At 40.3% G+C, this 144,179-nt stretch overlaps 3 protein-coding genes and 1 long non-coding RNA gene across 8 annotated transcripts; 2 read left to right on the top strand and 2 right to left on the bottom strand.

Moving 5' to 3' along the window:
• Positions 1-44,179: 44,179 nt before the first annotated feature.
• On the bottom strand, positions 44,180-90,134 carry rnf144aa (ring finger protein 144aa). Its single transcript, XM_055005924.1, has 8 exons — positions 89,774-90,134; positions 60,696-60,846; positions 58,169-58,273; positions 55,562-55,622; positions 53,712-53,928; positions 51,154-51,301; positions 50,640-50,729; positions 44,180-48,177 (listed from the first exon to the last, which is right to left on the bottom strand). Exons 2-8 carry the CDS (start codon positions 60,828-60,830, stop codon positions 48,046-48,048), a joined length of 888 nt encoding a protein of 295 aa, XP_054861899.1. The 5' UTR covers positions 60,831-60,846; positions 89,774-90,134; the 3' UTR covers positions 44,180-48,045.
• Positions 87,541-95,920, top strand: LOC129347765 (uncharacterized). Of its 4 annotated transcripts, none has more exons than XR_008600016.1 (5): positions 87,563-87,828; positions 90,128-90,471; positions 91,916-92,016; positions 93,822-95,639; positions 95,703-95,920. It is a non-coding gene; the product is annotated as an uncharacterized LOC129347765 (long non-coding RNA). The 4 variants fall into 4 exon arrangements; XR_008600015.1 differs by having other exon boundaries at positions 87,564-87,828; positions 95,744-95,920; XR_008600017.1 differs by having other exon boundaries at positions 87,541-87,717; positions 93,822-95,920.
• An 8,768-nt stretch (positions 95,921-104,688) lies between these two features.
• Positions 104,689-112,173, bottom strand: rsad2 (radical S-adenosyl methionine domain containing 2). Of its 2 annotated transcripts, XM_055005552.1 has the most exons (8): positions 111,861-112,173; positions 111,210-111,382; positions 108,477-109,012; positions 108,226-108,387; positions 107,862-108,091; positions 107,629-107,778; positions 106,465-106,497; positions 104,689-105,756 (listed from the first exon to the last, which is right to left on the bottom strand). In XM_055005552.1, exons 3-8 carry the CDS (start codon positions 108,871-108,873, stop codon positions 105,592-105,594), a joined length of 1,137 nt encoding a protein of 378 aa, XP_054861527.1. In that variant the 5' UTR covers positions 108,874-109,012; positions 111,210-111,382; positions 111,861-112,173; the 3' UTR covers positions 104,689-105,591. The 2 variants fall into 2 exon arrangements, with proteins under 2 accessions (XP_054861527.1, XP_054861528.1); XM_055005553.1 differs by lacking the exon at positions 111,861-112,173 and having other exon boundaries at positions 111,210-111,812.
• Positions 109,324-113,880, top strand: cmpk2 (cytidine monophosphate (UMP-CMP) kinase 2, mitochondrial). The gene is made up of 5 exons (XM_023299195.3): positions 109,324-110,075; positions 110,319-110,433; positions 110,845-111,046; positions 111,240-111,473; positions 113,213-113,880. The coding sequence occupies exons 1-5, from the start codon at positions 109,485-109,487 to the stop codon at positions 113,331-113,333; spliced, it is 1,263 nt and encodes a 420-aa protein (XP_023154963.2). The 5' UTR covers positions 109,324-109,484; the 3' UTR covers positions 113,334-113,880.
• Positions 113,881-144,179: the final 30,299 nt, after the last annotated feature.

The following is a 144,179-nucleotide window of genomic DNA, read 5'->3' as shown; positions in this document are numbered from 1 at the left end:
TGGAACAGGAGCATCAGCACACACACACACACACACACACACACACACGCACACACACACACACACACACACCCGCACATCCTCACACAGACAGTATCTGATGCACAAACAAATTAAATAATAACTAAACAGAACTGGTGATTTGTTTCCTGCATGATTAGCCATAATGTTGCATCATTCTTAGACAATATGGAGAGAATTTAAGAGCAGATCCCAGCAATAACAGCGCAATGTATTTATATTTAAGGCTCATTTGCCCAGTGAAAAGAATCAGTAAGTTGTTCATATGGCTCAATATGTGCGACTCCTGTTGGCATCCTGCATATCTGCAAAGAAGTAAATAAGGATGAAATCTTTACAATGTGTCCAATTTTTGTCTTTTCCCTCCAAGGCTTCTAAAAGTCTGAAGAGCAAATCTATCCTGAAGTTATGTTAAGAAACTTAATAACTGACCGACCATCTGATTCACACCCTATCTGTCCAAGACATGGCACATATTTATTTCCAGCAAGTGATTGCATCAAATTTGTCCTGTTTTTAACTTTGTTAGAAAAAAACATGCTTGGCGGATGCACGGCACACACTGGTGGCTGCAGGGAGCCAAAAGCACTTTATTTATGTTTGGATGACAGTGGGCGCTCAGTTCTGCTTGGCAGCGGCAGTGTGCTGTGGTCTTTGGCACCTCTTCGCATCCATCCTGTCCCCCTGACATACACTCTCCCCATCTCTATTGGGCCTCTGTAGCATCTTGCGTATGTGTGTGTACGTATGCATTTGCATGTGTTTGGAACTATGCATGTATGCTGTGTACTCCTGTTTATATCTTCTTTGAACTACAGTTAACATATTTTCTACCCTGAATATCGCATAAAAGAGACAGACAGCAGCAGCGCTTTATATCAATTTTTCATTGACTCTTTTATCCGTACTTCTTCAGAGAGGACTACTAGCTCCTCTAATTAAGCATGAGTTTTTCAGAAAGTGGTTTTGAAATTGAAACTAATCTTCAGTACACCTAAGGTCATTGGACTGCAATGCTCAAAGTTCCAAGAAGAAATATACTACATGAAGTAAGATGAATACATATGCCAGTGGCTAATCTTCTACTTTGAGACTTTGCTACTTGAAACTTACTTAAGACGTCACATGCAGGGCATGAGTGACTCATGTGGTAATACCAGCCAAGTGCAAACTCTAATCTTCCCTCAGCTCTGCTTATGCAGAGGAGAGCACTCTGCCAGGGCGTCCACTGAGCGCAGCCATTCCAGAAATTCAAAGTTACAAGGTCGGTGTACATCTGCTGTCGGCAGAACCTAAAGTAAGCAAATATCCTAGGTCTATACCCCAACAATCTCATTTATTATTTTTCCCCCACCTTCCCGGTGCTTTTCATGTTACCTCAGGGAACCGACCGACCCTCACTTGGTATATAAATATATAATTTATATCTCATATATTTATAAACCAAAGCATGGCCAGCCGCCTTAAAAGGAAGCGGGGCCTTTTTCCTTGTGCCGGCGCTCTGCAGAGTCTGTTGAGGCTCAAACCCAGGATTCATAGCCTGGGTTTCCTCAGTCCGGAGCAGCCAGTGTAGCAGAGGGCTGGGAAGAGAGTGATTCTGGTGCGGCAGGCAGGCCATCCGCGGCCAGATAACGGCTGATACTGGGACTAATTTGGTCATGTGCAGGGCTGCCGGATGACGAGGGGCTGATAAAGAAAACATGGTAGATAGACGGCTGGGCTGCTTGAGGAGGATGTGAACTCTCCAGATCTTGGCTGGTGGATTTTAAGTTTCCTGAGCCTGCTTGTCTGTCTGTTCATCTGTCCGGTGTCTGTTTGTCTGTTTCTATATGTATTTGTCATAAATTATGTGACAAAAATTCTATTTACTAACAGAATTGCGAATGTTTTGGCTGATAAATTGGATATGGAAACTTTGTCATGGTAAATGCATGATGATTTTGTTCTGTTGACCATACAGTGCAGTTTGCAACATCAGTATGAAGCCGACTGAAGTCTCAACTGTGCAATGGCAGCATATAGACCTCCACAAATCACCGAACGAAGCTGATGGATGGGTAACGATTCCTAGAGGAGGAACTGCTGTGCTGGAAACGTACTGTGAACATGAGCCGTCTTGGCCGGTGCAGTATGATTGCAGTGCAACAGCACAGTTTGTGAAGCCCTGCCGGGGTCATATGGTTCTGACAGTCCTGGTCTGCTTAAGCTAACACAGAGCCTGTTGCCGGGCCCAGAGAGGGGAAAGACAGAGAGATAGTGTTCGGTGTTCGGTGTGTGTGTGTGTGTGTGTGTGTGTGAGATTGTGTGTACTCATTGGCTCCCGGAAGATCAGCAGTGGCTCAGGACTGCAAGAAGGCTGCTGGGAAATGTCTGTGTCACCGGTGTCACCCAGGCAAGGCAGATACACAGAGCAGCAGTCACGGACACATTCTTGGCCCAGGCCGATCTCCAAACACACTCACAACCGCGATCCCCCTTCTTGCACTTTCAGGCTCTCACTCTGTTTCCTTTCTCACTCACAGATGCTCCCTCTCTCTCTCTCTCTCTCTCTCTCTCTCTCTCTCTCTCTCTCTCTCTCTCTCTCTCTCTCTCTCTCTCTCTCTCTCTCTCTCTCTCTCTCTCTCTCTCTCTCTCTCTCTCTCTGTCACTGGCATCTAGAGCTCTCTTGCTCTTTCTGCCTCTGACACCACACACACACTTTCACGTATCTTTTCTCTGGTCAGTTTTGCAAAGAAGGACATACTACGATGCATTAATTATCAGGGCAAAAAAACATTTTGAGGACTTTCTGAAGATATTATCTAGAAACATTTATTTTATTGATTGACGATTATTATATGTTTTGTAATAAAAATGCACGAAATCATTGCCCTAACAAATTCCGCTTTGAATAACTTGCATCCTCTATTCCTACATTCTATCCTCTTTAATTTAGTCTAACAAGGGTTCCAACCATTTCAGTGCACTGCAGGCAGAGGAGCCAAATGAAGCTAACTAGCACCCCCTTTTGAAAGTGCACACTTGACCAGAAAAAAAAACCCAAACAATCTTCTGTTACTCTCTTTTCATCATGTTTGAGGCTCATGAAGCAGATGAGCTGTCCGTCACCCGTGCAAATCTAGATTGGTCTGTCTCGCAGAAATGAACAGATAGAGTGATGAGCTGAATTAGCGATTAATTGGGATTAAAATGTTTACCACGGGAGGTTGTTGTGGATGACCTTTTATGTGCTGTGCGTGTGTGATGTGTGCGAGAGAAAACAACAGCTCAGCTTTGATTAATGTGGATTAGGAGTCTTACAACTCATAATTCACAGTGAACAAAAACATGTTTGGTAAAACCATAATTCCTCTCCAATATGAAAAAAATACTATAGAAAAATGGGGGAATGAGAAGAAAATTGTAATTGTTCATTGAGTTATCAAATCCCTGCATAAGTGCAGTCTATTTGCAATTTAGCTCCAACTTAATACCTTTAAAAGAAAAAGGAAGGAGTTGATTTTAAAGTGACCCTCTACAACCGAAATGAGCAATAGTGATTAGAAAGAAAGAAATTGTGCATTATTTAATGTAGGTGACAGCTTGACCTATCCGCCTGGTGTTGTTCCTGAGATTTTATCCATTATTCCACTTAATTATGTACTTTTTCTCCAAAATCTTTGTGCTATATTGTTATGAATAACTGGCTCTGTCTTGATAATATTAATAGTATGCATAAACACCAGGGACACTGATGGAAATACGCCTCTGACTGTATCAATCTGTCCTTGGCAAAGTCTGATGTGTATATTGTGTTTTTTTTTTATAACAAAAGGCATTGGACGCTCATACACATACTGTATCTAATATGCCAAGGCATTGTTTAGCCATCACAATAGGCATACACGTCCATCTCGTCATTAATCTCAATCCTCTATCCATATATACATACTGAACATTACAATTCATCCAGACACATTTCCAGGCAGCTAGTCAGAGCCCCAGGAGTTTGAGCCCTTACACCAGAGAGCGGTGTGGGAGAGACCCGATAAGCAGCTCAGACTGGATCAGTGGTAGCAGGAGGGAAGCATGAGAGCTCCTCACACCCCCCTTATCCTCATTCCTTCTCCTTTTACATGTGTTTCTACGCCTACTCCTTGATCTATTTCTTTCATGAGTCGCTCCGTACTGTATTTCTCATGTTTTTTCTTATATCTGTTTACAGTATCATGCCTTGATCACTCATCTTTCTTGTCGTAACAAGCAACTCCACCGTTACAAAATGCTTCCTCTAGTTGGATATCAATATTTAACCCCCTGTTTGCTCTAAGACACCTTTTTATATGAGCCACACCCTCCTTCTTCAATGCTTTGCAAGCACAACTAGTTTCTACTCAGAGTTTTGAGGTATTGGAGGTCAAAGAGGAGATGGAGGGCCGGGGAGTGGAGGGGAAGGAAGGGGAGGGCTGAATGAGTGTTGAGCTGGTCGGTCGGTCAGGTGCAGCGCCACCAGTGATCATTAGGGTTACAGCTGCCCGGGCCAGATTGTGTGCTGCCTGCACCAGGCGAGATGTTTTGCCCAGGGAGAAGAGCGAGCATCTGTCTGTCCCTCCCCGTAGACAGCAACCTCCTACCAGCCTGTCCAACTCAACCCAACTGGTAACAAGGTCACCCAACTCTTACTTTCTCTCACTCACTCACACACACCCACTCTCAACTACTCTGCACTTCTTTTTCCTGTTTTTGCTCGCTCCCTCCTTTACAGACAGCTTCTCTCACTTACTCTCTCTTCAGGACAGGTTGTGAAAGCAGCAGGCCCTTAGTGCAGTGCAGATTGCAAAAAGGAGTGCATGTGATATTCGGAATGAAATGGAATTTATGTGAGTGCAATGCAAATGCGCATAGCTCTGCAGAACAGCTTTTCCTTTTCAGACTGTGGAGACTGTTTAGTCGTTATCTGCGCTCAGTGTTAATTGCATAGTATGATCCTTATTGATAAAGGAATACTTTCATCACAGGAAAATAATTGGCTCCAGCAGTTTGAGAACAAATTTTTAAAACATTTTTTTCACAACCATTGTTTTTCCTTATCTTATCAAACTAGTACAAAATTATAATTATGCACAAACCCCAAAGGGAATCTTGCTATATGTGCATTCACTACACAACTGACATTCTTTTACTTCTCTTTAAGTGCTTAGACTTGATCAGAGTGCCTGTTAATTTGCCTCGAACCACAATGTATTTAAATAATGTTTTGTGTTTTCATTATTTTTGTGTTAACCTTTGACTTAATGAATTAGACCACATTGTAAGGCATACCGTTTTTCTATACAAACTTGAAAAGTTTTAAATTATTAAAGAAACGGTGCAGTTGTGCACAGAGAAACTAAAAGCTACAATCTTATGCCTATTTCATAATAGTCTATGAAATGGGTAACAGCTAGCATAAGTCTATGTTAAGGTAACAAAGTCAATCTACCAACATCTCTAAAGTTCACAAATTAACCTGTTTTTTCTTATTTGTATATTTAAGGTTCAAAAAACAAAATTTGGGGTTTTGTATAGGACATGTTAACGCCCTAGAATCTCATTGTTTGTGTGAGGTTGCCAGGCAATCGGCGGAGACATCAAGAGAATCGGGTTGAAAATACTGCACAGTGTAGAGAACCTGACCATATATTATATGATCTTACACCAAAAATGTGCGTAAATGTGGATTGATATGAGAAGATGAGAATGGATTGATAATTTTAACAATTTTGGATTGCTATAGAGTTTTATCCAAAAATATTGACAATAAAATGTCAGCATATTTTCAGAGTTTTACTACAGTGGTATTGAACTGTCATACTTGGCAGACATTGAAGCAGTAGCTCGCTCCTGTCGATTCCTACTTAATAGTCGGGTTAATTCATTTGTTCGTTACTGGGGAAGTATCTCAGTTGCTTACCCATAGACTTATCGTCACCCACCTGTACTGATGCAACTCCATGCTTTAGCTCTTGCATCTGCCATCACACCTTTGCAGCAAATCCAAATGACTACTGCCCACCTGGTATTCAACCTTCTTAAGTCTTCCTACAACACTCCTTTCTTCTTTCATGTCACTGACTTGCTGTTATACTTGCATCCAGTTCAAAATTCTGACACTGGCCTACGGTGTTCTTTGTGAAGGGAAACTATTCTTTGCACCTCCAATGGCTGAATCCTACATCTTGACCTTACCATTGTACTCCTGTGCCTCACTACATCTTCCACTCCAGCTTTTCAGACTTAATTTCAACAACTGTGCTTGCACTTATTCAAAAAACAAAAGATAAATCTTTTAAGCACTTGTACTCTAACATGGAACATGATTTTTGTCAATTTTTGATGATATCCTGCTCTTGTTCCTGTGTAGTTTGAATGCACTTGTCACTTTGGACAAAAGTCTATGCGACAGAGTGTATCACATAGACAGATATTGCATAGGCAAAGTATATGCAAGCTAATTGGTGAAAAGATTCAGCTCTCTGAGTGTGTATTTTATAGCCCTGGATACAGAAGGTCTGCTGTTTACACCAAATCCTACCAGATTATGTGAGAAAATCCTCAGAGGAGTGATTTCTTCTTTGGTTGGGTGCCAAATGTCAGTATTGTTTGATAGGGTTTGAGGTGATTTGTTGATTGAATGCATTAGGTGATGGGTGCTAATCTCTCTGATCTAGCTTTGTTTGTGGCCTAACAACAGAACTGCATGAGGAGAGGAAATCTTGCCAGGCAACAAATAACATATGGCCTCTGTTGTTAATCTATCAAATGCAGTGCCCCCTTGACAACAATAAACAGTTAATGAAAATGTAGAATATTTAACAAGGTCGAACAGCTTTGTCGACCCTTTGTTTTTCAAGAATAAAAACCAAGATTATGAAAGAAGTAAGCATGTGGTATCCACAGAAACAGGCATCACTATAAAAAAAAGAATGATTTTTCACACCTGTCACAGCAATCCTCAATATGTACACATAACGCGCACTTTGAACAAGCAACAAATTTGCTATGAGTCAGTGGAATGGAGGGGTTGAAAACAGCGAAACCTTTCATTCATTTTGACAGCATCATCTGTACTCAGTTGTCAGCCAGACTGAATGAGTCGGGCCACGAGCTCACAGAAAGGGGCTGAAACAGGTGTGACACCAACTTTCTGCCTCACAGGAGACGATAAAGCCCTTGGTCAAGGGCACAGCACCTGGGCCATTGTTTTATCACACAAAATGGCTTTTAAGTGCAAATTTCCACTTGGTCCTAAAGGAGACCTGGCCTCTGCACTTGCTTTACTCATCTGAACCAATATGTGATCCGTGCGCATTTGCATAATGGGCAGAATGGAAATGAGGGGCCAGCTTTGTCAGCCCAAGACAAAAAGAAGAAAGAAAAAAGGGAGGCAGACTGATGCCATTCTGTTGAACTGCATCTGTACAACACAAAGGTGTGATATCTTGAGTCTCATTTGACCACTTTTAATTATGATCAGAGGTTATATTGAGAGCTGCCACTCTTGCAGTTTGACAAAGGCTTTATAAATGGCTGCTAAATGGGAGATAATCAAACAACATGCAGGCAGATTGCATAAACACATCTGTCTATACATTTTTGTCTTCTATTAGTTAATAATAGGATTTTTACTTGCTCTTTTTTGCTTTCCAGGCTACTGTTTTGCAGAGAGTATGAGTTATTGAGGTGCTAACAACTTTCAGCCTTGTTGAGGGCTGGATACTTCTGTTTATTTTATGCTGACTGCGTTTCACTCATGTTGCGTCATATGTTTTCAAGTTTCATCTCTCAGTCTGCCTAACAAGAGATCAGTGAGTGAGAACTTGGCAGTTGGGCTAGAATTAATCCCCATGATGAAACAGATTCTTCTGCACTATTCAAATGATCAAAACTTTATCTACAGTTTCACCGCACAGCAGATAATCGACCAAACTCATTCATCACAGATGCCAATATGGTTATTTATGTCTTCAGTTTTGCCTCAGACTAAGTGACAGATTAGTTTTTGGGGTACATTTGCATATCCTGTATGTCAGTAAGATGTGTCTTTTCATTCAGCTACCCTTCACAGACAGGCCAAACTGGGTTCAGCCATGCCACAGTGTGTCAGTATTTTCTCATTTTTTACGGCAACTTAAGCAGTTTACGTGAATTTTTCTTCCGTATGAAGGTAGAAATCATTAAGTACAAAAACAGTAACGTTCAAAGAAAAGGGTTTGAAGTCTGACGGCTATTTATCCAAAGTGTGCGACTACTATTTATGATTCAAAACCTAAATGTGATCCTTTTTCTTAAGCATAATTACCTAAATATTTAACACCATGTTTGAACAATCTGACCAGGGATTTAAGTTAAGCTACTTAACAGTGATTACATTTAGCTACTGCCTCATTTTTGTGGTATAAAAAGAAGAATGCTAGATGTTTCATCAACATGAAGTTTTCAATTATAGGAAGCAATTTTTGGTTTTAGCAGATTTTCTTTGTTTTTTGTAATTTTCTTCAAAAAATTTCGGACATTTCCAGTTATCAGTGGCAAAATAAATATTAAAATGTTAAAATTTGCTCTTGACTCCTTTTTGACCAAATACATAGTTATAGTGATTTTGTTTTTGAAGTATATTCCATCTCCGTCTTCCTATTTCATGGCATTCAAGATGAATTTTACTTGCTTAACCATTTGTAGTCATTAAGGAAAACCACACTAGAGTTGGGTTTAAAGTATGAGTGAGCTGATGTGACATTTTTCATCCGTGTTTGAAGCTGATAGCTGCATTGCTCTGCAACAGCATTGGCCTCACCACCTGCAAAGGGGGCTCTGTGGCTGGAGCTCCAACTGTCAGCAGTGGTGCACTGCAAATAGCAAGATGTCGCCGCCACACATCAACTTAAAGTCATCTTCGCTATGACTCATCTCACCTTTTCAGTTAACCACTGCCAGTTTGCATTGTTCTGTGGGCCTCCTCGACCTGCAAACAACATTGTGGTGAGACCGTGCACCCTAGATTGAAATGCAGTAGGAAAATGATCACATCTCAGAGCATAAAAAGACATATGGGTCATAAATTGTTATTGTTTGAGTATGACATGCAATTACAGAGATCACCTGTAATCAGTGATTGTGGATTTTAAGCTCTCCCGGTTGAAATATATAATGGGAGCGAACAGCAGCTATATTTCCTTTCTGTTGAAGGTGGTACAATGTTTATTGACAGATTGTATTTAACAATTTTTGAATGGCATCAAGGTTTTCCCTCTGACATGCTAAAAAGAATAAATGATTCCTATTGAGAAGCAAACAAACTCATTTGAGATGAGTAAATAATTTCATTGCTGTTTTCTGTTGGGAAACATCATTATAAGACATGTACTCCTAAGTGATTTTTCTGATAAACTACTACTTACTTTGTGTTTTTCCCTCACGATGCCGGCACTTGGGCACAAAGGTATTTGCTTTAGTTTAATCTTCTTGAGCTTCCTACATCCAGGCAACACGTCCACATAAATTCTTACATGGACAAATACACAAAGAGGCAAAACCCTGTCGCCTTGTTCTCTGCGAAGGTAGATTATCTGTGAATGCACGGAGAAATTTCTCGGGGGATGCTTTGGCGCCGAGTAATAAAACTCGGAGAGTGTTGCCTTTGCCAAGCTGAGACATCTGGTCACCTTATCACAGATAAGTGGGGGTTAGTCCTGGCATCTGCTAGAATTAATCCATTTTGCAAACACAGTTATCCTAATCCCCTAAATATGTCATTCCACAACTGTACAAAGCAGTAGGTACAATTTCACCTTTCCTTCTCCAGTGTGCACAAGATTGATCAAGGCACTCTTTGCTGCACTGCGTTATGAAACGTGAACAGTGACACAGTATAGAAGTGGAAGACAAAAAAGGTTGGAAATCGGTGTCACAACCTGCACCTGGCCAACTATTTGCCGGTGCCCAGTCTGGTCTACAGCTAGCCACCTAACATCCCTGCATGAATATTCATGTGGGTGGATTTCTCTTTTGTTGCCTGCCTAGTCAGCAGTCACAGAACACATGGTGAGTGTTGGCAGCGCCCGGCCTAGGTAGAGGGGCCGCGGACGGAGGCAGTGGCAGGAACCAGGACCTGTGAGGCTGACTGACATTTCCATCTGTGGCGAGGCCTGGTAATTATCGGGGAGAGGAGCGCCCGCAGCAGCGCGCCATCTGCTAGGGGAGATGGCTCAATGAGGTATGAGCACGAGCGGCACTCCGTCGGGCCACTGCCTGCCTCTGACATGAGGGCTCGCATCTGCTACCGAGGAGCCGGGCAGCCCAACACAGCCTGCCTGCCTGGCCGAGAGAGGGGGCTGACAGGAGGGAGGAGAGCAGCCAAGAGCCCCTCTGACCCCCTCCACCCTCCCCCACCACCACCCACAGCCATCACTACCACCACTGCCCTGCCAAAGGCGCACTTGACAAACAGCAGAGCCCACTCACAAGTTTTCATACAGATCTCATCAAGTTGTTGGATTTTTTTTGTGTGTGTGTGTGTGTGTGTGTGAAGGATGCTTCTAGGTTCCAGTGCTTGCAGAGGAATCCATCATTGTTATGTCAGTGTCAGTGAATGTTGGAACAGGCGGGCAAGTATGAGGTGAGACTCCGTGATCAAATGTATTATACAAGAAGCGTTTGTGGCAGTGGATGGCTGGGCTCAGTGCAGATATTCTCCACTGGTGTGCTTGTTACCAGGATTCGTTTCTGACTCATTTGTGAAGCAGCACAGCACTCTGAGACTGGTCGGTTGTGGAAGCCTGGCTCCATATCACACAGCCTCCTCACACACCTGGCAGGTGTGTGTGTGTGTGTGTGTGTGTGTGTGTGTGTGTGTGTGTGTGTGTATGTGTGTGTCACTTTTGCCTGTGTGTATGTTGTTCTCATCTTTTCTGTGCAGCTCTCCCTTTGAGCTCAGCATGGTTAGTCCAACTGTGGTTCTGTTATTACACTCTGCCCACAGACATAGGCACATGCTTTCAGATCCACACGCTAACATCCCATTAACAGCGAGCACAGAGCCCATTGCTCACTGAGCAGTCAGGATGGCTAACAACAGAAAAAGACAGCTGTGATGCACACACCTCAAAAACACCAACTGTGTGTTTAGGTTGTGAGGTGTGAAAAGAAGACGGTTTCTGTTGTGCTGTTCTACTTAAATGGGACCTTATTTTGAAGATATGTTACAGATACAGATTGTAGTGGTTGTTCAAGATTGGGGTGCGGACACATTTATTACAGCACAAGTTCTGACTGAAATAAGCTCTTCCATATTACATTGATGCAGTTGCTTCAATTAGATTTTAACATTTGCATTTTCACAGAAAGTTGCCTTGACTTTGTTATCACAAGGGAAAGGAGGGAATCCATGAATGGAGAAAACTATCATATTAGCTTTGACAAACCATCCAATTTTGTATAATTCTGCTCTGCTAAATGAGATGCAAAGCCAGTATAGCTTTTGTTTCCATTTTTGCTACAAATGAAACTACTGCACAGCCTGCATGAAGTCACTGTCAGCACCACCAATTTCAAAATGATGTGTCAATTTTACTTCACTTCCACCACTTTCTGATCTGACTGGTCACTTTCTGTCATCAAAATGGCCAGCATTTATAGCTGTTTGGAAACTCACTTTTGACTCTAACAGTGTAAGAGATCCAGAGTATCTAAGGTTGTTTCTGCTACTCTCAAAGTTTAATTTTACCACCTCCTGCTTCAGTTTTTTTTTAACATCTGTCAAGTCTCTGACAAGTTGTTGTGGAAGTTGTTTTTACCTTTGTGGATCAGTGTTTTCATACTGCCCCGATGGCTCTTGCATCACTTATTACCACTTGAGAATTACTCTAAAGCAGAGGAAGAGCAAAGAAGGCAGGAGAGGTAGAGAGAGGGGGGAGAGAGAGAGAGAGAGAGAGAGAGAGGGGAAGGGGAGGGGAAGAGAGAGTAAACGAGAAAAGAGAGAGCAGCACATCTCTTCATCGCAGGATTTTATCTGACTGTTTGGACAGATTGGTAGAATTCAAAATGCAGCAGGGGCCTGTGATGTGGCAATAAAGCGTTTGCCTTTGATCCCGCCTCACTTTTTTTTCCTCCCCTCCACATGTGCACGTCAAAATCAATTACATCAACTCTGAAGAGGCGAGGCAGCTGCGCATCCGCACAACAAACCTTTGCATCACCTTAGTTTACCAACAATCTGGTTATTATTCTCATTGTCAACCCATAGCTGCAAACTCCGGCGCCGCCGTCACCTGCATACCCAACAAACTTCAAGGTGTATGAAAGATGAAATGATACACAAATAGAATATCCATCTTAACAGACAGAAACACATGCTTACATCCTAGCCACAGCTGTCAATTACCTACAAAAAACCCCTCTTTGATAAGGAAAATTTGAATTCCCCCCCCTCCCTGCTCTTGGAGTGGCTTTTTCAGATGTCATAGCACTTATGAGAAATTTGTGACAGCATCAACAGCGCCTATTCCCCATTCAGCGGCATTAACTCTGTGCCATGTGTCTAACAAACGGAGGCCATTCTGGAGCCCTTAATGACAAGGCTGCTTCGCTCCTCTCCTCTCCCCCTCGCTCTTTTCAAATTGCTCTCTAAATGAAGTACAGCTGTGTGGACCAGGTGCTGCCATCCCCCTTTCAGAAAGAACAGGAAATTATGAAATCCCCAAATCCTTCACAAATGGCGGGCAGGAGGGAAGGTTGGAGAACGTCAGCTCGGCTTGCCTGGTCTGTAGCTACATGTCTCTTGTCGGTGGATAATCTTTCATTCGCATTCCTCGTCAAGCTCTCTCCATCCACCGCTCCGACCCAGAACCTATCACTTAGGAGTGTCAGGGCACACAACAGATGCACTGATAGGTTCATTCATGGTAATTTTGACAGTTTGACTGGTATAATTTTTAGAAACATGTATTGATAGTGGTGGGTGCATCTTCCACGCAGCCTTTGCTAAACGTGTACATTAGTGAGAGATGTTAGGCAGGTTGCAATAACAGTTTTTTTTATATGTATGTGTGGTCTGGAGGCTTCTCTTCACTTCAAACTGAACATTATGAATCTAGGCTCCAGTCTTCTTAGTCTAAAAAGTATGTTTAAAAAAAGCTTTGTAGCTAGGCTGATAAAGGTTTTCGAAAGCAACAACAACAACAAAAAAAAAACCAAACACTGTCATCCTTCCTTAAAATTAAAGTTTTACTTTATATCTGCAGTAGCAAACAGAGAATCCATCTAATATTCAGAGCTCTGTTTGTTCTCTGTGTTCTAGACAACAGAAAGAGCACAACTGCTGAAGTAGGCCTCCTGCTCAGGAGACTGTCAATGTGCAGCTGTCAATGTCTCCATAAAGACCCATATCCATAATAGACAAAGCACTCATCAAGCCTCAGCTTCATCTGGTCTCCCAGATGCCCCATCACCAGGGGCAAATCCCATCCAGGACTGAGCGGCACACCATGCAGCCAGATGTGAGCTGGCAACATGGCCGTGGGGTCAACACATGGCAAAGGTAGACCCAATAAATGAATTATACTCTGATTATCATAAATGTGGCATCTGAGCATGGTGCTTGTGTTACTGCTGTTTGGAAGGGAAATGGTGGGACGTACTGTGTCAGCCGCCTCTAAAAATGCATGCATACAGATACATGCAAGCAGAATATAACGATCACATATAAATATTTCATTGTGTTGATGTAAACATACAACATATAGGCCTCAAGTGTGTGCATGCTTTTTGGTTTTCACATTTACATATTACTCAAACTTTGTGAAAGAAATTTACAGGGGGTGCCATGATGGAGCCAACACATATTTAGGATTCTCAGAATGATTCCATGCCATATGCCCTGTATTTGTACATAATTCCACAATGTTCTAGGTCGCTCCCCCAAACATATTCTGTTTCGTCATATGCCAAAAAGACCTTTTCCACCCCCATCCCTCCTTTCCTCGGTTCGACACGTTTGCATGCGGTATCAGGCTGCCCTGGCTCCCTGTCTTCCCCTTTAAAATGCCATGCCAACTTCAGAGGACCCAGGTGTATGGGTCCGTTATCAATTCCACTAACAAGCGTGCTTACTGGGATCACAGGACGTGTTGTGGCTTGCTTTTAAGTCCCCGTCTGTAGCCAAGGCTGACCTGAATTGGAGACATGCGGCCCCCTGCTGATAGCAGCCAACCTCTGATGGGCAGTCCCTCTCCCAGACTTGGCCAGCACTCCGCCTGGGAAGGAGGAGGGGAGAGAAGAAGAACTCTTTGAAATGCTGGAGTTCCATGAAGAATTGAGAAGCAGGACAGAATCAAAGGCTTCTGATATAGGAAAGGAAGAAAAAAAATATAGAATCAAGGCTTGGAGATGAGGAAAAAGGGAGGATTGGGAAAAAAGCCCCCCTTCCTCTTACACATATACACTTTAGATCATATATACACTGCGAACAAAGCACATATCTGACGTTGCAAAGGAAACATCTCTCTCTTTTTGCCATAGAGACCTTCACATAAAAAACCTCCAGCATAAAAAAAGGATTTCTGCAGCTTTCTATAGCATAGTGACATCTAACCCATGCATACACATTTTTAGCATCAAAAAATGTATAATTTCTATAGATTTCACACACTACATCTAAAGTTCTAGGGTTATGATGCACTTTATATTATTTTAAGACTTTGTTTGGACAATGTAGGTGTGTATGTGTTTGTGTGCATTATTGTGCTTGCAAGTTTGTCTATGTTGTCCATTTTCATCCTGCACTCTGCTAAATGAACAACCATATTGGTCCATGCGTGGTAAAGAGAATCCGGGTGCATGTGTTAGAAATGGGTCTCTAACTCAGCTCTTGCTGCTGCTTGTGTTGGTGGTGATGGTGGCAGCTGAAGGCCATTATGTCCAGGTGGCCTAGAGGATGCAGGGGCTTTACTGAGAGCTATGCACACCACACACACACACACACACACACACACACACACACACACACACACACACACACACACACACACACACACACACACACACACACACACACACATGCACGCACGCATGCAGAGAAAGCTTCACAGCTGCTCGGGCCCGCTGCATGTCAATTAGGACGGCAGAGGATGTACAGGGACACATGGACATTCACACAGCACATGTATAATGCATGACAGGTTGGATGGACTGTATTGAGGGCTACCAGTAGATTGGATCCAGCAGTAGTGGTGTATAAAAAATATATATTTCAGACAGCATCACACACCTGAGGTTCACACTGGCAGGTGGATTTGATGCGAGCTGGCTTGTGATGTTTGAGCGTGATTTGTGTCTATACATGTGTGCGAATGGGCTGTATTCATGTGTTTGTGTGCTCTATAAGTTTAGCTTCTTCTTTTGCACGCGCATGCACAAAATACAGGAGGGAAGGGAATTATAGGAGGGTCACCTGAGAAGAACAAGTAGCGAAATTACTGTGACAGCTATTCATTTATTAGCATTTTCTTTCTCACCAGAATCAAAACAATTCCATGGTTAGGTTCAGGTTGGAGCAGGATACTGGATGAGTAAATATCGTGATTCAGTAGGGGAATTCTTTTGATGTCAAGTTTAGTTAGAAAGTATAGTATTACCAACAAATATTACAGGGCTCCACATAAAAAACTGTATTTTTTTAAAACTTTGGGATGTTAAAACAATCATATCAAACATATCATGCATATATGCATAATATCTGATCATATATATAACAATCATTTATTGTATCCTGCTATTGGACATATATACTATATGTTTTTAAAGTAAAATTATCGATGTGTATTTGTTCAAATGCAATGCGAGGGTTACTTCCTCCGCAAAAAAAAACATTCCTTTTAAGGTCAAAGCAAGTCAGAAGTTATCTGCAGAAGCTAGCACATTATGCTGATTACTCTTATGAAAATTGCATGTAGTGGGGTGAAGGGTCACCGGAGCTTAATTCCGTTTTCATGTTTTGTTTCACACTAGCCAAGCTGTGTGTGTCTGTGTGTGAGGCACTGTTTGCTATTGGCTTTGACAGCACACAGTGTAATTGGCTCACTGAGGTGATTCAGTAATCGCCTGAGTGACACCTTCCCTGGCAAATTTTGACATTGGAGGTGGATGAGGATGCAGTGGGCTTCAAGTGCCAAGGGAGCTAACCTTGTAGGAAAACCAAATTTATAGTGGGGATATGCAGAGGAGACCCACTTTGTTCGGTGTATTTGCATTGTGTAATGAAAAGGTACATTGAATAGAGACTTTTTTTTCTGATCCTCTTAACCTTATTGACTTCAGCTAATAAATTGTCCTTGTCCTTGTGTTTAAAATGGTCACCTAATTTCATCATCTGTCCTCTTCCTTCCTGTCCTCTCATTTTTTCTTCCTTTTTGACCTTCTCCTCATCCTCACCTACTTTCGGCTCCCTTCTCTTACTTCCTCTTTTCCCTCAGTCTTCCCTTAGTTTACTTCTGTGGTTCTTCACTGCTGCTGTCCTTTAACTCTTCTTCCCATCATCACCAAACCCCCCGTCACAGCTTCACACCCCACCAGTCTACTTCCTTAACTCCTCTTCTCCCTGTTTTCCGCCTCCTCCACTTCCTTCTCCTCCCTTTTGCTCCTGGCGTCGCTCATGGAGAGGAGGAGCAGCCAGCACTGTTCTGTTCCTCAGGACTGTCCTCCTCGTACAGAACACAGATGGTTATTATGGAGCTGCACATAAATTGATTATGTTGGAAATTAACTGTTGCTGTCAAAGGCAGCCGCCAACCTGTCCCAGTGTGTCCCTGTGCCCGCTGATGCATAGGATCCAGCTGATGGACCAGATGTTTGCACAGTGCGCTGCTCCTTTTAAGGTCAGCACAAAAGTGGTAAGGGGGCTCTCTGATCTCCGTGTCTTTGTACTTTCTGTCTCTGCCCTCTTGCCTCTTGACATTTTGAGGTAGTAATGTAGGAGTTTTTGAATGATGATTGGATGACATTGCAGCAAACAATGTTTTTATAAAAATACTTACTTCCTGATTATCACGTGTAATATGTTTCTGTTTTTATCTTTTCCTTAGTAGAAATTCTTTTCATCTCTTGAAGTGAGTTCTTTCAAGAACGGCGGCTTCCACTAAGTAACATTTAATCTATGGTTGGTTGGAGTAGGCCTTGTGTTTGTGCCAAAAGACCATGTCGTCTCTTCAACAGAACCGGCATGCCAAGCGTTTCCAAACGCTATCCCTAAGTTGGACCGTCTTCCAGGAGCTCATTACAGGTTGGTCTGGATAAGCATGATGGGTGACTCCTGGCTGTGGCCTCGAGGGACGGATAGCACAATGCCAAACTCAGCAGAAAGTCAGGTCTTAGGAGTGTTGCTACATCGTTTTCCAGGCCTGACCTTGATTCCAGGCCCACTCCTGCATGTTTCCGTATGCATGGCAGAGTACGGAGGGCTGCCAAAATCTGAGCCAAACAGGGAAGAGAAGCCCCATGTGATTCACACAGACACACCAACAGACACATGAATAAACACACACACAGACGTGGGCCAAATCCTATCACGAAGGTTAACATGCATAGGAACAAAAAGCTGAGTAAGTTGTTTTGTATCATATAAGAAAGATTAAAATATCAGTAATTAATTGATTTGGCAATTTTACATTTTGACATGCAGTACATGCATAAAATGCACACCTATGTGTGAATTATTTTTGCTGTCTGTGATTACTATATTCCATATACAGTGGGTCCAGACCTCCTATTTCAACACTAAAGCGTGTTGTATATTTAATTTTAAATAATTAAAAATCCTCATAGGTAAAATCATCCTCTCATCAGTTTCACAAATGTGTGAAAAAGCAGAAACTGAAAGTTCTCATTTACAAAAGTGTTCAAACCCTTCATTCATTACTCTGTAGAAGCCTTTTTGGCAGCAATTACAGCTTTGTGTCTTGGGTAAGTCTCTACAAGCAATACACACCAAGATTTGGGCACTTTGTTTAGTTCTTTCTGGCAGATTTTCTCAAACTCCATCAGATTAGATGGGAGGCATCTATGAATTGTCATTTTCAGGTCTCTCCACAGACGTTGTGTGAGGTTCAAGCCTGCATTTTGACTGGGATATTTAAGGAATGTCAGAGACTTGAACTTCAGCCACCTTGATTTTCTTAAATATTTGCTTTGGGTCATTGTCATACTTAAACAAGCGGTACCCCAGTCTCAGGCTGCGTTCATTTTTCACCTAACTCAGACCAATCTCCCTGTCTCTTGCAGAGAAGCACTCCTGTAGCATGATACTGCCACCACCATGCTTCAATGTAAAGATTGTATTAGCCAGATGATAGAAAGTGCCAGGTGTTCTCCAGACATAGTATATGGATTTCTGCCCAAAAGTTCAGTTTTCATTTCATACGATCCAAGAATCTATTTCCTCATTCTCCTAGAGTCCTTTAAATATCATTAAAACATGAAGTCTAGTGTCATGTGCCTTTACTCAGAGTAGCTTCTATCTAACTATTCTACCATAAAGGCCAGAGTGATGATATCCTGCTGAGAAGGTTGTCCTTGCAGCAGGTTCTGAATCATTGTTTGGTTCGTGGTCACCTCCCTGACCAAGGCTAGTTGCTTTGGGTGACTGGCCAACTCAAGGAGCAATCTTTGTGGCTCAGACTTTTTAATTTCAAAGTAGGTGCTCCAGAAATGCCTTGATTTATTTCTCACCACAATTTTATCATGGAGGTCTACAGAGAGTTCATTGGATACCATTAAATGCTTTTTGTCCTGATATGCACGTCTGCCTTTCTAAATTGCATTCAGTCAGCTTAATTTGCCACATCTCAGGGATAATTAAAGCAAAAAGGATGCACATGACTAAAATCTGAAGTGGTTTCTGATTTTTAATAACTTCTCATTTGTTTTGTTATTATTGGATGTTGATTGTAGATTCCTGGGCAAAAAAATAAAAAAGGCATTTTCATCCATTTAAAAGCAAACCAACAAGAAATATGTTTAAAAAAGGGAATTGTTTAATGTATAATTAGTTTTTGCATATTCATGAAAAGAATATAATATATGTAATTATATTCTCTGTTGCAGCATCACCATGCCTATATATGTGATGATACCTCCCCATTGCAAAAGTTTCTTCAAACTATTTGGTTTGCATCACACAGGATATGATGAACATTTTAAAAACCTTACTGGTTAAAGCTGTTCTAAGCCATCAGCATAGTAGGCAGTACAAAGCGTTGCTGGTCAGTGAACTAACTGAATCCTATCTCAGGCCAGAGAGGCATCGTGACATGAATATGAATGTCAGCAGGTGATAAACAGTGGATTTCGAGGACGTGTGACTGTTTGCGACACATACCCCTCACACCCCAGATGTAGGCGAGCTGGGGAAGCTGCCACTCAATTTGACGACATCTGAGCAGCTAGCAGCAGTAATTGGCTACAACAGCCTGACTGTATGGCAATGAGTCTCCTAGAAAACTTAAAAATACAGAAAGAAGATATACAGTACAGACAGACAATTACTGTATATCATGTCTCTGCAAGTACAGAACAAATGTTTACCTGAATTGAAACTTACAGCAGAAACACAGCAAATTTCTCTCAAGCCGTTCACAAGTGTGAAGCTGCTCATTCAAAATCAGTATAATTTTATTGCGTTAAAGATACTCTTGGTGTTAAATCTTGACTCTAAAGCCTTTTGCAAAACTTCACTCTTGGAAGAGAGGTGTGTATGGCTAGAGAATTTAGACAATTTCCTAAATTCCACAAACAATATAGAAATATTTGAAGTCCAATCTGCAGTCATGACTTCTTAGGATAATCAGCTGCAAATCTTCATAGTAAATGACCTGTACTGGGGTATGATACAAGCCCCAATGTATATTTAACATATAATACCCTAATACAAGTTGTGTCAGTAATGGTGCTGTCGTAGACTGTTGATGCATGGAACTCTACTGAAGCACAGATACATAGATAGATAGATAGATAGATAGATACAGTACCTATAAAGGTATTCACCTCCCTTTGAAGTTAAGTTTTCTCTTTTGACTACATTTCAGCTTTGAATCATGATCAATATAAATGGGCTTTTTTGACAAAAAAAATACAAAAAAAGACTATCATGTCAAAGTGAAACAGGTTGCTCGAAAGTAATGTCTATTAGTTAAAATTCTAAAATATTAATCAAGTGATAGCATAAGTATTCACCCTCGGCATTTAGTAATTCTACCTTTCGGTATCATTACAGCACTGAACTTTGTGGATCAGTCGCAGAGAGCCTTAACAATGCAGTCTTACCCCATTTCTTCTTTGCAAAACTGTTCAAGATCTGTCAGGTTAGATGCAGATTGTCTGGGAATAGTCCTTTTCAGGTCCCGCCACAAATTCTCAATTGGACTGAGGTCTGGGCTGTGACACTGCCACTCCACATTCACCCTGTTGTCTTTAACCCATTTCTGAGTGGCTTTGGCTGTATGCTTTGGGTCATCGTTTCGCTGGAAAACAAATATTCTCGCAGTTCTGTTCTGTACTACATCATGTTTTTGCTAGGATTTCCTGGTACTTTGCTGCATTCATTTTACTCTCTACCTTTACAAGCTTTCCAGTAGGCAAGTATCCCTACATCATGATACTGCCACCACCATGCTTTACAGTTCAGATGGTGTGTTTGTAATGATGTGCAGTATTTGTCTTCTTGTGGATAATAAATATTGGCTCACATTTCGCCAACAACCAAAAGTCTTTCTTTGTATCTGAGAAAATGAAAAGATGGTCACACACATGCACTAAATATTAAAATATTTGGCTGCAAGACTAAAATATGCATCAATCTCATATAATGTTGACACCCCTTTTGTGGAGTTAAACAATGAGAATAAATGCAGACCAAAAAAAAAGAAAATGAAAAGACACGTAGGTTACATTTGTTGAAAAAGACAAACAGAACCTGCCCAAATCCAATTTCTGCATGTACTGTAGCTACTGAGTAACTGTTAGGTGAGGTAAGGCCCTCAGAAGAGGGTGTGAGTGATAGCAAAATAACACTAAAGTGTGGACCTTTCCACAGTGTACACATGAAATGCTGCGATAGAGCATGTAGTAACTAGAATGTCAAACATTGTAGTGATAAAATTTTATATTATTTTTTCATTTTATTTGAAAACTTTATACAGAGAACCACAAAATTTTTATACATCATCAGAATTTTGGTACGGTTTATTCTGGCTGGTTCAGTGCATTGAGCATGCAACGCAGAATAGGATGTGCTACATTTCTTCAGTGGAGGACCCATTGCATATAAATGAAGGTTTTGAAATCTTTGAACAAGTTTATCTTCTTTTACAATATATTTGTGTATAATATCTTTCAACAGACAGACAGAGTAAGAAAAAAATCCAAAGAAAACAAATTTGGAATTTCAGAGCAATGTGCGTTCATTGTTCCATAACTTAGATTATAAGAGAGAAAAGGCTGGAGGATTTCTGGTGACTTACACATCCTCTGTATATAAAAAGGTAGGAATCTCCTTTTCTTCTCATCTCTATCAGGCTTGAACACCTTGGGCTGATACGAGCTCAGAGGTAGCTACAAGCTCAAATGAATTTTTCCATGTTAAATTGTATGTGCACGTTCTCGTACACATCCGTGTTAGTGTGTGTGTCTTCATGTATGTCTGTGTGGGCGCGTGTATGGTAGTAGTGGGAGATATTTTCCAATCACCGCTCTGCCGGTTTCTCATTGTTCTGGGAAGCTGTTTGCCACTCTGCACGATTAACAGTATTATCTGTACCTAGCCCAGTCAGCCAGCCAGTCCTTGGGCCATTGTGTTCCTGTCAGGGGTGAGTGCTCTCGGCGCTGCGTGTCACGCCTGCCCCCTGACAGTAGGGACAGGCTTGGCTAGGCCCAGGTGGGACGTGCTGGCATTTGGGCACTGTCCGCTGCAGGAGGGAAGGGGTGGACGGGAGGGGGATTTGGGGGAAAGTGGCCTACACACAGCAGGCGAGAGGCAGAGAACGGGTCCTTTTTGCCCAGCCAGAGCCCCAGTTCAGGGGTGAGGAGCAGTGAGGGGGGGTGGGTTGGGAGGCCCCCAGGGGCCACCTTCATGTGCCCTGAGCATCAGGCTCCATCTGGTCACTCTGCTGAGAGGACAGCGTCTGTGACAAGCCTGCTCTTAGAACACAGAGTCGCCTCACAGCTTTTGGTTCACTCTGTCCATCCCTCCGTCATATTCTCACTCTGATGTGTCTTGATGTTCTGCAAAACATAAAGTACATAAATGACACACTTAGTTGCAGCTGTGGAATATAACTTGAGTACACTTACAGCTCATGAGTACAATTTTGAGATGCATATACTTGATGTTTAGTTGACAGCTGTACCCATTAGCTAGTTTGCAACTTTAAAAATCAAATTCAGCTTATAAAATGTTATATATGAAATTCTAAATTGAACCAACAGATTGTAGCTCAACATGACCTGACTGCAATATTAACACAGCTTACTCACTGTTGCATCATTATTAATTAGACAAAAATAGAATAAATAATGAAGAGGGGTCATCTTGTTTACAAAGTGAGTTCCTTTACCCTTGATACTTAAAGTACATTTTTGAATGCAGCTGTTGCACATGCAGTGGATTATTTTTAAATCTTTTAACTGGTATTGCTAGTTTAAAAGATCTAATTACATATATTGAGCCCCAGTGTTTATTTATTTACTCCCAAAAAAACCCAAAAAGCAAAGAACAAACAGAATTACAGAATTAATTCAACTACACACCTAATGTGTAACCAGTGCTTGATTTCTGGCATGTTTGTGAGGTTATTATCTCAAATATGTATGGTGACCTTCATTTTTAGCTAGCCAGTTTATTTATGACAGAGCAAGGGATGCAAACACTCACACTACCAGTCAAAAGTTTGGGTACACCTTCACATTTAATGGTTTTTCTTTATTTTCATGACTATTTACATTGTAGATTCTCATTGAAGGCATCAAAACTATTAATAAACACATATGGAATTATGTAGTAAACAAAAAAGGGTGAAATAAGTCAAAACATGTTTTAGATTTTAGATTCTTCAAAATAGCCACCCTTTGCTTTGATTACTGCTTTGCACATTCTTGGCATTCTCTCCATGAGCTTCACGAGGCAGTCACCTGAAATGGTTTTCACTTCACAGGTGTGCCTTGTCAAGGTTCATTTGTGGAATTTCTTGCCTTCTTAATGGGGTTGGGAGCATCAACTGTGTTGTGCAGAAGTCAGGTTGGTACACAGTTGACAGCCCTGTTTGACAACTGTTAGAATCCATATTATGGCAAGAACCAATCAGCGAAGTAAAGAGAAATGACAGTCCATCATTACTTTAAGAACTGAAGGTCAGTCAGTCCGGAAAATTGCAAAAACTTTGAATGTTTGAGTGCTCACATCAGGATCGCCCCAGGAAAGGAAGACCAAGAATCACCTCTGCTGCTAAGGGGAAGTCAATCCAAGTCCAACCTCAGAAATCATAAGTTAACAGCAGCTCAGATTAAAGCCCAGATAAATGCCACACAGGGTTCTAGTAGCAGACACATCTCTACATCAAATGTTCAGAGGAGACTGAACCAATCAGGCCTTTATGGTCAAATAGCTGCTAAGAAACCACTACTGCATTTGTTTGTTCCAAGAAACACAAGGAATGGACATTAGACCAGTGGAAATCTGCTTTGGTCTGATGAGTCCAAATTTGAGATCTTTAGTTCTACCCACTGTGTCTTTGTGTGATGCAGAAAAGGCGTACGGATGGTCTCTACATGCATGGTTCCCACCATGAAGCATGGAAGAGGAGGTATGATGGTGTGGGGGTGCTTTGCTGGTGACACTGTTGGGGATTTATTCAAAATTGAAGTCACACTGAACCAGCATGGCTACCACAGCATCCTACAGCGATGTGCCATCTCATCCGGTTTGCATTTCGTTAGACCATCATTTATTAAGAATCTATAATGTAAATAGTTATGTAGGCAAAGAAAAAACATTAAATGAGAAGATGTGTCCGGACTTTTGACTGGTAGTGCATATGGAGCCTTTTAGCTAAATTTGTGTCTTATTTGATTTGATGATGTGGTCTCCTCTGATGTAAATGCCATATTAGCATACCATTGACAACCTACTGAACTGAGGCTCTCCATTTCTGTTTCTCTCTCTCTCTCTCCTGCTTCCTCCCTACCTCCCGGCCTCTCTCACCGGCGACCCCTCTGCCCTCTCCTTTGATGAACCCATGAATTCATTGCCCTGGTTCTCGGGCCCTTCTCTTCCTCTCCTGCTCTTTACCCCTCTTCCCTATGCTGTATAATTGACTCAGCTGCAGCCTTTGTGATATAATAGCTAGTTTACCTGGCAGAATGACATTTCACAGGCTCTGAGCCACCATAAAGCTAATTGTTCTAGAGCGAGGGGGAGAGAGCAGTGTGTGCGTGTGCAGCTGATGATAAGAGGAGAAGCGGTCGCTCCATTTGTGCTCTATAGGCCAACGGAGGGTTAGACGTGACATTTATCTCACTGAGCCTCACACCCAGCCGTGGCCTGATGTAGTCTCTCACCCTGCTTCCCTTTCTCTCTCAAATTTTTATCTCTATTACCTTACATAGACTTTTTTTTGTAGTTTTATTACTTTTTAATAACTGTTGTGTATGTGTGCGTGTGGAGGTAGTTAGTGCATTTCTCTTCTAGACCTCAACCAGTCACCCTGCACAAGAAAGATAGGGTCTTTAATTAGGCCCTGTGGCTCTGTTTCTCCTCTCAGTATTCAGCATAATGTAGAGGAGAAAGCATAAATATATGTACATGTATATGGAAAAGGAAAGGCAGGTGGTTTCCCAGAAATGTAATTCTGATGTGTTGCTTCTGGTTGCTCTGTGCTGTTTGGCTTGTCCATCTGTCTTCTTTAAAATGAATGTATGGTACGAGTCCATTTGTTTTAACAAATGTCTGCTACCAAATAAGGAACTGCTGTTTTATTGGAATATATCACAGCACAGTTCACACTACAGATGAAATGAAGTCTTCTGTCTCTGTTTTTAATTTAAACATCTACCGGAGATGCTGTAGAGGGTAAACACATCTGACAAGCTCTCAGATTGACAAACCTTCACATGCAGTATTATGTAATTTATGTGCTTGTCTTCTAAGGGCCAAGAATTTACTGGTAGAATGGTGATAGCAACAGGAACGATGTGTAGCGCTGTACGTTGTAAGCGTGGTTTAATCTTGACTTATTTTGTTGAACCAGAAAATAGGGTGACAGATCAATACTGGCAAGTATTAATGTGATCATAAAATACTAGCATCCACCCTTAGTGGAATATACGCAAGACATCTGGAATTGAAAAACCTTAATTTTAATCCAGCAGTGTCCTGGTCTTATTCTTTACATTCAACTGCTTTTGTTTTAAGTAAACAAATCAACCAAGCACCAGCTGAAAATATTTTTTTGCAGATCTCCAGTGGTGTCCAATTTCTTACCTTAATGATACAGACACTTCTCCACAGTGTGTGATTATAGGTGCACAAGCCACTTTTGAGGGCACCAAAGCACAGTTGTCTGTGATGCTGGGTGTGGTCAGATATGAACAGACTTTAAATTTTTAACCACACAGACTCCAGCTTTGCTCTTCATTTTTAGGCTGCATTTCAACATGCCTTTCTCTAAAATCTGTTATGTTGCTCAGTGAGGTGATGAAATTCATTTTTATTGACGGCTAGTGGCTTGATTCCTCAGGTTAACCAATTACAACATTCTGTAAAAGTGGATGCTTTCTTTGCTACTGGATGTACAGAGTCTTTTAGTTGGTGTCTTTTTCTTTTGTTTTAATCTCTGTATTGGAACATTATGCTATTTTACTTACTTTTACTTAAATGTATATAACACTAGGTTAGTAACGTAGACCATAATAATGATTGTGATATCTTGTGGGGTCCAGGAATTGAGATATTGCAGTTCTAACTCTGCCCATCATTCCAGCGAATCAGATTCTTTATATAGTCTGACAACACACCCAGAGAAAAGTAACCTGTCACTGACATGTTTTGTATTGATTCTGTCTGCCTGACATTCAGATAGCCCTGTCTAGAGTTTCAGCAGAGAGATGGAGGATGAGATGAAGGGACAAATATATATACCGAGGAGAAAGCTCCCAGAGGGAGAGCAGCTGCTCACCCGCGCAAGAAGATACATTTCGTAATAACAACATACTGCTATTGATTCCCAGTTTGAATGGCAGAATTGATTTGATTGAACAGTCATTACATCGAGGCCCATAACAGCCCTAATGTGATCAGACTAAAAGCATGTCTAATGCTGTTTAGCCAGGGATTTTTTTTCTTTCAGTGTGCATGTTGAAGAAACAGGGAGATGCTCAGCTTAGAACAGCTTAGCTTAGCATTCGCAATAGAGGGTAACAACAAACTCGGGTTTGTTCATACTGCAAAAACATGGCACAAATTAGCTTGGGTTATTTCTTGGTGCATGACATCCTGAAGCAGAGACTTATTGCCACTGTGAGATTGCAAGAAACCAGCTGAAGCTTGGGAAAGTCACTAAACTCGGCCTGTTGGCTGAGATGCACCTTCCCACAAATTATCCCAGTTTGTTAGTATAGATGTAAATAAGCAAGATATCATGTGGAATTTAGTGATATTTTGGACTACTGAACATTTGACCAGCAAAGGCTTGCTGTTTCTACTTGTTTCCAGTGTTTATGTTAAGCTATGCTAATAATCTTCCAGCTCTCCAGACTTAAAGCCCAGACATGAGACTGATAACAAACTTCCTGATAATTCATGATGAAAATGTCCACCCATCCCAGGTCTGAGATTTTAAACAGGGATTTTTTCCACAGTAAGCCCAGCTAGCTAGTCTTTAGACAATCACTATATATTCGATTTTGTTTTTGTCAGGATCACATATGGAATGACATTACCATACCAAACCATGTGCAACAAATTTGTAAAAAATCTGGGACTGAAAAATAAACTGATCGCAATAATGAAACAAAATGCATTGAAAAACCTACATTTCCAGGTTTAGGCATGTTCCAAGAAATAGCCTTTCATGTCAGCACTCTCGTATTAAATATATGGCAACACATCCATCTATACTGGCAGGTTTTGAGGAGGCAAGTCCGCCTGCCTCTGTGTTGAACAGACTGTGGGATGTCACTGTAGCGTCACTAGGTTTCTTCTGCTCTGTTCCTGTCAAAAAACCCACAGGCCCACCCATCCAAGATGGCCTCTCTGCTTCCCACTTAGAGAAATAGATGGAGTGTTTAAGTGTTTTTGTCGAGTCAAATGGCACCAGGCAGATGACTGCATGCTATTACCATAATTTACCCTGGTGCAGGCTGTCAGGGTGTATCATCAGCAGGTCTGTTTCCTGCCCTACGGAGCTTCCAGGAGCTTATAGACAGGTGTAGCAATCAAGTCACTCTGTGAGGCTCGATGCAGATTCAGAGTGTTGTCTTACTTTGACAAAGTTTTATTTGTTCTCCGTCACACTTTTGTCACCAGCAAAGTTAGCTTCACTTTCTCCTCTCTGGTGACAGCTGAGGGGTGCTGAGTGGCACTCGTCCTTCAGTCTGTCTGTCTGTCCATCCCCACCTGTCTCTCTCTGCCAAAGCTTTCAGGGGCTGCCCGCACAAATCTGTCAGGCAGATGGGAGGCCGGCTTTTTACATGTCACTTGAGGGACGCCCAGGCAACACAATCTGCGGCCCACAATGCAGTGTGTTTGAACCTTGCAAAACCCAAATGGAGAATCGATGCAGCGCCATGCACAGCACAGATTCTCTGAAGAATCCCTCCGTATCTGCCTGTCTGTGTCTACCTTCTGCTGGGCTCCTTTAGAAGAACTCTGCATCTTTTATTTATCCCTTGAAATAAGGCTGGACCCTGACGAGAGCATAGGCTGCATGCACAGACACTCTCTCACACACACATATACACACACACACAAATGGGCCTCCTTCTGTTGCTGAAAAGTCGGCAATTATGGAGAGAGAGGGGAGGGACAGTTGGGATTTGCATATGTCGTTGAGAGAAGAAACTACATCTCCCACAAGGCCCGGCGGTGGAAATGAACCAGCTGTCCATGGTTTGTAGATCAGATCCCATCCTCTTGATTACGAAATCACAGAATAATAAGGACCAAAAAGTTGTGGGCCACGCTGTTTGTTCCTCCTTTGTTGTTCCCTAGAACAGAAGTTATTTCGCTTCCGCTGCCTCCGAGCTGTTTGCCATGTGCCAATGTTTGGTGCACTGTGCTCCACTTGTTCTCCTTCTCACAGAAAATCAGAAGGCTCCAGCCCTGCCCCTCCAAAGCTGTCATGTGAACTCCCGCCTTTTGTTTAATTTACATTTTGAGGCACAGCCCATCAATTCCCCCTCTTCCTGCTGCCCCCTGCCAACACCACCACCCCACCACACCAACTGGCTTCATCAAAAATGCAGAGTTCAAACTAATTAGTGACATTTGGCCATTTGTGAAACTTTTTCCTCTCCAAGCTCAGCTTCTGTCAAGTATGGCCTTATAGCTCATAGAGGACTGGAATACTTTTCATCATGATGAAAAATGTGAATATTATATAGCAGTGACAAAAAGCTCTTTCTACCTCTTCATCTATTCAAATCCGAGTGGAGATTTGATTCATTTTACGATACGCGATAACATGAAGTAATCAGGTGTGAAGAAAATCAAATAACTGCATAAAATGGCACATTTTAAATTTCCACGTTGCGTTCATCAAAATGCAGTAGTAGACTGAATAAGGATGTATTTATTTATTCATAGAAATAATCCACATAAATATGAAAATGAGCAGTGATAACTGTTTGCATGTGTACATATGCCTTTCAGCAGATTCCGAGGTTTGATTTTGTTATGAGAGACATCTGTCTCACTGATTAAAGTAGCTCTTACTACGACGACAAACATCTGTAGGGACAAAAATAGATTATGTGATAGAATGGTGATTTAAAAGCTTAATTACGCAGATAAGTATTGAGGTTTTAGTAGCAGCAGAAGTGTAGAATCTTGGGATTGGAGGCGTATTTACTGTGATTTGTCCAGTGCAGGGACATTTTCCACAGGCCTATGGTGAGGGTACCTACTTCCTGCTCTTTTTATGTGACAGTGCAAATAGCTGCTGTGTGTAGAAATTATTTCTATAAACCTTTTTTTTTTTTTTTTTTTTTTTTTTAGCTTGAACGCATATTTTTTTTCTAGCTAGTTAGAATTATAGCCATTAGACAAAAGCCCAGTTTTGTTATTAGGAGTAATTAGCAACAACCACATCTCATATAATATAGTAGCAATGGATCACATGACTGTTTGCATGTCATTAAAGGAAGTTGTTTCAGCTCCTCTTTGTAGTATTTTTCAACTGTTTTAAAGTTTTTACTCTTTTGGTTGACTCTGATGTCTCTCATGAATATTTTTTTTTGTTTTTTGACTGCCATTGCAAGACAAACATTTAACTGCTCAAGAGCCAAATAGGTTGGTGGAGACCGAAAACAGAGCTAAAAGAATAAATATTGGAGCCCTTTCTGGCCTCTTATCCATCTGTACTGATTGTCAGTAACATGAAATCATAAATGCCAAATTAATATTGAATAAAGGAAAACTTCAAGAGGCTGGAAACACAGGTGGTCAAGAACGCTATTGTTGTCCATGTCTGGTGAATATGATGTTAGTTAGTTCAATTTAACTCAATTCAATTTTATTTATATAGCGCCAGTTACAGTTCAAATTGTCTCAAGGCGCTTGAGACAAGCGTCAAGACGCTAGCTATATTAAACAGTTAGGAACTGTTCAATATGTTTGTGATATCAACTTAGAATGTGCCATGATTTTTTTTGCTATCCCCAAGTGGCTGAAAAGAACTATTGTAATTAATACAGGTTTTTAGATACATGCAAATGATTTCACAGGTCAGTTTGCAAGTCTTCTACTAGTCCTATGGAGTCTTATTCCTGGAGTCCTGGAGGATTTTCTAATGAAAAGATGCAATATTGGCCATTATTATCAGGATATATTGACCATTATTGCTTATTTTTTTATTCTTTTTAAATCTGTTTCTTGTGATTTCCAGAGCTTCAGTTGAAGTGCACTCCTAAATGCCAAATTAATGATTAAACAACAAAAACTGCACATAGATGAACAAATGTTAATAGCATGTTCAAAAACATTGACAATGTTATGTTTTTCTTGTACAGTCAGAAAAGCATTTTCTAACATACTGCAACATCTGACTCAATCACAGCGTTGCATCTCTGCTATTTCATCACACAGGTGCCTAATTATTCACCAAGTCACTGCACTCCCTACACCTCACTCATCAGAAATGAGTGGCATCCTGTCCAAAAGTGTACGCATCTTCGACCTTTTCAAACAGCGGTGTACTGAAATGTATGCTGCTGTCAGCTTTGATTCGAGGATGCCTCGTTAGTTTCCTATGGAACCTCTAAAACATTTCTTAAATTCAAAAAGGATGGCTGCAAGGCTGAAAGTTTCTGCCAAACTTTCTTGTACTGCTGTGTATCGTGTAGCGTCTGGGTGTGCGGGGAGCACTTGAAAATGAGCAAACAGCAGAACATGGTGAGGAATGGAGCGGTGCAGGTGAGGAGAGGGGAGGTAAAAAGCTGACAACGTTAATATGGAACCAAAAGGAGAGTGCAACCTGGCAGTCACTCAAATCCTGCACCTGCACCTTTATAAAACAAGCTCTCCGGTGTGCTTCTCTGGCTGCCTCTCTCTCTTTTTGTTTCTCTCTCTTTCTCTCTTCCTCTCCCTCTTTCCCTTCCATGTGCTGTGGCTTGGGGCGTTGTCATTTTCGGCATGTTTTCTCTACACTGTGCACTCTCTGTGTGTGTTAATTGCGGCCATCCTTGGGGAAAGGGAGAACGATGAGGAGGACCTGTTTGAGAGCAGCCGTGCCAGGTTCTGTGGTACGACTCAGCGTGGAGCTACAGACACCTGGTCTGCCTGAAGGGCAAGAGGAAGGTAGACTTGCTTTTTCTCTTCTCCCTCCTTCTGCCCTCCCTTCGCTTTCTATTCGACCTCTCTCTCTTTCTTTCTCTCCCTCACTTTCACACATACTCTCTCCGTCTATGCTCTCCTCGAGCTTGGAGAAAACAGCTGCTGTACAGCCTGTGCACAGGCATCCCATCTTACCAGCCCAACCTATCCCATCAATCATGGCACACGACTTACCGCTGCTTGTATGGATGCAAGTGTGCTAGAAAGGGAGAAACTTAGAACTTTGTGGGTCAATGACTTTGAAACAATTTATCCAGGAGGCCCGAGGCCACCTTACCTGATGAAAACGCTACATAAATTACGACAATACATCACTGACCATCCTCAACAACTCTTGATCAAAGATAGCCAGCCTGGAACAGGCACAGAATTGCCCTCCAAACTCATGGACCAGATTACTAATATCACTTAAAGGGCAATTCTGGATTATTAGAAGTCTTATTTCGGCCATTATTTCATTCAGTAATGATAAAACGTGCTCACTGCAGTAATTAAACTAGTGAAACATGGCTGTATCCCTACATCCCAACAACGAAATGAAGTCAAATGGTGCTAGTAAACTATTTTATGTTGAGCTTAAACTAATTGTGAATTGACCTGACATGCACGTGATATTCCCTCTCTAATGGGAAAACTGTATTACTGCATCTCTAGAAGAATAGTTGACATATGAAGATCAATACCACTCTCATATCTTCAAGAGACATATAAAAAAAACTGCTACTTAGTTTGTGGTTGTACTGAGAAATAGTTTGACAAATAACCCTCTTAAAACTATAATGTGCAGTTTTGTTTAAGCAATTAAACAAATGAGAACTAATGTGTTAATTAGTGCTGGTGGGTGAGTTTTGCTACATCTGAACAAAGCTAGGTATCTAATCTTTGGAAATAAAATGCGATTATTCTTTGCAAAATGAGGATTAAAAAAAACTAAGCTGCAATTAATTTAAATTAACCTCAGTAAAAAAGTTTGAATACGTAAGTAAATGTTAATGCAGGTGACTATTGATGGTATCAATCTTGCCTCATAAGATTCTCTAATGTTATTGTTATTTTTGCACAGATTGTGTAATTCGACACAGTATTTCAGTACATGCCAATAAATACCCATGAAGACTTTTGGATGACATTACATCTGTAAAACAATCTAATCTAACATCAGACTGTTAATTGGTCTGGATAAAACTGGACTGTGATTTGTGTCTGTCACCACAGTGTGGCTTGGATTTATAGTCTGTGGCGCTTTGTCGGTTTGTCACTGCTCCTTGGCCTTTCCGCTCAACTTTGACATTCACCATCAGCTTTGTGGCCATATGTGCACATGGTGGTTGAGTGATGAAAAAGTTGCCCGTTTTCATATTCAAGTCTGACATATTGAGGAATGGAAAGATGCTCGTGAAGCACTTGTGGGCAAAGACAGTGACATACGGACACAGTTTCTCTCTCTCTCTCTGTCTCTCTCTCTCTCTCTGTCTCTCTCTCTCTGTCTCTCTCTCTCTGTCTCTCTCTCTCTCTCTCTTATACACATGCGCACACAACTCTTGGTCAGCAGCACAGATGAGTTCTGGGAAAACAAGCAGCTGCAGGAGGAGGAAAGGACCATAAGGCTGGACGGCTTGCCAAATTTCATCATCTATTATGGATTGCCTGAGATGCACACTCTACTGCAACCAGGGGCATGTCTCGGATTTACATGCAATCGCAAATTTGCGTGCACAATCACATGCACACCCTTAGATATACTATGGTGCTGCATTTCAGACCTCTACCCTTATATAACCAGAACGTTAAAGGCCAAACTGAAGCTTTAGTCCCACGCTGACACGTTATGTGCTACAGGAAGTCATCTCACTCAGAGTAATCTCCTTAGTTAAGTTTCATCCTTGGTAAAATGAGGTTCAAGAGCAAAAGCATTCAGTTTATGTTACCAAAACAAGTGACTGCCATTTGTTTTCTTTATTACCTTGACAGAGAATGTTTTCAGTGCTGTCTGTTTGCCGGCAGAATTATGCAACAACTACCAGACTGATTTTTTATGAAACTTAGTGAAGCGATGGAGCTTGGGGAAAGGAAGAAGCAGTTAAACTTTAGTGCAGATCTGGGCCACTTTCTCTACAACTGCATGACAGGGTATTGACCTTGACATGTGAATTAGAGATGCATTCAGGAAGCCCTTGTAGTTGTGTACATTTTCTGGATATGACCATAGCATTTGCCCTAATCCTATTTACAAGCAGATTTTGCCCAAGTCTGAAGTGTTCAGACTATACACAGGGCCTCAAAGTGAAAATTAATAAAGAATAAATATGTCCAGACACACAGTCATTCTCTAAGTGCAGCCAAACAGCTGAAAGGGCCACTTTACACAAAGAAACAGAAAACAACACCCTAATTAGTGCTCATGCCAGATGTTGGGGAACCGAGACAATTTGATGATAAGTGGGCGAATCCTGGATAAACTTGTGGTGCTACTGTGACAGCAAGCCAAGTGAGAAGATAAATGAAACATACAATAGGTAGGAACTTTAGATACATAACACACCACAGTGATAGAAAATTGTTGTCCCTATTGATGGGGTACTAAAAATGCTCTCTCGCAGATATTACCTTTGGGCAAAGTAACATTGTATGATGGATGCTAATTTTTGCTAATTTGTAACTCAAAGTAGGTTTATGGGAAAGCTTGTTTTACTTATCTTCATGTCACCATTAATTATATCTTCCGAGCTGCTGCTTTATTGTTTATGCTGCGGCAACTCGGCTGCGCTCATTGTTAACCTTAAATTTGTGTACAAATCATGTGTCGCATTGCTGCGTGTTGTTTGAAGCAACTAATGAGTGGGGTTTGTTTATTTCAAGTCGTGAGCTTAGTGCATTTGGTATGCTGTACTTTGTGTAGCTCAGCCTCCTGTAGAATATCAAGTGTATTGCTGTGTTTATCTATGTCAGCCCTCACATAAAAAAGGCTCAGCAGACAGTATATTCCCTTCATGACTAATGTGCCTGACACGTGACAGCTACCAGACAGCTGGAGCTCAGTCCACATATAGTAAATTCTCTACAACAGCTGCTGTCAAACGGAGTATCTGATGTGGTTTTGTGGTGTTCTGATCTCGGTGTGAACCTGTTGTAAGTGATGAAGTCAGAGCGTACACGCCAAAATTCAACTTTGTATGTACTCCGTTGTAACATAGTAAGGTAGTGACTGATCAGCCATAATGCTAGTATTGTACCAGTCCATTCTGTACTGCTAAAACAGTCGGGACAAGGAACTCTGTGGGCATCATGTAACATCTAGTAGCAGGACATTGACAGAGCCCTGTGGCGTGGGATGTCTGTGGATCAGGCTTGTTTCAATGTATCTCGTAAATGTTCAGTCGGATTGGGATCTGGATGGCTTGAAGGCTACGTCAAGGCGTTGTCTATTTGTCGTTTTCTCAAGGTTTTTCTGAGCAGTTGTAGTGTGGTTAGGAAGCTTCAGTACTACTTTGACAGATTATGTGCTGCACGATGTCATCTCACTCAGTAAAATCCCCTTAGTTAAGTTTTATTCTTGGTAAAATGAGGTTCCAGAGCAAAAGCAAATCCTCCACAAACCTTTGTTTCAGTTTTAGTTGCAGTGTGGTCGGTTGATGCCTTGAGGTTACTGTTGTTGTTTCCCAGGACAAAGAAAACAGTAACACACAGATAGCAGAAGGGAGGGAGAATGCCGACTGAAATTATCGGCCAATGGTAGGTTTATAATCTACATCCAATGAGTCAGGCTACAAGACAGTCAGTGTTACTCACTTCACAGATCAGTGTTTTTAATGTTGATGCTGATTACTTTATATATAAAATATATCCACTGCACCCTTTGTAATATTGAAGTTGACTATACTCCATTGTTTTTTTTTTGCTTAGCTGTGTTGTGCTGTAGTGTACATTTGCAAACAGCTGGTGTGGCAAGCTACTAAATATACATAGCATTTCACAAACCCCAATCCTACCTCACAACCCACCTGTAGGCTTCATCAGAAGTGCTTGCTGGATGTGAAGCCCCCGCAATCACGTCTCGGAATTTTCACGACTTTCAGAAACCAACGTTCATACGCAGGTGTGTGGAGCCGAGAACACAGGGCTTTTGGTTAGGGACTTTCCCTGTTTTTTTTTGTTTGTGACACAGCTACTGAATACTTTTTTTTGTGTTTAGAAATGAGAATGTGTGCAGTTATCGCTATTAAAAACGATTGTCCCCTCTCTGTAGTAGGAGAGCTTTCATCTCATGTGTGAACGTGGCCATTTGGAACAGCTGTTTCTTGTAGAGTTTGTGATCCCTTTCACAAACCCCGAACTTTGGTTTATGCTTGTGGCGGCAAGTCTTGACACCGAATGTGAATCACTTTTGCTTTCGGAGCTTCTTGAGGAAATGATCATTTTTGCCTTAGAACTGCTTCAGTTCGGCTTCACGTTTGTAGGATTTTTTCTTCCCCAGTGTAAACAAGTCAAGGAATGTTTTCTGGCAGCTTTAAAAAATTCTGTCGTTTTATTTCATATTGGACATTTCATTAAGTGGAACACTGAGGTGTGTAGTACAATAGGTGCCTCAGGAACTCACTTGCTCATCATGTGGTTACATTTCATAGAGCGGTCTTGGCATTCTTGGTCCCATCTTCAAGAGGGGAAATGGGATAACTTGTTGTCGTGCATGTTTGTGTATCTTTTCAGAGGGAACACTTTGGCAGGCACCATTACCGCCCAGCAGTAAATTGCCTTGTAAATTACAGTGCCGGGGTAATAAAGCCAGATTTGTATATCACCGGGAGTGGAGACTGTGTCTGTCTTGTAAATTTAATTAAACAGCAGGTGCAAAATCAGGTCATATGGCTTTGATGTGCCCCATGTGAGAATGACAACCAGACAAAGATTCTAATACGAGCAGCATTTACATATTTTTGCATGCGGCGGGCGGCTTGTACGGAGGTAAGGGGGAGCCTCGCCTATCACCTTGTACTGTATGAAATTTCCCCCAAATTAAAGAGGATTCGGATTTGCTGTCACCTTCAATTTTAATAGATCTACAGCAAAATAAATGATTAAGCTCTTAAAAAAAACAGTTTTTTGTTTGTATGCATAAATGCTGAGATTATCAACACCTAGTGAAGACTCAAACACTTTGAGGCTAATTGGCTCTTATTCCCTGTCTGCTGTACATTGCACAACATCGGAATGAACCTGTTAGAATGTAATTACAGTACTTCCAAAGAACTTTAATTGAAAGAAACAATTAAATCACTGCCTGCAGAATTGTATATTGGAAATATCTAGCCAGTGTGGTTTAATATAGATCTCCTTCAGGTTGATGTGCACTGAAGCCAAAAATCATCCTCTTATGGCTGTGCTTGACCTGTGACACTGTCAGCTTGCTGTCTGGGCTCCAGAAGGCCCTTTCCTGTACATCGGTTTGAGCTCGCTGCCAGAGAGCCTACGAACGTGTCAGCGGCATCAGTTGACCTGTCTGCAACACCTTGGCTTGTTTCTTTTCTGTTTTTTTTTGTTAGGAGGAAGTGGTTGATAATTACCACCTAGGATGTAGCCATCTGTGCCGCCCTTTCACGGCCTGTTAAGCTCGCTTTTCAGAAAGTTTACTGTTGACAGAGGGCACGCGAGAGGAGTGAACGGCAGAGTGTGTTAAAAAGACTGCACACTCAAGCAATATTAAAAGCAGCGCTAAGGAGCTGATTTACGGGCACAGGGTGGAGGAGGAGGAGGAGGAGGAAGAAGAGGGGTTGGAGCTAAGACAGGAAGGGGAATGAGGAGGAATTGTTCAGGTTGGGTAATGATCTTGCATAGTAAAGGTAATCCTGGAAAAGTACATCTATGCATTAGGGCTGTGAGATTTTTGGAAAATTTTTAATTGTGATTTTTCTTTTTTTTTTTTTTTAATCAAGCTTCAGTTTAGTATTCACTGAATAATAGATTTACCACGTGAGATACCATCAAAATTGTCACACAAGGAGAACGGCATGAATTTGTGAAACAATTGACACAACACTTTAAATTAGGGTTTAACGATTATTGGACTGGCTGATTATCGTGGCTGATATTTGGCATTTTCCTGATTATCGGTACCAGTATTTTAAATGGCAGATTATTGAACAATTAAATGTACTACTTCAGGTCTGATCCACCCTCCTCTCTCTGTCTGTCATCACTCTTTGGTCTCAGAAATGTCTCTTAATCAGAGACTGCAAAAACTGAACAGGGACGTTAGCTCCTCTCATAGTGGCTAAGGCTATGCTAATGCTAGCAGCTAAGTTTGAAGGCAGCCATAGATTATCCTGAAACAGAGGTTGGAAAATAATAAATAATGATGCTTTAAGATATGGACCTTAGTGGGCAATAAAAGTGAGAGAACCTTGAAATATTAAGAAAACAAAATAGCAGCACACAAACTGAGCAATGTCAACCGATCCCACATAAACAGAGGAGAGCATCCGAATTTAGTGACTCCTATTTCTATTTTACATATTCAGTTGTCGTCATCCTTATTAATGAAGACCCCTAGTTATGAATGACAAGTTCTCTGCCCTCACATGCTGGTAAAACATCACATGTAATGTATATTGGTTCAAAATATCAGTTATCGATCTTTCCTGATCACCAATAATCGACATCAGTATTGACCCTGTAAAAAACAACATATCGGTCGTTCCCTAGTTTAAAGTCTTCGAACTGTGATTTCAGTTGGAAAGCTGTAATTTGATAAGCCTTGTTACGTACATCTAGTGAACTTCAAAGCCTTTAGTTTGGACTTATGTGAATATTCTCAGCATTAGGTCAGTGTTACAGTGACCACACACAAGTTCACGGTCTGTATCTTGTCGTCGCTCCAGCATGCACACTTTCCTCTTGTTCCAGCTCTGTAACTTTTCATCAATCCCGTCCATCACTCAGAGCTGCCTATTGTCATCAGCCATGAGGGACACCTGTGTTTCTGCAATAAGGCAGCAGTTATCATCAAGCTGTCGGATATCTGTCACCATGGCAAGATCTATGCGGAAACCTTCGCTGTCAAAACCTGTCAAATTTCACTGAGTCTTTAATGAGAAAAAGCCAAGTTGAAACCACAGGCGAAGACGTGTGTGAATGTGTGTGTTTGTGTGCGTTTGTGTGAGGTGGAGTGAGAGATAGAGCCGGCTGAGGGAACAGGTGCATGGCTGGAAGCTGTGGTGGTGGTAGGAGCAGTAGAGGCTCAGTACAGTACGTCATCTCCGATAGCTGACGATTCCAGTCCCACTAATCAAACGCACATCAACTGCCAGTGACTAAAAGACGCATGACTGACATTACATAAAGAGCAGTGGGCTGAAAATTGATCCAGCTCCATTTCACAAACTTCACGTTAAATTTAAAGTCAAAAAATATTTTTTTCCTACTGTAGCCTCGGGTGTTTTTAAAACAAAATCAATTTGTGAGCTGCAAAAAAGTTTCTTGTTAAACCAAACGTAAAGTGAATTAAATTTCCCTACAGTTCTCTTCACACCTGGCGATGTCCTAATCAGCTGGTTTGTATTTGAGTATGCATTCACTGCAAACTGAATCCCTGAAGTCTTCACTGTTTTCAGGTATGTCATCATGACAGAAAACAGAGGTTGCTAAACTTCCCCGCGGCCCTCCACAACCCTTAACCTCAGCAGGCAGGCCTTCCGTCCCATCAGGCCTATCAGAGGCCAGGTGAGGAGGCTCAGGTGAATGACCCCAGGCAGACTTCTTCCAGATAAAATGGAGAGGAAGGAGGGAGAGTGGAGAGAGAGAGAGACAGGAGCCAAGTGGAACAGGAGAAACAAAAACAGTTGCAAAGGAAGAAATGGGATGCAGTAGAGGAAGAGTGGAAGCAAGTTAGACGGTCAACTACGATCCAGACTGACACTGACAGCTGACATTATGCAGGAGCCTCTTGTGTAAATCAGCAAGGAGTGACAGAATAGTCTTTAACACTGTGGTATAGTGGAGTAGTCCCGGAAAACCCAGTGAACTTTTAAAATTGTGTATGGACCTGTATTTGTCTCACCAAACAGTTTTTGTTGTTACTAGAAGAATAATTTTGCGTATTCACAGAAGTTTCTACTAGCTTTCTGTTTTAGTTAAATAAGATTATTGATGACACTCATGTCTGTGCAATAAATATGAAGCGCTAACTAGCAGCTGATTAGCTTAGCATAAAGAATGGAAGCTAGGTGAAACAGCCAGCCTGGATCTGCCCAAAGTAGGGCTGCCCCTGACCAAAGATTTTCCTAGCTGACTAGTCATCGCATGTTTATGACTATAGTTAAATTATTTAAATGTGTAGTTTTGGCATCAACAAATGGTAGAGTGATATAGAATGCTTTCTTGAATTATCGGAGAATGTTATAAGCAACATTGTCAATGCCGGTATATTAGAGAGAAATCCAAAACCATAAAAAAGAGCCTTTAAAATAGAATTTTTTTTAAGCATGAAGCCAGCTACTGTGACAATTGCAAAGGCAGCAATGATTCTGAATGTGTCAGAAAACCCTGCAACAAGATTTTTTTTTTCAATGAACCTAATAGTGCATAGTTGTCTAGAGTATATAATGCTAGAGCAACCAGTAAAGTAGACAACGTTATGCTACTTACATGTTTCAATGACCAGCCATGCTTGAGGTTGACAAATGAACAGTCAGTGTTCAAATGTTTGAATTGTTTCTGCTAGTTGACCCCCTGTCAAGCCGAAGCATCAGAGAAGATGTTTTTTAAAACTACAGTTACAGTGGGGCAGCTAGGTTGGAATCAGATAGAACCATGGGAAAGCTTACTGGCAACATCTAAAATTTGGCTCCACCGAGTCAACAATATTAATTTAGCCACATGTCGCCGAAATGTTGCCAGTGATCACCTCCGCATTGGTCCAATAAGTTATCACAGAGACAGTAGGAACCAGACTTAATGCTGCTATCGGTGGGCCGTCCATCAAAAAAAAGGCACTCAGCTGCAGTGTTGTACTGACCATCACACTGGTGGGTCAGAGGACCATCTAAAAGTCCATAAAGCTTTTACCTGCCCTCTCTATGTGCCTGTTGTTCTGGGTGTGCATGAGAGCATGCTGTGTTAGAGTTCTGGGATTAATCCAATGAGTCCCACTCTGACTGGTCTACAACTTTCCTTGTGTAGAGCCTGAGTTTGCATGTCGCCTTCATTGGTTCATGCTTTACCCTCTGAAATGATTCCACACTTTGGATTCCCTACCTAACGTATGTAATTTATATCCAGTAACCACAGGCCTCAACCATATAAAGGATAATGTCAATCCACTACCTGTAGATATTTTTAGATGTTTATTTTTTTCCTGTGATCAACCAATCAATGAAAGTGTGGTCAGCTCAGCAGCAGTCCAAGTGTTTAATGCATACAATATCCTTTGAGTAGAAACAAGTTACAGTTTAAAAGGAGGCTCTGCGGGACTATTTTTTGGCTAACACCGGTGACTTCTTGGGTTCTCTCTTGTTTGCTTAGTAACATCACAATAATAACAAGGCTCCAAGAAGACATGGTGGTTTTTGTGGAAATTAAACAAATATTATCTCCCGTTGACTACTGAGCTGGTAGTTCAGGCAAGCTGTTTCCCATTTCCAGCCTCTGTGCTAAATTGACCATCTCCTGACTGTAACCACAGAAAGACATAATAGTGTTATCAGTCTTCTCATCAAACTCTCAGCAAGACAGCAAATGTCTTTGCCAAAATGCCAAATTATTTCTTTAATGTGACAATATTTTTGAAACAGTCCAGATGCCCACAGGATGTATATTACCACTGTGCCAAAAATTATTTGCAAGAACTGAACTTTTTCTTGTCATTATCTGAGCAACTGATTTCTAGAATATCAACAAATACAAATGCATGTCCTTCTTTGTTGATTTGACGGACCAGAGTCCATCTTGCTGAACCACAGGAAGCTAATGAGAGCTAATAGGTGTCATGGGCTTAAAGGACCCTGAGCAGTGCAGCAACAAACTGGGATAAAATAGATCAGAGGCGAGACCCTGTCATGTAATGTCAGTCACTGGCTAATGTACAATGGCCCCTAGTCACAATTAGAGTCCTGTATGCTGTGTGCAAGTATGAGCGAATGCACATGCCTAGTATTAACCCTTAACCCCCATTGAGAGCTGGCAGGGAGCTCTTAGCTCCTAACGTCAACGTGTGTTTACTCCATTCTTTCTTCGGCAGGCACGAATGCTGCCTGTCAGCGTGACATGTCAGGACAGAATGAAAAGCCTTTAGAATAGGTGCTCAGTGGGACAGAAAGCAGAACACGGTTGTAGATTGTTGTGTGCTGCATTGAACAGTGTTTCCTTCCCCTGTGACACATGGACAAACAAATGAGGGTGCTGAACCATGCCGAATGAGCGATTTATTTGACTGTTGCTGATTTGAAAATTTGTGGCGGCTTTGAAGAATGTGCAAAAAATGTAGAAATGGAGCAAGATCTTAATCTTTCTACACTAGAAGTGACACTTAGTATTTGATTTAAAGTAGGTGAGTGCAGTTATTGACTTACAGGCTGCACTGTTTTACAGCACTCTAGTTCCCTCTTCTGGCAAACAGATTTACTAGCAAGTGGATCTAGATAGTATTTAACACTACTACTGAGTCCTCCACTAAATAATGTGTATGTAGTTGGATGTCTCTAATTTCTAAACTTAAGTCATGCTACATGAAGGAATCAAAGAAGCAATTAGCTGATTAATCAATTATTCCATCCAGAAAGGAACAAGGTTTAATTACAACTATTTTTGATGAACTATGTTGATGAATTAATAATTTGTGTCATTTTTTTAAGCAAGAACAACATACATTGTTGTTGCCATCTTCTCAAATATTAGGATTATGTTGTTTTTATTTTTTTAAACATGCTTGCAACCTGAATATTGTTGAATTTTAGACTCTGGGTTGGACAAAATAGACATATGAATTTTTCAATATTTTCTGACATCTTATTCAGAATATAATATATCAGTTGATTGAACACTAAGCTACGGACTTTTTGGTCACTAATTGTAATAATACATTGAGTCAAAAAAGTGTTTTGATACTTAAGATTATCATTTTTTTTACTGAGATTACTTGGACATGTTGCGGATCGTGATTCAGAACCCTGGTAGTACTTTTAGTAATATCGCCATTAACTCACAAAAGTTATTTAACACTGATGATGATGGCAACAGTTCAAATGAATGATGTTTAACTTCATGTGTGTGTTAGACAATAGACTTCCTGGAGGTAAGTTTTTTTTTTTTTTTTAAATAATTTTTGGTGTGTCAGCTATCAGTGAATTATTTTGTATAAAACTATACATGAGGTCATGAGATAAACTTTAGGGGTTAAGGATAATTTTGCTACACATGGCTTCATTTATTTTCAGACTTTTCTTTAATTCTAGCTTGTGTCCTCTCAAATCTTAAATAGTTTTCATCTTGTTTTGCCTCAAAATTACATGAATAAAAGACTCTAATAAGGAAAGATTGGTCAAATGGAGTGCTTACAGATCAAATAGTTCAAACGTTGTTTCAAATGTTGGGAACCACTGAACTATAACAAAGTCCAGACCATTTTTATAGCTATTTTATGCTGCACAGACAAGTTGAGGAGACACTCAGTTCATAGCATGATTAACAGACTCTCATCTGCCTTTTATAGTAGAGACCAGAGTCATTATATAAGTTATAGTCGCTCACAAAAAGACCTCTGACTGTAATAAGGTTTCTGATACTGTCCTGCAGTGATGTTAGCGTATAAAGACTGAAAGGTTAATAGTTGTTGAATGGTTTGTAAGTACAGAGCAGCAGAGGAGAGGATGCTGATGGGGAGCAGGAGGACGACTTGGCAGCGGGGTGTTGGACGGTAAAACCAGAGCAGACCAGGCTGATGGGCCTGCAGCCAGCACACGTGTGATAGCAGAATCTTGTGTTCTATACAGAGCAGGTGCAGAGGCCTTGTCTCTTCTCTTTTCATCCATCCCTCTCTCAATGCTGCAGCTTGGCTGTCTGTCTCCGGTTTCTCTGAAGGTTGAGCTCTTTGTCTTCCAGGTGATACACTCCTCCCTGTCTCTCCGTCCATCTCCCCATTTCCATCCCCGGCACCTCCTGGCACTCTCCCCCTGTATCATACTTCATTTGCTCCAGATAACACATCAGCTTCAGCGCCCATCCACAAACCCCTGTCACCATGGTGCCCACAGATGGTAACTTCCTGTGGTCCTGCCCAGTGACTGGTGGAGAGACTTCCAAACAGAGAACAGCTGGTGAGGGATGATATATCACCGAGCGTTTGCACTTTCATTTTCAGGGTTGTCTTGTTAATGCTCCCAATCCAGCATCTGGCAGGAAATAGACACAAAGGCAGAGAGAGGGAGAGAACAACCTGTTCTTTGGCAGACCTTAACAAAAGGCTGACACATGTCTGATGAACACAAAGAGGAGCAATGAAACAGACAGAGCTGCCGTGAATATGAGGGAAAGATGCTCGACGGAAGTTAAACAAGGGCTAGATGAGAGGAAGAGAATGTGTTCTACGAAAGGTCATTGTTAAGAGGAGAAAAAACAGCATTAAATAAGTCATTGAATAACCCAAGTTATTCATCTGTCAATATAGGAGCATCAGAACAATTAAAGGATGAAAAAATATGTTTTAGTCTTGTGATTAGTGACAAAATCAGTTTTCATGTCTGATCTTATGAAGGTATATTGATTTCTTTAGCTGTGTATTGTGAATAAAATTGAACTCTTATTATATGTAATTGAAATATTTTTTCAGAATAGTTATTTAGTTTTAAATTTTTTTTTACTGCTAACCATTTGCATACTGATTTACAATTGCTTATCTCTGATTATACAAATCATCTTATACTCCAGCTTTCACAATGTAAAAGAGCAATCTACACTTCAAACACCAGAGGGGGACATTTCACAACCCAAAGGGCCAAAGGAAACGTTCGAGGTATGTCTGAGACACAATACTCTTGGTGCAAATTAAAGAAGAGAACAGAATCACAAAAAACAACAACCTTTAATACCTGGTGTCACAGTGTTAGTGGAACCGTAGATATACTGAGATGCCGATTCTAAAGTTGTACAGAACTGATTCAAATATGCCATTTTACAATGTCGATTTCTTCGTTATCACCCAGGTCGGTTAACTTTCAACTACAGATGAAACTAGAGACACCGTTCACCATCTCTAAATACAGACGTCTTGCGTACAGACAGCAGTTCCTCCACTTACTGAGGTGACTGATAATTAGTTGCAATTAATAATCGGTTGACCAATCAGGCCTGTAGAATTCCGCTCTTTTAAACAGATAATACAAATACACAAACTATGGTGTAATGTGAGTGTAAAAAACAAAAAATCTAGAGAAAAGTAACAGACACATGAAGCCCACCTACTAAACATAGGAAGGCTGGTCACACATTGTATATTAAATGGCTGAACATCAATTTTATAAACAAAGGAAACAGAGGAAAAAAAAACAACACCAAACAGTTGGAAGATGAGTTTGTCAAAGCTACCATTCCAAAGATCTTTAGAAGCTACAGTATTGTAATATTGAATATGTAGAAGTCAGAGAAAAATCATGCAGCTTCATCTCTTGACACAAGAAAGTTATAAAATATAAATCGCTGCTCATAACCAAAATGAATCTGAGGGATAGTTGCAAAGTAGATCTTGGACCATTTGTAAAAGGAACTTGCTTCCCATTCGGGGGCCAAATATCCAAACTCAAATCATCCTGTTCTTCCAACACCTGTGCTGATGATTCATCTGTGTGAAGTGGTTATATGATCCTGAAAAATAACTAATTATGCAATGTGACACTGCAGTGATTGTTGTGTGTCCTGTTTGGCCCTTATATTAATTGCATAATATAAACCTATTCAGCGAAATATAAATAAAAATGTCATGTAAAATTTGCTCCTGCTTGAGACTTTGATAGTAGTAAATTTTTTGTGTTAAACTGAACATTTTTCTCATTTTATTTCTGGTGATATCAGACCCCTGGATGCATCAAATTGTGAAAACCCTTTAAAAGTACAGTTACTATTAGATGTATTCTGTTGAGCTGAAATGGATTTTTTGGCTGCTAAAGTCCTCCATTAAAAACAGCAGGCACCAAACCACACACATCACAGATCATATCAAGAAGTAAAACAATGAAACTCATATACAGTGCAGCGCTCACATAAAGAAGCATTAAAATATCTTTTTTTTTCCCCTCTCCACCCTGTAAAAACTGTTATACATTACAAATACATGGTCAAAATGCACATACATTAGACAGCTCAGTTTCCTTATCCCTTCCAGGAAATCTGCTTGGCACGATTGTCATAAAAACAACAAAAGCTTCAGGAATTTAACTTTTTTCTAGGGATGGAACAAAAGGTAGAAAGTGGATCTGGCTTTGATATCAAATTATCATGCTTGTACAGTAGGTGAGGTCAGTGAAAGCAACACAAGCTACGGGTAAAGCACTAGAAATTTAAGGCTACTAACAATGGTAGTTTTTATACTGAATATCTGAGCTAAATTTGCGAAGACAGGTGGGCATTGCAGATGATTAGCTACTGTTTAGCTTCGATTAGCTACTCATGTTTACTACTGACCACTTCTTTTTTTTTGGTAACTGTAGCCACACTTCTTATGAAATGCTACATGAACACTGGAGAGTTACACCAGGAGGGAAGGGATAAAGTAAATGGCTTATTGAAAACATCAGAATGGCTATGCACGGTAGCAAAACTTAAATCTGTTTAACTGGAAGTGATGACAAACTGATAAGAAAGCCCCCACACAGGAAATTTTTTCTAAATAATCAGTTTAAAAATGGTTTTAACTTTTTTTTCCTTTACCGACTTAACAACGGACTGGCTTCGAGAAATTATTTAACTAAAAAGAAATTTCCTCACGAAAATAAAGACATCAACAAATAAAATTTTTAAAAATGGCCAAATTCTGTCCTGCAAACAAAGTCAAATAAATAGTTGCGACATATATGATGAAAATAAAATGGATATTTTCTGAATAATTCCCTGATTAAATTAAAGCCATGATATGCACATGTATTGTGACATTCTGCAGCTCTCGCGACATAATCGTTGTGACAAATCGCTAACCTTATAAGAATGGTAATGTACAAACTTGCATAGATAAAGTGATATAGTACAGAGCAGCTTTATATTCATGTGCCCAAAAAGTTGAACATTCTTTTTAGATTTACTCTATAGGCTTTTTTTTTTCTGACATCCCTGCAAGGAATAGCTGCTTGTTGTTGGAGGTCTAACTACCAACAAAATGAAACAAAACATCGACACTCTGACCACTAACGTATGCAAGTTTGCAATTTCGGCCAGCAGGTATTTGTTAAGTCTCCGAAAGTGGGAGCCCTGATCTGTTTTTTTTCTCCTAAGATCATTCAGGATGAGGGTTGGATTGATGCTGATCAGCTCTCCGGCTCAAAGAGACTTAGAAAATACAAGCCCTATGTCACAAAGAACATCATTTTAGGATTGTTTTTTTTTTTTTTTTTTTTTTTTTTAACTTTTTTTTTTTTAACATTATGGCTATTAACAGAGTGGCATATGGATGACATCATAGAATCATCAGAATATAAAGGGCTTCACTGACTGTAATGCTTTAAAAACGCCTTTAAACATGCTTTCCCTGGGATTATTTTGATTTGACTTTTTACTCTTTTTTTTAATGCACAAGGGGGGAAATGCCTGATTTTGGCTATTCTCAATATAAGGCTAGTAATTTCTACTTTGCTCAACCACCACCAAGGGACTGAGAATTGCAGTCGTGACATCTCTTTAAGTGAAGTATTAAAATGGTTCCACAACATGTGGATACAAAGTTTGATAGACTTAATGCTAAACTTAAAGGGGAGCGCCACTCAATTTGGGAAATTTATGTACGTTTACATCTATAAATGATTCAATTTAGAGGTGTTTCAAAGATAACCCATTTGTGATAGGATAAATAATGGAAAAAAAGAAGTTTGGGGTATAAAATGTGAGCTGATAATTAATCTAGTTACCATTGTAAGCATATCATAACAAAAAAATGTATAATTTTTGGGATTTGAGTGGCAATCCCCCTTAATATGTCTGCGGAACAGTTGGAAAACACTCTAAAGTACAACACATAGACACTACTCTGAGCACAGTTCTATTAAAAGCGCAAGATTATAAAACATTGACATCATCAAGAGGACGTGCTGTACATTGAGCTGAGAGTGACAGTAGCCTCCCATCTCTACCTCAGTCGCAAACATGACAAAGAAATCATGTTCTGTGTGCAAATCGAGTGAACACCAAACATGCGTGGTGCGACTCTATTATGCTACTGACTGAACCATGTAGAGCTACATCGAGTGTGGTGGTGGTGGCGGGGGGAAAGCTTTTGCTGCGTATGACAAACCAACGAAACAAAGCGAGAAAGTAAAAAGGTCTTTCGAAAGATGGCTCCTGCATGACATTGTCCATACAAGAGAAAAGCATTTCTTAACGCCGACTCGCCGTTTCTTTGTAGTGACCCGCCAAAATGCGACATCGCAGTAACCCACAGCTGAGTGGCGCAGATATCCTCCACATCCCCAACAGTGGTCCCTAAACAAGTGTGACCTCCGCTGAACTTTGACCCTCTCCTCAGCCCATCGTGTAGGGTCGATCTTCTACCATGCCTCCCCTCATGCAGAGCAATGGATCCCAAAGCAGCTGGGGCTGGTGCAGGCTCAGCCCAAAAAATGAAGCTCTCAAAGCTGGTGGGAGGAAAAGAATGTAAAAAGGGGGTGAAAAGGACAAAAAAAGATGGCCCATCCTTGTAGCGGCTCTCCGCTCCAACTCCGATGGCGTTCTTAGGTTGGCAACGGGTCGTCATCGCCTTTGCTGCACTTGCACTTGCAACAGAGGACGATGGGAGTGGCCAGGAGGAGGAAGGGGGAGGCAACTAGCAGGAGCAGGCCGAAGCCAGCAAAGATCCCCACAACCTGCAGTGAGACAGCAGCAAAAGACACATTCGTTTAAATGCAACACTCTCGTACATACCTTACAAGAGCAAAGAGCATAAATGCCAAAAACACATTAATTCCTAAAACAGAACATATTAGCAGCAACTAGTAAATTACCAAAGTAATTACTTTTTAAAAAAAATAATTGTACAGGTCTTGAATTCTTCTAAGAAATTGCAGTAATACACACTGGCCAACAGAGGTCACCATATCCCCCCAAAACAACAATCCTGTTTTTTTTTGTAGTAGTTTCAAAATGCATCAGAAAGCTTAGTTTTCTTACAGCAAATAAATATTTTTTCCTTCTAATTTCCTCTCAAGGTAGCAATAATTTTTGTCATGATAACTGGGCATTTAATGGACTTCTTTGTCACTAAGAGAAAACAAAACTGGACCAAAAACATGGAAGGAGACATCAAGAATTCCTTTAAAATATAACTATAGCTATCTATAGCAACATTAACAAAAAGAACAGCTTTGGTTAATAATCTGCTTTATTTGTATTAAATTATGGAAAACTAGATGCGCCACGCTTACACAACAGACTGTGACTGACAGTGACGTGGTTATTAACTACAGACTTACTGACCTCCTGAGGAGGAGATCAATAGATAAAAATTAGCTCCTGCCCCAGAAGCATGAGAGCATTTGATTGGCTGCATGATTAAGAATGCTTCGACACCTCAAGAAACCTGACTTACCTTTCACTAATTATTATTATTATTGTTTTAACTTTATTTCCTTTCAGCCATGTTATGGTTTATTTTGTATTCTCTTCTTTTTGTAAAATGAAAAAAAGAAAATGTTAAGATACAACATAAAAAACTTTTAAGTATATAAGTATAGTATAAAAAAGTTGTGAAAATCTACTGCAAACTACAGGGACTGAAATAAAGTTGCATTTCAAAGTGCAATGCAAACAAAGGAATCAAATTTGACTGGACTAAAAGCAAATAAACTCTTGTATTTACCCACTTACTCATCAAAAGCTAACCAGATGTCCATTACTCTGGTCACTTACTGAGTTCCAAGCAAACTCAGTTATATAATCATGCATTTCTCAAATCAAGCGGCACAAAGGATGGTTACATTCCAGCAGTGGCTTTTTATCTGTGGGAAAGTTATGTAATGGATCGTAGACATATTTGTGATTTGAGAAGTGAACATAGGCTGTTTTGGATATTTTTGGGATGATTATACCAGCTTCTTACACATCATTTATTTTATTGCCGTGCTGTTCTAATAATTACCACAACAACACAAACTTGGAGATTTTGCTAAAATTTGTGTACTTTTAATAGCAGGGCAAGTTGTTAGTTTCACCACATGGTGGCGCCAGACACCTGCAAATTTAAAGTCAACAAAATGGAATACATAACAAGCAGTCACATGCAACAGTGACTTATAATAGCACAAGGCTTTTCCTCCTGTTTTGAGGGCAAAAAGACATAAATTTGGGGCTCACTTAGAGGCCAGTTTCTGCTTTTTAATAAAACCCACATTGCTCCATTGCATAACATTGTTTTTGCATCCAGTAAACAGGCTGTCCTGTCCCACTAACAGGTCTTAATGGTGCTTTCGTGTTTAGGACATGACCTTCCTTCTAAGTGAAATTATGGACTCTCAAGGAAACATAGATCGCGTGTCATTAGATACAAAGAGGGAGAGAAGATTTTTTTTTGCGAGATCGGTTTGCCCTGGTACATCGTGCATTCATGAGGGAGGCTTTTTAGATGTGAAGGAGCAAAGGGGGGTGAAATGAGGAGAGCAAGCGAGAGAGAAAGACGCACAGCGCAGTGAAGCTATAGCTGCCTTCCACCAGCTGAACTGTAATCATATGACTCAGCCTGCCCCACTAGGCAACAGATGCCAATGTGTATGTTAATGCTGACAAAATAAGTATGATGTACAAAGGGACATGCCACCCAGTGAATAGATTCTTCGGCTAAGGAGAGCTTTTGAGGAGAAATCTCGAAACTGAGCAGTCAGTGTCTGTCAGAGTTAAACACATGATCACATGTTGGGAAGTGCATGTCAGATTGAATCCTCCGTGTGTAGCACATCATTTCACGTGTGTGAAACTACACGTCATGTCCAGTCGTTCATGTGCAATATGTCATTTTATTTAGTTACCTAGAGGTAAAGGAGGACCTTGGTTATGTAAACCCCCTTTTTTTAAGGTAAAAAGGTGCACATAATAGGCTTAGCGGGAAACAGCAGGACACTGACCAGCGGACACTTGTCGTTGCACGCGGATCAAGCTGTTCCTTTTCCTATTGTGCTGTCAAGATAATATAAGCCCGTTGCTGAGTGTGTGTGCCAAAAGAGAAAAAGAAGCAGAACCGGGGAGCACGTGTATGTCCACATGCTGCAGACTGGCTAAAGGGGAGGAGGGGGGATAGTTGAGTGTGACACATGGTTGAGGAGGTGGGTGTTCTCACCTGCGTTCTGTGCCAGATAACAGACGCCCTGGAGTGGCCCAGTTTGTTTCGACAGGGTCCTTTGTCATAGTGGATCAGGAGAAAGTCATCCTGTCACATGAACACACACAGATAAAGACTGACCATTAGCAGCCTGAGAGACATGGGTGGCTGTTCAGAGAAAACTGTTTTTTAAATGAACAGTTATTATATAAGACACTGCAGCTCATAAGTCACCCTTATCATAGTTCAGTTGAGGCTGTCAATTTCATCAGTCCTGTGATGAATTTTAAGAAAAAAAATACAAACATCTTATTCTTTCCTTATCAACTCTCAAGGTTAAGCTACAGTTTCCTAGTAATGAAAGATACTGCTGTCACAGGGAGACAAACGATGTCTGTTTCTGTGATCATCACAATGTTCAAACACAGCATTGCACTATTAAACTGCACAGATTGTTAGAGCGAAATGAATGTATAACTTTCTTGTTTTTTGCAGTGAATATCAAGGCAGAAAATATTAAGATCCAACTCACATCCAAGGACTCCAGACAGTACCAGCAGAAGGCATGTTTGCAGTTCTTGCACATCATCTGTGCACAGCCCTCGTCCCTCTCGATGTAGACCTTACATTTAGGGCAGCGCTTGATTGGTGCATCATCCTCTTCATTCTTATAGAAAGAGCTGCAAAGGAGAGAGAGTTTTAACTCCAAACATGATCGAAAATCCATCATCTTTCAATGTTCCTTCATCTGGTGCGACAGGATTGCATGTAGCTTCAGTTCAGGAGTCAACAATTCCTCTAAAAACAACACAAATGGCCTTGAAATCCCTCCCAGACTCTCATTTTCTGTTCTGTTAGTGTCAGCTTTCCTGTATCCATTTCACCTATATTTGTAAAGTGCTGAGTCCCAAAACCTGGAGGTGACAGGTATCTGTCATTTTGGGCAACATCCTGAGACGGCAAATAAGCCCATTTATTGTCAGGCTAGGTCTATAAATGTGATGTGCCTTTGAGCGAATTACAGCCCATTTGAAACACCTCCGCCACCTCCTTCAGCTCACGCTTGGCAACCGATGAGGAACTGGGAAACAAGACTGCTCTGAATTTGCTCAAAGGGGAGAAGAACATGAGATTTTCGCTCTGCCTTTAGACCAATACTGTGCAGTGGCTGGTAGACAGTTGAAAAATATTCATGGAAAGTGTGATCAAAAAGTTCGGAGTCGGTTGCTGTTGCACAGGAATGGAGCACTGCATGGTAAGGTAACAGGTGCATGTAGTGACTCTGGTAAGTCAGGTTATGCTGAAAGACCAATATAAGAGTTTTTTGAGATATTATATATTTGCAGAAACGGCTCCACGTGAGAGGCTTCAAGGATTTCTGTCAACAGGCCTGGTATGACCTGACCTTTACATTGAGGTCATCACTGGTGACGAGAGTCGCATTAATTGCAGTAATGATCCAGTAACCAAACAGCACAATGAAGGCGCCCACATTCTCCAAGTACAAGGAAGGGAGTCATGTCAGGAGCTCACCAGCTTGTTTGACACTGATGGGGTTGTGCAATGTCCCCAAGGGATAGACTGTCAACGCAGCATTCCACTACAACATCCTGTGGCGTCTGAGGGAGAACCTTTGCCGCAAATGACCTTAAGTATGGCGTGACTGCAGTTGTATGCTCCTTGACAAAGCACCCACTCCCAACACTTGGCTTGGATGCACCATCGCAATCGTCACTCTACACCTGCCTTACTCACCATATTTGGCTCCCTCAGACGTCTTCCTCTTCCCCAAAATTAAATTCACGTTGAAGAGTCGGAGTTTTAACGCAGGAGAGAACGAGCACAAGCCGCAGATGGTGCTTGACGTGTTTACAGAACAGGACTTCTAAGGAGCGTTCAAAGTGTGGCAAGATTGTTTGGAACAGTGTATCGCTGGCCAAGGTGACTCCTTCGAAGGCAGCCAAGTTTAAATCAGGTTTTTGCTTTTTAGGAACAGACTCAACTTTTTGATTGCAACTCGTATGTCTGGAGAGAAAACGCTGTTATGAAAATTGAATACGACAAGCAGAGAGTCTGATGAACTTTTAATACACGTATAGCCTGCTTAATCAGATATAGTTGAAGGGAAATTCAAAAGAGGAAGTGCAGAATTTTTCCAGTCATCTTCCTCAAAGCACTTACTAACTTAAAAATTCCTGGGGTTCAAAGAATAGTAAGAATCAAGCTTTCCAAGACATCCTTAGCGCCAACAAGTGTAGTTCAAATACCAAGGCTCTTTACAACTATGAGCGGACCTTTTAATCCTCCGGAAACCCTCCCTCCAGTGTGGCCTCTGAGCTCAGTCCTGAACCTGTGCAGGTAGAGGAAAGCTCTGCAGAGCTAATGACGTTTCCAGAGTAAGAGGATATCACAAGGAAATAGGTCAGCTGTATATGTCTCGAGGCAGCCCTCCTTTACCCTCACAGGCAGATCCTGGATCCTTAAAATGAATAACAAACCCGTCTCAGCTGCTTTACTGCAGTTTAGTTTCAGCAGATTGTTTTATGTATACCTATTAATTTGTGCTTGGGCTCTGGCTGTTGTACAGCTGAGTAGCAACTGCAGAGGGACACACTGATGGGATCCGGCTGTATACTGACAAGTGGTCCTCAGCTACAGTCAGGTGAGCTGAGCTTGAGATGGAGGTTGCAGCGACTACGGTTGTGAGATAATGAGTATCATTTTCAGGGAGTGCATTTGTAGATGAGGCCTTACAGCTGCTGGAAGTGTCACAACATGCCAAAGCCAAATAAAACATCTTTTTTTTAAGAGCTTCTTGAAAGATGCCGGCTGATGTAAACACATTCTTATTTTACTAAAATACTGCTGAGATGTATAATTTTTAACTGGGGATGCAATTATGTATTAAAAGCTTAAATCGTTTTCTGTAAAAGTTAAAAATCTATCTTTTAAGTTGGCTAATAATCACTTCTGCAGTTAATTAAAGATTACCTTCTTCAACAGTTGAAGCATTTCCTTGATTATGCTCCAAAAAATTTCACTGGAGTAGTGGTAGTTATTAACCAGATACAAAATTAAAAAAAGCAGTACCTGTTCTCTCCTGGCAGGAAGGAGGTAATGGGCAGGTTGTTCTCCTGGCAGGCCTGCCCGGGGTGCCAGTTGGCCTTGCAGGCTGAGCAGAATTCGAGGGCACACACAGCACACTGGACCAGCTGGGGCAGAGCCGGAGAATCTGCTTCTTTGAGTTGGCACACGGCCTGGCAGGTCGAGGAAGGGCACCACGTCCGGCACGGATCCAGCAGCACCTCTGATAGCACAAAGTAAGCGCCAGGTCAGGGACAGGTGCATTCTTAAAGGGTCATTTCAGCCAAATGGGTAGTTACCAAGTGTTTCATTTTTTGACATTTTCCAAAAAATCTTGAGTGTGAAAATCTCAGAATAGGAAACTAAAACTATCTGCAAGGTGATTTTTATGCACAAGGACAAGCAAATAACCTTTAAGGAAACCTTAGAAAAAGGCTATATAAAAGGCTCATACATATTTTATTGCATATAATGCACAAGATCATAGCTATATCTGCATAGAGTTTCTTTTGTAGAAATGTGACTCGTTATCTTGCTCCATCTATTATCTGTTAACTTATCTCTATGGCTACCCTATTGAATATTTTAGATAACTTTTTAAGGTGGCAGAGAGACCAATTTTCGTGTTTTTCACCAGTTCTAAGAACAGAGCGTGATGCACTTGCCCTTCTATCCTGTCCTTCCTTCCCCTTGCCTCTCTGCCAAGAACTATGAGCACAAATTCCACATGCACTCTTGGCTCAGCCCGAGAAAAATGGAACCGTTACAACAACTGTTCTGCCTGACTGGATTGGGACATTGATGAGACGGCTGAGTGCGCTTATCCAGGAGGAATCAACAGCTCTTTCTGAGATTTTTTATTCATTTACAGGACCCCCCTCTGTGCTCCTAAATACATGTTTGTCTTTATGTCCACGCATTTATTTCTGCAAGTGCAATCTGTGTGTTCTGTGTACAGTGTGTGCCTCTGTGTAGGTGGAAAACCTGCAGGGCGAGTACCATCAAAGAGTGATAGCACAGCTTGGTTACTGCCGTCTCTGGTAGCGACGGAACTCTGAAACTACTGATTGCACGTCTTCGTTGACAGCATGGAGCAACGTGGCACAGACCTGCCATTATCTTTCCAGCACAAGCCATTTATCAAAAGGTTAACATTTATTACAAACACTGCAAACTGCAGACAGCGGATACGTAGCAGCGCACTGAGGAAAGAGATAAAAAAGGGATTTAACAAAAATATCTTGCTATGATAACAGACCTACTTCCATCAGAGCCAGTCAGTTTTTGAGTCTACAGCCAAACCAATCCAATTAGAATCTTTTAAAACAAAGAATGGGAGGCTTTCCCATTCATGTATATTTGATGTGAGCTAGTGTTACACTTTGATGAGTTTAACTAACTCCAATAGAAATCCGACAAATACAAGTCCTCAGTTTAAGAATATTCCTTGTCTGTGTAATCACACAGGTACTGATTCCATAATTCTGGCCAATTTCGTCTCTGCACATCACAAAATGTATGTAAAGAAAACGGATAACTTGTCACCAACTGTCAGAGCTGCAGACTGAAATGTCTTGGACAAACACAGAAGGCTCAAATCTCTTCCATTAGCTTTCCACAGATGTCCCATGGTGTAATTTAATAGCAGATATGTCCACAGGGGGTGAATGACTGACTCCAGCATGCAGCAGTTTGGCTGCACGTTGCCAGACATGACTTTCTTTTGTGTCACAGTAAAGTACAGTATCTCCAGAGGACAGAAAGGTCCACGTGTGTCTGTGATTGACAGTCATTGCCCGCACATCACCCACTTAAGAACTCTGACGTACCATGGGCTGCTTTTTGCATTGACTCACCCCTTTCAAACTGAAGCTTCTTGTATCTCTGCATCATCTCCGTGGCCACCATGCACTCAATCTACAGGGAGAGAGCAGAGAGAGAAGAGAAGTGGGAGGGAAATAAGCAGGTCATTGTGCATATTTATAGACAGAAGCTGCATGACGCAATTATACATTCAGCATGCGAATTTCATTTCCAGAACAATGTCAAAATCAAATTTCCACAGGATCCGAACTTGCTACTTGCTTACCAATAAGGCCCCGAATCCCATGCTCAGACAGTAAAACAGAATTCCAACACTAGAATGTAGTCAAGGTGCATACACAAGCCCACTCAAGGTTAAATGTTCTCATTTAATGGGCAATGAAATGAACATTCAGGCTTTGTGAAAAGAACAGTCAATTACAAGGTGAAGGCATTGCTGACAGGATAGAAAGGGATGAGGGAGGTTTTGCCTGACTGGCAGCTGTAGCAGGGTTCCATTAAGAGTCAGTCATACTAATTGATTAGAAACATAATGCCGTGGTGTGCTGAACCATGCTGTGCCTATGGGCCTCCGAGACCAAATGAAAGAGTGAGTGAAGCCATCGACCAAACTCCCAGATTAGACTGACTTCCGCCATGAAGGCAGGCATGGAGGAATGTTCATTATAATATCATAAATACACTGGTGGGTGGAGTGTGATGCTCATTTTGACTTGGACTGGAGCTCTGAAGGTGTTAAACTAGACTGTGTACTTTTTAAGTGGGAGGAAAAGAACATGAAAACAGCAGGAGGTGCATGGCATGGAAAAACATGCTTTGATAGTTCTGCATGTGCTACATTTGCATGTATTGGACATGCTGTACGTTGTTGTGCAAGGTCCATGCAAATTTACGTGGAACAAAATAGAAAAGCACCATACAAATGGTCTTGTTTTCTGACTTAGAATAAAAATTGCAAATCTCATTTCTATTGTTATGGTTACAAAAAGGGGTTAAATTTAGACAATTGTGCGGTAAAAGGTTCTGAGCGGTTCTCAAAAATGCTTGTCCATTTAGTTAAGGAAAAACGATCAGATAGTGTGAGCAGTACACAGACACTCCTTTGAGCAGTGACTATTAAAGACCACCTTAAAATTCAGCTTTATTTAAATGACACTATGCCACATTTGACAAGACCAAGATGAGAAAAGGCAGTTGGCATGCTGGATGCTGACATGTCAGTTAGGGCCTTAGCCAGGCATTTAAATGTCCACAAGTCATCCATTTGTCATCTGAGAAATCCTGTCAGACAGCATGGTAGGACAAACAATCTGCCACATGATGCTCTGGATGAACGTGTCCATGAATGTGACATTGCATGATGCTGTCCTCAAAAATGTCTGTCAACTTCACTGAGCCCTTTAGGAAGACTGGGACAACATTCCACAAGGAGCACCGACAACCTCATTAACTCTCTGCGTCGCAGATGTCTGACTTATTACTGATTTGCGATTTGTGCTCTGTGATCCCACTCTCGACCTGCCCATTATCATTTGCAATTTTGCACATATTTTTTTTTCAGCAGAAGGTACATGGTGTGGAAAACATGCATCAACACTCTATGTCCTGCATTTGCATGTATGGTACATACAGTAGATTATTTTGCAATGTCCATGCAAATATACACTGAACAAAAATATTAATTCAGCATGAAAATGATTACCTTTTCAGACTTTGAGAAAAAGTTACTAATTTTTTTTCTGTGATGTTAAAAAAAGGGGTAAATTTAGCCAATTGTGCACCAAAAGGTTTTGAGCTGTTCTCAAATATTCTCCAAAATTCTTGTCCATTGAGTTAATCCCAACCCTGGTCAGGTTTGGCTTGTTAGGATGATAATCACACTGCATGACAGTACACAGACACTCCTTTGACCAGTGACTACAGCAGACCGCCTTAAAATGCAGTTGTAATCATATGACGCATTGCTACAGATGAGAATGGGCTGTTGGCATGCTGGATGGTGACATGTCAGTTAGGGCTTTATCCACACACAAAAAATGTCCACAAGTCATCCATTTGGTGTCTGAGAAATCGTTGCAGACAGCATGGTATGACAGACAATCTGCCACATGATGCTCTAGATGAACGTGCGCATAAATGTGACATTGCATGAAGCTGTGCCCAAAAAATGTCTGTCAATTCTGCCGAGTCCTTCAGGAACAGTGGGACGACACTCCACAGGCAGCATCGACAACCTCATTAATTCTATGCATCTCATATATGTGTGATTCTGCTTTATGACCGTACACTCAATCTGCCCATTATCATTTCCAATATGATAATGAGCAGTTGTTGTTTTAAGACGTCCATCCTGTTGTATAGATATAGATGACAAATAGTCATTCCACTATGTTAAAAAGAGTGGATAGAATTTAATAAAATATCGCATGCTGCGTTTATAGTTTGGTCAGTATATGTAGACCAAGGTGGGACAATAAAAAAGGGAATATTGTTGAAATGAAATTGGCTGCTCTAACTGAGAAGTCCAGTCCAATGCAGAGGTCAGACTACTGCAGTGGACTTTATTAAAAAAGTTCATGAGCCTGATGAGCTATAGGCAACAAGTGAATCTACAAAAAAAACAAAAAACCTCATAATACCTCATTCTCCTGCAAGTGCCCTCTTTTGGGACAGGCAGAGTCTGGACAGCTAATTGCAGTTTCAAGGCCTTCTTTGATCAGGAGTTCCACATACTGCTTCAGGCACTGAAGAGAAACAGACAAACACAACATTGAGTCATTACAGTGGCCAGTCAGTCAGCGAGAGGAAAAAACAAAAAGAAAATAAACAGACCTTGTCTGACAGTTGCCTCAGAAATAAGGGCAGAACTATGATGTTAAAAGCTTCGAACTTTTAGTTGCATCTGTCTTTGTTTTTATACCGCTAATGTAATGTAGAAGGATTTGCTGATAGTTCGCGGTTTTAGTTTTTACTGTTGTAGTCTTTTAGATAAAAAGCTAATCAAACTGCAACAACTAGATGGTGAAGAAACTGATCATTGAGCAGTTTGATACATATTTTGATCAGGATTTGGTAGAAATCAAAACAGAGCTGAAGAAGAGTGAATGTTGGAATTAAATTTGTTCAGATGGACCAAAGCATGAATCAAAATAAATTCCAAACTTGTTTCAAGTCTGCTGATGAAGAAACACATTTGCCACATACACTTATATATTATTTGTGCTTTTAGTTGGTCTCACAGTCCCTAGGAGGCCAAAACATCAATTATTCTGCTTTATTAGAAGCCTATGATAAGAACCGACTATCTTGTAGGGAAGCCAGTTTTTTAAAGCAGGGAATCCACACAGACATATATTTTGCTTTGACTCTATTATTTTCCAGCCAGTCAATATCAAATGTTGGCTTAAAAAAAAAAAAAAAAGAGTAGCTTAAGTCAGACATTCGTTGACATTGTAGCAGACCTCCGGAATAAACTGTGCTATCAGAACTATGGCAGGTACAGCCGCCACCCAGACTCTGTTATAGGAAGTCGCAGCTATTTTTAGTGGTGATTCTTGGGAATTGTTTCCTCATCTCTCAACTACATTGGTTAAGATCTGATGGCCGGTGGCTGTTACTATTTCTCCGTCTCAGCTGTTTCACACGAGGGACATGAGAGTCATACTAGATCCTGACGCCATAACTGATTTCAACACAGTGAGACTCCTGTATGGCTTTTAATAGGTTCCAATCTATTTAGCAATCACACTTACTTTGATGTGGAGGCAGATCTTTTAGAAGTTCTTTTACTGCATATAACTGAGACTACTTTTGAGATACATTGTAAAAGGACTATAGTTTTCGCATGGTGAAAGTCCATTTTTGTTTTGTTTCGTGCTTGTTAGAATCTCGGAGGTGTAAAGAAAAAGCTGTTAAGATATGAAGACATTTACTTCTACTATTCCTCAAGCCCCCACCACAGCTAGATAGTGTCCCAGCTTCACAAGTGAGTAAGAATTCAACCCAGGTGCGATGTAACACCTAGCTAACCAACAGTCGTCAAACTAGGATTGAGAGCTCTGGCTGTTAGTTTGAGATGAAGTGTGCCTCGTGTGCAAAGCAGACAAGAGCAGGCAGCAGCAGCAGCAGCAGCAGCAGTTTTAATTATGACAGGGACGCCTGTTAAAATGCTCTACAGGCGACGTGTGTTCTCTGTTCATGGTTCAACCTTCATTTCAAATGAATTCCCATGCAAATCTGTGTCAGATCACTTTGCCACTGCACATTAATCAAGGTGACTAAACCTGTCCCTTTCAAACTACATAAGTAAATTAAAAACCCTGATAAATAGGCAAACATAGTAGGAAAAAATACAGGACAAGAGCTAATATTACTCAGCCCTGATTTTCAGATTGTTAGGCCTGAATCAGATGATATTTTAAGAATCCTCACATCCTTAACAATTGGTTTGGTGTTGCTAAATACTTTAAGAACAATCAGCCCATTGTTAATATATAATAGAATAGAAATATATGTAGAACAAACCTGCAAAAATCTGAAAATTAAAGTTTCTGTAAATCAACTAAAATAAATGTTACATTGTAGCATCTAAACCCATCAGCTTCCAGATCAAGTGAGGGCCACGCACTTCCCATAATGCACTGCTGCCTGCAGTCACTGGAGAGCAACTGCAGCATCTGGCTCCATAAACTGTAGCTGTATTGATCTTACAATATCACTGTCTACGTCTGCATGAGGTCAGAGCAAGTCAGACAGCTGTCTAACTGGCGCACTTTGTGCAACGATCGCTTGTGATCGAATCTCCGCAGGTATGGCTTATCTTAAATGAGCTTACTCACAGACACAGACGGAATGTTCTCTGTCAAGGGGGCAAAAACAGCAGCCTGTTTTGAACAACCTTCAAATCAGAGGTCATACAGTCATGGTAAAATTTACCATCTTTTCAGTATCTGAGCTGAAAATTGAAAAGACACACTATGGTGACATGTCAGACTTTGATAATTTTGCAGAAAAGGGGCACAATATGGGACCTTTAAGTATTGTTGAATAAAATCTTTCTGCATTATGCCTTTTGATCTTATTTAAGTGATTTTGTTAATCATATATTCTCACTGGAGCCACCACTCTGGTGACAATTTGTTGCCATTTGTAGAGCGTAAAACTCACCAGTGTACAGAAGACACATTGGCACTGTGTGATGGTGGTCATCTGCTCCAGAGGGAACTCTCCAAGGCACAGCTTACATGAGACCAGGGGGTCCACGGCCAGCTCCCATGTGGGACGGTACCGTGCCGTGGTCATCTTCACCGCCACCGGGCTGCAACAAAGATACAGAAAGGAAGATGAGGTTAGGTAAAGAGTGAGGCAAACTAAATTTCTGGTGAGAGAAATAAAGACAAAAAGATAATGTACATCAATTTAGCTTGTTTGCTAACTCAATCTAGAGTCCAAAATGTGCTTTATTTGACACACAGCTTGACAGTATGGGCACAGACTGAAAACTCATTACGAGTTGTGTCCAGTGAGGGCACACGTACACAAACAGGCCGCCTTTATGCAGAATGACACCATCTCTACCCCTAAATGGCCATTGTCAGCTGTGTTCATTTCTATTTCAAGCCTCACACTTTGTGGCATTAAAGAAAACACAGTTCTCCTGAAACTCCTGCAGATATCAGCTCTCTCAGCTGCAATGTTCCCTGTAATTTTTCATGAGTCTGAGCAAACACGCAAACTCCCTGAGCGTCCCTTGGACCACTGTGAACAACATCAGACGTGTGCACTGTGGTCACACCAGCATCACATCCATTCAAGTTACATGGTTCATTAAAAGAATCAAATTACAGCATTTACATTTCTGTTAAAACACTTCGTCAACAGGAGCCAGTTGAAGGCTGCAGTGATTTTAGTGACACTACAATGTATAAGAGTGAAGTTATTGAATATTTGTCTCTCTTTACTGTTGCAGCGGTTTTGCAAATTGCAGACGGACCCTGTTCACTCCATAGACACCAATGTTATTCCTGTAGCTTGAAAGACAGCTACTTTTGATAAAACTGGGCTTGTAGCACATTGTCTGCCTTGCAACAATGGGAAAGAGGCACCGTTTATGTTTTGACAACCTATATCTAATGAGTTATTGATGCTGGAAGTCCGAATCTGTGAATATCTTTCCAACTTTACTGAACTTGGGGCCACTACCACCTAAGGAGTGATATATTTAATTTTGAAAAAAGCATTTAGCCATACTTAAAGCTTTAAGTGCTTTATTAACACGGAACTAAAAATTTTGTATTGTTTTATTATCACAGGTTCTGTCTGAAAAGAGGTGGCATCATTTTAAACAGTGAAATCAAACTAATAAAATGTAATGACCAACCAGTGAGCAATACTGGATTCTGCAAAAACATAAACAACTTTTTTAAAAATCTAAATCTTATCTTAACACAGTTAATGTATTAACTTATTTTTGTGTGTATGCATGTATTTATTGATTTATTTAGTACTGTTAACATATCAGAGTTCTGAGTGTTTTTCTTAAGATAGGCAAAGGCCATTTATTGATTACATATAGGCTTTAAATGTTTATTAAAAACTAAAAAGCATTTAAAAAAAAACAACTTAGGCATTTATTGAGTCACTAAAATACTGTAGAGTACAGACCACATCAGCATGATTATAAGCATCCTCTGGTAAATTAACAACCAGATACTGATGTCTCTCACCATATGGACTTCAGGAGATGACTGGGGGATGATAAACTGTGACCTACTGGTTGGGTTCTCTCTGTTCTCATGTTTCTTACATGTTTGTCCCCTGACAGCCGGGTCCTAATGTTTTTTGAGCAACACACCATACTATGACGTTTTTACAATGATGGTTCTACTATGGAACCAGTTTGACATGTTCAGGTGTTCTTTGTGTGAAAACTCAGAGATTTCAGGTATCAGAAGGTGGTTTTCAACTTTCTTTGTTAACTTTCTGCTTCAACTTTAAACTAAATTTCCTTCACTAACCCAGCCCTCTGGACTTCCAGGAAGCTGTGTTCCTATTGGCTGTCCAGGTGGCTGCTTGGTGTTATCAGGAACACCTGAGCAGCTCAGTGTTATCAGGAACACCTGAGCAGCTCAGTGTCTTCCTGCTTTATTTAGCTGCAGACAAACATTTCCTCTGCTTCTTCACCAGTGAACCGGGTTTGGCTCCATTGCTTTAGTCTGTTCTTTATGCGTTGGCTTGCAGCTTCCAGCAGTAAAATCATCTTTAATGTGTTTCTTGGTGTGTTTTAGGGCTTTGTACTGGATAGTTGTCTTGGTAAATGTGGTTCTTTAGCCACAGTTAGCACATGGTGTTAATGTGTGTAGTGATTAGTGGATTTGGTGCAGCTGAGTTGTGTCTTTATCTTGGCTGTAGTGAGTCTTTAGAGGTTTTTGGTCAGACACATTCTGTATTCTTGTTTGAGAACCAACGTTGGTTGTCCAGAAGGTAAGAGTTCCTGTCCTGATTCTCTGTTCTCAGAGGTTCTCTGGTAGGCTGCAGGAGACTTTAGTGTTTGGGTTGTGCTAGTTTGGTTTTTGTACGGTTTCATTTGGACGACTATCTTGAGGCCCCTCCATGTGGTTTAGTGAGGTTTTCTGGAACAGTTCTACAAAGCAACCTGCAGCAGAAGAGACTTTGAGAGTTTTTAGGAAGTTCTGGAGACCAGACTTTAGAGCAGCAGAAACGTTGGTCAGCAGTTTGAGCAGGAGAAGGTGAGCTTCAGAGTAGAAATGAGATGGAAACCTTCTTGACCCGTGTGGTGAGGTCCTGTACCAAGAGTTTGAGCAGGTTGTGAAGAGTCTGTAGTTCTTTGGTCTGAAAGCACAAGAGTCGACTCATTAAAGGAGAAAACAGGAGATATTGTTGGTTCTTCTGTCGCTCTGCAGTTTCCTTAGACTGAATATCAAGTTTATATTTTAAATGATTTACCATGTGAGCCCAAGAAGACTTCAATAAACTCCCTCCATCCCCTGGACACAACATATTTTATTACCATGTTAAATCTTTTGTTTTTTAAATGTTTTTAAGTTTTAATCATAGTTTTAGCATAGTTTTTTTCTCTTTGCTTGTTTAGTTTTGTCATCTGTGTAAAAGGTGCTAAACAAATAAAGTTGAATTGATAAACTGAATAACTGACTAACTCATGATTGTGACAACAGAAGTATTTTCATTGTGATTTAAGGGTTTATTTCATTTTTAAGGTTGGGGTTAAAATCTTGACAGAAAAAGAAGATTAAAGAAATAAACTACATAACAAAAAGCAATTAAATCAAAGGAAAAAAATTTAATACAATAAAACGTTTTAAAAGTTTTATTAAAAAGATTTGAGAAATTTAAGATGTAATTTCCTAATTAAATATTTTTTAATTAAATGTTTTGTCTTTTTAAAGGTTTAATAATCTAATTAAATGTTTCGCATTTTTTAAAATGTTTAATATTCTTCTTGTTTAATTGTATTTTTTAAATGTTTAATTATGGAAAATATCTTATCTGTAATTTGTAATATTTGTATTTTTAAAATTTTGTTTAATTTCATAATGACATGTATTGTATCTTGTTGAATTATCTAATTCAATATTTTGTCTGTTTAATATAATTTAATTGTATTTAGTGTTTAACTCTATTAAACAGACAAAATATTGAATTAGATAATTTAACAAGATACATTACATGTCATTATGAAATTAAACAAATTTTTTAAAATACAAAAATTAAAAATTACAGATAAAATATTTTCCATAATTAAACATTTAAAAAATACAATTAAACAAGAAGAATATTAAACATTTTAAAAAATGTAAAACATTTAATTAGATTATTAAACCTTTAAAAAGACAAAACATTTAATTAAAAAATTAAATGTTTAATTAGAAAATTATATTTTAAAGACAATAAAACTTCAAATAGGAATTAAACAGAATTTACAATGAAGCATTTAAAAAGAAAATTAAACATTAAAAGGTGGTAAAACATTTAAAAAGAAAAACTTTAAAGATTTAATTGAAACATTAATTATTGGGAAAGAAAAAGTAACTCAAACAAGCCGATAAAACATTTCAAAAAACAATTAAACATTAAAAAGACACAACATTTGGAAATCAAATCACATTAGAAAAGAATAAAAGGTGAGAAAAGAGCAAAACTAAACGTTCAAACTAACGACAAAACATTTGAAAAGACACCAGTTAGACTTTAGAAGATCAAATTAAACAGAAGAGACAATAAAACGATCAAAAAGAGCAAAAACAGATGAAGGTTTAAAGCGTTTTCTAGTCTGAAACGAAAACATCAAGTTGTTTCTTCAAACATTTCCTCTTTCTGTGTTCTTGGTTTGATTGTGGACAGATTTACTAAGAACTCATTTCAGAAAACTGCTTTCCAGATAAAGTCTACTAGTAGTTGAAGGCATTTATCAAACTAATGTTACCTTCTGATCTCCACAAACTTTACTGTTCAGTGAAGAGTATCAAAGTTTGTTCAGGATTTCTAAAAAACCCACAGGTGAAGGTCTGAGAAGAACTCAGATGGATGGTCTAAATGTAAATTCAAGACTCATGGTCACAAGTTTTAAGGCTTCTGTTAACCAGAAAGTTCAAACTAACAGAGAAGTACTGAGAAACTTCTAAAATTTCAGTCCTCAGACTGTCTGAAGGTTCAAACTAACAGAGAACTACTCAAGGACTTCTAAGATTTCAGTCCTCAGACTGTGGAAAGGTTCAAACTAACAGAGAACTACTCAGGAACTTTGAAGATATCAGTCCTTGGACTGTCTGAAAGTTAAATCTAACAGAGAACTACTGTGGGACTTAGAAAATTTCAGCCCTCAGACTGTGTGAAAGCTCAGGTCCTGAGGACTCGGGAGGTCTGGAGGCTTGGAAAGTCTTGGAAGTGAGGGTTCAACCCTCCAGCACAAAGGCTGAAGTCCAACCTCCTGAGAAAAACGGTGGAGTCGAGACCCGAGTTAAAAAAAAACTCGAAAAACGACAAAAAATAGATGATAAATGCGCAAAAAAAAGAAGAATTAGTATCTGAGCGAATAGCTCAGGGGAAAAGAAGACAGACTACCAAGCAGAAGGTAGCTGGTTCAAGACCCGCCACCGGCAGTTTTCTTTGTTTGTCTTTGTCAGGATTTTGATAAAAATTTAAGAAGTGTCTGGTCTTGAACCAGCGACCTGCAGCTCCATAGGCAAATCCTTAACTCACTGAGCTACAGATCAGATAAAAAGAAATAATTTCGTCGTCCCTTTGGCATCGTAGTTCCTGAAGTGACCACATGGGTGGAGCCAAGGCGGAGTCTGGGTGGAGCCAGGGCGGAGAGTAGGCGGGGAGGTGGGTGGCGGCCTCCCCCCTCTACTCCCCCACCTCTCCCCACCGCCCACCACACCTTCCCCCGCCCGACGAGTTCTTCGAGTCTCCACGAGTTCTTCGAGTCTCCACAGGTTTTCCCGAGTTTCTGGAGTTTCCACCAGGTCGGAGGCAGAACAAGTTGTCATGAAGAGGTGTTGAAGTCAGGCCAGGATGGACTGACTTTTTACGACTAGAAGGAAGACGACTAGAAGAGCAGGTCTTTAACCACCATCCATAAAATCCATGGAGTTGGCTCCAGAGAAATGAAAGAAGGTCAACTTTTATCAACCTCCATCCAGATGTTCAACTTGATATCTTTACTTTGACATTTTTAGCACCACAAACCTTTAGTATCACACTTTATTATCATTTATTAGGACTTTAATGGAATCCACCAGCAAATTGTTTTTGTTGACAAACTTTATTCTTGTCATTGTGGGACTGCAGTATTTAAAACTGTTCCTTCTATTCGACCTCATGTTTATTAGTTTTAGTGGAGAAAGTTATTTTAGTTGTCGAGTAGTCTCTTAAAAACCAAATAATAAATTGGATTAGTCAAGAGGTTTAAATTTCTTACTTTGTCATATTTTAAATATGACAAAAAATATAAAAATAAAGTGTCTTGAGACAATCTGACCTGTAATTGGTGTTATATAAATAAAATTGAATTCAAATTGTATGTATCTTGTAATGTTGGAGTACTTCAGCCATATATGTTGGAAAACACATTTTCTTTGTCCATTAATCTGTTGATTGTTTTCTCCAGTAATTCATTTCTTGTTTTGGTTTATAAAATGTCAAACCCAAATATATTCAGTTTACTGTCATAAAAACCAAAAAGATTTACATTCATGATGCAGGAATCAGGCAGTTGTTCACTTTTTATCTTAGTTTAGTCAGAAAGTTGATAATGTGTGAATTGTTGCAGCCTGTGAGCCGTAGAAGGTTTTAATCTTTGGGGCCGAGTGTCAAAAAACATTTAGAAACCAACATCAACAAAACACTCAACAAAGATTTGAACATCATTAAAGGGAAATACAACTTTTGCATGACAATGTCTAATTAAAGGACATTTATTTCCAACATAAATGTGTGATATTCATCCTCTGGAGCTTTCTCTTCACATTGTCTTCCACCTGGACTGGTTTGGTCGGGAGCATGTGCAACAAACATTTGAAAAACTGCACTTTAACATCAATGAATGACACTTAAGTTTAATCTCTACATAAATGAGACTGAGTCTGGATGTGCTGCTCTGTCATTAACTCCTAAGTTTAGGGAAAGTTCAAACAAAAGAGGACAATTTAGATAAGACTTGAGAATGAGCTTATTTTGAACAAACATCTCAGACTTTCTGAGCTTCAGCACCTCTAGCAAGATATTTTAACAACAAGCAACTCAAGAGATCCAGAAGTTGGAGAGAGTTAGCTTTAGCTGAGCCAAAGAACATGTGGGACGCTAACCTAGCAAACATTTCAGACTTTTCTCTGTGAATTCAGAGAAATAATTTACTATTTAATGACAGAGCTACACATCTTAACTCAGTCTCATTAAAACAGACTCTAATTCAGTGTCATCCATCCATATTAAAGTGCAGTTACCCAAAATGTTTGCTGCATGAGCTCCAACAAAACCTGTCCAGGTAGAAGGCCACTTTGACAAACAGGAAGTGGAAGATTCCAAGCAGATTTATAGAAGGGGGAACCGGACTGTACTAAGTGTGGTTGAGTATAGAGGGGTGTTCTGTGGGTTTTTAAGGCTGATAATGATTATTAGTGAAACATTTGGAGTTGATATTCATTTGCAGTAAATGAAAGTATTAAAAATCTTGGGAGTTAAACTTAGAAGAACACAAACTCTAACAGAAAACTTTGTTGATACGTTTTTGTTTTGTTTACAGATGTTAAGTTAAAGGAGTTTTATTCGTGACGTATAACCAATCAAATCACTCCAGAAGACAGAGCCACCACAGGTAGATTAAGGTTCAGAGCCAAAGTAGTGCCATTTTTAAATGTATTTATTACCGTAAATCAGTCAGCCCACAATTACTACAATTCTACAATGTATGTCTCTTTCCTTTGACTTGTTATTTGTACAATATACGATATATATGATGGCGTTTTTTCATACCAAAGGCTATACTATGATGTTTTCTAAGAGACATACGATGCTACTCTGTTTGTTCTGGCCCTGGGCCGCTGCACTCCTCCTCTGTTGTTTTCTGGATTGTACTCAGCTGCATGCCTTCGTCCACCCGGCCTCCGTTGACTCGTCCCGCCTGCCGTCTCTGGAGCTGAAGCTGGATTGGAACAGACTAAAGTACAGTCCAATCACGATGCCAGCTGCCTCTCAAAAGGCTCCTTCATCTGGCAGGTGGCAGCACTTCTTCTGAGGGGAAGCTGAGCTGGCCCAGCAGAACTTTGGAGATGTGTTCCAGTGGTTGGTGGATGTGTGGGGAGATAGAGAGGGACCTTTGAATTGTTCAGAAAGGAAAACAGGGAACCCATTGGTAGCTTTAGTTTAGGGTGCTACTGCGGTGTGTTTTTGGGTTTTAAGAGGTGAACAGGAAGAGTTTTTTTTCGTACTGATTATTTTTGACTTTGTTCCTGGTTGGAATGCCCATCAATGTCAACATGAAGTTCACTTTTAGTTCTGTTGATTTATTTTTATTTTACTAACACCCATTTGTTTTTAACCCCCTCACATCTTGTGTTGTTGTAAACTTACTCTTTCAAATAAATTCTCGTCTAACCCTCTGGAAATACTTGTTTCCGTTTTCACGCCGTCTACATCAAGGGAATGCACTGAAACTTTGCCCCCACTAGCTTAGCCTCGCCGTAGTACGCAGCTCAAAGGGGCGTGTCCTATCTACTCATTCATATCTATGAGAACAAAGGTGGCTGCACATAAGGACGCCTGACGTTGATTAGCTGCGTAAATACCATTATATACAGTCTATGGTAAATACGTATGTGAATCGCATCATTGGCTGCAGCAGCCAGTCACCGGTCACTCACTGACTCACATTGAAAAATAGAACAGAATGAATTGTTACGTGTTTATTTTATTTAAAATTCAGGTTGTTTTTTTTTTTTGTGCCAGCGCAGATTTTTTTCTGTGCGCGGAGACCGTGTCAGCAGTGCGCAATTGCGCACGCGCACAGCTTAGAGGGAACAGTGCTCAGCTCCCTGCGCAAATTTTCACTTGGCATGATTTTTTCCTCACTGTGCGTCACTGTGAGAGTCAGAAAGGGTTATTTTAGGCCGTCTCGTCTAACTCGCTCTCTCTCTCCCTCTCTCTGTAGCTGAGAGCAAAGAGCACCCACTCGCCTGTTTACAGGAAGTGGTCCCGCGCACACAACGTCAACACTGTCAAGCTCTCCCCGTGCTGCTTAGCAACCGGCTGAAGGAAGGTTTTGGAGTTGGAGGGTGCATGGATAGGAGAAGGAAAGAGCGGAACGTGGCAAAGGGAAGGAGGCAGGGAGAGTTTGCTGTTTGCTTTCGCCGCTCGCAGTCCTTCCTCAGCGTGCAGCTGCCTGTTCGCAGAAGAGGATGGCGAGTGGGAGGAGAGAGGCTGAGGAGTTCATGTGATCGGTCCATGGACTCTTGTGCTGTCTACATGTGCTAACTCATAGAGGGTAATGAAGAGAGGGAGAGACGTGTTCTGGTTTAACAGATATCACTTCACATCACCCTTTTTAACAACACATTTAATCCTAAGGAGGAGGGAAAAAAAGCAAGGGCTGTTGCATCACCACAGATCACTTTATGAGCTGCTAGGTAAAGGCAACATCTACAGATGACACATACTAGGACGAAAAAAATGACACGGTTGATGTGGTAACTGTCTCATCGCCGACTTGGGTGTTTTCCTTTATGAAAAAACACAATTTGTTTGTAAATGTGGTTTCCAGCAAGGGTTTCTGAGCTACCTTAACACATAATGAGACACGGATGTTTAAAAACGAGTTTTCAAGGAAAAATTCTACAATCAAGTATGCAAATTTTTAAAAAGCCACTTAAAAACGGAAATTGCTTGAAAGAAAATCCAAGTTTAGCGATGGTGATAATATGCAAAATATTTCATTATCTTATTTGTATGAACAAAAACAGTATAAATTTCCAGCTGGGCACCTGTTACCACTAAGCCATAGTAAATCATCTGATGCCTGACTTGGGAAAGAACATCTCATTTGATAAAATTGGCCTCAATTCTTCCTCCTTCGCATCCCTTCATCGTGTCTTAAGTAGGAGGACCGAGAAGGATATTGCAAAGTGAGGAAAAACTGAGAGGACAAATAAGAAAAATGAGATGCACCTCATGTCTGACTCACTCAGATGGCCTGGCATTCATCCATCTATCCACCATCCATCACGCTGACCAGAAAGCACTGAGCGGTGAGGAAGCTCTATTATGTCGGCACTGAACTCATATACAAACGCTTAAATGGCAATTTGTTATCAGGACGGAGCCAAGAACTTACAAACATGGCCCTCGGGAGAGTGTGCATGGGCAGGTGTGCGTTTCAGTGGTCAAAAAAACCAAAAAAAGAACAAAAGAGGAACTTTACCACTATAGTAATTGTATCCCAACTGCCAATGCTGTCGCACAGCTGAGCCATATTTAGTCGATTACTAACAAATGTGTTATTTATAAATCATGTCAGGGTTTGTGAAGTGTTCAGCATGTGAGATTCAAGATTTTAATACCCCATAAAATTTAAGTTATGTTTCATGATCATACAGGCCAAACTATAAAGTATCTCAATAAAAACATTACTATTTCTTGGTGTATAATGAGCAATAACGTCATTAATCAATAAATGCATTTTAGACATTTTTGAAGTAATGCTATTGCTGATGGCAAGTTTGGGAAAAAGTTTAAGACTTTTCTTAAAGAAATAAATAATTTGAAGGGGCTTTTCATGAGGAAATTGAAATAAATGTATTTTGACATTTTTCAAAAACAGCAGACATCCCAAGTCATCAGTACGCAGTGCAACATTAAAGTCCATCTCCAATCATCAATTAAACCCCTAAAAACTTATCTACAGTACTTTAATAATGTGATATATTTAGATTTTTTTTTCCATTAAAATAATCCCTTCCTGAGTTTTTGATATTTCTAGCTTCAGCTTCTGAATAGAAATGCTCAGTCATGGCATTAACTTCTTCTTTTGCTAGTAATGTCTTCCAGCATACTAAAAAAATCCACCATACTGGCATGGTAACAAGGTAAAAAACTTTATTTCACCAGAGGGAGTCTTTGAACATGGTTCCAATTGGGCAAAAGCAGACTTGAACATAATTTACAAAAACATCAAACAAACTGGAAACAGCTGCAGGAACAGTTGTGCTAACCTTGACAACTCTGTTCTTTCAACATGGACAAACTGCATCAATAGAGAGGAAGAGGCTGCAAGTTGAAGCTCATTCACTCTGCACTGGACTGACACTTCACAGGAAAGGTGCTAAACACTAAAAAAACGGAAGCCCGAGGAGCTGAAACTCTCAGCTGACTTGAACAGCAGCAGGACCAGTGAGGACTGAACATTTCTGCCTCTCTATCTGAGCAACTAAAACTGACAGTAAACAGTAATTCACATTCACAAGAACTCACAGAGCAGGACTCTCACACACTGGGTGAGTTTGCACTTGAATCTGTTTATCCCCTCCCAGGCTTTATATTGGCTGTGCAAATACTGACAGACTGGGTCGATGGGGACAAATGAAATAGTTTTGTAAAGATGGCCCGAGGAGAGGGAGAGCGACGAAGGAAAAATGAGTTTTCATGAGGAAAGGTGGTGCAGTGCGATCCTGCTGCTGCATTATTAACTAGATAGTCCATTATCGCTGAGAAAAAACACACACACACAAACACTCACATACGGTATCACCCAAGCAATGGGGTAGTGCAATGCAGGCATCTTGTGCTCATTGCAAAAATAGCCTTCTATATTACTATATGTCTGAAAACGTCAGAGTTTTAAAAAATCCGTAAGTTGGGAGTCAGAAGCCAAACATCCATCCTGAACAGTGGCCACTATGTGTCGGTCATCAGTCTGAAAGGGCCTCACTCACAGCCTAACTGGCTGCAGCATCCTTCATGCTGTAGTGACTCCATAACCAAGAGACAAACGCACACACACGCATTAACAATCCATTGCATAACAGGGCTGGAAATGGTCAGGGAGGAGCGACTGACGAGTGCTTCTCTCGGGAGCCACAAACGAAAAGGGTTTCGTGCTGCAGTAGAATGCATATGACATCATCCGTTGAAGTTTTAATCCACACCACATCATTAATAACAGCAAACCTAGATTAAGCACCGAACCCAAGGCTAATTCCAATCTTCAAAGCAGACTGGCCAAAATCTCACATCCCAAAGTGCCCTAAGTAATGAGTCTTCATATCAGCTTTTAATGTCTATTTATGGTGTAAGAAAACATGAATATAGTGGCTTCCATATATCCTTACTTCTATAGTAGAGTTTATAGACAACATGCTGTTTTTAAGAGATTTTTCAAACTACATTGAGCTGGTGAATGACAACACATGATAGTGTTGGGGAAAATGTCAGTTTATTGCCCTCTAAAACTTGTCTAAGAAATGCTTGTGAACGTCAGCAACAGTTAAATTTTGACTCTACAGAGCTGAAAGTTTGTCCTATTATTAAAATTGTGATATCCATAGAAACTGTTTTGTCAATTACTTGAAATTCATACTGCCAAAATGACAAAAATCTTAAATGACACAACTTATTTTCCTCTTACTACTGCTTTCACTTGAAAGCTTTGCTCTTTTGCAACAAAAACAAGCAACCTGAAGATGTGTGAAAAATGGTGACATTTTCAAGTATTTTTAGACCCAACTACAAAGGACTAAAAACAAACAAGTAATCCACGAATTAATACTGCAAACAATATCATACACAGACTTTAATTTTCTAATTACCTTTGATAACATACAAATGAGACCAATTATAACTCAGCACCCTGTGATTTCTGCTACTCTGTCCTCTCTCTGCATCCATATAAATGCCACTTTTTAGCCTCTAAAAAGGCAATAAAATGCTAATTCTCACCCGAATACCCTAATGCAGAGATTGGAAGTGAGAGCACATTTTCACATGCTATAAATCAAGCCTCACACTGCATAGCAATGCAGGCTTCACATTCATTACGAACTAAACCCAGTTAACAGATCTCAATGCACCAGCGTGAACAATCTCTGCCTTGTCATTTTTACTGCTATACAAGACTGCTGAAAGAATGTAAGAGCAAGAAGAAAAAAAAGACTTTCTTTCAGCTTTCCATTTTCACCTGGAATGACTGTTTGTAATTACATAATGTCACATTAAAGCATTGCGTAAGGCTCTATTTATATACCGCACCTCACCTATAGATGATGTGGAATAAAGCTGCTAACAACTACTAGCTGTGGTGGGAGTCGCCCACATATTTTCCTCCCACACATGCACAAAGATGTCCTTCAGCTGATTTACAGGAATCTGCTGTCACCCAAGTCAGAAAGAGTGCGATGAAGGACGAGCGGTGAAGGCTGCATTGTGTTCGGCTAGAGATGGAGGAGAACAGTGCTGATAATATTCTACCTGGAGCCTGGGGACCAGCCAATGCTGGAGATGCTCACTTGTGTCATCATTTGTCGTAACAAAGCGAACATAGTGAGAAGCATGATATGATACTAGCTGATGCTGAACTTTTTTTCTTTGTTTCTGACCAGCCTTATCAGCAAAACCTGAACGTGTCTCAGGTTTACTCTCGTCAACATTTCTGTCTGGCATACGGCTACGATAATTTCCTCTCAGTCTCACCGGACTCACTCTGCATTTCAGTGAAACATGTATGTTCACGAAGCATGTGAGTCACTTTACCTCAACATCCACATATATTTAATCACCTGGGATCGCAGCACAGTGAACAGGAGAGGTAATTTGTGGTTGAGTAAAGGAGAAAAAAAAAAAAAAGCCCAGACTGAGCTGTCTGCACGGTGATCTGAGGGAGCTCATGGGTCTGTAATAAGCACTTAGTGATCCTGCCGTCTGCTCGTCCCTCCCTTATTCCTTCCTGCCTTTCCTCCGTCAAAAGCCCAACCCTGCTCTTCTAGGCCAATTAGTGAGGCCTTTAGGTTTCATTTATGTCATATCCTCTCTGTGTCGACTGCTGCAGAGAAAAGGGGGGAAATGAAGGCAGAGAGTAAAGCGAGAAAAAGAGAGAGAGAGGGAGGGAGGGTGGCAATCTGCCAGTTTCATCCATTCTCCAGACTCCCTTGGCTCACCTTTTTGTGCCTGAGATTTCTTCTCATCACCTTGTACTGAAGGCTCCTGGCTTTTGTTGTCTGTCCTGGGCATCTAAACAAACAGGCATACCGAGGGCCTTATTTATAACCACTGAGTACGCACAAAACTGGGCTTGAGAGAAGCCAAAACAAACTTCACGGGAGAATGAGCATACCTGTACGGACACATGGGTACAGACATTTTGGGGACTGGGAGAAAAAGGGCGAAGCAGATGGTGAAATGGTGAACTGAAGCCAGATTTAATAATAAACCGTCTCACAGGTTTAATTTCACTTACCCAAACAAACAGTTATATATCTAGTTATATATCAGCAGTGTTACATTGTGCTTGTATTGTACTCATCATTTCTCATCCTAATCTTTAATTATTGCCTATGATTAGATGACTGAGCATCCGGCTCTTCACTTTAGTCCAGTTTGATGCTCACACCTGATCCTTTTGTGTTGTAAAGTGACCAAGACAGTGGTCATTCTAGCTTGCTTTTCCTGATTGCAACCTCAGATTCCACCATCTGCACTCATCATCAACTTTAAGAATCAAAGAAACACCTACATGCTTGGTTTTGGAGTTAAATTAAATGCTTATTGTTTTGTAGATAACAAGAAGTGCGACAATGCCAGAAAACACCATGTGGTGAGTTTTCCCCGAATCTCAACCGGCCAGTCCAGTCTACACTCAGTGCAACAAAGTACACCTCTGTGTCTAACTACTTTCAGGCCTGTCTTGTCTGTTGCAGCTGTCAGCGTCTCAAATTTTGTTTTGTCTGCAACTCTGCCTCATTCCGCACAGGAACAATAAGTACATCAATATTCAGGAGGAATTTGCATTGACCATTATAATTAATTGTAGGAGGGTGGTGGGCAGAATTTGAGGCTCGCCCAAGTGCAGACATTTTCTATTGGATTGTGATTTATGAAAGTACATTTGCATGCAGGTGCAGAGTTTAATAAACCTTATTTTTGTCTTTTGTATACACATCAATTTTTGCTGGAACTGAACATAAGATACCAGTCACATTAGACTTTTGCTTCTAGGTTGAAAACAACTTTTCTTTGCCCTTAATTGACCATCTGTCAGGATCAACAAGAAACTGATGCCCAAACGCTTATAAAGTACAATATTCAGATTTTTTTTCCATCTGTTTAAAAGCGGAAAAAGATGACGTCCTGGCCTTATAATCTGCCCGTTTCTGAGAGGTGTTACATGTTGAAGAACTACATGACAGTGCTCTACTACATTATATTTGAATTATTTCCTACTACTCCTGCTCCTTTTATTTATGCAGCTGGTGTTATTTTATACGGCACATGTACAGGAGTCACTTGTATTATTGGATTCGTTTTTTTGGTGTTATACTTCCTATTGTGTTTGCTTCCTGGTGACAGCATGAAAGCTTTTGGTGAATACACGTGACTGAAAGAGAGTACAAATCACACATTAGACACCAAGTTCTTCAGTGCACAATGTTAATTCTGAGATCTGCAAGATGATCAATAATAAGTGAGGGTATCAAACCTTTTGATACCCACCTGAAGAAAAAGTCTGAGTCCCTGTGTGACATTAAAAGCTCAAATCCTAACCACAGACATAACCCCGTGCATGGATATTCTCTCTAACAGCAGTATTTGAAGCTCAAATCCTGTCCTTGCCTGGGTAGTAATCAACATGTTCTGCATTATTCATAGAGTAATAAATGATTCCTCTCCAACAGCAAACTCTAGACGTACATTCAAGGCAGCGCAATAAATAATAAGACGAATTTCAGTCTGGGAATGTACAACTGTTCTTACATACATAGCGTATCTCTTCCAGATTTATAACACATGCGCAGTATTTAAATAAAACCTATCTGAGATGTGTCACTGTAATATACAGTAAGGACATGATGTTACTACTAACATTTCCAGGAGAAAAAATAACATTGATTAATCATGCCATGGTCTATTTTGAGCGCATACAATGTAAGTAGAATGTAGGTCATGGATCTATATGGGCCATAGGTCGACTTACATCATACACCACAGTCATTCTGTTCACGGCCATAACCCACATACTCAGGATGACCTGTGTGTTATTCTTTCACTCTATCTATTCACTAACCTACATTCATAACCCAAAGAGCACACACGCAGAGGTTATTTTTGGACAGCTCAATTGCTGAAAGTGAAAGGTGACATGCCCTCGTTGACAGACAGCGGTTGGGGACAGCCGGCGTCTGTCCTTGACATGGAGGGGGAACGCTAAGAGGCAAGCTGAGAGTTGTGATAGGCCTTTTTTTCATGCCTGAAGGAGTTATACAATCACCCCAATGTATTTTGGCATTGTGAGCGGTGTGGAGAAGCTGTAGGTGTTTATGTGTGTCACGGTGCCTAGCAAGTCAAAGTCCATTTTGCAGTTCGGCCCAGACAGGCGCTGACAGCGGTCGTGGCTGGGCATGTGGGGCAAATAACCTGTAGTCTCAAGTCTGCTTGGTCTCTTGTCATTTTTCTGCTGCAGTGCAAGTTATGCTCTGAAAGACCTGTGATTGGTCTGCTGAGGCTGGATTGTGTTTTTATTTGCCAGTTCAGCTGTTGATAGCGATAACAACTATAAACAGGCTGAAGAACAGCTGGGTAAGCTCTTTTTCCCAGTAAAGCTAAATGTGTTCGCTTTGATCGAGCAGACCTGGTCTCATCCGTCTCCTCGCAATCACCGCTACAACTCTCTATGAAATGAAATTGTAAATGTGAACATGCTTACTTCAGCTGAGAATGAAGGCCTTCTATGTAAAAACAATCAGTGCTCAACTATAAATCATCCTATATGTCCTACAGATGTCTAAAACAGAGATACTATAAAACAAGGACAGAGAAGTATATCGCTACCTTGAAGTTTATAGTCATTTCAGCATCCATACTTTTTGCTATACAGAGGTTATATGATAAGTGGAAGGAAGAAAATACCCACAAATGACAAAGAGGAAAATATGGAATTAATTCCAATGTAGGGCTTTTACAATCCTGAGAATTTAGTTCATGACTACTTATCACAAAAATAATTGCAACAAATGATTTGCCTTTTTTGGTTCATTTTCTGACAATTTGTTTTAGATTAGTGGTTTTGGAGTCTTTGACCTCCACCATTTTGCTGCAAATCTGACAAAATGCCTTCTCCAAGTTGCTAGGCTCTGCTTTTTTATTTGGCTTAAAACCAAAATGTGCAGAAGCAGAGCCATGGTGTTTGGCTTTGAAACTAAATCCTTGACAGTTAACGTCAATAGTCGCTCATTGAAATGCAGGCAAATATTGGAAGTTAAACCAAGTAGTCAGATGTGTTGGTGTTAAGTTAAGCCTTGAGACAAACAGTTGTTGTTAAATCATAGAAGGAAGCACAGACAGTAGCTCGTCCATCTGTTTTGTACAGGTGAAAGCCAATTGTTCTAATGAAGATGGAAAATGATTTTGATCAGCTCAAATAACTGCAATCAGCCAATTATGTATTCATTTTGACTGGCCAATTCAGAAGTGAAGTATTCTCTGTCACTAGCCATTTGCAATAGTGTCAGCAACTAGAAGAAACTCTAGTGGTTAACTACAATTTGCTGCAAAAACACTGCAGAGATAATGATTTCACGCTGCTAATGCAACCCAGTCAAAGAAACCATAAAGTTGCACTAAAAGGAAACAGAGAAATAAAGCAGAACAAAACAGCTGAGTGAGACGAGACAGAAAAAGAAAGAGGAAGGAAGGAAGATGGGGATGAAAACATCAGTTGTCTCGAAACTGAGAATGATGAAAACAGAGTGAAAGGGTAAAAGGGAAAAACTGAAGATCGGAGGAAGCACAAGAATGCATGTGAAATTGCAATAAAAAAGGACTTTTCCAAATCTCTGTAAGCCTCCTAAGTGGACCATTAGGCAAACGAGCTGAGGCTTTGGTAGTACTTAATGACTGAGTGTAAATATTCATGAGATTCTGTAGCATTTTAAATGCTCTGTGTTTTTTCCTTTAAGCTGTAGAGTCTACATTGAGGAATATTGCCTTACTGAACTCCATGTTGGGCAGCACTCATCAACTTTTAGCTTTTGGCTTACTTGCAGCAATTTTTACAGGATATAGCAGCAGTTACTTACAGCATGGGCTGCAGCACAGTGTAGGTAGATATTCATGAGGTGTGCCAAGCACAGTGGTAGGATAAAGCACAGAGCTTCTGGAGATTTTACTGTATTTGAGCTCTGTCAGTGGAAAGCATGTATAAATCAACGCACCTCCAAAGTCCAGCAGTGACATACAGCACAGGATTTCTGGATATTTCACTGTATTTGATTTCCGTCAGTGGAAAGCATGCACAAATCAAAGCACCTCTAAAGTCCGGCAGTGAAATATAGCACAGGATTTGTGGAGATTTTAGTATATCTGGGCTCTGTCAGTGCAAAACATGTACAAATCAAAGCACCTCCAACGTCCTGCAGTGACTACTTCAATCACCACTCTGTCAATGGTAAATAATAATGGTGTGGATGGCTGACAACCTCCTTGTACAATTTCTCTTTAAACCAAACATTCTTTTTAAGCACCGCTTGTTTTCCTGGCACTTGTGCAGTTGCCACACTCTTTGCGGATTTGAGTAGATGACGAAAGTGATGTCACGTGTACCTTTGCAGACGCAATGAATGCACGAATAGGCCTTAACACACTCTGCTGATCTCACAAGAAAGAGACTCACAACTCCATGACATACTTGTGAGCAACACTCACAGAGCAAAACATTCAGACTAAAATCAAGGGTAATTCTTGCCCACAGAGTCTTATTGTCCAAGGCAACAACATGACCGCACTGTTCTGACCAAATGACAACACACGGTTCTCTACAGCACAAAGAACGATCAAGAAAACATAAAACTAGATAAAACAGCTCAAATAATGCTCTTATTTGTGACAGTGACAAAAGATGTCATATGTTGATGACTCCACAAGTGTTTAAAACAAGGATCTAAGCAGTGACAATAAGCTTGCTCGCCTCCCTAACAAAGCCATCTTGGCTCATGTTATTGTATCAGAAGCTAAGCGAAGACGACAAGCATGCCACACTGAGCCTATTTCTATTGACAGATGCAGAGAGCCTGGACAAAGGGTCGACTCTGCTGGCAATCTGTTGTCGCTCACTGCTTTACAGATTCAGTCACTATGTGTACAAGCACAATATAACCAGATTACAGTGGATAATAAGAGCAAACTCTCAGTTCACCACTGTAGATGTTGTGATGTTTTTATTAAAATACTCTTGGGCTTAACTAGGAGGGAACGTTTTTCTGATGCCATAACGCTGCTCAGCTGGCTGGCAACATGCTTTGACACAACTGCTCTCTCATTTGCCTTATCATGGGAAGTTACTTTGAATTTGTTACTAAAGACATCACAGATTCTCTTTGTACCTCCACCCAAAACAAATCCAACAAATATAAGCTTTGAAAAAATAGTCTTCTGAATCTCAATCAGCTTTGATGGTTCATGCTATTTTTAACATTTTATCATGTTTCTTTTTTTGCCAGGTTGGTTTTTTCACTCTCACTTTATCTTTTAAAAAAGACAGAGTAGAACTGCTTGTTAATTCCAATCCAAACCAAAATATCAGAAAATACTTCAGTATATTAATGGTAGCTGAATGGATTGATAAAATTGATTTGTCATGAACACAGTCCACAAAAACAAGGACACACCCACAGCAGCTGCAAACCAACAAATAAAGGCCGTATTCACAGAAGGTGACTTAACTGGACACTTTAGCACATTTTTGGTAGTTTCTGAAGCAAAAAGAAGAGGCCTTGTGGTTACTTGCCTGATACTGACGCTAAATGTACATGGAAAAAAATTGGGATGTTTTTTAATGCATGACTAAATATGAAACGTCCATCACCACGAGCTTGTTTGGAAGTTAAACCAAGTAGTCAGACATGGTGGTGTAAAGTTAAGCAGTTGGTTATTCCCTGATGGTTTGGGCCAAGTTTCAGTCCGTCCTGGGGTGAAAAGCAGCAGAAACAGCTGATTAGTCATGTGACATAAATGTTGGCTATGCTAGAACTTATTCCAGAAATGGTTATTAGTCTGTTAATTAAGGCCATTTTCAATTGAATGGTATTGCCAAGAACCTAAGCCTCATCCTTGTTTATATCCATTGCCATACATTTGTTATTAGGCACAGCAATATCAATCAATAATTCATTGATTGATAATATAAATTCATCAGTTTTTCATTGTCCCTCATTGCTGGCTAAAGCGTAGACACGCTTTATCATGAGCGAATGAAGACATTACATATGTCACTAGGACACAGGAACAATGTCCTCATTGATCCCGACTCAATATAGGAGGTCATTAAACCTTACAGAAGACTCTGTCATGGTGCCCCTTTACTAGTTAAACCCCAACAATGCTCATGGCTTGTCAACACAAAACTGCCTGCCTTCCCTGGTCGCTACAATATCAAACAGTAAGAGGTGCCACCTCGTGGTGTGGCTATGTATGACAGCTAATGTACAATACTTGAAGTGTGTCTTAGCTGGGATAAAGGTAATGGATATCAGCAGATACTATATATTAATTGATTCAAATCAGATTGGGGCAAACAACTTTAATCGGGACATCCATATAAAAGATGGTTCTATCACCCATGAAGCATATTAACTCTTTTCCAAAATACTTCAAATGAATGAAAAAACATTTTTGTGAAAATGGGTAAGTTTTTGCCATTTCCATGAACTTTGTCTAATGCAATACTTTAAAAATACATCATGGAAACAAGGCTATTGCAGCTCTGTTTTTATTCCCAGCTTGATGAGTTAAGATGACTAAACTAACAACATGGCTTGTCTTCATATAATGACAGAATGGGTCATCAAATACAACAGAATAGCTCTCATTCGGCACATGTAGTAAAAATCCATACCAAACTGGCAACACAGTAAATTTGTGGAATTAATTATTTTCTGATAAATTCAATGTTGAAATGAAATGGACAGCATTATTCTTTCATAGCGAGAAAGTTGGCCGCACTGTTGCTGTCAAAGACACACATATCTGGCCTCATAAAGACATCCACATTGGTTGCAATCGCTTGAGAACAGGGTGTTAACACTCAGACAAATTAGCACATGCCACTGATTTCCTCTAAATGTCACTGGGAGGTTGGACATTCAGTGTGTGATTGGCATATCTTCACTTTGATGAACAGTCTGTCTGGCAGATATTCTCAGGCGACATCAGCTTCATCACACAGAGTCCTTGCTGCCATGGGACAAATCCACTACGCCGTTGCACAGAACTAACTGTTGCCACACAAGTCAAGCCTAGAGGGACTGAGTAGGTCATGGTAAGATTTGCAATAAGCTAACACATAACAAGGAGAGTGGTAAAAAAAAAAAAAAACAGTGCGTGCCGTTTCACCTCAGTTTCACTCCGTTCAAAGTGACTGGATAGTACTGATTGAGACACTTAAATGGAGTAATATGAACCGTTTTATCCTTTCACTGCGATCACTTTGATGGCAACACTATACAAGCCAGCACCAAAATAATAAGCGTGACTGCTGCACAGTGAGTACTGCTGTCACTATGCTGGACAATAGTGTTTTCATGGTCACAGGAGGAGAGAGAACCACTCCAACAGAGAGGCACTCAGAGTTTAATCTGTGGGGTGCAGTGGCACTCTCACCAGCAGTGGGCTAAACAATTCACAAGCAATTTCGGTAATCGCTGAGTTAAGGCAATACAGACAAAACAAAAGTATTTCGACTCGGTGTCATTCCGGGATCCCATGCACACAGTTGACCATCAATACTCCCTGTAGCCTATCCCTGGCGAAAACATTGCAACATTTCATCTTTTACAGATTTTTCTCACATTATACACCTATCACCACAACAGCGCATTTTGTTCCTCACTTTCTTTCTTGCCCTCCAGCACTTGCCCTCCTTGTAAAGCAAACCCTCTGCAGCCAAATGGGAACACGGAAGCCCAAAAACTACCATAGGAAATGCTCTGACATCCTGTTGTTGGGTGTTTTTTTTTTTTTTTTGCAGACTCAAAGGATGTGAACTCACAAAAACTGAGGAAAGCAAAACCCCTTCAAAGGCAGACGTCTCCATGTGACTTTACATATCAAAAGAGTGAGGCAAAAAAAGAAATGACAACACCATGGCAACACATTTAAACGGGAGTGCAACAAGCAGTGTTTTACTAGCTGCTTGAACCTATTAAAGACTTTATAGTCCATATTTAGACAGATTTTAACTCAGCACATTCATTTTGACTTACAAATGCATCAAGTGTGCCTCGGCTCAAGTTTTGCGTATTGGTTGAGCTACCATGTGTTAGACGCTTATTGTCAGCTTTTGCCCATAATGGATTATACTAGTGGAATATCAGACAGTAATAACCAGTTAAGGAAATTGTTATCAGAGTTACTGGTAATCTCTGTTATTTTCAGATAACTTGACAAAGGTGTAGTGTCATTATTTCTATTAAAAGCCTTGACACAATAGGCCAAACTTGAAGAACTGGCAGACTGATCAAACACTTTGTGCGGCTCACTTCTCAGTTAAAAGCTCTACTTGGAAACACACGACTGGACAATTACAGCTAAGAAATGTACACGTGATGTCACAAAAAGTCAAGCGCAATCCATCCAAACAGTTTCACACCACTGAAAGTTATTATCTTCAGAGTTTCAGAGCTTCAATTTTTTGATCTTACAGTATTGACGGTACATTATTGCAATAGCTTTCCAATGTATTTACATTTAGAAATGACTTGTAGTTATAGTTTTAGTGCCAGTCTGTCATTCCAGCACTGGATTTAAAGTGTCAAAGTTACAGGTGATGCAAACCAAACCTACTGCCATCGCATTAAATATGATCAATTGACCACAAATATATGTTGGCTAGAGTCTACAAAACAAATGTTTTGTTTTTTTGGCATTTTCTCAACAACTGATCATTTTTGAAGTTGTCCAGCTGTGTAATGGAACATCCAGGAGCAGCAACAATGAACTGTTAGATGCACAGTTGCGGGTGACAACTATATACTTTATTAAAACACCAGCGTTTCTTTGGCTGCGCTGCAAACAGAAATACCAGATGCTCTTCTATTGTGCTGCCAGCAAAGTAGCTGCTCCTGGACTGTTAAACCACATTTACTGTTACCATAGTAACCGTAGGTGTCACCAAACCAACTAGGCCAACGATCTTAAGGATAACAACTTTAGTTCCAAGTCTGAGTCAGGCAGTTCTGAAGGCCTAGCACGAAGTTAAAATTTTTATGTGCCCAATGAAAGAAAGAATGCCAAGCCGTAATGGAACCAAACCCCACTTTGGAGTCACTGTGCAGCTGATCCGTTTTCTTCTCCTATGACAATGCTTTATGGAGTACGAGGTTGAACCAGCTTTTGGCTCACTACCGACACTCCGAGTTCCCGGCCTACCTCCTGACTCATCTACATTCAGTTCGTGATTTCCAACATTTCTGAGAATGACTCTCAGCAGAGTACTAGCACCAACGTGTTGTATTTACTGTTTTCATGAGTAGGTGGAAAGTATCGGTGATAGAGACAGACATAGTAAGAGCAAAGGGTTGGCTTATTCCCAGTCAAACTCGCGTGTGAATTGTACCCCTTTAATGAACATGAAACATGATTTGTTGTTGAACTATAATCTACTGAGACTACCGTGGGTGGAAAAAACTACCATCTCTTCCTACAAAATCTTTCTTCCTGACTCATTTCCAAATTAGCAACTTCTGAAAGAGACCCGTGTCGTGCGAAAACGTGGGACAGAGACCAAAATCTTTACTTTAGAAAGCTGATTTTTCTTCCTCCTGTAAATGCTGGAGATATCGCCACATAATGATGAGGCATCATCATTATTCAGGCCACTCTCTGCCGGAGTCCGTAAAACCTACAAACAAACAAACAAGAAATGGATCCAGAATTGCAGTGATGGCCATTTTAAAACACATTTTGGCTGTAGCCCTCATTAGGCAGTAAGTTTGTGTGTGTGTATATCTATATGTGTGTGTGCATGTGTGTGTATGTGCATGCTGCAAAGCATCAAATTTGATAGCATCGGTTTCTCACAGCAGTGGAAATGGCTTTCTGTTTAAGGTCCTGAAAATGATGAACACATAACAGTGAGCTTGTGTAAAACTCAACTATTTCAAACATAGATGTTCAGGTGGAGTTCATTTTTTCCTATCAGAACTGACTTGTATTTGCTGCTCGTCTGTGTGAGACTCATTCAAACCAAAGGGCCAGCTGCAATGTACACATTACTGAATAGCTAAATCTTGGAAAGTGTCAGACGGTCAGCAGATTCTGCGGTGCATTACATAACTGTGTCTCACTTTAAAAGCCCTACCTGTCTGACAGAATGGAGCCTGCGAGAACGGTTCAAAATGCCAAGCAGCCGCCTGGAAGAAGCACGGCACACACAGCCATCACATAATGCCCCTGTAACAATGCCGGTCTCATCCCAGCACAATCCTAACTGGCTGGATACAAGCCATAACACACAGAACTAAAGTGCTCTCTGAGCAATGAACATCATTTTCAGGAGCTATTTAGGACTCGACTGACGGCAGTGTTGACTGTTTAGTATGTACACAAGCCTCCCTTCAGTCCTCGGCCCGTCACACACAGTACACCTGTAAACCAGCACCACCCTCAACACTCACAACAGCCTGCTGAAATGGCATTTAAGCTGTTGCATAATCCTTGGCGACCTGACAACACAAAGGCAGACTACAACCCCTGAAATCAGATTACACAAAACTGACTTCTTCTCTAGAAGTGTAAATGTTTCTAGAATAAAGGAGTGATTTAACAAAAGCACACTGCAGTAATTTACTGTGTATTTGAGACACCCAAGTGCCTTTAGAAAGCCCTGTTACCTAACCATGATAAATTTACTTTCAGCGTTGCCAACCCATACAGACCTACCTCAATTTATTGGTGCCACTCCGACAGGGATTTACAACCCACAAACAACTGTCAGTAAATGACTTTTAATTACTGGTTTTTAAACTGTGTTTAAACTGAATGGATGTCACATTTCTAGATCAACTCCTTCTCAGGCAGACTAATCTCCTTAACATTAGGTGCTGCTTTGTGACCTAGAAATGACCAGAGTTATAAATCTTGCACAGACAAACAGTCTCTCCAGGACAGGAATATTTGCCTCATACCCACTGAGGTCTGGAAAACCAAGGACCTTCCATGTTTATTCCCCAGAGACACATTTGTGATTACAGAAGAAGTGTCACCTTACAAATCAAGGACCAGAAAATTTTACAGTACTTACTCAACAGGCCATGCAGTCCCTGACCTCAGTGAATCATTGCCCTTAGTGCTATTAATTGTGGCTGCAAAATATCGATTTGTTGACATGCAGGACTCACAAGTGTACAGCAAAATGAGTAAGGAACAGCACAGAATAACTGAAAAGAAATATTTGGCAGTAAAAAGAAACACAACGTCAGTGTATAGCACTATTTTGGCTGCAGGAAGGATTGTGTTGATCAAAAACAGGTACAGTTTTCATTTTCCATGACGAACCTACAAGTGAAGTGTGTCTGATAGAACAGGATGTATGCTGATTTAAGGGCTCTTGAATACACTGAGTTTTTGTTTCCTTTATTCTCAAGACACTTTGACATGCAGCCTCCACATGAGCAAGATGAACAAGAAACAGGAGAGATACACTGAAAAGGATGTTTTGCTTGCAAGAAAGAAACACTAGATCAGTTGTAGGGATGCACCATTAATGGAATAATAATAATGATTAAGATTTTGGCTTCCCACAATTAAATGAACATGACAGACTGTGACATTGATGCTTAAAATGGTGTTCTGCTCATAGAAACCTCTATTCCTAGAGAAGAGTCCATGTATATAAAATCACTTGGTTTCAGCTTGAGTAAAATCTGATATTAGAATGTCTTATTTCACTCTTTTTGAAGTAATTTTTGGTCACAGCTGTTGCATTGCAGGAACTGAGTGGAGACTAGAGACTTCTCTGTGCACAGCTGACAAGCTAGTTCTAGCTAGCTAGCGTCTACTGTAGGCTTCAAGTGAGGCATTTTGGGTACAATTCTATTTATATTTAACCTCTTGGAGATGCTCTGAATTCAGGTGAAGAAGAACCTTTTTGTAAGTCTTATTTTGATGCAAAGATTTGTACATTAGTACCAATGTAGCACAATATGGAAATGAAAGCAGCTCTGCATTTATTTAAATGTGAAAGCGGAATGAAAAGTATTTTGTCTCTAAAATCTATGAATAACTGGGGAAAATAGGCTAATTGTGATCTCAATAATGATCAAAATAGTTATGATTGAAATTTTGGCCACAGTTGTGCAGCCTTATACAGTTCAGTGCAAATAATTCTGCTAAAGAAAGGATGCTTTCCAAAAAAAAAGCATTATGTTGGCACTGTCTTGCAATTGTTGCCGCTACATGAAGCAACCCAACTGATTTGTTTGGCCATTGAAATGATCGTCACAAAGTTCTGTATGACAAGTGAAAAGCCTAATCTAGGGTGACCAAGTGTCCCGCTTTGTGCGGAACTGCACAGCATTATCATCCCTTTTTCCATGTCCCACCCATTGAGACGCTGTCCTGCATTTTGATTGGCAGCTATAATTTTCAAAAGTTGAATGAATGAATGAATGGCTTTATTTAGGTTACAAGATTATAGTACAATAATTTCATTTTGTGCGTTCAAAAAAATATACATTCTTGCAAGACGCTTTTTTTCTTTCCTTCCCCTTCTCTCCCCCCCCACAAAAAGAAAGAGGATGAAAAAGAAAGGAAAAAAAGACAAAAAAACAAACAGAACAAAAAACAAAAATAATCAAACAATATATATATATATATATATATATATATATATATATATATATATATATATATATATATATACAATAATATATATTTTTTCTTTTCTTCTTCCTTTTCCTGCCTCTTTCTTCTTTTCCTCCCCCCCACCCTTTTTTTAGAAGTTCTGTAACCGAAACAAGGAATAGGCAGAAGCCAAGGCTTATTTTGCCTATCCTGTACAATCCATAGTATCACCCAGCATATCAGTAATACATGAAATAAAAGACAAAAAGAAAAAAAAAAAAACAAGACTTTACTCTAAATTGTTCTTCTTAGTCAGTTAAAACTCTAAAGGACAGATGCTAGGAGTTTTGCTTTTTATCTGCCTTTTTTCTATGTTAGTCAAACAGCGCAAATGTGCGATCACGACCAGATTAACCTGTCAGTGTCTTGCTGCCACACCTTGTTGTCAGTTGCCGTAAATTGTGCCAGTCGCGACCGCTCGCGACACACCGCAAAGGAGACACAAACGCTAAACTATGGATTTTGGCGGAGATAATGGAAAGTACAGCAAAGAAGAGGAGATGCAGCTTCAACAAAGACTGGGAAACTACATATCACTGGGTGAAGCCGGTGCAAGGTGATTCTCAGAGAGTTTTCTGTGGTTTGCCAGAGTTCGTTTTCCGTTTCACACGGTGGGGAGAACGACGTGAAGCGACACAGTACATGCGAGACCCCCCTCTCAGCTTTGGTAAGGTGTCCCACATTGTCCCACACAAATATGCTCTTTGTCCCACAATTGGCTTATTGAGATCTGGTCACCCTAGCCTAATCTGAATACCTTCCAAAGCACCAAACTATTTTGAGAAAGGCTCCAAATGATTCAGACTCAGAAAGGTCTTCACATTAAAAAGTCATTTTTCATCTTATTCTGAAGCAAGTTTCTTTCTACACAGATACACTCCCCTGCAAAATCAGCCAGATCTGAATTCTATCCAAAGCAAAAAAAAAAAAAACATCTTTGGATGCCTTTGCCAGTGTTGCACCATATGAGAAACGTTTCCAAAGGCTTTTCTCAAGTCACGATTAAGAAAATCCGATGTAAATATTTTCCAATATGATGCAGTCCTACTAGTAATCTGTCATCAACCCACAGAACAAATCTGTGAGGTGCTTTGTAAGGTACACTTTACAGTTCATACACAACTTGCATAAACGCCCAGCCTAAAGCTGAGTCAATGTAAAACAAAGCCTGTGGCAAATTTTCCTGAACAGTCAGAATGTTAGGTTAGCTCTACAAAAGTGCCTCATTATCAACATCACACTAACACATTCCACAGAGATCTTCCAGAAAAACACGCAGCAGTGATTTTTTTTTTCAAAAACATAGCCATGCCAAGGTCAGACAGACCCCTGAGAAGCTTAGATAAACACCAAGTCCTTACTGAGAGACGGCCTGTGCTGTGTGAATCCAACATCCAAAACAATCATAACCTCTCCGTGTCTATATAAAGAAACCACACACACACACATATGTACATTTCTGTGTGCATTCATGGGTGTGTATTTTTGGCTGTGTGTGGACTTTGCCAGCACTCTGACTTCTGTGCATCATAACCCCATTCCTTCTCACCCTTAAGTAAACTCATCCCCACTTTCCTGTGGGACCAGGCCGACTGCCGCAGGTCATTCTGAGGAGTGTGTTATAGACTGTCTGTCCCTTGTTTTGAGCAGCAGAAAGGAGTAGTAGCTTGATGCACTTATTCTCTCATGGGAGCGAGTTTTTTTGTTTTGTTTTTTTTTTTGTTTTGGTTTTTTTTTTGAGAAAAATGGGGAAAAAACTGCTTTGTGTCTGTCCGAGTGAAATCCCTAACGGTGTGTTTATGTGTGTGTTTCAACATGTAGCTCCTGTAATATGGCTAGAAGCATGAAATTGGAGTAAAAATCAATAGATGAGCGGCATCTTAAAAGCCTGTGTATGGCAGGACGGATCTCTCACACGCATCCGTATGTACTTCACAAAGCTGCTTCAAGACACAAATCGCAGTGCAACTATTTCTCAGAGCATGCTGACATCTTTAGTTGGCAATATTTTTGGCCTCCTTGGCTGAAAACACATCTCAGACTGTCACTCTGAGTCACCACAGGACACCATGTACAGGTAGCGCAGACATTAGGAATGGATTCACACAGGAAGCTCAGAGCTTTTGGCCAGTTCTGACTGCAGGAATCCTCTGTTTGTCTATTAGTCTGGTTTCATAGCTCTGCCCATGATCTGACTGTGCCCTGAGGGGGACCTGCTGCTTAAAATGGAAATAGCGGGGCACTGAGTGACCTTTCGGGAGCTCAGCGAAGCCATCCACTGGAGCTCAGATGCAACACTCTGCAGCTGTTGTACAAGGAGGCTGTTTGGGGGGGAAACAACAACTGCAATAACTCTGATCCTAATGCAGCCAGTGTGGGGACAAAAATGGTGTTTTTGAAGAAGCTACCTGCAGCCACAGCTTTGTCAACTATTAACTCCTCTAAAACAGACTGGTAGAGTTGAATCAGACTTAAGAAGTCACACCTGACTGTGAGCCAAGCAGTATCTTGCAGTAATAATAAAGAAGAAGAGAATAAAGTAAAGATGCGCTATTGGAGACAAATTCTAAGCTTCCATTGTGTTAGAAAGAATCTTAAGCACAAAACCTTACCTGGCTTTCTGAGATAACGCCGTCTTGATGGTGTAACCTCAGGATGGGTTGAAAAGATGATCTCCTGAATTAGATTACCGAAGAGGCGGCCGACCAGTCAGGCAGAGGAGGAGGAAGATATCTCTGAAGGGGTGATGCCCATATTCATTATGTATCCCTGAAACGTCAGGGTGGAAACATTTGACCCGCTACTGTCGCCTACAGCGCTTGAGTCCGGGCCCTGGTGAAGCACAAACCATCGACGACAATAATAAAAAAAAAAAAAATTCAAACAAACAGCGGAGATAAATAAGCAGAGCAGCGGGAAGCTCAAGCTGCAGCTGACTCTTTGCTCTGTGTTGTTGTGCCTGACAGGAGGATTGTTTGTACAGCGGTCTGATCTCGGTTACGGAGCGCTGCGCAACGTCCAGCCGTCAGTCTGCAGCGCAGATCCCGCAACAAAAACGCCGAGAGACTATCTGGTTGCAAAGAAATCCGGGGGCGGTGTGTTTACCTCTCCGCTGCTCCTGCTGCCGAGCTCGGTAGGAAATCAGCTGCTTCGCGCTGGAGGGACGCCATTAGTCTGAGAGGAGGCTTCCCTTCCCTTCTGCTGTCCTACGCTGCCCCTCAATGGAGAGATCCACACCGACCGGCTTTACACGGGGGAGAGCGCCCCCGTGCGGGCAGCACAGTGAAGACACCCTTTCTACAAGGATCAGGTCAAATTACAGCATCTATTTCAAAAACAAATACATAAATAAATATAAAATAATCATTAAAAGAAAAAATAAACAAAACTATGAATAAATGATCTGTGTATATTTTGGCAATTGGATTTTCCGTTCTGAAACGGGTATTGAAAAACAAAAAACGAGTGGTTATTTGATTTTCGTTTGAGAATACAAAAAATAAAATTGAAATACAAGGCGTTTTTCCTTTTCATGATCGAAAAGGGATATACGAAATTTTAAAAATGCTTTGATTCTCATTGTATATTTAGAATAACAAAAATATTAAATCAGTAAGAGACAGAAACGAAAAAAGGTCCGTTTTTTCATTTTCTGAGACCGGAAGTGGTCATCAGCAACTGTGGAGCCAAACGACAAGGGTCTCAGAGGGCGGAGCCAGAGAGCAGTGGTTGGTAAGACCATAGATATATATAGAATACAGCGTGCTAGCGTATCTAGTCTTTATGTCTATGGTGGACCGTTGGGTAGCATCTCTGGCTGCCTTTGACCTTGTTTTTTTTTTTTTTTGTAGTAAAACACGGTAAGAAGATAAATACTTCTAACCAGTAGCGTTGTTTTGTTGTACGTTAAGTCAGCGACTTGTGAAGAGTTGTGTTTTGTCGTGTTTGAGCAGTTGGTCCAGACGCGTTAGCTAGCTAAGCGGCTAAGTTAGATAGCGGGCTAATCAACACAGGTGGCTAACTTACCGCTGAACACCTGTGTTAGTTGCTGCCGCAGCTGTCCGTCATTATAGAATGAACTTCTCAACCTGTATTTTTCTGCTGTGTATTTTAGCTTTTAAAAAGTTATTTTACTTTAGGGTTAACTGAAAGCCGTTGAGCTGCACTGAAGTTTAACATTCAGCTGGTTTGAATTAAACCGTCCTTAACATTGCGTAACATTACCTCTCTGAATCTCCATAATTTCATTAAATTCCTTCTCTCTTCCACTGCTCAAGTTCAATCCAATATATAAAGTGACATTAATAGTGAATAAACTAAGAACCAGTCATTGTATTTATTTATTATTGCATGTATTTGTAGTAAAACATGAGATGAAACATCCTACTTTTGGATCTAGAACTGCACGAGCCGTTCATTGTCAGTCACCTGATGAGTTAAACTCCCCTTTTTATGTGAGGTTGAAGCAGAAAGTCTGAGTTAACAGTAAGAGTTGTTTATAATTTGCGATACCTGTTTTCTCTGACTGAGGCTTTAGTTTTTGTTGAGCTGATTTACACGTAGAAACTTTGTTCAGAAAGATTTCTCAGTAGCTCAGAGGACAGGCTGCTTTTTACACAACCTTGTAAGAGAATGTCTGTCAATGCTTTCAGCAGAATTTAGAAACAACACTTCCTAAACACATATTTTGAAGCTGTGAGGTTGAACGTTTGAGAGTGTATCAGTGTGTTTGTTTGTGGTCTTTCTGTTTCTAGGTGGAAGCTGAATTAGTGAGGATGACTCCTGCTCCTGTCATCTCTAAGCTCCTCACACATCTTTACCTGCACATGAAGAAAATCACTCCTGTAGAATGCAGGTATGTTTGTCATTATTATAAATAGCTGTTGACTGGTGACCTGTCAGACACCTATTATACAGAGTCATTCAAAATAATGTTTACACACATCAGGAAAAGAAAAACTTGCATAAATATTTCAATACCAAATTTATTCAGACATCACGAGACTAATAAAAATTATCTTTGGCCTCTACAATTACAAGAGGTGCTCAAAGTGGTGGCCACTGGCTTCCAGACATTTCTGTGGGTAGCGCCATCTGTTGGGAAAACATCGTACAACAGGACACAGAGTTATCGTGATTTGATCAAACTTTGAAAGAGGTATCTATATGTATAGAAGTACTTATACAAATGAAATATTATAAAAGTTTTTCTTTTCCTGATGTATGTATACATTATTTTGGCTGACTCTGTGAACTTAATGAGAACAAAACTCATTTAATTGTTGCTCTGAAAGCTTCTTTAGTGAAAACCGGCTGGTGTTCTGCTTTGAAACAAACTGCTGTTGAGGTCTGTGTTTTTAGGTTTAACCCCACAGTTTCTGAATGAACAGTTTTTTTTGTTTTTTTTCCTGATCAATGTGGACGTTATAATTGATGGTAACATTTACTGATCAGATAATCAGCATGACAATATAACACTATAACATTCTGACCACCTGACTAATACTGTGTTGGTCCATTTATGCTGCTAAAACTCCTCTGACCCAGTGGTTCATCAGAACCTCTGGGGATGTCCTGTGGATTCTGTGGGTCCTGTGGGTTGCAGGGTGGGTCCTACCTAGACCAGACTGATCCTGGACCATCCCACAGATGCTCAATCAGATCTGGATGTGGGGAGTGTGGAACCCAAGTGAACAGCTTAGCTCTGTCGTGTTCCTCAGACCACTCCTGAGCAGTTTAATTTGTCCTGCTGAGGGTGGCAGCTGGCATCAAGGACTGCTGTTGCCATGGAGACTAGGGGGTTGTTTGTCCTGCAGTGTTTAGGTGGTGGTATATGTCAAACATCCACATGAATTTCAAGGTTTCCCAGCAGAACGTTGCATCAGAACAAGATGATGGATGTTGTGCTCTTCAGCTGTCAGTGGTCAGAATGTTGTGGCTGATCGGTGGATCTGTCTGCCTTTACTCTGACATCCAGAGTTATACAAAAGTGTAGTATGTGTGCAGTGCAGAAGAGATTTACTTTATTGTATGCAGTTTTTTTCTTCTAAGGGAGAGCATTTTTTTATACACCTGAAGAAGACCTAAACTTTCCCTTCAAAGGATAGTTAATAATTACTACGGCTTCCATAGTGGTCCCATCAGAGAAAATCATAACCATATACAGATTTTTATTAATTCCAGGGCTGGTTCAGTAAAGATTATAATAATAACTACATCAGATAATTCTTTGTCGCAGTTGGAATTTTGCAGATTGAGAGATGGTTGAGAAGGTTTGCATTTCTTGTTTTAGCAATATGTTATAATAGAAGATCTTTATTGTCATTTGTACATGAAATTATCTGCAAACCAGCAAAGTGTATCAGTCTGAGGTATCTAAAAATAAATAAGTAAAGAAAAATGCTTCTAAAGCCAATAATAAACAGAATATTTTGAGGGAATATTCTAAAAAGGAAAGAAAAGCTCCATTCTCACTCCTCTCAGGATAAACTGTCATTAAAATTGACTTCAAATTGAGCTTCAACACGAGATTAAAAACATTTACTTTCATTACTGATGTCAAGTTTTAATAAAGTTCATGCTACTTTTATAAAATGATGAAAGTGAATAAATTGTTTTTCTGTGAGCTGTGTCTGATTTGTCTTTTCTCCTGTCATCCAGATGTTCAGAGGGAGATGATGCCACATCTGGTCCAGCCAATGGAAGGTCTTGAAGTTCTCTGACTGGCCTCGACTGAAGATGGTCGTCTCACTGGATTTAAGGTTCAGATGCTCAGTAACAAACTCCACCAATGAGCCAACAGGGAAGCTTTAGGTTTATTAAATGTTGCTATGAAGGTATCGCTGTTTTTCTTTGTGAATGAAATGTGCTCCAACTGAAACTTGAATTAGAACTTAGAAGTAAATCCTTCCATCTGAAAGGATTTAGTTGCATTAATAACCTCATAACATTCTAATTTTTATTCCAGTCTTAGTTGAAAATAGAATCTCTGTATTGATTCAGGTAAAAACTGAACTTTACAGCATGTTGGAGCAAAACAACCAGATGAAAACTGTGATGGTGTTGGATTGTCAGACCGTAATGTTGCAGCTCAAAGCAGCTTTTCTATCTCAGTTCATTCTGACATTCAGCTATGAATCAACACAGCAGATGGTGATCCATGCTGTGGAAGTCTCACATCTCCTGATTTAATGGAGCTGCTTTGCACTTTTTACACTGTTTATTCACCAACACTTTATTTAATAAAAGTCCCATCTAGTTTTTATGAGGAATGTGATGTTTTAATTTCTCTGTGAATAACTGCAGTCTAATGCAACAGCTGGAGTTGTAACATCTGTCCTGATATTGATCATGAAGTATTGATCAGAATACTTACGGTTAGCAGTCATCCCTGAAGTTTTACATTAAAATCTTTACTTGTGTTGTGAACTTTGGTAAGAAGCAGAAACTTTTGCGTTGCCATGGATACATGAGTGTTAAATTCTGTCCATGTTTCCATTTTGGGAAATGCAGTCCAGTTCCAGAATGTGGAGGAATTTATTCTCAATCACAGACAACAAATATTATCTGAAAGTTGGGTTATTCTTGTTTATCAGCACAATACAAAAAGATTAATGTTAGAAATATTCCAGTTAAGACTCTAGAATATCATGATTTATGTAAATTTACCTCAGTAATATAAATGTTCAGGTTAAGATTGTACAGTGATATTATGTAAGTTTAGCTGATTAAAGTTTATGACTCTGCACTAAAATATTATTTAAATTGACATCATTATTATAATATTTAGGGTCAGACCCTACAGTATTGAGATTAAGAAATTAAATATTCTATAAAACGTAAATACACTGAACTAATTTGGATATATTTAAGTGAAACTACAATATTATTTGACACAAATCTATCTAAATCAAAATCTTAATTTTCACGCCAAACATTTACTGGACTGATTTAAATATTAAAATCACTCCTTTCTAATCCTCTGCTGTACGTTCAAACCTGAGGCCTTAAATAGAAACACACAAGTATCTGTTTGAAGGAACTTCTGCAGAGTCCTGGTTCCAGAACATGATGATAGAGTTCTAGACAAACTTTAACAAAAGCTGCCTGAGAGTTTACAGGTTTTTATGTGAGATTTCTTCAGTAATTTAATGAGAGTTATCAGCAAAAAGCAAGTGTTCATTTGATGAACTTCATTTCCTAAAACATCCAGAATTGGAGCTCATATCTTTGGCAGCTGTAAAGTTTCTGCTCCTTCATACTTCACAACAATGAATTAATTCCTGAAACACTCTCAGTGCTGGAGAGCGTTTGATGCTGAAACAGTGACCAGTTTTTCTGTTTCTTCTCTGGAGATGCACCATGAGGGACGTCTGCAGAGACTGAGAAAGAGTCTCACCACATCCTGACATGAGGAAAAGACTTTATTGAAAGCTACAATGAGAAAAACTATCAGACAGCAGACGACATGCATTCAAGGTGAGCTCTGAACATTTGATCTAGAACAGGAATTCAATAATGGCAGCATGAGCTTCATTTCAGCCTGTAGCTGCTGAATTCATGGATGAATCATCTGGTGCTAGAGAGGAAGACCATCAAACATCCATGTCAGCTGATGGAGGTCCAAGAGTCTCACTGAACAAACAACCTACAGAGTGAAGACCTCAAATCTGATTGGACGGCCTCCTATTGAGCCACATGTGTGAACAAATGCCTCTAAGCTGATTTGTTTTCTAAAATAAATCTAGTTTGAGTCCTAATCTATGCCTGTGTGTTTGCTTCTTTACATCGCTGTTAACAGTTTAGGCTGTTAGATTGTTCCAGATAAGACAAGTACAAGATTCTTCAGAGCTGTTCTACGACGAGCCTGACAGGAAGAACTCCAACAGCTACTGACTGTTCCTGTGGTCCCCTCAAGGCTACAGGAGGAGTCCTACGAGGACGAGCCGGTCCACCTGATGGCGGCCAGTCGCTACGGTTCAAAGCCAACACCGACTACGTGGACTTCTACTGGACCACACGGTGGCCTTCAAACCAGACCAACAAGTTCACCGACTCCCCGACTCGTGGGTCTGAGGACGCCGCCGAGCCTCGGTCCAGCCGGCCTCCTGTCTGTGGGTGTTTGAGTGCTGAGAGGTTTGTGGATGCATGTGAACGTTCTGTGTTGAAACAGCAGCTTTGGACTCAGTAACGCTGGTAAAAACAAAGAGGTCCTTTATTTGTGACTTCCACTAAAAAAACTGATGAAAATAAGTTTCCCAGGGTTCTGACTAATGACAGATTATTAAATAATGAAAATAATCGTTTAAATATTCCTTTAAACAATCCTTTTAGGTCTACATTTCCTTTACACTGACTTCTTGGTATATGTACAAGTATTTTGGGTGGCATATACCAATAAGCCTAATGTTCAAGGGTTTTTCTGGGAATATACCATTAAACCAACGTTTAGGTAAATGTTCCAGGATGTTGGGTAGAATATACCATCAGATCAACCTTTTAGGTCTACATTGGAAGATTTTAGAGGAGAATATTACTCCAAACCATCCTTTAGGTCTATATTTAAGGTGGAATACTCCTTTACACCAAGATTTTTTGGTCTAGGATTTTGGATGGAATACTCGTTTAAACCAACATTTAGGTGCATGTCCAAGGATTTTTGGTGTAATATTCCTTTAAGGTGGATGTGCGAGGACCTTGTAGGTGGAATACTTCCTGAAATCAACCTTTTAGGTCAACATTTAAAGATTAAAGATGAAATATTCCTTTAAATCAACCTAAATTTCATGTTTTGATCATTATCAAATGAGAAACCTCAGTCCAGACTCCTCATAATGACGTTTGAGATTTATGCTGCTGTTATTTGTTTAGTCCAGACTAAATGACAGAAATCCATAAGTATAATTTTATTTCAGGACTCGGTTATTAAATGTCAAAACAATCCATGTGACTCTAAAAACACAACAGCTGTACAAACTCTAAGATTAAACTCTCCACAAGGATCCAAAACAAGTTGGACTTCTACATGAGAGCTTTAATTATTCTTCATCTACTTCCTGAAAAGTTTGGTCAATAAAAAAGACAAAAACTAATATTTTCAGTTGAACTAAAGACAGACTTTGTGATTTTTCTGCTCACTGTGTTGTTGTAAACTTACTCTTTCAAATAAATAGCCGTCTAACCCCCTGGAAACCAGCGTTTGTCCTGTTTTTGTGTTGCTCCTCGGCGACCCTAGACAGCCGGGTCGTAATGTTTTTTGAGCAACACATCATACTATGACGTTTTTACAATGATGGTTCTACTATGGAACCAGTTTGACATGTTCGGACGTTCTTTGTGTGAAAACTCAGATTTCAGGTATCAGAAGGTGTTTTTCAACTTTCTTCGTTAACTTTCTGCTTCAAATTTAAAGTAAATTTACTTTTCTAACCCAGCCCTCTGGACTTCCAGTAAGCTGTGTTCCTATTGGCTGTCCAGGTGGCTGCTTGGTGTTATCAGGAACACCTGAGCAGCTCAGTGTCTTCCTGCTTTATGTGGCCGCAGTCAAACATTTCCTCTACTTCTCTTCACCACAGAACCGGGTTTGGCTCCATTGCTTTAGTTTGTTCTTTAGGCGTTGGCTTGCAGCTTCCAGCAGTAAAATCGTCTTTAATGTGTTTCTTGGTGTGTTTTAGGGCTTTGTACTGGATAGTTGTCTTGGTAAATGTGGTTCTTTAGCCACAGTTAGCACATGGTGCTAATGTGTGCAGTGATTAGTGGGTTTGGTACAGCTGAGTTGTGTCTTTATCTTGGCTGTAGTGAGTCTTCAAAGGTTTTTGGTCAGACACATTCTGTATTCTTGTTTGTGAACCAGTGTTGGTTGTCCAGAAGGTAAGAGTTCCTGTCCTGATTCTCTGTTTAAAGAGCTTCTCTGGTAGGCTGCAGGAGACTTTAGCATTTGGGTTGTAGTAGTTTGGTTTTTGTATGGTTTCATTTGGATGACTATCTTGAGTCCCCTCCATGTGGTTTAGTGAGGTTTTCTGTAACAGTTCTACAAAGCAACCTGCAGCAGAAGAGACTCTGAGAGACTTTAGGAAGTTCTGGAGACCAGACTTTAGAGCAGCAGAAACATTTGTCAGCAGTTTGAGCAGGAGAAGGTGATCTTCAGAGCAGAAATGAGACGGAAACCTTCTTGACCCGTGTGGTGAGGTCCTGTACCAAGAGTTTGAGCAGGTTGTGAAGAGTCTGTAGTTCTTTGGTCTGAAAGCACAAGAAGAGTCGATTCATTGAAGGAGAAAACAGGAGATATTGTTGATTCTTCTGTTGCTCTGCAGTTTCCAGTTTCCTTAGACTGAATATCAAGTTTATATTTTAAATGATTTCCCATGTGAGCCCAAGAAGACTTCAATAAACTCCCTCCATCCCCTGAAGACGTTTTATTATGATGTTAAATCTTTTTTTAAAAAATGTTTTTGAGTTTTAATCCTAGTTTTAGCATAGTTTTTTCTCTTTGCTTGTTTAGTTTTGTCATCAGTGTGAAAGGTGCTAAACAAATAAAGTTGAATTGATAAACTGAATAATTGACTAACTCATGATTGTGACAACAGAATTATTTTCGTTGTGATTCAAGAGTTTGTTTCATTTTTAAGGTTGGGATTAAAACTTGACAGAAAAAAAGATTAAACAAATAAACTACATTTTAAAAAAAGCAATTAAATCAAAGGAAAAAACATTTAATACAATAAAATTTTTAAAAAGAAAATTAAATATCAAATACAATTAAATGTTATTAAACAGAAAATATTTAATTCGATAATTAAACAGAAGATACAAAACATGTAATTATGAAATTAAACAAAATTTATTAAACAAAATATTAAACATAAAAGATGAAATATTTTAGATAATTAAACATTTAAAAAATACATTTAAAAATACAGTTAACAAGAAGAATATTAAACATTTAAAAAAAATACAAAACATTTAAATAGATTACTAAACCTTTAAAAAGACAAAACATTTAATTAAAAAAATAAATGTTTAATTAGAAAATTAAATCTTAAAGACAATAAAACTTTAAATAGGAATTAAACAGAAAATACAATGGAGCATTCAAAAAGAAAATTAAACATTAAAAGGTGATGAAACATTTAAAAAGAAAAACCTTAAAGATTTAATCGAAAAATTAAACATTGGGAAAGAAAAGGAAATTTTTCAAACAAGCCGATAAAACATTTGAAAAAACAAACATTAAAAAGACAAAACATTTGGAAATCAAATCAGACTTTAGAAAAGAATAAAAGGTGAGAAAAGAGCAAAAGTAAACATTTAAGAAGAGTCAAACTAAAGACAAAACATTTGAAAAGACACCAGTTAAACTTTAGAAGATCAACTTAAACAGAAGAGACAATAAAACGATCAAAAAGAGCAAAAACAGATAAAGCGCTTAAAGTGTTTTCTAGTCTGATATGAAAACATCAAGTTGTTTCTTCAAACATTTCCTCTTTCTATGTTCTTGGTTTGATTGTGGACAGATTTACTAAGAACTCATTTAAGAAAGCTGCTTTCCAGATAAAGTCTACTAGAGGTTGAAGGCATCGATCAAACTAATGTTACCTTCTGATCTCCACAAACTTTACTGTTCAGTGAAGAGAATCAAAGTTTGTTGAGGATTTCTAAAAAACCCACAGGTGAAGGTCTGAGAAGAACTTAGATGGATGGTCTAAATGTGAAATCAAGACTCATGGTCACAAGTTTTAAGGCTTCTGTTAACCAGAAAGTTCAAACTAACAGAGAAGTACTGAGAAACTTCTAAAATTTCAGTCCTCAGACTGTCTGAAGGTTCAAACTAACAGAGAACTACTCAGGAACTTAGAAGATATCAGTCCTTGGACTGTCTGAAAGTTCAATCTAACAGAGAACTACTGTGGGACTTAGAAAATTTCAGCCCTCAGACTGTGTGAAAGCTCAGGTCCTGAGGACTCGGGAGGTCTGGAGGCTTGGAAAGTCTTGGAACTGAGGGTTCAACCCTCCAGCAACCCTCCTGAAGTCCAACCCCCTGAGAAAAACGGTCGAGTCGAGACTCAAGTTAAAAAAAACCTCGAAAACGACAAAAAATAGATGATAAATGCGCAAAAAAAAGTAAAATTAGTATCTGAGCGAGTAGCTCAGGAGGATAAGAAGATGGACTACCAACCGGAAGGTCGCAGGATCGAGACCCGCCACCGGCCTTTTTCTTTCTTTGTCTTTGTCAGAATTTCGAGAAAATTTAAGCAGAGTCTGGTCTTGAACCTGCGACCTGCAGCTCCATAGGCAAATCCTTAACTCACTGAGCTACAGATCAGATAAAAAGAAATAATTTCGTCGTCCCTTTGGCATCGTAGTTTCTGAAGTGACCACATGGGTGGAGCCAAGGCGGAGTCTGGGTGGAGCCAGGGCGGAGAGTAGGCGGGGAGGTGGGTGGCGGCCTCCCTCCTCTACTCCCCCACCTCCCCCCACCACCCACCACACCTTCCCCCGCCCGACGAGTTCTTCGAGTCTCCACGAGTTCTTTGAGTCTCGACAGGTTTTCCCGAGTTTCTGGAGTTTCCACGAGGTCGGAGGCAGAACAAGTTGTCATGAAGAGGTGTTGATGTCAGCCAGGATGGAGTGACTTTTTACAGCGACTAGAAGGAAGACGACTAGACGAGCAGGTCTTTAACCACCATCCATAAAATCCATGGAGTCGCTACAGAGAAATGACGGGAGGTCAACTTTTATCAACCTCCATCCAGATGTTCAACTTGATATCTTTACTTTGACATTTTTAACACCACAAACCTTTAGTATCACACTTTATTATCCTTTATTAGGATTTTAAAGGAATCCACCAGCAGATTTAGTTTTTGTTGACAAACTTTATTCTTGTAGTTGTGGGACTGCAGTATTTAAAACTCTTCCTTCTATTTTACCTCATGTTTATTAGTTTTAGTTTACAAAGTTATTTTAGTTGTCCATTAGTCTCTTAAAAACCAAATAATAAATTGGATTAGTCAAGAGGTTTTAATTTCTTACTTTGTCATATTTTAGATAAAAAATATAAAAAATAAAGCATCTTGAGACAATTTGACCTGTAATTGGCGTTATATAAAATTGAATTCAAATTGTATATATCTTGTAATGTTGGAGTAATTCAGCCATATATGTTAGAAAACACATTTTCTTTGTCATTAATCTGTTGATTGTTTTCTCCAGTAATTCATTTATTGTTTTGGTTTATAAAATGTCAAACCCAAATATATTAAGTTTACTGTCATAAAAACCAAAAAGATTTACATTCATGATGCAGGAATCAGGCAGTTTTTCACTTTTTATCTTAGTTTAGTCAGAAAGATAGTTGATAATGTGTGAATTGTTGCAGCTTGTGAGCCGTAGAAGGTTTTAATCTTTGGGGCCGAGTGTCAAAAAACATTTAGAAACAAACATCAACAAAACACTCAAAGACTTGAACATCATTTGCATGACAATGTCAAATTAAAGGACATTTATTTCCAACATAAATGTGTGATATTCATCCTCTGGAGCTTTCGCTTCACATCGTCTTCCACCGGGACTGCTTTGGTCGGGAGCATGTGCAACAAACATTTGAAAAACTGCACTTTAACATCAAAGAATGACACTGAAGTTTAATCTCTACATAAATGAGACTGAGTCTGGATGTGCTGCTCTGTCATTAACTCCTAAGTTTAGGGAAAGTTCAAACAAAAGAGGACAGTTCAGATAAGACGTAAGAATGAGCTTATTTTGAACAAACATCTCAGACTTTTTGAGCTTCAGCACCTCTAGCAAGATATTTTAACAACAAGCAACTCAAGAGATCCGAAGTTGGAGAGAGTTAGCTTTAGCTGAGCCAAAGAACATGTGGGATGCTAACCTAGCAAACATTTCAGACTTTTCTCTGTGAATTCTGAGAAATAATTTCCTATTTAATAACAGACCTACACATTTTAACTCAGTCTCATTAAAACAGACTCTAATTCAGTCTCAACCATCCATATTAAAGTGCAGTTACCCAAAATGTTTGTTGCATGAGCTCCAACAAAACCTGTCCAGGTAGAAGGCCACTTTGACAAACAGGAAGTGGATGATTCCAAGCAGATTTATAGAAGGGGGAACCGGACTGTACCAAGTGTGGTCAAGTATAGAGGGGTGTTTTCTGGATTTTTAAGGCTGATAATGATTATTAGTGAAACATTTGGAGTTGATATTCATTTGCAGTAAATGAAAGTATTTAAAATCTTGGAGTTAAACTTAGAAGAACACAAACTCTAACAGGAAACTTTGTTGATACGTTTTTGTTTTGTTTACAGATGTTAAGTTAAAGGAGTTTTATTCGTGATGTATAACCAATCAAATCACTCCAGAAGACAGAGCGACCACAGGTAGATTAAGGTTCAGAGCCAAAGTAGCGCCATTTTTAAATGTATTTATTACCGTAAATCAGTAAAAAAATAAAATACTGATAATCAGTAAATCAGTCAGCCCAGAACTACTACAATTCTACAGTCGATGTCTCTTTCCTTCGACTTGTTATTTGTACAATATACGATGTATATGATGGTGTTTTTTCATACCAAAGGCTATACTATGATGTTTTCTAAGAGACATACGATGCTACTCTGGTTGTTCTGGCCCTGGGCCGCTGCACTCCTCCTCTGTTGTTTTCTGGATTGTACTCAGCTGCATGCCTTCGTCCACCCGGCCTCCGTTGACTCGTCCCGCCTGCCGTCTCTGGAGCTGAAGCTGGATTGGAACAGACTAAAGTACAGTCCAATCACGATGCCAGCTGCCTCTCAAAAGGCTCCTTCATCTGGCAGGTGGCAGCACTTCTTCTGAGGGGAAGCTGAGCTGGCCCAGCAGAACTTTGGAGATGTGTTCCAGTGGTTGGTGGATGTGTGGGGAGATAGAGAGGGACCTTTGAATTGTTCAGAAAGGAAAACAGGGAACCCATTGGTAGTTTTAGTTTAGGGTGCTACAGCAGTGTGTTTTTGGGTTTTAAGAGGTGAACAGGAAGAGGGTTTTTTGTGTTGATTATCTTTTACTTTGTTCCTGGTTGGAATGCCCATCAATGTCAATGTGAAGTTCACTTTTAGATCTGTTTATTTATTTTTATTTTACTAACACCTATTTGTTTTTAACCCCCTCACATGTTGTGTTGTTGTAAACTTACTCTTTCAAATAAATACTCGTCTAACCCTCTGGAAAACAGCGTTTGAACTTTTTTTGTGTTGCTCCTCACCTACTTCAGACAGCGGGGACAAAACAATGTTTTTTGAGCGACATGCTACACTATGATGTTTTTAGAGCAACATGCTATACTGTGACGTTTTTTGAGCGACATGCTATACTATGACGTCTGTTGGACCAAAGGCTATACTCTGACGTTTCTTGGATGACATGCTAAACTAAGATGTTTTTTGGATGACATGCTAAACTATGACGTTTTTAGAGCGACATCCTATACTATGACGATGAAATGATGAAATAATGTAACGTAGGCCGTGAAAAACACTCCAGAAAGGTTTTCTTTGAAAAAAAATCATCATGAATTTTGGCGCAAAAAAACGCCATAGTATACTATGTCGAAAAAAACACGTGATTTTTCAACATGTTGTAAAAACGTGCCATGTGATGAAATAATGTAAAGTAGGCCGTGAAAAAACACTCCAGAAAGGTTTTCTTTGAAAAAAAAAAAAAACATCATGAATTTTGGCGCAAAAAAACGCCATATTATACTATGTCGAAAAAAAACGTGATTTTTCAACATGTTGTAAAAACGTGCCATGTGATGAAATAATGTAAAGTAGGCCGTGAAAAAACACTCCAGAAAGGTTTTCTTTGAAAAAAAAAATCATCATGAATTTTGGTGCAAAAAAACGCCATAGTATACTATGTCGAAAAAAAATTTTGATTTTTCAACATGTTGTAAAAACGTGCCATATGATGAAATAATGTAAAGTAGGCCGTGAAAAACACTCCAGAAAGGTTTTCTTTGAAAAAAAAATCATCATGAATTTTGGCGCAAAAAAACGCCATAGTATACTATGTCGAAAAAAAAATTTGATTTTTCAACATGTTGTAAAAACGTGCCATATGATGAAATAATGTAACGTAGGCCGTGAAAAACACTCCAGAAAGGTTTTCTTTGAAAAAAAAATCATCATGAATTTTGGCGCAAAAAAACGCCATAGTATACTATGTCGAAAAAAAAATTGATTTTTCAACATGTTGTAAAAACGTGCCATGTGATGAAATAATGTAAAGTAGGCCTTAAAAAACACTCCAGAAAGGTTTTCTTTGAAAAAAAAATCATCATGAATTTTGGCGCAAAAAAATGCCATAGTATACTATGTCGAAAAAAAAAGCAATTTTTCAACATGTTGTAAAAACGTGCCATATGATGAAATAATGTAACGTAGGCCGTGAAAAACACTCCAGAAAGGTTTTCTTTGAAAAAAAAATCATCATGAATTTTGGCGCAAAGAAACGCCATAGTATACTATGTCGAAAAAAAATTTTGATTTTTCAACATACGAGAAGGAGTTAAATCATTATGAAATATGAAATAATTATGGAAATTTAAAATTGTAATAATAAACAAAAAAATACAAGAGAACGCCTTTGGTTATTTTGGTTTTAAGAAGTGATTTAAATGTGAATTAAAAGTAAATTCAAAACCTAAATCCTATTGACATATATACCATCTCTGAAGGGAGCTGCACTATTCCTGGTGTTTACAGTCCTTCAAATCCTGAGACAGTCGCTAAAATATTGCTACTACTCTCAAGCATATAAAATTCCCCTTTACCAATGAATGGCACAATAGAACAACATCAGTGCATTTGTATTTGGAGCAGTTATTATCTCCCAAGGTTTCTACAGCAATGGCAGCATGTAGACACTCCAAAGTTAAGATAACAGGAAAAAACACTTAGCCTTAACGTCTAAAGACCAATTCTTGCTCAATTTGTGAATTGCAAGGTTCCCTTTGGTTATCAGAGTTCTTCATAGGCAGCTGTTCAACTTACTGTAAATGAGCTCACACTGTTACTAAAGCTAAAACCAGTGTGACTAGTTCTACATCTACCCTAACAAGAAAACATAAAATGAAACTGTGACCTTAAGGTCGGACTGTAAATGGCTGACATGCAACAAGCTGACTTCATATTGTTTTGAGGTTGCTATGAAATAACATAAAAATATAATAAAATATAATGTAATAAAATACCATTTTCAATATTTAAAAGATACAAACACTTCTATTAAATTATTCCTTCAATACATGTTGTAACACTTTCCACCAAACATAAGCAGTATGGTAATTTATAAAAGTAAAAGACTACATTTTTCATACTGTACAAATTATCAGTGCAAACATTTAAAAACAAGCTGCAGAGGGTTAGAGTTAGGGTTTTCACCACTCCAGCTTCATATCAGCTTTGCTCCACACATATTTCCCTCCTCTTTTGAGAAACATTTTTTCATCAAAGCCACTGAAGCAAATGGCCTCCTTCACACCCACATCAAGGATGGATTTGGACGGGTCCTTCCTTCCCTCTCGGCAGTCCAGGAAACGCATCTGAAAAGTGAGGAAAGTTTGAGAGTTACACAAGTCAGAGGCAAGTTCATTTTGCATTGAATACTTAAAAGAAAAAAAAAATTATTTATCTGTCAAATACCTAACAAGTTGCGAATTTATTTAAGAGAATCTTCGAACCATATGTATTACACCTGCTGTGTTTGGACTGTGAATGTTGATGCATCTTAATGGTATGACTGCAGGGCACACCCTAAATACAGATCTGGAGAGTCAGTAGTTTCTGTTCAAAGAGGGAAGCTTAACAAAGGAAACCGAATGTGATGATGGATTACTGATAAAATGAGATTGCAAAACCTAAATTCAAATTACACCATTATATAGACGTAACTGTAATGAGAATTTTTATGGGATATAGAACATCATATGAAATGGTGATATGATATATGCCACTAAATGTAGTAATGTTTAGTTCAATTTATAAATGTTTAATTTTAAATGCTTAAACAGCACAGAAAAACAGATAAATGCATCTTTATAACCAGCTGGCAATACAGTTATCTATTATTTTGTGTGCACATTCTTATTTTATTCAAAATATATATCCTGTCACCTGCAGTTTTCAGTCTGTTTGCCCTCATGTTTGGTGTCTCTGAGCTACATTTTTCTACAACTTTACCCTACAAATACTTAGATCACTAACTTTTAGGAAACTTAATGACTTATTTATAAGTAAAAGAAAATACTTACATATTCATCCAGGATCAGGTAGGAGTTCCTCATCTGTGAAGACAGCAAAGATTACAGATTTAAACTTTGGTTGTCCAAAGCCTGACTTTTAATTCCGAACATTCTCACAATATTTACATGAAAACAATACTGCTGATGTTGTTCTACTCCTGTAGAAAATGTTCTATAACCTCAACTATTAATACTGACAAGGTGGAGGAAGAAATGATCTCTGCCACTTTACATCCTGATTGGGCCTTGACAGAAAATTCAATGACTAAAAATAACAATTCCAGTCTTATTTAAATTCTTCAAGTGATTTAGGGGAATTTGATGAGCCACTTCTGACTCTGGGTCTCACAACTTAAGTAAGAGTGTCCTGCAATCATAAAATATCTTTTTTAATTTCTTAATTGCATGCTTACATTGATGTTCCACCCTTTATTATGTTGTTTTGTTTCTGCAAACTCTTGTGCACCGTGTCATGGGTATATGTGGATGTTGGCAAATATATTCAGCCATTTCATAATATTGGGATGCATACTTATTTCCCATTTATACTGGTATACAGTAAATGATGGCAGAATGCTTACTAGGGACACCTCAAGTTATTGATATTATGTAGCCATGGTTACCACTGGGAATATGAATATCATGGACGTATTATAGAATTGCTACCTATACAAACTCAAATTTTCACTTTTCTACAGTGGCCTGCAGGCTCAATACACTGAAAAAAATGAACTAAAACAAGCAAATACAGAAACACCATAAAATGCAGAAACAGTGCAGAAAATGTGCAGAAAATGACTGGGATATACTTGTTTCCATAGTGACTGAGAAAGTTATTGGTACAGACTGTCAAAGAATGGTGCTGATGAATTAGATACAATTCAAGCTTTTTGGTTTGTTCAATTAAACATTCTAGTCGCATGACAACTCGCTGTCTTTTAGAGATGACAGTTGTGAGTCATCTCATAATGACAATTTCACATTGATTGTATATCCAAACTACATATATAGAGAAAATCACATATTATTGCTCCTAGACCTAAATTTATGCTCTGGTTTAAGTCAAAGAAACAAAAGTTTGTAAAAAGAAGAAAAAAAAGATGTATCGGAAAGAGTGACTTAGTTACTCTGTGCACTGAAACATATCTACAGCTTCTCTTTTCCATCTCCTACCTTCTCATTAGACTCAGGAACAAGGCAGGAGACATTGCTGTGTCTATCCAGAAACTCCTGAAACTGTTGGTCGCTGATGACGAACCTCTCTGCCTCTCTCAGGGCGTCCTGTCCTGCATTCTCCCCATCAATCAACAGACACTGGAACACCTGAACGCAACAACGAGAGGATGAGCACATTCATACTTATGCATACGCACACAAAGCTACACACTTTCCATTTCCATCTTTACCTTCCAGCGGACAGGGTTGAGCTCCATGATGTGCTCTGACATGTCCTCGTCGATGTTGAAGGTGTTGATGACTGAGTTGATCTTGAACGCCACTTTGTACTGCTGGCACCAGTTGCGGATCTTGTAGAGGTTTTCAAGGTGGCTCTTCCTGCCTTGAGCTCTGCCAATGAGTTGGTTGGTTGCCTCATCAAAACTGTCACAAGAGACGGCCAGGATGTCCAGGTAGGCACCTAGAAGATGGAAAATGAGAGAGAACATGGATCAAAATTACACTGAATCTAGGGCAACTAGTATACGAAATGGTAAAAAGAATGTAGCTCGGTATGATTTTGCCCTAAAAACACAACACGGTTTGGGATCTTACCATATTTCTGGAACCACTTTTCTTTAATCATGCTTCCATTGCTCACAATGCTGACACTTGGCAGCTGCAGGTCTTGTTTGCAAAACTGAACCATCTCCCCAAGAAACTCTCCCTTTTCATGCAGGAAGGGCTCACCTCCAGAGAAGTTGATCTTTTCCATGCCTAAATAACAGACAAACATATATAACAAGCGTGTTCACACACACAAAACACTAAACAAAAATCAATCTCTACTAATTCCATAACATTACCTGACTCCTTTAGAAGCTTCAGTCCCCGTTGGGCTTCCTCCAGAGGCAGCACGAAGGATGTTTTTGCAGTGTGGAAACAAAATCCACATTTGTAATTGCATTTGCGCGTAAAGTGGTAGTTGACACTTGTTGGAGTCGTTGCGTCTCGATCCTTACTCTGGTTCAATTTACTGTCAGCAGCAGCAGCAGCAGCAGCAGCAGCTGGGAGGACCGAGACGCTTCCTTTGCAGCCTCCGGCCGTCCAATAACGAACTTTAGAAAAGACGCTCGCAAAAATGCTGTGGATGGTGCTGATGCAGAGCTGCAGGAGCAGTTTCGGAGAGACTGAAGAGAAATGCATCTTAAAACCACACGTATAACACCTTCTACTCCCTTTGCACTGTGGATGCTGAAGCATCTTAAATAGATGTCTGCAGGGGCACACCTTTTATACCGATCTGGGGAGTGGATCAGCTGAGCGGTCTCTGTTTGCAAACATCGAAAACGAAACAAAAAGTTGAAGGGTTGCTGATGAAATGTGTCTCTCAAGGCGAAACCTAAAAACAAATTATGTCATTGTACCGATGCAACAGTAATAAAAATATTACTTTCAAGGAATACAGAGTATTTTATGAAAAATGGTGATATGAAATGCAAAAATGCTTAGTAGATTTATAATTCTTGTAGCTTTCAATGCACAGAAAAGCATTTTTATAAGCAGCTGACAAACAGTTATCTATTATTTTTGAGCGTATTCTTACTTTATTTCGGCAGTTTATGTTGTCAAATACCAATTACTGCAATTTTTGCACTGACATTTGGTGACTTTGAGTTGCATTTTCCAGCAAATTCCAAGCGAATCATTCATCTGCAGTCCCTGACAGGCTTAATCTTGGACGTCATCCTGGAGGTAAAGTTTCGTTTTGTCTGCATGTCGCAGTAAGTTTCGTTTTCCCAGCTGCAGCTTATGTAACGCCTCTAAGTTCAGTGTCAGAAAGGAAACCGATGAGCGCGTCTGGTGCGTAAAACATGGCAGGACGCATTAAGTCTCTCCTTCATCGGTGGTCCTCTCGTGTTTTTTCCGTGGAGCTGGATGGAGCGCCTTTCTACTTTGCAATTCAGGAGAGACACCGAGGAGAAGAAGCGCCACGGGTATTCAGAAACCTCCAAAGTCATGATAGGTGTTACACTCTCCTCGTCTGCAGCAGAGACAGAATCAAAACAGCCAGATTCTACGGGGAGCTTAAAGACAAACTCTTAAGAGAGTTGCCTCCAGAGTGCGATTTGTCTCCCATGTCCTCATTTCTGCCAAACGTCAGGGATTCTCTCATCAAGGGCTACTTTTTAAAAGACATTTCTGAGGGTTCCTCTACTGTAGAACGACTCTTGAGTGATTTAACGCAGCATGAGCCAGTGTTTGTGTGTTCATACTGTAAAAGTGACGATGGTCAGCAGTGGACTCAGCATCTGTGGTCACATGGAGAGAGCCAAGTGATGGAAACGGCAAAGAAGTACTACGTGGTACCATCAGAAACGCCTGAATATCACCCGTCCACTCTCAACATGATCAACTCTGATGTATTCTACAGCTTGGATGAGGCATGTGAGGTTTTAAAAAAGGTGAGTAGAATAATACGCACAGGCCTTGGTGTAGAAATACAGCATGACTATATGAAGATTTGGCAAATTGTCACACTCATGTGGAGGAACGGGGTATAGCAGTGTCCACCAAGAGGCCCAAAGCTCTTGTTCCCTCCATTAATGTACAATGGTCAGGTGGCCAACAGCAGCATGTGTGCTCATGTGCACCGCAGTGTGTGACTCCCTCCTGCCTCCTCCAAACTGATTTTGTCTGTTCTGCAGTGTGGTGACATCATCCCAGAGGCGATGTCTGTGCTGGAACTGCTGCCCAGCAGAGCGGAGTCCAGAAATAAACCAGACTTCCCTGTTATTGTCATAGAGGGCCTGGATGCCACAGGTTAATGCCATTACCTCATAAATAAATATGTGATCGGTTTGATGTATAGATGCCTCGCTAAAGTGATGGCCGCTTGGTCTCTGCTAAAACCATTATCTGCCACTGAGCTTCGCCTAATGGAATATCATGTATCATGACCTCAGAAAAGTTACATCACTTTGAAAATGGTTTATTGAATGGCTCGCTTATCTAATACTCTTTGCAAACCTCGTGAAAATTCGCCTGTGTAGGCTGAACTGGAGTTTTAGGCCAACTTTTCAAGTGTCACTTCAGTCCCTTGTTGCATTTAATAAAAAGAAAAGGATGGATTCTGCCTCTAGTGCTTTGAAAATGTGCCCAGTCTTTCGTCTTTTTTTAATCTGTCTTTGTCTGTGAAGTGACTCTTTATCCTACTTCCACTTGGCATCACAGGTAAGACCACTCTGACGGAGTCTCTGAGGGAAACTTTGGGGGCTTCTCTTCTGCGGTCCCCTCCCCAGTGCCTGTCCCCTTGGAGAGCTCGCTTTGATCAGGAGCCACCACTCATCCGAAGGGCCTTCTATGCTCTGGGGAACTACATCACAGCAGAACAAATAGGCCAAGAGGGCAAGAAGACACCTGTCATTGTTGACAGGTAAAGACAGCTGAGATGTTAAGGATGGAGTGAAGTCTGCTTGTTTTGTGACCTTCATCTTCTTGTAAGAAGTTGTGGAAACCACAGGGATGAAGACCTATACAACTCAATATTTAATGTCTGACTAATCATCTAATAATACATCCGTCCATCCATCATTCACCTCAATCTGCCATCCATTATGTGTCCCCAGATTTTGGCACAGCACAGCAGCTTATGCCATCGCCACAGCAGTAAGCGGACCAGTGTGTAATCTTCCAGGAGAGGGTTCAGAGGTGTACTGTTGGCCCAGTGACCTGCTTCAGCCCAGCCTGGTGGTCCTACTCACCCTGGACCCTGAAGAGAGGAAGAGGAGACTGAGGAACAGAGGTCAAGGAAAGACTAACGAGGAGCAAGAGCTGGATCACAACCAGCTTTTCAGACTCAGGTGAGGTAGTTGCAGTGCATAATGTATCTGTTGCTGAATACATATACTTTAGTTTGGACTGCGCCTCGTGATTATTTAAATAATAATTGAATCCATCAATTACTAATTGACGTATACAATTAATCAGTAAAATTAAAAACAGATTTTACTTAAACAATGAATTGATTCATTTCTTGGCGTCTCATTTTCTGGTGTAGTGACTTTACCTGTAGTCACTGATGTGGCAGTTAGTGTCCTTTAGTCTGAAGCGTGCGGCTTGAAATTAAAACAGTATCTCTGCTCATTTTTACTGATGTTGCATTTAATGACGGCATTGCGGGTAAGTTAATCATTCAGTCAACATTAAGTCTCCAATAAACCAATATTATACAACCTGACAACATTCACCTGCTTGGCACGGCGTTTGAGCACGGTCGAAAACTGTTCGGCTTCCTTCTCCAAACTGCACACCTGCATTCATTCATTCATTAGCCATTATATATGCAGTCCACTCCCGACAGTGGGCAACCCCGTGGCTCCTAAAGCCACACCCACACAGTCATACCAACATTCGTAATAATAAAACAAAGATCATATTTTGGCTCCAACATCTGGTGATCGACTAATCCATCAATTGACGTGTTTTCAACAAGACAGACATTACTCTTCCTGAAGCAAGTAATAAAGTGGTTGAGTTTATTTTATTTTAATTGTTTTCAGTGCATATATTCTAGTTTAAGACGTTCCTTGAATTGTCATGTTCTTTGGGCCAGCACAGTTCTCTCTTCCTCAAACAAGTGAAATTGTACAATAAGCTAATACATCATCAAAAAATCAAAGTTTGAGGGCCGAAAATCACTAAACCATCTAAACTGAAAGCTTTAATGATTTCTTTTGATTAATTTTTTCCATTTTTATGCTTTTGTGTTACTCCAAATACACAGATACAAATTACTTTTTTGATGTAGTAGGCATACATTGTAGTTCTTATTATGTAGTTTGGAATACCAAAGACAATGACAAATGCTTACACTCTAATAATCTGATGAAGGTCCAGTATGATGACACTGGAATGCAACCAGACTTGGTAATGGCAGACAAAAGAGAGAGAAAAAAAGAACACCTCCGCCACGTGACATGCTGACAAATGTTGTGCACTTGCTGATGTAAAAAGTTCTCTTTGAGTGCAAAACCACAGATGGGTACAAACTGTACTGCACGTTCACAGTGAGGTCAGCCCTGTCTAAGTCTGATCCATCAAACACTTAGCAATCAATTACTGTCCCACGGGGGGAGCAGCTGATGAGAAAGAGCAGGTGATTAGTTGCTGAGCTGCTGTGCTCCATTAAGCTGGTCAAAACTCGCAAGCATCGCCGGCCCAGTTAGTCGCTCCTCAGACAGGTCGATGGCTACTTTCATTCATCCTCTATCCTGACATAATGGCCTTTCCACACAGGACAGCCAGATGTTGGGCCAGCAGAATTAGAAAACAGAGGGAGTTGACGGTTCTCCCCTGAAAGAGTGAAAGATTCAACAGACTGAGTCAGTCACTATCACTGGGACAATGATTCATTGGTCTCAGGAAATAACTGTACTCAGAGCCATCTGTGTTGTTTCTCACAGATGTAGTATATTTTACACCTTACTGTGCACCAAACCTGTGAGCAATCAAAATGCTTAAAGTTGTCCTGTGTTTATATGCTTATTTTCCTCACTTGTTGGCCAATGTGTTGGTGTGCATGTGTATCTTGTCTATGCAGAGTGGAGGAGGCTTATCGGAGGATCAGCGGCCCAGCTTGCGTCAGTGTGGATGCTAGTCCTTCTGCAGACCAAGTGCTCCAACAAGTGCTGCTTTTAATTAGGGGCAAATGCCACTTGTAAACAGTTCTCCATCTCCCCTGCTGGCAGCCAAGCATCAAGTGGATGCAGTATGTCCTTTCACCACTGGGTGTCAGTAAGGTGTTGTGAATGTGATAGTAGGAGGGACGGTGGCTGGATTAGAGTGTGGAGAAGAGATTCTGTTCACAATGAGTAAAGGTTGAATGGCCAGGGGCCAGAACCGCATGCTACAATCAGAAATACATATTCATGTAGACACATACACACACATACACTCACACTAAAGTATTGTCAAGAAGAAGTGTGCATTTAACTGCTGTTGTGACCTCTCAGAAATCAGACACTGCTCAGCCTTCAGACACAATGTAGCTGCACTTTTATTTGGTCTGACACTGAACAAGTGGATAGAACATTTATATAACCACAAGTGCATTAGATTTCATTTAAGTGCACAGACTAGAACATTAAAATCTGGAAAAATGTAAACAAAGAAGCCACAGGAACCAATCTGTCTTCCGATAAAATACGTTTAATTTGTCAAAAATGTTTGATTAAAAGAAAATGACACTAAACATCTGTTTGTGGTCTCTACTCTGGGAAGTTCTCTTTTAAAAATCTACCAAATAAGTTTGTTCACTGTATATACCAGCAAATTTGTGTTTAAGCTTGCTTATATAATTGCATATGAACTTATAAACACAAGTGCTTTTTGTAGCTCACTGTACTGATTCCATCTTGGCTCAACCATGTGACACTGACATAACTGATGCCACTTGTACTAATAACCTGTGTGGCTCACAGCACAACTACAGAAAACACTAAGATCACATAAAGCTGTTTGTACTTAATGTTCTCATGAACACATGCACACATAAATGTACACATGCACACCTACTTGTGTAAACATACACACACACACACACACATACAGACAAGCATGCACATTTACTAAGAGCATATACTGTAACTCATTTATATAGGGAGGAAGTGTATATTTGGCCTATGTGATGGGAAGATTAATTGGGGGTTTTAGTAATTATGAGCTTGGCAAAGCTGCGGGCTGGAGAAGACAGAGTGACCCATCTCTTTTACTGTGATGCATCAGCAGAGCGCCAACCAATGCAGACCCTATTCATATGGCAATTAATGGAGCGCTGTATATCAATGTCATTCCAGTGCTCCCCCACATAAGCGCATGGATTACTCCTACTACCAGTTACAGCAATTCAATGTTTTACTGAGTGGAGAGGTGCTGTGGATGCAAATCTTACCATCACATGTAGTCATATAAATTAGAATAAGGTATCATTATGTTTATGGAGTATGGATTCCTACATGAGGTACCTGAGTACAGTTTCCTGGATTCATAAGCCCTCGGCTGCACGGTGACTGCTGTGCGACACAAAATGAATGTAGCACAGACCTGTGTGGAGTTTCGATTGCCATTAACACGGAGAGTCCAAAATGCATGAAGTGGGAAAGCAAAGTGATTCGGAATTATGTCATATTTCATACCTGAATGCAAAGTTGTGTGTTGCCTGTGGTGTCAGCCATATTTAACTGTCAGATGTTGTTAAGCATTGATGCTCTTGGCAACAAAAAGTGAGCAGTGATATCATGCCATTACTGCCCCTCAACACGACTGTAATATGACATTAATGGCCCATAATCACAGTGCATTACACATGCAGTGAAATAATTCTCCGCACATTTGTCATAGTGTTTTTTTTTCCCTTTTGGAAACATTAGGGATTTTATCAGTTATTTTTGTCAGATGGCCAGGATACACTCTGGGCTCTTAACAATAACAACAAACTCGCACATTCACACGTTGCATGTCGGCTAAAAATATTTCAAAGTTGAACTGTGGTTTGTGGAAAAAGTTAATGCAATCTGCTTCCAATCTGTGACTCAACTACTGAAGTTGCGAGATAAAAGTCTGAGCCACATGTCCTGAAAAACTCCATGTGAAAACTGCAGGAAAAGCTCAGCCTAATACACAGAGTCCATAAGCACAAATATACTGTACACTTGCAAAAACAGAGGAGCAAAGGAGCAGACGTGCACGCACGCACACACACACACACACACACACACACACCTCGCTCGGTATGGGGCCACTTTACACTACACTCCTCAACTTCAATATTTCATCTGCACAACAGAGAAGGAGCAGGGGAGAGGAGGAAAGCCCTCCATGAAATAATTAAAGATCCAGCAGGGATGCAGCAGCACAGCAGCCGCCGTCCCATCCTAAGTAATAGATCAAATGAAAGCTGTCCCTCAGATCATTAATAATGAGTGTGGTATGGAGACTGAAGGGGTAGAGGTGGGAGGGGAATGGGAGGGCATTGGGCTGGTACAGGTTGGGGGAGGAAGAGAAGGGCACTGAGGCAGCACAAGGTGTTTTTATGTGTGTGTGTGTGTGTGTGTGTGTGTGTGTGAGAGTTAGTAGTGTGGTCGGGTGAGGAGGGAGGGGGTTTGAATAGTAGTCTGGGTCTCCTGGCAAAAACCCCAGAGAACCTCGCTTGGCAGCCACATGAAGCGGCATGGCGAGAGGAGTCATGCATATGATTTGGCACCAAGTGTCTGCCAAACTCTAAAGACCCTACAGCAATGTCTATATACATCCCCTGTCAAATTAACAACATTTTATACAGGGAACGGCCAGGTTAGCAGGGGCTAATAACGTTCCTTTCAGCCAGTGCGACCTCAGAGCGGCGACTGGATGTGGTGGCGGATATTTGGGAGAGCTGAATTAGGCAGGGATGAGATGTCTGCGATGGGACGGGAAGTAGGAGGGGGGGAGGGGATAAAAGGAGTGAAGAGGAGCCGAGGGGAAGCCTGAAAAAATAGAGGAGGATGGTGGAAAAGGGGGTAAGGGGGGTGGCAAGAGTGACGGGAGATGCTGTGTGGATGTTGTCATCTGTGGGCTCAAGTCCCTCCAGATTTCTCCAGCTGGCAGGTACAGCGTGTTTCCTTTATACTACCCTCAACCCACAAATACAGTGTGGAGCATTCCCCGAGCAGCTTCAAACACCATCCAAGGTCTTTTCCTAAATATTCACCAACTTCCTTAACAACTGCCAGGGTTGGTATGTGAAGGCATTAGACCAAGTTGGATTAAAAAATGATTAGACTTAATGCAAAGACAAAATTCCAAAGTATCTTTACAAGGGCATTTAAGATCTAAGATTACAAATAGCCTGTACAAGTAACCTCATAGATTCAATGCACTTCAACAGGAAAAAGGTGAAATAATCAGATTATATCACTGTTTGAGCTGTCAGACTACATCAAAGGTATACAATACAAACACACAGTTTCTGACTTTCTCTTTGACCTTTTTTCCTGCACTTCCATAATTGCACAAATAAACACACCACGCACACACATGCACACAACGAGCTCTTCTCTCTGAACACAGCAAGTGTTCGCAGACTCCCCAGCATCACCCTCTGTGAATGATGGGTGGTGGGATGTAAAAGCATGAAGGGTGTGGGAGTTGAACTGATCGTGGGTGAAATGTTTCTTAAAAACATACAGCGGAACTCAAAATGAGGTAGAAAAGGGAAGAGACGGGGGAATCGCTTTGTTGGTGGGGGTAAAAAGTTTTTGAAAATATCCCTTCAAAAAAACAGATGTATAATTTAGCAGCTTTTCATCATCATGCTCACCCTTTGTCATGGTGTCTGAATGTTGATTTGCAGGGGCAAAGACAGCATCTCTGTCGATAGGTGCAGGTATTAGGCGCAGCAGGCTGTGTATTCATAAAGCCATTATATATTCAGGTTGTGCTTATTTTCTGATGTTTTCTGGGGATAGGCTCTGTATAGTGTGTGATGATTGCATGAAACCTCACCAGTTTTGCCTGGCGGCTGTTGGGGAGGCTTCACCAGGAACGGTTAAATATTTAAACACTGCTGTGAGATCTCATTAAAAAAGGCACATCAGCCCCCATAAGGCCCCTACAGCACTCCCTCACACACTCCCAAAAACCCAGTTAGAACTCGGTGGAGTGTGACAAAACAGTTATTGTCTATTTACTGTGGAGAACTTGTGATAAATCATCATATCCTGTCAAATAAGGCAGCTGGCAGTTGTGTTGACGAGTGGTAAGTCGTCATACTGGGGAAGAAAATGATTGAGACTCACTTCTGTTTGACAGCTGCAGACAAGCAGAAATATGCCAAAAACAAAATAACATGACAGCTAGACCAGACTAATATTTCCATAACACACATATGAAAACAAGAGAGAGAACAAACTTTGGCTCTCTGGAGTCTTCTTGCCTTCTCACAAAATCTGGGCAATTAATTCCAACGCTATTGTTTGGGGCTTCCCTATTTTTAGCCCGGCTGCCCTCTCAAATAAATTGATTTCCTGTGGCAAACTTGGAATGTTCCTTGTGTGCCATGTTTTTCCCCCTCCAAACACACAAATACCGTCCTTCTTCCCCCAGAGGAATAAATCAAAGGCAACACTGCCAAGTTCTACACAGCTGTGTATGTGCATCTCTTTTTATACTTGAAAATGGATTATTTTTGTTTCAGTTCCATTAATACTTAGGCATGTCTCCTACTTCATCAGGCATCAGCAGACAGCTGAGGAGCTGCTTGCTTGACAGGCAAGTGGATGACTGACTCTCAAAATACCCAAACTGACTGACTCTCTTTCCCTCTCTCTCTGTCTCTGGTCTTACTTTTTGATTTAATCTCTCATGGGACACACAGGTCTGTTTTTTTGTGGTCTCTACCACAGAAATAATGGCTGGGTCAAAACAGACTAAGCTCTCACATCTCAAGAAGATATTTAAACACCCAGCACTACACATAAATAAAAGTGGAGCAACTTGATCCCGGATTCTTGTAACAGTGTCAGGGGAGCCACTGGTCTTTGATGAACACTACCAAAGACAGATGCATGGCGGTTGGGGGAAGCTGCGCTTGCAGGGAAGGAAGAAATTACAATGCACAGACTGACAAAGAAAGTGAGAATAATACTGAGGAATATGAATCATTAAGCAGAACAAATGTTTGCTCAACTTGAGTGGGATAACTCTGTAAAAGTGCACCATATCACAGCATGCAGTACAACAATTTACTTTTTTAATTTTAATGCTGTTAAGGCAAGGCACCAAATGCTTGCTTAAGTTGAGTGTGTATTATGAATTCTTGAGTGCATTTTCTAAAACCAGATGACCAGGGATTCAGCGAGGTTTACATTTCAATTTTTGTTACTCGCTGCCGTTGTCACAGACTGCAGCGTGAGAAGTAAAGGATTGTAAATAAGGCCTTTGGGGTCTGAAAACACATAGTGATAGAAAGAGAGAGAGCGGCGAAGACACAAATAAGAGAAACATACCACTAGATCCCAGTTCCTTATCCTAACTAAGCCATCTGAATCCCTCTACACCCATTTAGCTTGCTCACTCTATGGCTCTCCTGTGTGAGAGCTAAGGCGTCTGCCTACTTTACAGTCGTCTCACTGCACCACGGAAAATATTGAGTTTATAGCTTCTCATCTCCATAATCAACACCATATACCTAGCAGCCTACAGAAGGGACTGTGAGCTAACTGGGGGAAAAGGATTCACACTGGCTTCACCTCCCAACTCTTCCCACAAGTCACTCCTCCTGCCTTCTAAACAGAGTTTGGTGAACAGTCCTCGGGGGCTGTTATAAGAGTAAAAATGATTTCAGAAATCTCAGACTTACTCACTTTGAAGCACTTTCAAAGCTGTCCATCGCTGATAAGCAAACTTTAATAGTTAAGCCTGTGGTCAACCATGTGCAGAATACGATATGAATAATGGACATTATTGTAAAAAGGTACTTTTTAAGCATCTACATTTTAATTTGCTCTACATCTTAGTTTGTAACCATTGAACGATATAATATAAAGTAAGTTCTTTATGTTGGAGATGAAAAATGTGCCATGACAGAAAAGCCCACAAACCTAAATTTCAGAAAACAAGATTTGTGAGAGGAAAAAAAAAACCGAATAAACAACTCTTGCCTTCCTTACACCCTCTGCAGAGCCAAGTGATGATGTAGCTGGCTAAAGCCTGGCTGGAGCAGTTATCCATCTCGCCCTGTACTGCCAGCTGTCAGAGTACACAGCTCGAGCTAGCCGCCGGTGGCAGGTGTAATCAATATGGACTCCACAGAGAGTTGCACTACCAGAGGCCAGTCTCCACTCTCTAACCCATCTCTGTCTCTCCAGGGGAAACAGTAGGCAGGCGGGCAGGGAGAGTACGTTTGATGTCTCCTCCGGGCCAAGATGGAGCAGCCCACTATAGCTCTGTTGCAGGGAGATGATTAATCCTGCCCATTGGATGCAGCATCATGTTTGAGTTAGAACAGCCTGTTTTTATCTGACTGAGGTGGGTATTGTGCTCCTTTAAGAAGTTGTGCTGTTAGATACTGTATGATTTTTGCTTACAGCTTATAAAGACAATCTTTTTTTTTTGGATTGTTTGTGGTATTAGTGTAATCTTCCAGTCATCCAAGACAAAAGAAGCAAAATCGGCAGAGTTCACTTTGAGCTTAAGCTGTAAAAATTCTTTTTTATACCAATGTTTTTATCATTTGCACGAAAAAGTAATATCAAAAATGAGGTCACATTCCTTTGCCGGTGATAGATGGCACAGACTTTTTTCAACAATTCACAGCACTGAGCAAGAATAACAGCTTTCAGGTATACTATTAATTTTCTATCTAATTTACCCTTCATCCATACTATATAGAGTCATTAGTATTAATGGCAACATATAGAGACAACAGTATACACTTATTAAAAATTCACTATGCTGTTAAGCTGTGTAGGAGTTTTGACTGATGCATCATTAACATTAATTTGAGAAAGGGACAGACAGACAGTCTTATAAACCCACACACACACACACACACACACACACACACACACACACACACACACACACACACACACACACACACACACACACACACACACACAGACACAGTGTTGCCCCTGAAGGTATTCACTTCTTCACCTAATTTAAAGCGTTCTCACAGCGCAGCAATGGAGAAGAATAAACAGTGAATTTAAAATGATCTTTCATTTTAATGACTTGTTGTTGTCTTTAAAAAATCATTTTCTGAAATGTTTTCAGGGGAACTCTGGAGGAGTCAGCTAATTTAAAATAATGTAGATCTTCCCTGAAGTCAAAAGTCTTATGTATTTGCATGTACTATGCAGTATTTTCCCCACCATTCTTCACTCCATATGCACATATAGAGGCGCTTACAGGAGTAAAATATTTAGGCAAGTGAGCTGGGATTTCTTCTCCAAATTCCAGTGTCTCAGAGGCATTTGTTCTGTAATTACTGCGCTCTTGGTTTTGCTGTTTAGCAAGAAAGTTACCTCAGTTTGGTCTAGAATTGTATATGTATTCAACATCTGCGATATGAAAGGAGTTGTAATAGTTTTAAAGTTGTCAGTTTTGAAGTTTACTTACAGAGTAAATCAAACTAAATTGCTGTACAGAATCACAAAGGACCAGCGTTCCATAGGAGCTCTCCAAGAAAGGTATTAGATTAAAAGCAATTGAGTCACCACAAAGGATTTAAAAGCAAATGCAACTGGTAAATCTCCAACCCACCTGACAAAGACTGACCTCTGGGTTACCCTGAAGGAAGTCTAGCAACAAAAGGCAGAGATACCATTACAAGGTTAGGTGTATCTTACAGAATGCACTAAGCTCCACGTGCTCACAGACACACCAACATTAATGCAGGCTCACATTCGTATTAGGGGAGGAAGAATCTGTGACAACCATCCCCATTCTGAAGCAGACCAGTGGAAATGGCACAGTATAAAATAAAGGACTACTAATCAACTGTAAGGCATAAATGGAAGCAAAGCCAATCCTACATCAACACTCCTACACTGAGGCAGCTAATGCAATACACAGCAATCAGGAAGAAACCTAAAACACACATAAGGTGTAATATTCTTCTACGTTGACATGATTAATATGCACATTGCAGCGTTTTAATTTAAAAAGTCGCTGGTCCATTGGATTTTCCTGTTATGGTCGTGTCAGCTCAGAGACACCCACACTGCTCTCCAGGAGTGTTTGACACCATGTTATTTGGCCAAAAAACATTCACATATTTTTCTTTAATATCTAGCTGTTTATAAACCCTTGCTGATTTAAAAAAAAATTCAATGTCATCTTTCTTTCTTGTTGTACAAGACCTTATAAAAGAATCGAAAGGAAGGAGCAACCAAAAAGAGAGATTCATTGCTTTGTTTGGCACAAATAGAGAGAGAGAGAGAGAGAGAGAGAGAGAGAGGTTAGAGTATGAAATGATGGAAAATAAAATGGTAAATAAGATAGAACAACAACAAAGAGTATCTAAAGATGCTTCTTTGTAGGTGTCACTTACTGTTAAAAGCAATGAAGACTGGGTGGCATTTTACAACCTGATTTCAGCAACCTTACTTGAAATTATTCACTGTATGCTATCAATATCAAGTTTCTAAAATTCTATTGGACTATTGGATCACAGGCACCTACAAAAAGCTGAGAAGTAGGTGTATTCACCTCCCACCAGGAAGACACCACAGCTCTGTGAGTGCAACATACACGTCTTTCTATCACTTTCACTCCTATCATCCCACACTCCCTTTCCTCTTTCCCTCTGACCTCGATTTTCTGCCCCCCTAAACGACTGATCTTTTCCTCTGACCTCAAGCTAGTCAGACTGCTCGGAAAATGATGGATTGGTGCAACACGGTGGCCTATTTAAAGTTAACTCCTCCACTTTACAGTACGTCTGATGCAATGAAGTGCCATGTCTTGCAGTATGCAAGTGTGTCAGCTCCGTGCGTACAACAAGACTCAAAGCGTGTTGAGTTTATTTAAAATTCAGACAGTACTCATAGGCTGTTATTATACAGCTTTAAGAAGATCATCATTTGGACATACTTCAAGGAGAATGTGTTGTGGCAGCCTGTAGCAGAATACGAAGTTTGATGTTTCTTATTGCTTCCAACAATTGTTTGAAAGCGAAGAGCCAGAGATCACACCTGTTCACATGATGTAAAAAGGCTTACTGGAGGGTTGTTCCTGACACTAATGTTTATACCATCCGCTGAGCGTCCCCACAGGCCATTGAAAACACTGTGGATTATTTAATAGTGCTGTACACTGATGGTAGGCTACAGTTTCACTGCCATTTTATGATCCAAAGCTGGGAAAGCTATCTTTCAGCTGAAAATATGGTGAATGCATGAGGAAGAGGCATCTTTCATTGCCGTAGCAAGTTCCTTATTCCGTTCTGAGGTGTACACAAGTCAAGGGGCAAGAAAATCTCCCTGCACACATTAAATCTACGTTAGCAGACAAAGCTTGGCCGGAGATTGCTTTGATTTATGGCATAATTACAGAGTTTTGCTGCAGCATTGATATGCCAGGCTGTCTGTGCTTTCGGTTCTTGTGTATGGTTAATAACAATGAAGCTGTCAGGTCTCAGAGGCAAGCAGACAAGTCTGATGTTACCGGTGGTATGATGTGTGTGGTGGCATATCTCATGTAGCAACCACAAGTCATATAGAGGCATGTTATATTACACTGCAGTCTCCAGTATGTCTGCACATCCCGGTTGAGAGAGTAATCAGATAAGATAATGTAGTCAGGAGAGAGAGAGAGAGAGAGAGAGAGAGAGAGAAAGAGCAATAACTATAACGTTCACTGTCAGGATGGGAGTGCATCCCTGGGAGGGAGGATCTATCACTCTCAGCACTCACATACACAGTCACGCCTGATGCGCACACTTAGACCCACACCCACACACAAAGTTGAGCTGAAGAGACGGGGCTGTGAGCACTAGTCGCAGACAGGGAGGATGTTTATAAAGCTGCCAGGCTCAGTGCATCTTTCAGGCTGCATTATAGGTGCTATCCTAATTGGTGCTGGTGGAGGCAGAGGTGGGCCTCATTGGAGGTTCAACCAGAGGCTAGAAGTCTCATAGCATCTCAGCAACTCGTATTTCACTGTGCTCACTGTGTTAAGAGGGTCACACACATATCCTCACACACACTCTCAAAAGTGTGTACATGTGCAGATTTGCAAACAGAAGTTTTGCTTTATAATGCATATGTAGGGACATATAGACCAAGCACCACGGTTACACGCATTCGCAAACTGATTCACACTCTTACAGATGTACTATGTATGTGCCAAGATACACATGTGAACACACATACACATACACATACACACACGCACACACACACACACACACACACACACACACACACACACACACACACACACACACACACACACACACACACACACACACACACACACACACACACACACACACACAACCTCGTAAATTTCTTCCATTGCAACCACTTCAATGATCTTTCTTTTGCATTGTGTTACTTTAATCAGTTTTATTTATTATATAGTTTAAAGTCCCAGCCTCATTATAAGCATGGTAGAACCTACTGATCAAACTGAAACATAAATATATTGATTTGGTCATATTTTTTTATGTATCTTAAAATCCTCATTATGTTTCACAATGTAATCTATTGTAATTATGTTTAATGCCATATTTATAATACTGTCAAAAATAGTTACTTTATTGAACTTGTCTGTTCAAAACATTTACAGGAGTGTCTTGTTAGCTGGTTCAGCATTGGATAATAGATCATTTAATAGCTGAAAAAAGTCTTTAAATACAGATCCATGGCAAAGCCCCATGTTATAGTAGAGATGCAATTTTAAAATGGGATTTCAGTGATTTATAATTTAACAGAAAACATTCTCCACCTTATCCTTTTTCAATGACATAACGCAGCTAAAAACAGAGAGAAATACAATAATTTATTGTTGCCGATGGGAGAACTTTGTATTCGTTCAGTAGAACATATTCCAAGTTTATCCTTATCCTTAAGTTTAGGATTGTGCCTTTTGAACAACACTGACTGATATGATTTCATGAATATGAATCTATGTAGCTCTTCTTCATGTAACAGATCTTCTGTTGTCACAGCTTTCTGTAGATCCAAGAAGACTAAGATATTGTTCTCTTCCAGTTCAAGTTTCCATAGGAACTTTGGACCCATACATCATTCTCACACTATTGCAGACAAATGTGGAAACATTGTTTACATACCCCACAAGTTTCAGTCCATGCAAGCGTTTTCCACTCATTTTAACAGCTGTTCGTCTCTAATAAAACACTAAAAACAGTAGGCAGTAAACAATAGCAGTGTGGTTTAACTTCTGGTTCTTTTCTCTTTTGGTTTTCACATAATAAAACTCCATTTTATGACCATCATTAGTTTAGCTGAATGTATAGTCAAAAAATTGTTGCTCTTAATTACGATATGTGAGAAAAGGTTATGCAACAGTCATATGAGGTGCATTTTCCAAGTCCACAAAATGAGATTACATCAACTTTTTCAAATCGATCCACCCTTATGAGTGCTTTTTAAAGCTCCATTTTTAGAGACAGACACCACGTTAGCGAGGATATAAAATCAAATGAGAGGAAAAGATATTTTCCACATTTTTTCCTCTTATTGTGAGTCTGGCCTCTGACTCAGATGCCCACCTGTAGCAACCAGACTGCACCTACTGGACTTTAAGACGTCTCCTCCATGCCCCCTCCAACTCTCCCTCCGTTTTCTCTACCAACGAATACTTTGTTCTAGTGCAAAGTGGCAAGTTCTGTCTGATCACTGGGCTGAGCAGATCCCACTGCGAGGGACTTGAGGGGCTCAACTGTGTGATTAAGCAAGCCTTGGTTCCACCAGAGGGCCACCGGAGCAGATGTTCTCATTAAAAATGCAGGCTCTGTGAGCGAAGGAGATTGCCTTGTTCCAGGCAAAACCTGGCCGGAGGTTGAAAGCTCTCATTCCTCTCACTTGTAAGGCCGGCCAAGTTTCAATGCCTATACACCCTTTAAGCAATGTGGCAACAACAAAAAATGAATAATTCCAACAGCATCATGCAGTCTTGGGTTATTCTTCTTAATGCGCTGATAAAAAAGAAAAAGGATCACTTCTGTGTTAAAAATTAAACTGTGAGCTTGTGGTTTTCTCTCTACTTTACAGATCTCAGTGGGGTGTAGTTGTTGAGCATCTCATTTGGTGACTGAAGAAAAGAAGCAAACGGTTTTTGCATGTTCAGCTTAGCAATAAAGGGCAGATGACTGAATATGAACACTCTGGGTTTTTGGGACTTAAGAACAAGCTGCTGATGACAGCTTGGGATAGTCCATCCTTTCCAGCTGGCACCTAGATGAAGCTGGGTATAATTAACATGAAACTACAGTGCACTAAAAAGTGATGCAGCTCTCCAGAGGGTACAACTACACCTACAATACACAGCTGCTTAATAGAATCAGGGATATCCATCAAAAGCTTGTGTAAACCCACGGTGAGACAGCAGCGGTCTAAAATCTTTGTTGAACCCCAAGGATAATCCCCGGGCATTAAATATTGTCAACACAGACACAGTTTGGCCTGTAATGCTAAAGTTGTTGGAAAGTTAAAGGCGGATTTGTGTGATCTGGTGGGGCATTCTGGTTTTCATCAAACAACAGACGCGGGGATGGAGTTTGATGCTGGGGTTACATGTCAGTGTGAGTGTGTTTATATGTGCTTAGGTGTACAGATGCATACTCTGCACACGGCGGTGCGGTGCGTATGTGGGAGGAAAGGTTACTGATGGATTATAGCCCTCACCTTTGAGGCTGACCCCATTACTGCCCTTCACTTCACCCTCCCTTCACCTTCCCCACCACTCCTTATCCCTCTGTTGTCCAACCTCCTCTCTTTGCCTTCTTTTCTTCTGTCCCACACACACACTCAAAAACCTGCCCTAACAGCAGTTGCCTCGCCACACGAGTGCACACACATGTGAACTATTGGGCTGAAGTGTTGGGAGGCAGAACACATATATAACTTGACATGCATACCAAACAGAAGCCCTTCCCTGCTGCTGGTGACTGCAAACCAAAGAGGCCTCAAGCATACTGTATTTCCCAAAATTAATTCCAAAGGGGTAAAAAATGACCTCAAATAATGTACTCTTTGCAATGTTCTTATTTCACATATTGGTCCAGCTCAGAATGGTATCTGCCACGTGCCACTGACATTTCACTCACATGTCAGGAAGTGTGTGGATAGGCCTGCAGATACTGTAGTCTGCACTAATGGTGAAGATAATGAGGGTGAAAAAGAGTTCAAATGCTGTCAAGTAGTTTGTGCAGCATTTGCTGCCCTGTTTATTTGTCTCCAGTTATTCCTCGAAAGCATTCAGTGAAGCATTCTTTCATACAGCAGAAAAAACAAAAAAACTATTGTGAAATGTTTCCATCACAGCTTTCAGGAAGACATTATTGGTTGCTCTTGTGAGGCAAACAAAAGGTCACAGAAAACGACTAATGACTTCTTAAACACAGTAAAATTATGTGTCCCAAATTGGCAGATAGTGGCCCAAAAGGAAGACGCAACAGCATCGTTAAGGAAGGTTTCTGAGAATAGAGTACAGCTTAATGATACAAGCACATATATACACACACTGGCATATGCACATGTGTACACACAATTATAGACACACAGATTTATGAAACATTCTTGTTTGTAGCAGCAATCTCAATGATGCTCTCTAATGATTTACCACAGCAATATGAGGTGGGAAATACTGCCAGACATTTTACATAATTCACTTTTTTCCCCCTCTTTAATATGGTGCTGATGTCACTTTGTAGATTATTGGGGAGGGAGACAGTTCATTATGCTCAGCTATATCTCTCAGTGTCTGTCTGTTGCTTGCGAGTGTAACTCTCAACGTATATAGTCCATAAAACAAATGGCAGTTGTGTAGAACAGATTGTGCTGTTAAAGGAAACATTGTTTGTAACATTCAAAGGCAAGCAGAATTTCAACATAAAAAGTGCAATAACCTGTATGTTACAAAGATTTATGTATCCCTGGATGGCATGCTTCCTCCATGCTGAGGATTGCCAGGTAGTAAATTAGGGAATGCCTTTTGGCAAAAAGTCTACCCTCTATCCACTCTCACACACATACACATACACACTCTCTGTAATGCATGCTTATTACTATGTTCAGTCAAGGCTTGAGCAGCAATATCACCAATGTGTACTGACATATTCACATGGATACACACAAGACATATCAGATCGCATCCAGTGACATACAGTAAAAACAAATGTTAAAGAAAACCAGATTCTCTCTCTGCCTCTCTCCCTCTTGTGAAATGAGTTTTCAGTCTTGTAACAATGCAAGGTTTCGCTCTTTTTTATTTTAAGGATTCCTGACGTCACTAAAAGGGGGCTTAGAATCACAGTCTGGAAAAACACTCATTCCTCACTTAGCCACGCACACACCCACACACATGCATGCACACAACCCTGGGAAAGAAACCATTATGACACCTGATAGGGGAGAGAGATGTTAGTGACACTTGGTCAAGTTTTAAAGAGTTAATGTGAGCTGAGAGCTGTTGTCTGTCACATATCCACACACATACTTCATGCACGCATGCACACGCACTAATTCCCAGTATGACTATGCCTTATTGATGGAGACACAAGGCTGCATATCTAATGGCTGTAGCAAGTGAGAGTGAAGAGGCTGCTGGGTATGATCCATTTATATGCATGCTAATAACAGAGCGCATTGGGCCTGGGACAAGCAGAAAGATCTCTCTATAATCGACCATTCATCATTAAGATGTGACTTTCCCATCAGACACAGCGCATCATTACTCTGTGCACACCACAGGCACACACACATGCACAGGCATACTCATCCAAAAACACTTTATCTGCAATTGTTCCTTTCTTTCATCACCTCTCCACACACCGTGGAGTTGTATCAATCGGGGAGAATCAGCCGCACAGACTGGAACTAGTGAAAGTTAACAAGCTTTAACAATGGCACAGCTCTGCTCAAAGGGCTCTTTGTAAGCCTGACTTCTCCTTTCAGTAATGAAGCATGTAGCAGGAGCTAGCTCCCCTCTGTAAAAGACAGTGACCTGAAACTACACACACACACACACACGTGTCCACACACATATACAGCTTATGAGATCACTGATGGAGCTGTGAATTCCACCACACAATAAATGTCATCCACGTGTTTGGAGCGAGGGTGGCCTCAGGAGTCCAGCAGTGGTTTGGGGGTCATAGTTGAGGTTAGGGCTGCTGGTCTCCAGTGGCCAAGTGTCAAACCTCAGCTCTCACAGCCGCTCGCTTCTCTCGGAGGCGGAGCTGGGTAGCGGGGTTTGGCTTTTCACCCACAGGAGTGAAAGCACTTTGAGGCCCTTCTGTTCTTGGAAGACCACATTTTCTCTGTACACCCACCACAAGAGAGAAATCTAATTGTGTTTGATTAAACAAGCATAGCTTGAATGTGATTTCATCCTTTTTACCATGGTTGGTGCCTGTTGCTGGGCTCTTTGTTATCTTCCCCACTGCAAAAATGGCAATTCATGAAAGTCATTACATCTTACTTGGGAATTATTGATTTTCTTACTCAATTTGAATAATTTGCCAAGCATAATTTGCATTTGATAATTAAACTTTCCTCAAGGTGACTGATATTCAAACATTTGATTTCACTACAATATTTTTCTTTTTGGCAAAAGTTTTGCATTGTGAGTCCAAGTAAATAGGTAAAAACAGGAAGAAGTTCAGACTTGTGTGCTCTTACAGGACTCATGCACGCACCATTAAAGCATGGAAACTCACATGCACACAGTCACACAACTTGCTCACACTCACTCACAGTAAGAGCTACATATGGCAGACTGTGAGCAGGCTAGTTGGGCAGCTGGCCGGCATTAAATTGGATCCCTGGGTTCCCCACTGTTCAGTGGGACTTAAAGCCATATTAAAGGCATCTCCTATAGTCCTGCAGCAGTGGGAGAGCATGGACAGTGGCCAAGGAAAGCAGCCCGGTGCCAGCCACACCCCTGGAGGACTGCATCTGCTCTCACTCTACACCGTGGCCCCTTTATGTTCAGCATGACATATCGTCCCATGCGCCCATATGCCAGTCATACCCAACTACATGTACTTTAACACAGGACCATGCTGCTCCAAAGGGGTAATAAACTTAGATGAATGCATCTCTGATTATATGCATCAGTATTTTATGAATGTTTACGTGTTTGATGTAGATGAACATGAGGCAGTGTGTGTTTATACCTGCAGAGGCCACATTTCTCAATTTATGGGACAACATATAAATGATCAGATCACTCTGTCTGTAGAGGTTTGGCTCCAAATTGGTGATCCCCCCTCCCCTCTTCTTTTTTGGAATTTATGTTGGGTATTATTTAATCTGCTGGAGCGTTTGTAGGAGGAGGGAGTGTGTTTGTGCTTCCAGTGGCTGCTTGCGACTCGCCACTTGGTGTGGTGCAGATTGCGTAGGCAGATGCTGCTTTATGTGCCAAGCTAATTTTTATCACCGGGTTGTACTATACACCACTGACATAAAGCTAGCGGTGCAGTCATGCCTGAAGAAAGTGAGAAGGGGTGCTTGTGGAATCATTTCCCTTTGTATCTCGCACATAATTGAACTGGTCTCATTTCCTGCAAAAACCAATACAGAGGCTACATTTCAAAGGCGATTAAAAATGTTCTGCGAGGGAGCGAGAATGCTCCAGTGAGTGAGTATTGTTCCAAACGAGGGCAGTCGTCTGTTTGTTGTCGCTGTCTGTTTTATGCACATTTCCATGTCGGATCAAAAATGGACACGCAAAGGTGTAAATGTACCATTGCTGTTGAAGAAAAGCTGTCTCTCAAAGTGCCACTTTGGTGGTGGCCCTGGGAGAGCAGGAAGGATAATGGGAGTAGTCTAATAAGTTTGTTTGGCTTGTTAGTGTGATTGTTTTCTCACAAAGCTAATTAACTGTCTTGGCCCCAGGGACCCACCATTCTATATTCCACTATCACCACTCATCCACACACACACACATATACGCTCATCTATCCATCCCCACCTTGCTCACCCTCTCAGCCGCATCCTCTCTCACCCTCACCAGCGACAGTTCTGTGTCTCTCTGTCTTTGGATCCTGTCATGTGTAAATTGATGGAGGGTCTAGTGATTGTCTGTATGGTCCCAAGGTGCCTTTCCCCACCACACAGGCATCCTCCAGATTCTTCCTGGTCCACAGTTGATTACGATAAATCAATCTGAGGGGTCAAACACTTGGACTGGGGCACTGTCATCTCCAGTAGCTGTGGGGGTACGCTGGCCCAGGATAAGAGGGCGTTTCCTGAAACCCCTATGACCTCCTCGACCACTCTTGTTTCCGCGGTGAGACCTTCATTAAGGGACAAATCTGTTCCCGGAGTTAAAGAAAAAAAAAGTGGGGGAGGAGGAGGAGAAAAGTGGTGGATTCGCTTGTTTTTCATCACATCTCTCTCTCCTCTACCTCTGGTGGCCTTATTTCTCTGTCTGGTACGGCTGGAAAACTGACAGGTAACGGCAGAGCAGAGCAATAATGCCATCCCCCTGGCCTGTATAGCAAATAATGCTGGAGATTTAATCAATGGCCGAGAGGAAAAGCAGGGCCCAATCAATAGAAGCCTGGCTGTTTGCTCCCCTGCTTTGAAGGTGAATCCGGGCCTTGCTACATAAATTGGACTAATTGAAGAGCATGCTAGGAAACAAGCCCCTTACAAAGCATGTCTGTGTCAGCATGATACTTGTATGTGAAATTCATCAACCCAGAAGTGCAGAGGCTGAGATAATAGGCTGCCATAAGCCTGGAAAGAAAAGTAGAAGGGATAAACACAATATTAGTTGCATCTGAGCTGATAGTATCCATCCACATTCATTTCGGTGATAAGCGTGGGTGTGCTGCAGCCTCATCCACTTGGTTTGGATTACAGAATTAGAGCTCACATGTTATTCTCTAAGTGGTATAAAGGAATATGTTTCATGGCTCTATGTACTGTATCAAGCTCGCTCCCCTTCATTTATCTACCACAGGATAGCATCAATGATCTATGTTTTCATACTGTGCAATGCATGTGAGTGTTAAAAGGGCCCCTTGCATGCTGAGCTTACGACATAAATCTGATGACAGTGATACATCTCATCAGCAGAGACAACAAATTAAAAACACTCACCCATGAGACACTGCCGTTCAATAAATTGGCCTTATTTTCAGGGGGAAAATGGGGCATTCTCCAGACAAAACAATCAATCAAAGTAAATAACCCTGCTATTCACAAATCTGTCACAGCGGAGCATTGCTGTATTAACCATCAGACCTATCTGCAAAGTTGAGATCTTCCCCGAGACCTCATTCCTTCTCAGGTCTCTCCTGGGGGTGGGGCCCTTAAGGTCTGAGTTCTCAGTTTGGCCTTAATTAATAAGTTTTGTAGTAATGGCGAGAACAACAGGAGGTGTTAACCCTGTTAGCAGAGCGGCATGTTATAGCATTAGGCTCCTCTGTTGGGATGAGGGGAGGGGGGAAGAATTAAAAGATCTCAGCTGTGGATTGGCTCACAATGCACCAGGAAGGAGATCTGAGCCCAAATGAAATGATTGTATCAGATAGAAATCGATAGCAATCCATGCCTTCCTTAATCCTGCACTAGCTCCCAGATCACTCCCTGGTGCAGGCAATCTCTCAGCCATCATTACGACACGCAGATCGATAGCGGGCAGCGAGGCCTCTGGTTAAGTTTCTGGCTACACTGCAAAACTATGGAAGAGGAGTGTAACAGAGAACAGAGACAGGACAGGATGATGAGCGAAGCCAGCATGGCTTTAGGTGTCTCACAAAGTATAACCGCACTGTTGTTGGAGGTAATTAACAAGAAAAGACAGCAGAAAACAGGTAATCTAGCACGCCAGAAAAACAACTTTAAATCTTGCCAACGCTCCAAAGCACAAAATCTTTTGTTGTGTTATTATCTCACAATAGGGGATTTGAGTTAAGCGCCAAGCATATTCTGCTTCAAGAGATGGATGATGAAGCTTGGAACCGCGTTTTATGGTTGTAATCAGAACAGGTGCACATCATCTATCAAGGCATAATAAAATTTTACAAAGTGCTTTCTTGTCTGCAATACTCCTGACATCCTGTTTCAGTTTATGCCACGACCAATGAAAGAGACCATCTCGTATGTCTCACTGGCAAAATCTCAGGGGATGTGAGTGAAGAAAAACAGGCTTGAGTTGATACGGGGGATTTTTGGTCGTGCAAGATGGTTTTTTATGTGATGCAAAACAAGTAGCGAAAAAGATCAACCAGACCCTTTGCAGTTTGGGAGCAACACCTGCAGAAAAACAAGCACCACAAAGTAAATAAAGCAACTTTGATGAGATGTTTTTGCACAGAACTCACATGGTTTTTGTCATGCATTGTCTTCCTAAAAAAAGTAATTGGTTTATCATTAGTACTGGTGGTCTTAACAGCAGGAGGGTCCATCGTTAACACCAGTGGCCCACGCTGCTGAAAGCACAGAGAAAACGCCTTTAGGTTCAGCCTCTGCTTTCTCTGTTTAGTTATCAAGTCACAGTGTCTGTTTAAAACCCCTCAATTAAAAACGGCGAGTCGGGCGCTGCTTTAATGATAGCTGTGATTTTAATCAGGAGCGCGGTATTCCTAGTAGGTCCTGGAGGTCTGAGGGCCTCACTGCACACATCAACTTATCTCCTTCTTAAAGCTCCCCTTTTTAATTTCCCACCTCAGTCAAATTCTGCTCTGCACTCCCACTGCTCCCCTCCCACCCCCCACCCCGTCTCTCCCCCGACAGACCTCGCTGTTAGGATGCACACATTGAAAGGAAAAGCATCACAAGTAATTAATTCCATTAGCATCAATATTCTGCTCATGAGCGGCAAACACGGGCAGAGAGAGCTGGTACAGGAAATCTCAGTGATGGAAAGCATAGTAAGGGGATATGAGTGGGAAGACAGATAGAAAGAGGGAAAGAAGGATTGTTTACTCTCTCCCTATTCTCTGTCACTGTCTTATCGTCTTTTTCTCCACCTCTCCCCCCCTCTGAAGAAGACTGCTGGCGCAAAGGAACTTCTCCCTGCAATTAAGAGGGGCCGCAGACACTCAGCGTAATTACTGCCGCACATTGCTGCTGTCACAAAACTCAGCTTGCCCTCTGGTCATAAAAAAACACACTGAAGAATATTTAGAAATGAATTATTCAAAGTGATTGTTCGCACTCAATTATTCATGGGGCCCCGGCGAAGGGAGATTTGCATCTCGGCGCTGTAAATATTATTAATCTTGCCAATTACAAAATTCTCTGCTGCTCCAAATTCTTCAAATGATGTTCCAAATGTGTGCGGCATTTTATAGCCTTTAATGTTTAAGTGGCTTGAAATGAATGTGCTGCAGCTTTTACAAATCATCTGGAAAACAAATCAAGTTCTCTCAAATGAGATTTTTCACCGTGTAAGATATAGTTAGACCACAAAACTGCCAAATGTTTGTGGCTCAGAGAGAAATATGAATTTAAAACGATAATTTTCAGTGTCCCAAGGAATAAAGAGAAAAAAGCAGAGCCTGGAGACACCACAACATAAGACACTCCTCCCCTCTGACCATTAACTGTTATTGATTAAATATGATTTTAAATGCCAATTGTATAGACCATGTACCATCAAGGAAGTGATATGAAAGACATATTACTTACGTCAACATCAATACTGTTGATAGGTCAATCCTCATGAAAGTCAAACAGTCAAGCATATATTTTAGTTTTCTGACAGTAAATCCTATTGACGGAAATCAGATTCTACTCTTGTTTCTGCATCTTCTTATGAAAAAAGCAACTTTTTATTTATTTACCCTGCTGCCAACAAAGAGTGGGATCTCAGCCACACACACACACACACACACACACACACACACACACACACACACACACACACCTAATCATCAAGTCGCATTTTGGTTTTGTAAATATCTTAATCAAATTTATGACTGAACTACTACAAGAAACTTAACCATATTAACAAAGGTAGCAACACAAGGACATCCCATTTATTTTAATGGTACTCACCAGTAAGACGTGTCATTGTTTAAAAGTCATCTTTAATCAAAGGATATATTGACAGTTTTAACAGTCAGTCCAGGCAGCTGCCCATCAACTCTGAAACTAGTTTTGTTTGCTGAAATCATTCCTTGTATTCACATTGGCCATTAGAAGATCCCTACGGCAGGACTGAGAGCTGAACACACTGCAGCTTGAGAAAACACATGCAAATAGACAAAACACGAGCAAATTAAGAAAACATCTTCGCCAATCTGGAAAACCCAGGTGCAACATTCAAAGAAAAAAAAATGCTGCAATTGAAACACAACCAAATAGAGAGACAAGCTGCACGGTGAAAAAATCATGGCCGATGCTGAGACATGCTCGATGTTGCCAAGTGATGTGAAGTTGATGAATTTGCCAGTGTTGTTGTAAAATAAGCAAACATGTAGTTTTTGTTTTTTGCTTTTTTTTTTTTTTTTAACTGTTTGTGTAAAACATAATGGTATGATTCACATATCATTGCAGATATCTGCCATTAACCTAGAGTTAGCATTTTGCTAATTATACCAATTTATAACCTGAGGAAATACCATGTTAGCGGGCTTTAACCTTGTTTGTTGCTTTCAGAATCTGCAATAGGGGACACATTTAATTAAAGTTAATCAACCAGGAGAACATGCTTTGTTTACTACTTAAGCCTCTCATGTCATTGATAAAACCTCTACAAACTCATCTCTTTGTATGAAAGTCGCATATTTAAAAGGTTTTACCAAGAAAATAATCCCTTCTTGCCTTGCAATGGCTTAGATGTAACTCCACACCATTGCTTTCTCCAGACTGCCAGGACCTGTGAAGTCCCTGCCTCTTTCTCTCCATCAATCTGCCTTGTTCTGCAGCTTGAGCACTTCAGCTCATTCACAGCTCTGTTCAAACACTGTAAAACTACTCAACACTACACAATGGTAAGCTGATTGTTTCCTTAGGTTTGCTATGAATGAAACCCTGGTTGTCTAAATCTGTGTTTTTGGAATGATCATTGGTACATTGCAGTTCAAAAAATACTCAGCTATCAAGTTGACTGCTTATTTTCTTTAAGCACATAAAAAATACACCACATGGATATGCTAACAAGGTAAAAAAGCTGATTTTTATTGAAGGGGGTTTATAAATTGGAAGACCCTAACTTTAGTTACTGTAGTTATCGCTATGCAATTTCATCAATCTAGGTTTAATCTAGAAATTATGGCCAACATCTATCCCCGAACTGCTTTCATGGCTTTTCAAAGCAGTGAGTTAAGTGTGTTTCAAGGATCATTCTTGGGTCTAAAACTGTACAGTATTTCACACCACCTGGTAAAGGGAGCCGTATTAGTTAATCTGATACAGTGTTCCTTTATAGGAGCAAAAGTTATGTGCGATAAGCCATTTTGTAGGACCAGGTGCAAAAGTTTCAGTTGTAGCTGTAACTGCTGGCTTTATTTTATTTTAAACAGTTGGGCAAGTGGGAAAGAACACTTTCCAAAGGTCACACACATCCCACAGTGATGGCCATAAGTGTTATTTAATTACTTATTTGTGTAGTGTGGTGGGCTAATAAAATTACTTTGTCATAGTGCTAATTCAAATGGGCTCCTCATTAATATGAACAACACAGATTGAAATTCACTCTCATTGCTGAGAGCGTAACTCAAACCGAGGAGGACCTCCTCCAGGGTTGAGAGATGAAGGCTTCAACCAGATGGTCATCACGTCATCCCTCCCTCCCAACCTCATCTGACAGGCCCATGGAGCATGTATAAACCTGCAGTCATCAAGGGGTGAAAGATGCTTTCAGAGAAACTGAGTGAAAAATTTCCCTGCACACCTGATTCTTGACAGCAAGTTATATCATCAGCACATGTGGCAATCATTACCTTCAATGCTAACAAGAGGTGAGATGGTTGAATAAAAAACTAAATCATTACTTGCAAAAGCAGCTAACGTGATTGAATTTTGTTTAAAGGCATTTGACAAAAAAATGTACAACAAGCAAATGTAATCCAAGTTATTATGCTTTCATTTGTTTCTCGGTATTTAATGATTTAACCATCTGTTTTGCCCTATTTTAAACATGGAATACCGTTTGGCATTATCTTTCATCTTACCTTTTTTATTCCCTGCAAATGCTTGACAGAACATATAATTTATGAAATGCAAATCGAGGTCCATGTACAGACACTTAATTAAATTTATGTCAACTTTGATATTACAGTAAGCCTTTCTGTTCTTGAACAATGTCACAGATTGTGATAAATGGAATACATGCTGCTCTATAGTAATAATCTGTCCAGGCTGATAGAAATTTCATTGTATTAGGTTGGAGGGTTCGAGGCAGAGACCCGAAGTTGTGCATTTTATTGCAAGGATGTGTGACATGTCCTCATATAAGCTCCAAGAATGGGATTTAATGGGTGAGTATGAGATTTGCGATTTGAAACACTTTAAACAAGGAAAAAGAGCTCTTATTTTCCAATTACATACATTTCATTATTCTCCTTTAAGGTTAGACATTTGTGAAACACACAAATTTCCAACAACTGAACCCAATAAAGATCTGAATTTCATACCTATTTGAATTTATGATGCAAATACCTGTATAAAATATAAGTTTGAAACTGGATCTGATACATAAATTACATGGAATTAGCAATCATGTACAGCAGAGACACGGAACACCCTCCAGTACTATTGACCTGTAGATTAAAGTCTTTATTTATAGTTAATAGTAATGTACCATCTTAAGTGACTCCATAAAAGATGGCCTTGGAGGAGCATTACTGTAAAGCTAAAGGAGAATGCTATCATGCTGGTAAGTCAGATGGTCCAGTAGCCAGCCAGCTACATCAGTTCATTCATAAACACATCCATCCACTGAGTTGTATATAGGGCATCAGCAATCTGGATTTTAATTGTAACCCTGTGTCTGTCATTGGCCTGCCTGCCTCTATTCTGGGTCTCAGGATGAATGGGAGAGTGACAGGTTGTAATGCTTTAGGCTGAGGGGCTTTTCTAATAGGCCTGGACTTAATTAGTATGGGACTCCCCCTGTACGGAAAGATAAATCCTAACCCCTTGAAATTAAAGCTGCTGACACACGTACAAACACAAATATGAATACATGATATGCACAAACAGAGTGCGAAACACACACACGGGCACAGATTCAGTATAGGCGCATGCCTTAATTATGGCAATTTTCAGTTTACAATGCCCTTTGAGCTCCGATGTGCTGCTGATAATACTTAAAAGTCACACGGACGTCCGACTGTCTTTCTTTTTCCATCCCTCCATCCCTCCTTCCCTCACTATTCACTCTATCTTTCTCTCATTGCCTTGCAGGCTGCAGAGTGATGTGTCATTTTATAATCCTTTGCGGGCTAAATTACATTAAGAATATCCTCTCATTAATTAAACCTGCTATTGGCAGCACCTGAGATAAAACAGATTATAAGAGCTGAGAGTGAAAACACAGAGCACGAGATGCTTGTGTCAGCACTTTGTGTGAGTGTGTGTGTGAGAAAGTGTGTGTTTCCTGAGTGTATGGAGACGAGGAAAAAGAGCGTGAGAGAAAGAGACTGCAGGAAGAAGAAATGGCACAGTTAAGATCTGCTGGTGGGTTTTTGTCTATAGATGGTGCTGCAGCAGTGAATACTGTCAGCTTCACTACAGTTCATGCACTCTGTGATTTGATGCTTATCCTTTCAGAGATGGTTTATTCATAACAGGATTAGTTTTAGGGTTAATAGATGTTATTCACATGGTTTTGTGCGCTGCCTCCGACAGTTGGTGTAAAGTAAAACGATTTCTTTCCTCGACATGTTCTGCAACTCCTGCATCACCTGAGAGTAAGATTCAGAACAGTAATCTGTCGGAACTTCTCTCTGTCATTAAAAGAGCAGCCACCCCATCTTTCAGCAGGACCAAAGATATTATCGCGTTACAGACATATAACATCTGTGCAAGTGCAAATAAAAAAGAACATTGGTTTTCTTGCAATGCATCACAAAATAAATACAGAATTCATCAGGTCTTACTTCGATATATTAGTTTGGGTTTGGGGGGGAAAAAGTATTCATTTTCTCTTTTAGGCTGGGGGTAGACTAACTGGCGATGGAGTCTATAAAAGCAGAGAAATCAAAACAGATACCACATTAAAATGTATCACAAATACCTCCTTCAAACAAAATTAATCATGATAAAACTTCACATTAAACACACTCCTCTTGGTAGCTGTCAAAATTGATTAATGCCAAGGAAAGAGGAACGAGAGGGTAAGAAAGAGAGAGAAAAAACTTGTATAAATATTAAGTGAGAGCGAATGGGAATGCATGTTGCCTTTGTATTCACACCGTGTAAAGCCATTGTGGAGTTCATGCGGGTCCCTTACAAATGAATAAATCACTGCCTTCGGACAAATTAATCAAAGTGCCCAGCTGTTGCTGTGCATGGCTAACAGGCGGCAGAGCAGGGAGAGGCTGAGACTCCTTCCCTGGGTGTAATGTCTGCCCTCCCTTTCGCTCTCAAAGCAGTAGACCTGAAGTGGCAGATTAGGTTTGTCTCCCTCTGAGTGATGTAGTGCCACTTCCCACCTGATACTTTATCACCAGGTCAGATGTTTGTTACACCGATACGCTTCTCCCCTTTCTCCCAAAACAATTCAGAGAATGGATTCTGACTTCTGTGACCATTGGTGGGACTCATTTTTCTTCAGGCAGCCAAAGTACACACACTGTTTGAAGAATCTTACATGCTACACACTGTAAGAATATTGAATTTTCTGTACACACTGTTGAGCCTGTTGTTTAGACACTAAAGCTAACATAGCCAAACGTTTTTCTGGAGAAAGGCAGCCACATTATTTTGTGCCACACTTTGAGTATTATCAAAATAATGAAAGCACAATAGCTGTTGTGGTCCATATTCTATGTCTGCTGACTAAGAGAATATGCAAACACAAGACAAATGATGCTTAATTTGTTGCAATATTTAATCAGATATTTGAATCAGTTTCCAATAAGGAAACTATTTAAAATTAGCATCCCTAGCCATCTGCCACAAATTGTACTCTCCCTTAAAGATGTGTAATAGCAGAGTTTAAAAAGAAAAAAAAAAGGTTTGGTTTCAGTTTTGTTCCAATACCGATCAGGTTAAAAAAATTGCCTTGATTACCTCTGATCCTAATCTTTGCGATTAGCTCCAGACATCCCTAATTTTTAGCACTTCTTGTCAGTAGGTATTTCAGTACTGCAAGAAATTGTGCAGCGAATCACAACCACAGTGAGCAGGTAAGATGAAGAACTGGAAGCAACAGGTTTTACTGCACACTGTGCAAACTAGCACAGTTCAGAATGGCATCTGATTGGGGCCAAGTTCATTCCATAGCCTAGCAATACCTCTAAATATATTACCAGACAGAGTAAGAAAAAGCTATCTTTCGTAACATCAAGAACAAGCAATTTCAAACAATGTTTTGGTCCACACAGAGCCCTGATCTCAACATTATGAAGTGAGTCTGGCATTACATAAAGAGACAGAAGCAATTGAGACAGCGAAAATCTACAGTAAAACAACCTGGACAAACCTGTCCTGAAGCGCACTGATGTCAAAGTCAAAGGATGGTCACACCAAATGATGATTTCATTCAGGATTCTCTCTGGTAATTGCATTTTGCATTAAATTAATTGAAAAATGGGAACTACTACTATTTAAAGCATCATGATTTTACTTTTGGTGCCAAAAACATTTGCTCAGTAGTTTATATTCTTTAGTTGTATCAAATGATAGTGAGCCTGGATTAAATCAGCAAGACAGAGACAGTGGATGGTCAGTGACTTATGTCTTTTACTTCAATTCACATCTATAACCTTGAAAAACATTTCCAGGATAACCCTACTCTTGTACTGTAAAATAAATTAGCGGGTGCCAACATCATGGAATACAGTCATACATGTGACATGGCTGTCACTTGCTCTGCCTCCAGTGTCACCATGCACTTAAGGTAATGGAGACACGAGACATTTCGTCCCTCTCTTGCTCTTTCTCCTCATTTTCCCAGAGAACATTTAATACCTCCTGACCATATTCTTAGACGGTGCTTTGGACGATGCCATTTTTTCCAATTCCTGAACTGATTTTGAACCCGGCGCCCCACCCTGTTCTTTCTATTTTCTCCGTCTTGCTGACTGCTGATGTCCTCTGCAGGGGAAATCACTCTAAGAAGAAGTTTACTTTGTGCTAATCTCATAAATGCCCCTATGTCTCCCCTCCTTTGTCCCCCCATGATGCAGGCACGCAATAAACCACTTACATAAACCTCTCCTCTGAGACAGCCTCGAAAAAACAGCTGACATGTTCAAAGTTCCACTCTGCCTTGCTCTCCCTCTCCGGATGCTTGTGATTTCCACCAGGAATGCTTTATTTGGATCCTTTATTACATGTGCTGTCCCAAAGTCTTGAAGGGCGGTTTTAATATGTGAATTCTCTGCTCTGTAGAGTGTGAAACAAGTATGAGGCATACTGAAAAATGTTGACATTTATGAGCACATATGCATTTCACTGGGCCACTTGTTGTTAAGTGATCAATATAGGATGGCATCAGTATAGGTGAGGTAAGCTACTGTTATAGTGGTGAGGAAGGAATATTTTACAATTTTATGCTTGTATGGCTTGTGATGTGATTTTCTTTTGGACTATGAAATAGCTTCACTTGAATTGTGGTCCTACTGAAATGTTGAAATTTATGGGGAATCGTAAAAAAACGTATTAGACTGCATTACTTCTAAGTCGCCTATAATGAACATTACAAAACTGAATTAGTTGAATAATAGCCACTGATTCAATTAGGTGTCACATACACTTATCAATACAAAATTAAAACCACCGAGCTAATATTTTGCTTTTCCACCTCTTGCCCCCAAAACAGCCCTGACCTGTCGAGGCCTGGACTCCACGACCCCATCTGAAGGCGTCCAAGGCACCAAGATGTAAGCAGCAGATCCTTTAAGTCCAGTAAGTTGCAAGGTGAGACCTCCATGGATTGGACTTGTTTTTCCAGCACATCCCACAGATGATCGATCGGTTTGAAATCTGGGGAATTTAGAGTCCAAGTCAACACTTTGAACTCTTTGTCATGTAACTCCAACCGTTCTTGAACAATTTTTGCAGTGTGGCAGGGTGCACTATCCTGCTGAAAGAGATCACTGCCATCAGGGAATACTGTTGCCTTGAAGGGATGTACGTGGTCTGCATCAGTGTTTAGCTTGGCGGTACGTGTCAAACTAACATCCACATAAATGCCAGGAGCCAAGGTTTCCCAGCAGAATATCGTCCAGAGCATCACGCTGCTTCCAACGGCTTGTTTTCTTCCCTCAGTGCATCCTGCTGCCATCTCTTTCCCAGGTAAACAACACACATGCACTACATCCATCCACATGATGTAAAAGGAAATATGATTCTTTAGACCAGGCTACCTTCTTTCATTGCTCTGTGGTCCATTTCTGACACTCATATGCCTGCTTTTGGTGTTTTTGATGGTACAACAGGGTCAGCATGGGAACGCCGACCAGTCTGTAGCTACACAGACTTCAGCACTTTGCGCCACAGTAGCTAATTACATGGGCCAGCATTCATTCCCCATGTGTATCAATGAGCCTTGAGCACCCATGACCCTGTCGCTAGGTTACTGGTTAACCTTGCTGTGACAACTTTTGTTAGGTACTAACCACTGCATACTGGGAACACCCCCAAAAGCCCTGCTGTTTGGGAAATACTCTGACCTTTTTTTCTAAACACCATAATTTAACCCATGTCAAAGTCGCTCAGATCCTTACACTTTCCCATTTTTCCAGCTTCCATTACATCAGCTTCAGTAACTGAATGTTCACTTGCTGCCTAATATATTCCACCTCTTGACAGGTAATTTTAACAAGATAATCAGTGTTATTCACATCACCTATCACAGGTTTTGATGTCATGGCTAATTGGTGTATATGTTCACACCACATTATAGCTAACACCTGCCTCCGTAATGTCACATTTTCTGTTTCTAGAAGTCCTGGTGAGCATATATATTTATTAAATCTGTGCAAAAGTCAATTCAATTTTGACATATTGAATCACAGAAATAAAAAATAGATCTGGGTGTTGCAATTTCACAATATTAACATTTATTGATGAGGCAGAGTAGACTCACAGTGCATGTCTAGAATGCAGTGGTCATGAATTTACAACAACAGCACGCTAGTTTTAGCAGGTAGGTTTTAAAGTAAGAGTCAAAATCAGGAAGCAGTACAAGGAGTCAACAGATTTCCTTTGTTTTTTGCTGCTTTTCATGTTTCTGTGATGCCAGTGTTGATTCATTGTGACAAAAGCTGGGACACATGTAGAGTTCCTCATTGGCAATGACAATGACATTCCAAAATGTTCTTAAAAAATATGTAGGTTAACATTTTTTGGGTTTCAGTGTTAGAATCATCACTGAAAAGCGTATAGTATTTACCACACCCCTATGACTCGGTCCACTGATTTTTTCTGGCCTATTCAAAACAAATGTGCATACAAATAAATGGAACATGGCTTAGAATTTAAGGAATAAGAGCTCTTTTCCTGAAATATTGCGGAGGTGAGAAATGGACACACAGAAGTCCATTTCCAATTATAACCATGCTATATTAATTCTCAGCTTATTAAACTTCAGGTCTGAAAGCGACAACATAAAAGAAGTGGACTAAATTATTCATGTTACATTTTTTATTGTTATTCTAATCTGGACTCTGTGTGTGTGTGTGTGTGTGTGTGTGTGTGTGTGTGTGTGTGTGTGTGTGTGTGTGTGTGTGTGTGTGTGCGTGCATTTGTTGGCTTTCAGACATCTTTCCCCAATTTTCCACACCACCTTGTATTAGAAAGCTCGCTTTTCTGATTGGAGAGCCCAGACATACAAGTGCTATCATCATTCATTACCTGTTCTTTTCCATTCCTCTTCTCACTTTCTATACCCTTTTCCATCTCTTCTTGTCAGTTCTCTTTCCCCTCCATCTCCACTGAAGCTCCCACTCCACTCCGCACCATATGATGTGCCATCATTCACGTCGAGAGAGCTATTCTCTCTCTGAATGGGATCATAATCGGTCCAGCTTTACTTTTAATAGCCCAAGTGACAATACCTTGCATGTGCATATGGGTAAATGTGTGTGTGTGTGTCGTTCTGCGTCTGACACCTCTGTGGCTGCATGGATGAGCATGGGCAGATGTGCCCACTGGAGCAGAACTGCCTGAGCGTGCAGAGACTTAGACATTAATGAGATGGTGACAAAACTCACACTCTCCAATTAAAGCGAGTGAATAGAGGCCATTTAAAACAGAGGGACTGGGAAGGATAAGAAATGACAAGCACATCCTGAAGGGAAGGTGATGGTGGGGAGCGATGTGAGGAAGAGGAGGAGCTGAAGTGTTGGAGAGGCCAACTGGTGCAGTCCACATACATTCAAAGAGGAAACTTCAAATAATAAATAATAGAGGAAAGTATAGATAGTTTTTCACCCTGCAGAAATTATTTAGACTTCAACTTGCTGTTCAACTTGCTGGCTATAAAAAATGCATTTACTCTGCACCTCTAAAATACTGAACTTCAGCTATTGTCAGATGTATTCACCTGTTGCTGTTCTGCCAGACTCTAACCTTCCTGTGCTTCATGTCATTAGAGGTGTATGGGCCTTGAGGAGCTGCTGGGTCCAATGTGTGATAACACCATTCTCCCTTTCCAGAATCATTCCTATCAGGTGTGCTCTTTGTCAAATTGCTGCTGAAGGA

The sequence above is a fragment of the Amphiprion ocellaris genome, chromosome 20 (genome assembly GCF_022539595.1).
Source record: "Amphiprion ocellaris isolate individual 3 ecotype Okinawa chromosome 20, ASM2253959v1, whole genome shotgun sequence".
NCBI classification, from domain to species: domain Eukaryota; kingdom Metazoa; phylum Chordata; class Actinopteri; family Pomacentridae; genus Amphiprion; species Amphiprion ocellaris.
Note: the sequence above shows the minus strand (reverse complement) of the source record. Positions and strands in the feature narration are given on the sequence as shown.

Excerpts from the sequence above, each read along its gene's own strand:
- cmpk2 (XM_023299195.3), top strand. The coding sequence starts at position 109,485 with ATGGCAGGACGCATTAAGTCTCTCCTTCATCGGTGGTCCTCTCGTGTT. Across the intron at positions 110,076-110,318 it reads CATGTGAGGTTTTAAAAAAG|TGTGGTGACATCATCCCAGA; the intron begins GTGAGTAGAATA and ends TCTGTTCTGCAG. Across the intron at positions 110,434-110,844 it reads AGAGGGCCTGGATGCCACAG|GTAAGACCACTCTGACGGAG; the intron begins GTTAATGCCATT and ends TTGGCATCACAG.
- rsad2 (XM_055005552.1), bottom strand. The coding sequence starts at position 108,873 with ATGCTTCAGCATCCACAGTGCAAAGGGAGTAGAAGGTGTTATACGTGT. Across the intron at positions 107,779-107,861 it reads TCAACCCTGTCCGCTGGAAG|GTGTTCCAGTGTCTGTTGAT; the intron begins GTAAAGATGGAA and ends TGTTGCGTTCAG. Across the intron at positions 105,757-106,464 it reads ACCTGATCCTGGATGAATAT|ATGCGTTTCCTGGACTGCCG; the intron begins GTAAGTATTTTC and ends CTCACTTTTCAG.
- rnf144aa (XM_055005924.1), bottom strand. The coding sequence starts at position 60,830 with ATGACCACGGCACGGTACCGTCCCACATGGGAGCTGGCCGTGGACCCC. Across the intron at positions 51,302-53,711 it reads TTCCTGCCAGGAGAGAACAG|CTCTTTCTATAAGAATGAAG; the intron begins GTACTGCTTTTT and ends TCTCCTTTGCAG. Across the intron at positions 50,730-51,153 it reads ACTGTCTGGAGTCCTTGGAT|GATGACTTTCTCCTGATCCA; the intron begins GTGAGTTGGATC and ends TTCATGTGACAG.